The sequence below is a fragment of the Neopsephotus bourkii genome, unplaced genomic scaffold, assembly GCF_033783945.1.
Source record: "Neopsephotus bourkii isolate Nb327-2 ecotype Australia unplaced genomic scaffold, CSIRO-AGI_Nbou_v1 NB_1572, whole genome shotgun sequence".
Lineage (NCBI taxonomy): Eukaryota > Metazoa > Chordata > Aves > Psittaciformes > Psittacidae > Neopsephotus > Neopsephotus bourkii.
The window spans coordinates 7954066-8080726 of record NW_026902048.1 but is presented as its reverse complement, the minus strand read 5'-3'; the positions used below and the strand labels follow the sequence as shown (position 1 = coordinate 8080726).

Below are 126661 nucleotides of genomic sequence, written 5' to 3'. Positions count from 1 at the left end.
CTTCAAGTAGCCGCTTTTTTTTTTTTTTTGTCTTCCATTTTTCTCCCTTTTTCATTCTTTACACTCAACAAATAGCATATTTAACTATTAAGTGTAATGTGAACCTGGCAGGAGCTTCACCCAGCCAGTCTTTCTCTGGTATTGCACTTCATAACTTCTCCAAAACAACTTACGTTCCCTTTTGGAACTGAAAGGCCTTTGAGCCCCTAGAACTTGTCCTCATACAGTGTTACATTAGCAGATGTTAGCTGGTAACGATTTGAGAGATCTGAACATAATATCACTTTTATATATGTATGTATAAAAATAAATAACTTCATAAAGCTACTTAAGGTCATTCATTAATGTTTTGTAGGTGCCCCAGCAGATGTTGAATTCTGCATTAAGCGTCTCATCAGACTTCCAGTAACAGATTTTTGGCTATACATAGAGATACATGTTCAGATACTGCCTTTAAAGCTAATTTCACCAGGGAGGGTGGTGATTATAGCTTTCCCTATTTTTTTTTTTTCAGTATTAAACAGAGGTATATGGGAAATAATCTGCTTTCGTGACAGCTGAGTAAGTGCCTGCTGTCTTTCTCCACTCAGCTCAGTGGTTTCTCTGTTCTAGTGCCATAACTTAAGTTTTCTAAGTTACTGTTCCATTTTTAACCCAGCAGTCCTCAGAAAAAAGCAGTTTGGCAATGGTACTACACAAGATGTGATTGCACTTTGTGAGGAATTTCCAATGGACAATCAGCTTTTTGATGTAATAAAATAGCAGAACAAAGATGATGTGGGTTGTATTTTGTTGGTTTTTGTTGTTCTTGTTTGGCTTTTTTACGATGGATGTATAGCGTATGCCTTATCAAAATTTAAATTCCTACCTCAAAGAATACAAGTCCGTCCCCTGTTCTCAAGAGCTTAATTTTATTGACCAAATAAGTAGGAAATGGGGCATTTAAAGTGGGAGTGCGGCCCAGAAGACCCAAGAGGAGCACCATGTGCAGTAAAGGAATGAATGTTCCTATGATTCTATGTTGGCAGTTGAATTTACAACTAAGCATCCTCACTAACTACTAAATCTCCCTAATTAGGCAATGTAAAGAGTATTCATCATGATTTAAAAGAATGAGAATTGCAAGTGCCATCATTACTTTGTATGTGTGCTAAGATTTACCTGTGCTTATTTGCTAAGATTTACCTGTGAAGGTGCAATCAAGTTCCCTGTAATACCACACCTGTTACCAGTCTTACCTCATATTTGCTGCATGGTCTCGCTCCGTATCCATCACTTGCTAGCAGGTCAGTTTGTGGGTACCATTTTGTGGCTTCTTTTAGTTTGTCTTCAGCTTTGTTGCTGCATTTATTACCAATTATTACCCAGTTTTTAAACTTTATTAGGACACACACACTACACAATTTCTGACCTTTATGTGAGTGGTTAAAGCATTTCTATTCTCTGAACAGTTGGGTCTGCCTTGACTTTGAAAAGACTCTATGCTCCTGTCACTGCTTCTGAACTCTTTCAATGCATCATGAAAATGAAATCATACCTTAAAATAACATTTTAAGATAGGGAACTTCTGTCTGAGTTTTGGCCACTGTTCTTGTAGGGCTTTTACTGAGGCTTAGAAATTATTTCCAGTCTTTATCTCTGGCTCATTTCCTTTTCTGTGCAAGAGTAATGGCGATTGCCTTTTCCAGAGTTGTTTTTTTAATTGCATTGGACGTTTATAGAAATTCAAAGATCCTGTGCCTTTATAATGGGATGTTCCTGGTTTTACAACTGCCTGTTTCATTGCTACTCTCATGTTTCTCGTTCTTAAGATTGCCAGCCTACTATGTCTGGTGATAGACTTTTATTTGCTATTTCTTTTTATAAATAAACTATTTTTGCATATCACTATGTCCCATCAGTCATACTGTGCCATTTTTAACAGGGACAATCCCCACTGAATCCAGGGAATACCAAACTGCCAGGAAGGTTAGAGCTGTTTGTATTCATGAAAGAAAAACATTCCCCTTGCGTTCTCTGATGGTGGTGGGGTTCCTCCTCCAGTAGAGAAGTCACGCAGTGTGAAGGGGGCTGGACACACCATTGATCTCCAGCAAAAGAGCTCTGTGCAGTGTAGCTTTCAATTGATATTTAAAGCTCACATATAATCAAACATTATGCAGCACACCAGCCTTTATACAAAGCTGGCTGATAAATGCTTTGTTTCTTTCCTCCGTTATGCTACTTAATAGACTGGGATTTTCACTGTTTCCAGTGCCAGCTGCGTTCAGTTATCAATTAATCAGTGGCATTGTATCAATGGATTTGTGTAACAGCAAAACCAACAGATCCGTTACCTATCATTTGAATTAACAGTGACAATTGTAATAAATGATTTCTAAAAAAAAAAAAAAAACAGGTCTGTATTTTTTTTCTATTTATTACAGAGACATTTGTGTTTTGAGAGGGAGATATGGAACAATTAAAGGAGCTTGAGCCTCTTCCCAGTGTTACTGGCAAAGGCCAGCAAATAAATACATGCTCCTTCAGCACACAGTCTTGCTATGCAGCATGTTAGAAAGAGGATTGTCCTTGTTCTACAGGCCCCTGCTCACCCACCGATCTCTTGCACCACTCACTATGTGATGGCAGAGTATTCCCGTGTTGTGAATATAATTCATCCTGTTTGGCTGCTTCCTTGTGTCCTGGCTCTGAAGCAGCAGCACAGAGGTGACCTGTGTTAGAGTTTCTAACGCTCATGTGTCTTGGTGCCTGCTGAGGATGTAATAGTAATCCCATTGGCAACGTCCTTGGCCTGAACATTGAATAAAATGGGGACAGACTGTGTTACTTTTTGACACTTACTTCTCAGAAGCAGAAGGTTTCTTCTTTCTTACCCCAGAATTATCATGCCAAATAGAACTGTGGGCCCATCTTTCCTGCCTATAATATCTACTGCTTTTAAAGGTAACTGTCGGCAGTGTCTGAAAATAGACTGGTTTACTGAGCTGGTGCCACGCTCACTAGTTCTGCGGAGCCCACAGACCAGAGCATTGAGCACTCATTGACTCGTTAATATTTAAATAGTTCAGGTGCTGTCACTGATGGTGGTGTTACATGTCCATTGGCCTCCAAGAGCTTTAGAAAGGGGTGAATAGCAAGAGCTCAGCCTTTGCTTGCAAGGTGCAAGGCTGTTCGCTAGTAATGAGAAGCAGCTGTTCACTGAACAGCCCCATGAAGTAACCTGGATCTTGGTGTAACTTACATAGAGCCTTCTTTGTAATGAGAAACAGTGGGTGAGTGAGTTATACATGAACAATTGTATTGCAAGGATGTATTGAAAAACAAATATACAGCACTTACTTGCTGAGTCAAATAAATAACATAAAGGTTTAATAGGTATACTCATGTGAGCATTGCTTATCGTTTCCCAGATCCATGGCTACAAAACATCCTGCATGTTTGGTTTTTTAACTAACTTGTCCTCCGTACAGTTGTATTTCATTCAACTTCTTTTGTAAAACATAAATCTGTTTTCATCCCCTCACCTAAACTGAAATCCAATCCAAAATAGTGCGTACTTCAGATTGAATCACACAAGATTTTTGTATTACTATTTTATAATTCATCCTGCCAATTGTATCCACAGCCATACCCTGTGTCTTCTCAGCCCTTGACAGTCATCTGTTGTTGTCTTTCTGGTGCCATAAAAAAACTTAGTAACTATGTGGGCTTTAGCTAATTGCAGTTATAACAGAATGGGCTTGCCAGGGAGCTTAATGGAAGCACAAGCATGTAAGTAAGAGGTTTGGCATTTAGTTGAGCAGAAGATTTTGAAAAACTAACTAACTTTCATTTAATGTGGGAGACAGGTTTTTGTTGTGATCTCAAGAGCTGTGTAACCTAACCAGGGAAAGGCCATTTTCTATCTTACCCTCCCCAACCCTTGTTCCTAGGCAGCGGCACCATTTAAGCCATATTGCTCAATCTTCAAATAGACCACATAAGGCCTGAAATATATTTCTGCCACATTATTATTCCTGTCAGTAGTGATAAGCCAGGACAGTCTCGGTTCCTGGGATGAGAAAATCAACTATAGCTGTGTAACAGGGAAGGCCATTCTCAAGAGATATCCGAATGACAGAGCAGTCAGTACCAGCTGGATACTGGAGATGGATACTGCAGGAAAGCAGAAATTAAAGTCAGACCAGCTGCATTAATTTCCTGTGGTGTCACTATCAAGTGACAGACCTGTGGGTTTTAGGTGAGGCATCTGTGCTTTAAGAAACATTACCTAGTAGTATTCACTCAGCACTAAGACTATAGAAGAGGAGATGAGGTTACTGTTGTGCTGGGAATTTCATCATGATCTCACATTACAGCACTGCCAAAGGAGCAGAAATACTTGTTTGCAAGGGGCTTTTTCCCAGAATGATTTCCCATTGAGTGTTGTCACTGCTTCCTCATCATGAACCCCTTACTGTGTCCTGACTGCTGAAATATGGACTCCAGCTGAGGCTCAAACTCATAAACAGCAAATTATTCTATTTCCAAAATGATAGAGCTCTCCCTCATCTTCTGTTTCTAAGGCTATACAGTGAACGTGCATGCTGGATTTAGCTCCATGGCTAAGGGATCTCTGTAGGGGTGTGTTTTGTGAAGACAACACATAAGAGGAAGGAAGGGTGTAGCTGCAGTAGTGGTTTCTACACCTCCCTCCCCCATTCTTTGGTCAGAAACAAGGTGGGGTAACACAACAGCCTCCAACCTGGCTGCTGGAATGGCCCTTTGGGGGCTGCAAGAGCCTGGACACATCACAGCAGCTTCAGCTTCTGGTGGAAGAGATGGTGCAAAACTCTGCAAAGGTGGCATGAAAAAAACCTCTTTTAGGGAACTGCATAACCTGTGCCTCATTGTCCAGCAGATTTGGGAGAATCGAAGCTCTGGAAGTGGAGGGAGCATCCCTGCCCCTTACAGTTTTGAGCAGGTGCTGTGACCCCTCAGTGGCTGCTCAGCAGAGCCTAAGCAAGAGTGTGACACTCAGCTGGGCCTGTGACCACCGTGCTGGCAGGAGAAGAGCCAAACCCTCCGGCTCTTCTCGGGGTGTGACCCAGCCCGCACGCGATTTTGCAGCGAGAAGTGACAAATCAACCCAAAACACACCACCGAAACATCACCGCTAGAGGGCGCGCACGGACAGGCAACGGGGCGCTGACCAAGCCCGTAGCGGCAGCGGAAACGTCACGTTACCAAGTGTTACATTAGATTACGTTATGTTATATTACGTTATGTTACATTCTGCTATATATTATATATGACGTCATGTTGTGTTATCAATTTAATGATTTATATCATCTTTTTAATTATCTAAATGATACATATTAAAATGCTATAATTTATTCTTTTAATCTTTATTAACAAATTAAGCAAATGGGCATACAGATGCTAATACATTTAATGTACGTTGTATTTTATATATTAGTGGCTGGAAAGTATCTGGTCTCTACTTAAATATACATATATAACTAAAAATTACACAGTAATTTTAGGACTGATGTAATGTAATGAATTGTATATGCTTATGTGTAAGTTGCTGTTAAACTAGTTCTAATGGCTGTATATACATAGATATCCACACAGAAATACACACACACACACACTCCCTTTGTATACATAAATATATATACACAGGCACACACTCACATAAATACACACACACATTGCCCCAGTTACACACACATGCACACACACACAAATACACACGCACACACAAATACACCCCTTATACAAATACACTTCCCATTATATAGACACACACATATACGCACAAATACAGACATAAGTCTCCACACATATAGCCCCCTGTTCCCATACACACATGTACATATACACACACATACACACACACACACGCACACCCCCTCTTTATATACAAATACACACACAGGGTGCATTTTTGGTTTTCTGGCTTGAAGGTGCTAGAAGGGTTATCTTCTCTAATGTGCTAACTACTGTTTTGACACCTGATTAAAAAACGGATCCTTGGATGTCAGAAATGCTGATTCTGCCACCAAAAAATCCCATTCGAGCTTTGGAGCCTACAGAAAGTTTCGTAATGGAGCCTGCCCAGCCGGCACTATCCCAGGGTGGAAAACAAACAAAGTCACACTTGACTCAGCAGTGAGATTCTCAGAAGCTTTAATGGCTGCCCACTACAAAAACTGTGTACATGTTTTATCTATTATTTCCATATATATATTTATTCCATTTTACCCTAATGATTTTGTTTTTATGAATAGGAGAACAAGATTTGTTTTAATATACTATAGCCCCCACCTGCCCCAAACACAGCCCTTTCCCATGTCTGCCCACTTCAATATCCCCTTTCCTGCTCCCATCTACTTCCCTTCCTCTCCCCCTGTCTCAGATCTGCAAGTGTGACTGGCAGGCCTGCCATGTGCTGTGATCTCTGCAGACAGGCCAGCAAGCGCTCACAGTTGTGGTTTGGGCTCTTGGATTTTGCCTTTTGCAATAAGGAGGAGGTTGTGTATCTTCCAGATGCTGTACTAAGCCCTGTGTGTGCATCAAGCAAACACCATTTCAATGTACAGAGAGACACAAAAGAGACAAGAGACAAAAATAAAATTAGAAATTTGCACTGAATATTTATTTTGATAAACATTGTGTACTCCAAACAACTACGTGTTATTTCAGTTGTAAGCCACAATCTGTTGGAACCAATGTCCCAAGAGCTCTTGTCATCATCACCCAGACAGTCAATGCATTACCACGGTCTGCGGACATAGAGAGCTTTCAAGTGCAAAGCAGATTATCAGAAAAGACATATTGCCAACCTCCTTAACAACCTGGACAATGCTAAACTCCAGTAAAAATGCTTCATATGTCTGCAATATAGTTGTCTTAGTGCCATTGTAATAAATTAATAGAAAATATATCTTTTTTTTTTCATTGGAAAGTCTATAAGAAAATGTACAAACTCCTAACTCCGAAAAAGGACCAGCTGTTTCGGCGACAGGTAAAACAAGCATTCAAACACAGGCAAAACCCCCAAACATCCAAACAAACAAATACACAAACAAACAAATTGCAAACAACCACCCCCCCCACTCTACCAATGGCAATTGCGTAGGCAAACATAGAAACATCTGCAGTAATAAAAACTTACAAAGAGGGGAACTGCAGCTTGTGCAGGGACTGTACAAGGTGTACAGAGAACAAGCAGTCAGGTAATTTACTAGTCAAAATGTGCATGTGCAATTCCTAGAATAGTCAAAGATTAAAAAGTAATCCTATGGCACAAAACTATTGCTGACTGGTGACGGTGGTAGGCTTCATTCTGTCTTCAGAGCAACACATTGACTTCATCCCATAAGGACCAACGGAAGCCCTCTGCATTTCCCAGCTGTGACTGCCCCACTATGATGCTCTATTGTCCCTCATGCTTACAGACTGCAGTGATCCCGTACTCCGTATTCACAGCGTGAGACCCACCTTAGCTCCAACAGGCCCCATGTGACAAGATTTGCATGATAGAACAAGCCACTTAAAAGTTTTCTTCTTTGAATAAGATGAGATTTTATTTTAGGAAAGAAAAATAAAAAAGTTTTTCCTAGAGCCAAGTCTTATGATTTCACCCTGAGAATACCCGAAATAGTAAAATCAGATGCTACACTTCATGAAGGCAGCATGCCACAGGAGCTGAATAAACCTGCCTAGGGAATAGAGCCACCTGGTATAATCCTCCCAGGGAATTAATGCGCTTACAGGGAGCAGGAGAAGAGAAACAGCTGATGGCCCAGTGAAGCAGGACACCACAGAGGGCAAGCCGTACCCTACGTGTCATACAAAGCCGTATCCCAACCCAGGTATATTCTGAGGCTGGCTTTTCTGCCCACCCACCATTTTTTCAAGTGCTCATGAAAGAAATACTCCTGCTTTGGTCCATCTTTTGGGAGCAAGCGTGTTCCGCTAACACCAGTGCAATGGTATCAACAGAATTGCCTAAGGACAGTGAAGAGGTTTAAACAACTCAAATTAACGTACTCAAGGAACTTGGGTTTAGTCTATTTGCTCGAATTCAGGGACCTAACTCTGTTTGCCTTCGGAGGAAAAAACAACTCGCTTTACTTGACTTTTACAAGTGTTGCCCATCCGTTCTGGAAACAGCACAAATGCCTGAAGAGCCTTCATGGACAGATTCTTGTCGAGAAGTAAGGGAGGGAAAGCTTAGCTCTTCTCCTAAATACAACGCACATGACATTCAGTGAGTTCAGAACAACTATAGAATTAGGCTGAAAAGAACATTTCCAGTTTCAAAACCCAGGAGAGGCTTGAGGGGAATGTAACTTACAATACTATATCAATTTCGCTCAGGGCTGCTTTGACTTTCAGAGCAATTTATCCAAACCAGGTTTACAGATTGCAAACCTGATGAGCCTTTGGAATGACACAAAATCCTTGTTCTTTCATGCTAGCTGCAAGATAATATTTTGGATACTGTGGGAAAAAGGCAACTTAATTACATGAATTCATTAAACCACAGCAAAATGAAGTAACCATCAGCAACTAGAACGAATTTTGTACCAATGGGGACAGACAGAGACAAAGGGGGAAAACAAACCCAGATATTATTGGCAAAACTGATATTCTGTGTGCTTTGAAAAGCTCGACATCCTGTCTTTTACCCCCACCCTTACATTTCTTACAATAGCCACAGCCCTCAGAGACACCTTCATGGCATTTCTGAGCCACAGACAGAAATATCACTGAACACCAGAACTGCTTACAGTGTTTTACAAAATAATATATAAATTCGCAGCTTCAATAGATGTCCCCATGGGAGTTCTGATCCACGCTAATCTGCCTTCATTATCCAGATACTGCTTTGAAGAAGGGGAAAACGATGTACAAACATCAAACTAGTGTATGGGGATTCCCACTCTGATTCTTCAGCTGCCTGGTAAAACCTCGGCCACCTTCCATCCAGATCTCTTGTAACCCTTCCAGCAGGACCAAGACACTCATACCCATAAGCCTAAGGACAGGAACAGAAAGCAACGCACAGGAGAGTGGTCTGGTCCTATTCCCTCTGACCTCCCTGGAAAAGCGAGGGTTGCTCACCCTATCTGAGGCTGAATAAGGTAAGTCCCAGTGTTCCCAATTAAAAACTGGAAGCCTGGAACAGGATGGCTTTGACTGGCTACCACAAACACTCCAGACTGATCCTGAATATTATTATATGTAGGGACAATATGGGAAAAGCTGAGAAAATACATGTGCAAATTGACTTTGCTTTCCTGCTGCTTTTTGAAGGAAAACATCTTATTTGAGCAACCACTGTTAAAAACCTTGATCCATAGGAGAAATATGATTATCTGAGCAAGCAGAAATATGTGGTTTCATCAGTTTCCACTGGCAAGTTTTACCCGCTCCTCTCTCATTTCTTCCCCAACTATGTGCCGTGGGTTAGCATGTTCAATACAGATCCCAAAAAGCATGATCAAACATCACAGAAGCTTTAGGATAAATTCTTACTGTCCAGTTATGCTTCCCAGTGTCTAAGTCATAATTCAAATATACTCTTTCTATCTTAGATTTTCAACCAATCTTTAAACTGGCAGCTAATTACACTAGCTAGCACAAGTTACACTAGGAATAAAAAGTGTTTGGACAACTTAGAGGCTGGTAAAATCAACAATCCTTGATGGCCTTTAGACCTAGAACTCCCCTTTCGAGAGGCAGCACATAAATTAATCTGTCACAGGGGTGCTGACAAAACCAGTACCTTGTAAACCAGATCAAACCTTGCTTAGTAACACAAGAGTCAACACGGCATCAGTGAGCAAGTCAACCGGCGAGGAGCTGGTGATCACAGAACGTACACTGATCACAGAGGAAGGCTTGTCTGTCACATGTGGCCACTCTAGCTACAGTAAGGTTTCATTTTGAACAGCAACAACAACAACAACAAAACGCTACACCTCTGGAGCAGGCTGGCGAGGTGCCTGCGGCGAGCAGTCAGTAGTCCATCCCACGGGGCAGTGCTGGCAGCCAGAAGGCAGAGCAGTGTGTCCTCATAATTTCATTTTCTTCACCACAGGAATTGGCAGTGCTTGATAGATTTTAGCCGAGTCCTCATTAGTGACCAGCTTCACCCATACTGGGCGGAAGCTGCCTTTGAAGCCGACAAAAGCCATTTTTTCTGCAAATCAGAGCAAATAGATTAGGGATGTGTCAGAGCTGCACCAGAAAACCACCTGTGTGTACGGCTACAGCCGATAGCTGGATGGGAGCACGTGCACAGGAGCATACAAATGCACACGAACTTTGCCAGTTATAAATTCTCTAGGTTTTATACTTTCCTAATGAAGCTTAATTAAATTTTTATTTACATGTTATATGCTTCCCTTAATTAACAATGTGTGGTACATAGCAGAAGAGAAAGAGAGCGTGAAAAAACCCTTCCTAGCAAGCAGCTTGAGCTATCTATTGAAGGTATCATTATTGGCATGGTGGTTATACTCAAAACCTGCTTGGGAAAGGTTAGGGGATGATAAGGGACAGAACAACAGGCAATACCTAAGTTAGCAAGTAAAACACACACACACACACACACACAGGACAGCGTGACAAAAGCTCACAGTTAAGAGCTGATCAGAGCAACACACACATAAAGCATTATTTTAGTGAAATATGTGATGCTTTGAAAACACTATGCTTTGTGCCATCAAGTCAGAATTTTGTTTCAAGAGAAAACCAGCTAAAAATAAGTTCGGACAAGTAAAAAATCGTGTTTTGGGGCATTTAGGAGGAAAAAAGTCCAATATTCCTATTATTAAAATGCCTTTTTATTTAAAATATATCTGGAAAATCAAACACCTGAATTCTTTACTTATAAGAACAACTGCCAGAGCACTTTTTCCATCTACAGCGTTAAATTGAGCGCTGTTATCCAAAGCGGCAGTGGGTACAACCTTACCGAATAAATAAATGACTGGTCCCAGGATGTTTGAGCACATGCTGATAGAAACAAGCAAGGCAAAGTTTAGAAGCAGAAAAGAGGTCCCTTTGCTGGAACCATGGGAGGGGAATAGATCAAAGGGGTTTAGAACTGCAGTTTTGAAAAGTGGTTACCTTTTAATCTAAACCCCTCTTCTGCTCCGAGTTTTTCCAGTACTTTAGTCCATGGTCCTCTTGAAATGAATCTTCCTTTAGATGTCATCAGCACGATGGAGCTGAAAGAAACAAAGCTATTTATAAACAGATGAAGAGTCACAACACTTTCCTCGGTTGTCTGCCTTAAGCACTGGTAACTCCTGCCTGTGTGACTCAAAGACACCCACAAATTACAGTGGCTTCTGCTTCAATGGCTTTTGACAAAGCTTTCTAACAGTTTAGTCATATAAACCCATCAGAAAGCAGAGAGAATTGCTTTTTTTAAAAAAAAAAAGAAAAAAAATCCCACTGTTTTCTAGAATTATTTAAATGTTTCCAACCAGCAATTCCATCCTGCTTTGCTCAGAAATGAACATGCTCTCCCTCGCATGCTCTTAGTAAGTCTCAAGTAACCTCTTGTTCTTTCAGCAGCAGCAGATTAAACATGAAGAAATTAACTTCTTTAAGACTTTTTGCTGGCTTGATGCTTTTCCTTCATTTTCATTGGACTTCTGCTTACAAATTTTATTATTTTTATTATTTTATTATTATTACTACTAATAATACCTATTACTGTTTTACTTGCATGTACTGTATTTCACCTCAAAATTCTTGGGGTTCTCTACAAATACCAAGTGATAAGCAAAAACCATAGGGTAGTGCATCAAGCTAATGCAAATCTGTAGTTGCTTGGGTAAGACTTAGTAACTGCCTAAGCTTAATTCTAGCTGGATAGCATAAAACCCCAAATCAAAAATGAAGAGATAATCATGTAGTGAGACTTTTTTTGGGGGGACCACAAGATACTCAGTGAAGTTAAGCTCATTACTTCCAACAAAATACATAAACACCTCTAATGAGTAGTTCAAAGGCCATGGAGGAAGAGCTACACTCCAGTGTGTGCAGTGGAGTTTTGATGTTAAGTGCAGTTAAGTCATCTTTGTTCACCTCCTAGTTAAAGCTGCATGACACTTACTGAGCAAACACTTGCTTAGGTGAATTATTTCATTCCACCTCGCAGGGTTTCCATGAACAAAACTTCCCTGACTCAAATGGCATTTGCAATCCTACAGAATGAGAGCCTTGCTGGGTCTGCTTTCCAGCTTCACAGTGGACACAAGTCACTATATTTAATTAGGCAACAACTCCTGCAGAGCTCAAGCCCTGAGCGCAGCAGTTACCTCTTAACACCTCAGCTGGAACTAGAACTGTTCAGGGATAAATAGCAACGGGTGGCAGTAGAGGAAGAAGAGAAGCAAAAGAGTTAAGAATCATCAGGACTTTTCCTCGAATAAACCTGAGGTGTTAAAATGCTCCCATGCTTACAAGAGCGACAGGCTGGTTTTGACTACTTTGCAAATGCTGAATCACCTTTGTCTGATTCCTTCAGTTCACTAAAATCATTGCTTTCTGTTAAACCTTTCTTGCTATGGAAGTTTAAAATAAATTCCAGATGTTTTGGGGTTTTATCCCTGAGAAACTCATCAGAATAATAGACTTATTAAAAACAAAAAAAGGAATTTGGCCCATAAAGGGCTGCTTAAATGACTGAACAGGCTTGTCATTGCTGGAAACACCTTGCATCCCCAAATCCATACATCTGAAAGTTGCTTTAGCAGTCTCTTCACAGGAGGCTGATAAGGTGGTGGGGCTCCTTCCCCTCTGTTAGCACCACCTCTGTACAGTCCATGCTCCGCGTGGCACTGGGAAAGGTGACAAGAGGCTGCTGGTTGTACAGTCCTCCGCATCTGAATCCAAACAACACCTGCATCCAGCAAATGGACGAAAGATGCTTTATGGCTGTAGCTGAAGCTCACCCGTGACCAAATTGGAAAAAGCCTGCAGGGATTGGTCTGGGTGAAAGAAGTCTTTTGGTGAAAGAAGAACAGTAATTTATGGGTTCAGTCAGAGACACAGCTGAGAGAGACCTGAGAGGTGCTAATCATGTTGGGTCAATTTCTGCTCATAATCCTAATCCTGTTCTAACACTAATTCAGAGAAGACAATGAGGCTCAGAAAGACTTGAATACACCTAAACACTAATTACAATTCAATCTTCTACAGTAAGAAGAAGACAGAAGCTGGATTTAGACAGGATTGAGATGGGATTTTTGCAAAGGGGAGGTTGGTTTCTCTGAAAAGCCCTTTGGTATTTTTTATGAAAGAAAAGTGAGCAACTACCATGCTTTCCTGCAGTAGCTACTCAGTGTGGGTTTTGCAATCTTCAGAATTACTTGAGACGGAAGACATACATCTGTGTCCACCTGCATGGCACTATGCTGAAGTTTCCCCAAGCCTCTAAAATAAATACCAGAACAATATCCTTCTTATCTGCCCACAGCTGTTTCAGATAATTCATCAACAAAGCAATCATGCTGGTATTGCATGTTATGTATAAAACCAGGTTTAATAACAATGAAATATATTCATTTCCAAATAGCACTCCACAAACAAATACAAGAACAACCCCTTTGGTTAAATGGTTTTTGATGTTGTTCTCATTCCGGCACATGAAGCTGCTGTCCTCCAGGATGAAGGAACATGTGTTGGCTACTTACCACCCACTTGCAAAACTGTATTTCTGGCTCCCCAGAAGTAAAGAATAAAAGCATCCAGCCCTTAGGTCTGGGCAGGGAACATGTGCAACGAGGAATGTATTTTATTAGCGGAATTTGCTATGATTTGGGAGAGCATGCAGGCAACAGAAATATGTAAACTGTGCACATCTGTCCCAGTAAGCACTTGGTGAATTTAAGTCTGCAGTTTGTTTATAACCCACAACATAAATGTAGGTCTGCAGTTTATTAATCAAATGTAGCTCTGTGGTTTATCTAGGCTTGATCAGTTCCTAAATCACAGATCCTGCTTCCTGATTGTCCTCCTCACATTTGGACTCTTGGAGTTGACAGGTACAAAAGGACATTGTTAGCCCGGTCAGTCTGGCCCATGTTGGGTGACAAAAAATAGGAAAAAGAGTGTTTTACAGCATTCTTGTACATTGCACCTTAGGAACACCAGGTTATTTACTCACTGGTCTTTGATGTTGTTGACATAATTTTCTATCTGTGCTGGGATTCCTTGTAGAATTGAGTTTTTGACTGTTGCTCGATCAACAACTTTTCCATGATGACCATCAATCACAACCAGTTGGATACCTTCATCAGTGAGGAAAAACCTGACACCGTCAACCTGCGTAGGGGAAAAGATACTCCTGATCTATCATAGTTACACAATTGCAAACAACCACCTGCAAGAAACAGTGATAGACTTGAGTCAGAATTCCAGAGGGCAGAATTCCAGAGTTTTGAGGTCAAGCTGTCCTGTATTTTTAATAGCAAGTGGAAGTTACAGCCCTATCTGGTCTTTTGCAAAATACAAAGCAGAAGTGATCTGAATCTAACTATCCATGGTGACTTTGTAAGCAGGTTTTCCATAACAACGAAGCGAGTATCTTAGAACTTTGTCCTGTATAGTTTACAAAGAGGACCTTGCTCACCTCAATGTATGCAAAGTCATCCTTTAGGTGGAAGTACTGTTTCTTATAAGTTTCTATTTTCACTTCTAGTAGGTGGTCCTTAGTCTTCTGTTTACAAAAAAAAAAAAAAAAACAAAAAAAGAGAGATAAGAGTTTTTCTGGTGAGGATGTCCATTACTGTCCATTACCTGAACGTTGCACCTCAGAAAGCATTTTAAACCCTGAAATTCAATCAACAAAAAGCTACATAATAAGCCCTGACTTGCCAAATTACATTGCTAATGAGACTGGGCACCACAGTAACCTCTCTGCTCATCCTGTCATCATTTAAATTGTTTTACCAAGTGGCGGTCTGTAAGTGATTCTCACCTTTCAGAGCTGACACAAAACTCTCTGAGGCTTTGCTGTACATTTCTGCTCCAAGGGTGACAAGTGGAAGAAAAAGAACCCAAGCCAGATAAATATCGCCCTCCCTCCCCCAGAACCAGACTCTACTGGATATAAGAAACAGTGGTGTGCATTATATGAACGAGACACTCAACTATGCTGTCCGCTCTCTGACACTGCTGCTTTTATAGCCTGGAGGAACTGGAGGCCAGACAAGGAACCTTGTTTCAATCCAGAATCACATTCCCTGGACCAACCTGTCTTCCAGCTCATCACTTTTGACTCTGTGCTTTTAAACACAGCACAGCACAACAGAGTCTTGGGTGGTTCTGTCCTTTGACGACCTGTGCTCTCTGCACATGCAAGAATCTGTTTCATACTCTTTCACATGCCTGAACCATTTCAGGAAATTAGGCATAGGTTATCCTGAACCTGGCACAAAGTCCTTCTATGTCTGTGGGCACAATATGTGCCAGAACTACAGATTTACACTGGCAATAATTCTGTGATAAGAAATCAACTACTTTACCAGCTGTGCACTAGAGAGCTTCTTAGGCATTGGCACTTCCACTATTGGTGTCTCAATGTACTTCGGATAGGCCATGGCTTCACAGTCACTGATGCCAGCCGTCTTTGGGATCACAGCTTTGATCCTTATTCGTTCACAGCCCTTGACAGAGCAGAAAGCAAATTTCTCCTTCTCATTTTGAGATTTAAGTTTCAGAAACAGCAGCCTGCAGGTAGGAGAGAAAAGATAGAAGCATTCTTGAGACTTCTGTGCAAAAATTACCAGCTCCCAGTTTTGGTGACTCCTTACTAATGCCCTGCAATAATGTGCATTGCAAACCCTCAGTGCCAACATCCACATTTTATAGTTCTCAACATACCACATGCAAGTAGAAGGGGACACATCTCAGAAACAGTTTGAGGAGGTCAGGGAACTTAAGACAGAAATGACACCTGAACTCCCCTTGTAATGATACATTTGTGTAGAAGTAAATGCTTTGTATTTTAGGTCTGTCTTTCTTTCCCATCATTTTAATCCTTTAAAAGAAAATAACAGGCTTCACACTCTTAGGTTCTGTGCATCCCTGTCGTGGTGTTTATAAATCATTGCTGTTCAAAACAGAAAGGGGTGGGTGTATCTCCAGCTTGGTTTCATGGTCTACACTTTGCTTTTGTCTTTTTTTTCTAATTCTTATTCACTTGGCAAAGCATTTCCCACAGTAACTGGCACTGCAGCACAGGCTGTGAGTGACTGGCAGCCATGTGAGTCCCAGGAAAATTAAGCCCTGGTCACATTCCCAGAAAGACTTTCTGGTTTTGCTGTGGTCCCTATTAATGGCATTAGACAAACAGCTCATGAGTCCAGCAGCTTTGCCATAGCAGTGTGCCCATTGGCAAGGCCTGCTTCCTTACCCAGTGTCTTCATCCCAATAGTAATATCCTTTGTTAGGGTATCTGTGCTCCAGTTTCTCCATTTGAGAGGTTCTGTAGAAGGTTCCAGTTTTGTATGTTTTCTTCAAGAGACGATTGTGGATGTCTGAGAGAATGGAAAATGTTGTCCCTTTAGGATAGCAAAACCCTACTTGGATCCAGTCATTCCTAAAAATAGCAAAGACCCACATTATAACAAGTCTACACATGACTATTATTTTCCTGAGCATGCTAGAAGCCAAACTACATAATTCATTCTGAAATGTAACTTATTTTTTTTTTTCCTGGCCAGTTAAAATTGTAGTGGTTTGGGATGAATCTATGCAATATAAATTAGACATAGCAGCCATGGGTTGGATCTGCCTCTGACTCCTACACCTGTGACTTCCGTGCACCAGGATTGAATTAGCTCTAGGCTTCTAAAAATGAACCATGTTATCTCGAAGGGCTTCCCAGAGGAGGAAACAGGAATCTGGGATGTCAAATGGAAAGATGGTGAACTCAATGGACTTCCTGGAACAAGCATGTTCATTCTGGAAGAGCTCATGAGGTGATAACCTCACCCATTAAAAATGTACAGTTACATTACTGGCCTGGAATGTTGGAAATAGGTCAGATCACTCACTTGTTGAAGTTGATGAGCCATATGGCCAGCTCTTCAGGGGCTGTCTTGTCCCAGTGGATAGTGTAGCCTTTCCTCAGAGTTATAACTGGCTGATACTGCTGGTAATGAGTGCTTTTGCTTAAAGCCCCTTCCAAGTAGAGTGGGTGATTGTGGTAGTCATTTTTAATTATTTTCATTTTCAGGTTGGCTGGTTTGTAGGCTTGGATGTATATCTAGGTGAAAAAACACATCACCAAGGCTTTAATGAACTGCAGCAAAGCATTAAAGGCGCAGCCACTCCATAAATGTGAACTGGTGCAAAGCCTGTGGCTTCAGCAGTGACTTGTATGCCGTACACTTATATTCAATTTTTTAGGCTCCCTTTTCAACAAAGCAAACTGTTTTCAGAAAAACAAGAAGGATCTTTTCCTCATCCACTGAGTTGCAGAGTGTGGGCCAGTCAAAGAGGCCTGCAGTAGGGATGAAGTATTTCAGTGTTAGTGGCAACCCTCAGCAGCGGGACAGTATCTGCCTCAGACATCTGACTTCTGCTGAACAAAGACCCTTCTGTCTGGATTTCAGAAACATGAAAACCAGCCCAGTGGTTGGAAATCGGCTTTAGTGGCACTACACAGGGAAAAAACCCAACAGTTGCAACACCCAAGACAAAAACAAGCACTACTCAGAGGAAAGTGAGGACTCTCTCAAGGCAGCAGCATTCGGAGCCTGTGCAGTAGGAAGAATGGTTCGGTGGTTACACAACAGGATGAAAGATCATGACAGCCAAAGTCTAATTTTGACTGCTCAGCACATTTCCCACCACACTGTGGGTAACACTTCCCTCCTTAAATCAAGGAAAAATAACTAGCTGACAGCCCATAGATTTATGAATATTAATCTGTTAATGCTCATGGAGCTCGTAAGGGAGTTCAGGCAGAAGTTGTTAGCGCTGTTAGCAGTCAAGGCCAAAGCATCTGAAAATTTACCACAGTATCCTCATGTTCAAAACCACCTGTGCAGACAAACACACACTGAGCACCCTGAAGAAAGGCCCTGTCTAAAGGTTAAGCTTTACAGTGCCAAATTTAAAATAAAGGGATAACAATATTTGCAAGATAAGCAGCTTTACCTGTGCAAAGTGTCCACTGCAGATGGAACCTCTCCAGTCAGGCACGTCAATGCAGTCAGGGTGCTTGATTAGCCAGTTATCTTCTTTTATCAGATATGAGCCTGGATACTCTGATACAGAACCATCCACATCATGAAAAACTGATGTTTTATCACCATCCATATCCAGACCATTGAACCAGGGGCCGGGTTCTCCAAAGAAGACCCTTGAGGTAATCTAAACAAAACAGCAAAATACATTTACATCTCCACAAATGAATTCATCACTTAGAGTACACAGCAAAGGATGGTTGTGGTCACTAGAGTGGCTCAAAGGACCCTTTTTCTGACTTTATTTGGCACTGAAAAGTAGCTTGGACAAGAAATAGTGTTGAGTTTCTGTGTCAACTTGTGCATGAAGAAATCTGTGTATGCACTAACATCACCACTCTTTAAATGGCCACAGATTCTAGATGCTCAGCTTTGAGACATTGTAGGCTTGATGTTCAATGGCTCAACCCCACGACTCCAGATAAAGCTGGGGTTGTAAGTCTTCTGAGATAGCACTTATGTGGTAATAAAACGAAATTCTGAAAATGACCATCCAAAGATGGAAGCACCAAAATAATTTTCAACTGAACTGAGCTGGTCTTGTTAGCTGGCTGGAACATCAGTGCTGTTTGGTACAGGCATATTAGGATTGTCTCTGCCTGCATGCTGTCTCTTTGTTAAGCCTTAAGTCAGTGTAGAGCTGGGTCACACACTTAAAAGGTGTGTTTGATTTGTCAGACAGAGCAGACACAGGTTTCCCTTCTGACTATGTGGGACAGGGTGAAATAAACAGTATTTCAGCCTCAGCTATGAGGTTTGTTTTAAAATTCTGGAGGAAGGTTCAGGAAAGGGCATGATTTCACTACAGCCACTTCACACATTGTCTCCCAATATATTTTTAAGGTTCTAAAGCCACACAAACCCACAATGATTCTGGGAATAATCAGTAACCTCCCGTGGGAAATGGCTGCTGAAGCAACTTCTGAATGATATTTTTATCCAGCATAAATAAATGTCATGTCACCAGCCTGCCTGGTGCAATGTGAGAGAAGGACCAACAAAAACTTCTAGGGGAATTTTGCCTTTCCCATCCCATTTGGCACAGGGATTGCTAGTCAGCACTTTTCCTGACATTGAAGCAAGTCTGCTAATTATAAAGTTAAGCAGCCCAAATCATTTCAGGCCCAACCACATGTATTTATTTATTTGTTTTCAATGTTTGGCAGTTGGATTTACAGCTACTAGGGGTGAACCTCAGCAAACCAGTTAGGACATATCTGTGCAATCAAATACAAAAATAACTCAAAAACACAGACCCCAGGACAGGTTCAGACCAGCACCAAGAAGTTCATATTGTAACTCAAAGTTTGGCAGACCCTTCTTGGTTGGGCTCCGCTCTCACTTATGTCTGAGAACTGGAGGCCATGGAATTACCCTGGTGTGCAGAGATGCAGAACTACTCTGTATCGGCTCAGTTTCACTGGCTGTTTCCAAAAAGCATTTCAGCTTCTAGGTGAGTTAGACCTTCCATAAGAGACTTCTTTGTGTTGTTGCTTTAGTATTATACTGCTGTTGAAAATAAAGGTTCAGACTCTTCTCCCTGTTTCACAGTTTCTGAGACATACAGAAATGGAAATTATTTTCACTTAAATGTCATTATTTTGTTTGAAACTGATGCCTGCTTCTGGTTTCCTGCAAACCTGTCGGAGAACTGGATTTCTATTATGTCATCCATTCAATATTGTCTTTCTTAGCTGTGCCCTCTTTGTTAAACTTCTCCTAAAAACAATAAGAAACCTTTTGAAGATCTCGTGTTTCCTCCTAAAGACTGCTACTGCCTTTTTTGCCCACAACCCCTTCCAAGCCAAAGGGAAAAGGCCTTTCTGAGAAGGATAACTCACAGGAACATCTTCAAAATGAATGTCGGTGACATTGTTGTTGGGGCAGCTCTGCCAGGCATTGTTGAGGCGGAAGGCCAGGGCGCTGGTGTGCCGGCCATCCAGGGCAGCGAATTTGCGGAACGTGCAGTTCTGGACATTGATGGGTCCATCATAGAACTGAATCCCTCGAATGGGAAAATCTCTAAAACATATTTGGAGGAGATAGAGAGACATGGTCATGACACAATAGCATCAGGATGAGAATGTATTCTAGACATGTACAGTCCCACAGCACTTGTTTCTCAGCTGCTTTCATTTTTTGCATCCCTTAGGATGACTCCTGAGTTCATGTTTTGGAAGAGGAGGGATTTTCCTCCTTTTTAGGTCTGTAAAGTCCTCTTATCCTTGCAAGTTCAGCTCAAGTTTTCTCATGTCTGAACAGATCATCTTTATTTGTTCTCTGCTTCTCCAGGGAAGGAACTTAAAAGCAGTGCCAAAGCATTGACCTAAAAATGAGTAAAGTCATGTCTGCTATCAGAAATGAGTTCTGCAGCAGTGAAACCTGAAACTCATCAGAGCCGCTCAGACTCCTTGGGTTGAGTAATGGCAGGGCTAAAAGAAGTCCCATCACATCTTTCAAAGGAACTTGGAGAGAAACAGTGGAGCTTAGCTGCAATAAAAAATAGATTTGAAAAGAAGAAAAGGTCTTACAATCCATAGGGTTGAAAAGAGGTGAAGGGGCAGACTAATGAACCTTTATTAACAGCCTTTTCTCTTACCATCTGCAAGGTAAAGAAGACACCATTTTCCACACTAAGTGAATGAGATGCTTAAACTTCTTAAAAGGCTAAGATAAGATGTTTCACATTTCACTCATGATAAATAAATTTCATCCCTTCCTCACTTGAATGTCTTCCCTTAGACAAGACCTGCCTCCTCCTTTTCATTTGTTCTGTCTCTCTGAGTTTCTATACATGACACCAAGGATGAGATACATAAAGGATATTAGAAGCAGAGCTGTAGCAGATGGGGGTTTCATTATTACTGTAGTTAATAATAAGCCTGCTGTATCATTGACAAACAGAGCTGAGGCATATAATACATCAGGAAAAAAAATCAGCATAGCTGGTTGCTCACTGTAGGGCTGCTGTTAGGATAACTGTGTTTTTAGGAATAACAACAAAACATTATTGCACTTGCAACCCAATCCGTAGGACTAAACTCTAGGAAGAGGCCACACACGAAGTTCACTGGGCATTTCAAGACTGTTTAACAAAGGCATCAAATTCCTGTAAGCACAGCAGCAATAGTAACAGCGGCTCTGAGGACATTTGTGACCACATCTGGGGCAGTTCAAACCCAGGGAAAGGTTTCTATGAGCCTTCCTGGCAGCTGGCTTGCCTGGAGACTGCCACATTGCTCAACCACTGCTGACCACATATACAGAAGTGCCCAGCTAGCACAGAGTCTTTTTGCTGCCTTCTCAACTCTGTTTGTAAAGGGGAGGGGGAAGGAAAGAGGAGTTTGATGCTGTCTTGGCAGCCTGCAAGTATGTACCTGCCAGCAGCAGCTGCACAGTGAGGATTTTTGGGATCGGGAGACTGAAACCAAATCCTTTCCGTGTAATGGTTATTAAACTGAACAGCACTGAAGAAACCACATTGGGCTGGAGCTTGCACTGAGAGTGGGAATAGTGAGCGCTTTGATGTGCTGAGCTGAACTTACGGGCCAATGGGCAGGGTCCTTCCTCTGTGATCCAGACCTCCAGGTCCCCAGATCTCGTTATCCATCGTCTCAGTGCCCAGGTTTCCACTCTCACCAACAAACAGGCTGTTTTTGATTTCTTGCTTTGAGCCATCATCATGAGGAAAAGTCCCACCACTGCGAAGGAAGGGCTGGAGGTGAAGGGGGTGCTCTCATCATCCCATCAGCCATGCCCCAGGCTGCAGCACATCCTGCACCACACTTACCTTGCCAAGGTCAGGCCAATGCCATTGTCAGCAAACCTGCAAAGAGAAGAGAAGTGCTTCAGAAGTGGTTTCGGTTTGGTTTGGTTTATCATGTCAAACTGAAATAGCTAAAGCAATGAGGCAGAGGACAGCACGGCTGAATGACTGAGCAGTGCTCATGGGGGAGCTCAGGCTTTTCTAGGTTTGTTCTCTGGTTGTGGGAGATCTTTTTTGGTGCATCTTCCAGTATATGCAGATCACACGAAGCAGCAGGCACATACCTGATTGCTGCTGAGGTTAAGCCACTGATTACTAGGCATAGTTTACTTGTCTCATAAAGCTTTTTCCCTGTGTCTAATGACCATGCTCTTTTCACTCTTAGGTAAAATATCATGCTTATCTCTCACTCCAGCTAGCTTTTATTATTTAATAGTGTTTTGCCTTACACACACTTCTGTGTTCCCATGTTCACGTATCACATACTGCTTCCATATAAAAAACTTTATAAGGGGAACTGTTAGAAAAACAGAGAGCTTGGGTTCTCTTTCATCAACAGGACATAGAGATCAGATCTTACTTATTAAAAAAAAAAAACAAAAAAAACCCCAACATTAAAATGTTTTCCTATTTTGCTGATATTCCAAGCTTTTAGATGAGATAAATCACAACTGTTGGTCCATGACTCCTGCTTATAGGAAGCGTACAATTAATAGGATAGTTTGTCATTCTTGATGGTATCTTCACAATGGTGACAGTTCTAGCTCTGACCAGCAAATGCCTGCAGCAAACCCAGCTTTGTCCTGCTTCTGTCTGTAGGTGGCAGCCCTTCCCACGGTATCGCCTCCCCTTGCCTTTTCCAGCCGCAACGGCACACACCGTGGTTCATATACTGCACGCCACATTAATATTTGGTTTGCTAATGTAATACATAAGTCTTTGTAGCAATAGGAATGGAAGCTCCTGTGGCTATAAAGACAATTACCGTTTGATGATGCTTCCTGGAATTCACATACACTTACAGGTTTCCTGCTGGAAACTGATAAATACTAGGTCTTTTAGCAATCTCCACATGTTGCATTTGCCCCATGAGCAATGTAAATGTCTTAATGATGAGTGTGATCTGTAAGGCAACACTTGCTGGCCATGGAGTGGGCTAGATACTTCTGGTTCATAAGTTCATAAAAAGCACAAACTGTATTATTCGGTATTGCATTTCTGACTGTTCTGCTACAGCCTCATTCTTGCCAACCCAACCAGTTGCTAGAGCCAGTTATGATGCTGGTTGCTTTAAAAGGTTTAGGTCACTTGAAGGTAAGGCAGCTATGGCCAGGAACTGGACACCAGATAACAGCATGATAGCTATTCCTGCTACAGTTACCACAATATGCCTCGTAAAGTAGCTTTTTCCTTTTCCTCCTTCTTCATTGAGGTTGATACCAAGAGCCTGTCTCAGCAAAAGAAACCGTAGAAGATCATCTGTTTTCAAGTGGAAAACAAATATCTGCTCTGACCAGTGCAGGAAATGGCCTTCAAAGAGCACAACAGGCACTTGCCCAGACTCTCTCCCTTGCTGCTGTGATACATAGTTTTATGTCTGCTTTGTCAGTACTTGCTTATTCAGCATAAGAGTAAGCCACATAAAACTGATCTGTGACCAGGCTCAGCCAGAGAAGGTGATGGATTTTGCTGCTTTCTCTTCAAAGCACCTCATTTCCCTGTATAAAAAAATAGGTTTTATTTTTAGTTATTTTTATCTGTGCGTATGTGACTATTTTTAAATGCTGGTCAGCATCACACAGAGAAACAATCTGGGGGATCTTTAGTTGAGACAAAGCAGGTTTTGTTTGCGTAAAATAATGCCTGTGTTTATTTAACGTTTCATCTCTATTTCAATCTTAGCCATATGAAAGGTGCAAAGTGACATAAATAGCTTGAACCACAGCTATGCTCATCATAAACACCAGGCTGAACTCTGAGAGTTGAAATAAGGCAAAACTCACTGGCAGTTGTCCAGCCACACATCTCCACCCCGCAGCCAGGCCCCGTGATCCTGGTTCTTGTAGGCAATAAAGCGCTCAATTATTGCAGGTTCCCTGGGCTTCAAAGGATCTGCATCTTTGTGTGGGCTGTATCTGTAACCAGAAGGAAAGAAGAAGGGTTGGAAAGGGAAGGGGGCCTAGCTCGGTGCACGGCCCCACTAAACATCTGGTTTATGCTAACTCTGCAGCAGCTCTGGGACAACAGTCCATCCAAGTAGCGTGTCTAGTTCAGCAGTGATGGCCAGACCCATCTGCCAAGGGAAGAACGGTCCAGGCAAGGCAGTTGTAAAGACCCACTCCAAGTTTCCTTTCACCTTTCCATTATTGTATTGCTGATATATTGCTGAAAGCATGGAAAGTTTAATACTGCTCCCAAAAGTCTAAGATATTTTTTTTTAATCCCTGTTATCCTTTAGCATATTCCTGTTATTTAGAAAAATATCCTTTTGTTTTCCCTTTTGAGCATTCTTATCTCTTAACCTTGGCTGTACTGTGGCAATGAATACCACTGCCAAATTTTCCTTGCAGCGGAAAGGAATTCAAACATCAGGAGTGTGTGTCCTTTACTATTCCTACTGTACAGTACCCAGGACACACATACAAGATTTATTAACTCTGAAGTTCTCAAGCATGATGAAATATTGGCCTGATACAGGAAAAAAAAAGACACCAGTGGAAACCACAGCAATGTGTGCCCTCAGCTGCTGCCTGTCAGCCACTGCTTGGGCCATGGGATCTGAGCAAGGGTCTGGCTCACTGTGGTGATGCTGAGGTCAGCTGTCTGAGCTCAGCACATCCTGAGGCACAGCTCTCCCTTTGCTACTGGAGGAGCATCTTCCATCATACTACATGGCTTAGAAAACCTGACAGATGAATATCCAACTCAGTGCCAGAAATGGATGGTCCAGAGACTAAAATTCATGCCTCACCAATAAGTAGCAAGGCCAAGCTGTCAGATCACTAACAGATATTCAATAGCACTTTGCTTTTCTTAATAAACCATCATATCTATCTAAAACTGAGCATCAGGCTGATAGCGTTCCAGTACATGAATATTGCTTTGGCAGTTTCATCACTGTGAATTTGCTTTCAGAGAAAGATTTAGTATCAGCCCTTGTGAATTCCCCAGACATTGTTAAATACAGATTTTGAGATGGATTCCAGTTTCATTCACATCCATGTATAACTGGAGGAAAACTACAGGGAACAGAATTTGACTCAGATGTTTAATGAAGAATGCAGAATAATCTCTCCAGCTCTGTCCAACCAACCCCCAAGTTTGCCCCAGCCAATCCAGCTATAATAATTTATTTGATTTTTCAGTCTTGATACATGAAAAGTGGAAAATGACACAAATAATCTAAGGTGCAACTTGTGCTGGTGGGTAATCCCTGAGCATAAACATGACTGCATTATGAATTGCTTGGCTTCCCAGGGTCATTCTTGCCCTTGTATGGCAGGGGACAAATTGCCTTTTGTAATCACTCACTGTGCCTGTGGCAGCAGGCAGCTTTCCAAGCTATATGGAAAACCAGCATCAGGCTCCCAAGAGAATTTTGAGGTATTTGCAGCGCAGACTGATCTTAATAAGTTAATTTTTAGCAGTTGCTTTTATCATTGGATTAACAATTTCAATTAATTGAGCATTAAAATAGTGTAAATAATAGTCACTTTTGAATACTTTTCAGTTTCAGCTACTAGGCAGAGCACTGGGGTGATGTTGATCATGGGATAACTGATATCTGAGCTGCTGATGGGCTCCCATGAGGAGGAGGACCAATCCCACCCCTGCATTGCTTGCTCAGTGCATGACTAAAGCAATCTGGGTAACCCACACCCCAGAGATGGAAAAGAGGAAAGGGAAAAAGCTGCCATTCTTCCCTGCTAAGCAGAGATTTTCAGAGGGTTTCTCTTCCCTACATGGTTTCTTCTGTCAAAAAATCCTAGTCGTTGGGAAATTCAGGTTGGGTGCAACTTGGTCTGCCAGGAAATAAAACTATGACACTTGAGAATATTAAGTCCTTTTCTCTCCCTGGAATTGGCAACTAAGTTAAAAGCCAGAGACAACCTTTAATGAGATAAAAGGTGCAAGTGTAGTCCTTATGCTATTACACTTGACTGCAAGAAGCCCCCTGCTTCCATCAGCCTCCTCAATAGGATCAGCTTCAGAGAAAGATGGGGGATTCCCAGAAACCACCAGCCCATGGTAGGTGTGCCAATATGATGCATTCTATAGAGAGGCTTCCCCTATTTCTAAAGAATTCCATTATGCCACACAGAGGCTGTGCACAGCATGAGGGATAAAGCATCACTCTGAGTTTTTAGCTATAACTATTACTACAGTGGCAGACTTGGAACTAGACAGAAATCTGAAATCAAAGTATGAGCTGCATTACATAAGCACTCCCTGTTCAAGCAGGTTCTGAAACAATAAAGAAAATCAGTAGCATTCCCAGGAAATACTTTTAAGTTTTTATTCCTAGAAGTTCTTGCAGCAAGTTCTGTCCCATTGGGACAAAAATTAGCGGAACACCCTAGAGCAGATGTATCAACCATGCCAGCTCAGCTAGAGCTAAAGAGGAAGGACAAACTGGAAGCATGTGAGTGCTGTGGCGTCCTTGGGAATGGGAATAGAGAAAATGAAGTTAGAAAGTGGTAAATCTAAGTGAAGACCTTTCCTCAATAAAAGCCACCCCAGAGGCATTGCCATGATACTTGTCAGCTTTCTTTGGGACAACTTCACAGTTTTCAGTCAGTGCTGTAGAGAAGCCTTTTCCAAATCAAAAGGTTTGTTTTCTGTGCAAAACACTTTACCTTCCAGAAATCAGAGTCAGGATAGGTCTCTTATCCTTGGCAGAGGCTGGAGTAGTTTTAACGCCGTTATCGATGATCATTCCAGCCTAAAAGAGAAATGCAATATTACAGTATATTTATATATTCTACAATTCTTTCCATCTCCAGGCTCTACCTCCAATTGTTCTAAGCTGAAGTAACTCTCATGAGCCTAATAACTGCTTCTGCAGCCTAAAGCACCCCACAACACTACCACACAGCCCCACTACATGGCATGCTATGGGTAAATAAGTAAAGTGAAGGCAATTAGACACAGTGGCCTGTATTTATCCCTCCAAAAGCTGTTCAGTTAATTGCTAACATTGGCAGTTGAGGTCTATAATTAGACAAGCTGACAATAGATGCTCCTGGAGGCACTATTTTAGGAGTGCAGAAGCAGAGGAGCAGCCTGAGCAGAGGGAAGAACCTCTCTGAATGCCCAAGAGTCAAGTGAAGCAGGTGCTAGCCAACTCTGAGAGCTCCTGTGCCAGCACGCAAGCTGCTTTATCTGCAGACACAAACAAGCCTGCAGTTAACTTTCAGTGAAAAAGAAAGCACAGGCATTAATCGCTTGCAGACCCAAAGAGCTGAAGCGAGATGGTGTTTATTTCGAGGGCAGTGTTCCCATTGCGTGCAGACTCACCCGGTAGTTGGAATGCGCACGGTTGTTGAAGAATTTCCCCATCGGCATATGCTCCGAGTAGCCGGGGGAATACATGCCCGCCGATGGCCCTGTTGGCACATGGTGCAGAACAAACCAAAAGCCTGTTTCCTGAGAAAGAAAATGGACATCTGAGACTTTGCTTGAACTTCTTTCCTGGTCTACGTTAGCCCAGGGAACTGTCAGTAAAGCCATAAGATGTAAGCCAGAAGATTTCAGGACAAATCACAGCTAGCAGCATTGACCTGTGTAGCTATATGCAGCAAAGTGTTTGACGTGCATGTGCATTCACATTCACAGTCTCATATCTCCAAGAGGCCTTAAGTTAAGCTTTGACATCTATTGAAGCTATAAGCAAGAATTTGAGATACTTAACACACACACACACACACACACACACACTGATATCCTCCTATCACTGCATAGGATCTTAAAAATCAGATAGTTTTTATTCAGTTGCCTAAAAATGTGTCTAGGAGCCTGAATCCAGGTATTCAGGTTTGGAAGTTTGGGGAAAATCATATCTCTTTGTTTAAGGCTTATTTAGCGTGTTTATTTGTCTTAGTAGGAAAATAAAGGCTCCTGATGTGACCAAGAATTCCTGTGGAATTGGCATTAGTCCTGATTGAAATTTTAGGGCACCGTTACTGTACTACCATCAGCAGAATCATTGCCAAAGACTTCACTGGGACTCTGCAGTCACGTTTATTTCATTTATACAGACTGCACCCAGTGCAAAGGCTGGGAACTTTTGTTAAAGTCATGCAGCTCTAGAAACAGCAAGTGACAAGAAGTGTGGAGCAAAAGGAGAAGTGTTGTTTTTCACTGGGAGCACCAGCCACGTTAATATCTGTCTCGATTGAGCAGCATTTCGAAATGTCTGTGTCACAGAAGCAGGTTTTATTCCAGCAAGAGCCTTGCAGGGCTGTAACCAGTCTGGGTTGTTCCCAAATAAAAAACTTTGCACTCACTTCAGATCCAGCTGCTGCACAGTTTATCAGGTTGTTGTGTGGGTTGGCTATCCAGAAGGTGGATACGGCACTGCAGGTCAGGAAAACAAAACATAACATAAAGATGACACTCTGAGCGCACACCAGAGTCACTGATCAACTCCCCCAGTACGGGGGAGATATCTCCTCAGATAAGAGGTCCTGCCTAAGGGTCAAAGGGAATGTTGTTTTTCCTTTCTCTTCTCATATCACATGTCCTCTGCAGTTTGACAGAAAGCATGGCCTTATCTTTTAAAACCCTGAGCATTAAATGAGGAATTTCAACTGCAATTCCAAGCCTGCTATGAAGCTGTCAGATGTCAATTAGGTTTTATGATAAGGTAAATATGTTGCACAAGTCACAGAAAGGAACTTTGCCCCCAAATAAGCCCTCAGAAACTCATTTAATCAAAAGACCCAATAAATTGCCTCTTAAGGGCTTTCCAAGTGCACCCCAGTACCTGACTTTTCCATGAGCTGCTGTGATTAATTAACTTTATTTGCCACCCTCTTATGCACTGCTTTTGGGACAAAAGGACTCGGTTTGTATAATGCACATAAAAGACTCTTAATGGAAAGATTCCCATCAAGGAGGAAAGATCAGTCCATCACTGTCCATCCTGTGACATACAGTATTCATTAACCAACAGGCACATAACTCTGGGAGGAGAACAGCCAGCACTCACAACCAGCAGACTGGCTCCCTGAAATCCTGAGTGAGATTCATGCTCCTGTAGGGACTGAACTGATGGAACCCATATGTCTATTTTAACTTTGCTATGAAGGACTTCATGGGGGCTTTAGGCCAACAGATTTTGCTGGCCTAAGATGAAGTTCTGTTTGTGTGATTTTATCATGAAAACACAGCAATTTTTTTTCTATTTTTGGCATGCAACTGGCCTAGAAAGAAACATTTTGAGATTATTGAGATTACTCTGACTGTGTAGGCAAGGACACGGACATTATATTTCCACAATGACCTGTCATTCAGCCCAGTCCTATTCCCCAGAGCCATGTGGATTGAGCAGGTTACTGTGTCACTTGGCACAATCCTATTGTCTTAATTTCTGCCAGTGGCTTCCTTCCTGCCTCTTCCAAGCTGACAGAGCCGCAGCTGGTGCTCATCCATCATCCCTGCACTGGGTGCCTTGGCTGCTGCCCCACGGATAGCGTTAGTGTACTCATGCACTTGCATGACCTCAGTGCAAAACAAGCTATTTTTCTGATCAAACCTCAAATTCCTTTAAATAGCAAAACATGGCAGATCAAAGTACTGTAGGACCTTTTCATTAGACCTCTGCCAGCATTCATTTTTCATATAACAGTCTTCAAGATGACACAAAATATGTCCCTCTGACTATTAAATGGATTATCAGTGGAAAATGAGCACAATGGTTGATCAACTCTTATTTTATGAATGGAGACATTAAGTGTAATTTATAAACAAACACAGATGTGAAAAAGAGCATTGCATGAATTCATCTCTTTCCCTTGCCAAGCTACGAAGCTAAAAATATGTTTCCTTGGACAAAACTCCGGTTTGTTCTGAGGACAGAAGGGTGATACTGATACAGGTTCAGCAGATTGAGAGCATTTCCAAATAAAAGAAATTCCCTGAAGACATTTCACTGTTAGCCATCAATCAGCTTCTAACTGTCTAATTTTCAGGACGGAAGTCTGGCTCCAAAGAATTTTTTACTAACTTTTTGTTGATCAGAAATTTAGCTCTTCCAGATTTTGAGTGTTTTTTAAGAATAAATTCCTGGAGAAAAATCTGGACTATGAGCAGAAGCATTCCTGTCTCCCAGCAGTTTCAACACTGCACCAATGTTCTATAGTCTCAAGACAAATCTTCACCATGGAAGACCTCCTATCCTGTTGCACAGGGGTCTTGTCCTCAAGATGATCCAACATCAATTTTAAATTCTTAAAGGCAAGTTTGATGTCCAGCTTTTAAAAGAAAATGCTCTGAGAACAATGTGGTTCCACAGATCTGCTCCAGACCATTTGCTATGCTCCCTGGACTACAGCTGGGGATCTGGTTGCCTAGCTGCTAAGTACACAGGTTTTACTGTAAGAGTTTCATGGTCTCTCAAGAAGAGTCAGGGAGATGTGGGAAGAAAAAGAAACCTAATTAACTGCCTGATGCGCATCAAAATGAGCAGGTTCCCTAAGCAGCTATTAATGAACAATGGGTAATTTTCCAAGTTGTGCACCTTGATTTTGTGGCAGAAAACCAGCTGGCAAATCATGGAAAGAATGGCTAGAATGGCCTTCAGGAGCTCAGTGAGTCTACACCCTACCTTACGGCAGGGTCAACTACAACTACAGTGTTTGTGACTGGCATCCTCTAACCTGTGCTTAAAAATTACTGCTAAAGAAGAACCCATTAATTCTTCTAAGAAATAATTCTAATGTTTAACTGTGTGGCCCAGATGGTTGTTATTTCTTCTATATTTCACCTGATCTTTTTCTACAAGGCTGCAAAAACAACTTGTAAAATCCCTTCTTGTTGCAAATGCTTCTATAACCCTCGTTTAAACTTCAGTTGGCAGATCTGCCAGGACGCTTAGAGGAAAGGATCTTGAAAAAAGGGAGATGAAAGGCATTTAGCATTTTTCAAGTTTAACACAGTGTTTGTGGCAAATAGAAGTTTTGAGAAGCTCTCTCAGAAAAATTTTAATGAGCTCATGTATAGACAAATTATTAGAGGTCCAATGGGTGTATATAGTCTTTGATCTTTTAGTAAATTCTAATTCTGTGCTAAACTGCATTTATTATATCATTTTACTTTCACTCCACAGTTGGGCAGACTGCCATATGAATGCGTAACACCAATGCTTTAGCATTAAACAGGAGTCATTATTCACAAATAATGACTTCTGAATTATCAGCAGTATTTTCAAAATCAGCTACCATTCGAGATGAGCACAAATGTCAGAACTCAGCCCACTCTGAACTCAGCAACTTTTTGCTGAGCCATTGGGATCAAGTGTCCATAAGGCACAAGGCATCACCATGTACTTTGAAAGAGATTTTCAATATCTGAGGTAGGAACACTCTCAACTGACTTTATGGTAAAAATGAAAATTACACCCTAAGTGTGTAGGCATCTGAATAGGACAAGTATAAAGATCACAGACTGCTCTCCCAACCTTTGGGAAATGCAGCCCACACCTCTACAGAGAAGGACTACATAATCAAATACACAGAATGCCATCTTCTGTGGCTAAGTCCTGCAAAGAATAGAAAGAGGAAAAGGAAGGCTCCCACTCACCTACAGTCCTGCCTGGGTTTAGGGATGTACCCTGGGTAAGCACCCTCTGTTATCAGCTTGCACATCCTGCTGTCTCGGTCAGAGGGGAGCAGAGTGCTAGGTTTAACAAGCAGTCCGAGGCAGTGATCAAACGTGTTGCGCTCTTCTGGTCCATCCTCTGTAAAGAAGCAATGGCCCAGTGCATCATAACCCACAGCATCCTTCACCTGCATGTACAAAGCAAAGGTCAGTGTTCAGGTTTTGTGCTTCAGCCACTGCATAATAATAAGAAACTTTACAGCAATGGTACATAGGAAACTCAGTACCCTCTTGAACTCAGGGTGTATAAGGAAAACCAAAAGCAAGATCTTTCTCTGCTCTTAAAAGTTCATAGTCTAAGCAATAATTCCAACACGTAATTAGAATTTGTCATCACCTAGGAAATGCTCATTCCATTCTTATGTTTGTTTGTGAAATCAGAGACTGCCTTAGCATGAGGCTGGAAAACACACAGGGTGGGGGGTGAATGGAGGACATGAGATGTTCAAATCACATCTGGGCTCATTCATCTTCATGTGGAGTTACATGGGCAGCACATAAAGTGCATTCGAAAAATGCAGCTGAGCTGAAAAAATATTTTTTCAGGCTATCACAAAGGTGGCAAGCTGTTTTCCAGACAGGCTGGTTTGGTTTAGGTTTGACCTGATCCTTTTCCCCAAGTTGTTGACAGAAGCTTTACTTGACCCTGAGACATATCAGCTGGTGTTAATGATGCTCTGGTTTTAGTTTGAATGTTGTTAATATTGGGACATTGTTGTATTGGGCAGAACAATACACATCACATCACTGATAGATCTGAGAAAACAATTTCAGGAGCAGATATGTGAATTAAAAGCATAAGGCTAGGACTGGCTGGGAAACAACAGCCCTTGGACACACTGTGTCCAGCAAGTCAGTTAGTAGATATGTCTGAGATATGGAAAATTAGTTTCCGGTCTCCACTGGCAAGAGGAATGGCTGCCACTCCTGGGCTCCCTCCTTGCTCTTCCCATGAGCCATCACCCATCAAGCACCTTGGACTTAGGAAACCTTCCTGGCAAAGGTTAACCTGACACCTGTGTGTTTCTACAAGTGCTTCTGATGAAACAACAATTACAAAGGGGCAAAAGATAATCTTGAACTGGATAGAAGACCTGTTCTTTATGGTGTTACTGGGAGACCTGGGTGCTCAAGTGTCTGAATTACCGTTGTAAGCTGGCCTGAGACTCTTGAATCATATCCATGCCTCATTCTCAAGGCAAGGAGCACCAATTTCAAATAAAACCACAGGACTAGTGTTGAAATGATTGCAAATATGTTTTCACATAAGAAGGAACGCTTTGCTTGCCAAATCTATTACAAGCTTACATCTGCACACACATCTATTATGTATCATCCATGCTCTAGTGTAAATACTCAAATCTCTGAACATCACAGTAAATTAAACACAGCTAAAATGACCTGCAAAGTGGTGCATTCCTTTAAGCTATCTCACTGAAACTTACTGCTAACTTCACTGATCTAATCAGATGATAACTTTTGCAAGGTTTAGGCTTTTTTAATTAGGTGTAAAATGTATGGACTAGACAGAACTGTCCCTTCTTGGATGAATGATCTGTCCCAGCCTTGCCATGGTAAAGGTTTACAGGATAGAAGAACATTTCAGGAGAATGAGCTATCTTCAGAAGAAGTTTTCTGACACGTAGAGGTGTTTTTAACCACACAATGCCAGAATTGCACAGAAACTGCCACCAATACCTATTAGCTTTCTCTCACTACTGGAAAGACACATAAGTAATGGTGCTGTGACATCCAGATGATGGAAACAGTTTCCCTAGAGAAATGTTAGCCACTTTGTATGGCCATTTATCTCTCCAGCACAGTGCTGCACTAAGACCGGGACAGGAAAACCTGTAGTGACAAAACATGAGCCTACCTTTGTGTGAGTAACACTGCAGGGGAACACACCTGGCATAGTGAGAGGAGTGAAGCAGAGAGAGAGGCACTCACTGGCACAGGGGCTCAGAGCCAGCAAATGCCCAGTGTTCTCCTAACTCATTCCTGAAAGCCCACAGAACAACATGGAGTTATCAGACAGGGACCTGGTCCCCAGTGCATTTGTCACTCTCCATTTTATAAATTACTTTCCCCATATCTCATCTCTCAGTCAGCTCTTAGTTTCCTCTGCATGTTTCCATGCACAAGCCCAGCACTGAAATGCTTGGGTAGCAAATGAGATGTTTGTTCCAAAATCATTTCTCAAATGGATCTAATTTTTTAATTTGATTTAAACCTTCCTAATAGTCCATAATCTTACTTTAACCTTGAGTAATTTATGACCAGATAGTGCCCTTTTGGTAAAACAATTGCTGTGCAATACAGCTGGATTAATAACAGCAGATACCACTGAAGCAATTAGACAGCACAACCTCATATTCACTGAAGTATGGCTCTCCCTTGAATTCTGCCAGACTGGTTTTTTCTGACTTCCTCTTAATTTCCCTCTCCAGTGGCTGTTTCTGTTTTATCTTGCACACTGGGGTCCAGTGGAGAGAGTGGGAATCAGAGCAAAGTTTCATCCCTGGTATTGCAGTGGCGCAACTAGGTGGTTTTATGGCAAATGTATTAAGGAAAACATTGGGTAATTATTGCATTTTCAAACAACAATTATGGTGAGAAAAGAATTTCTACAGATTTGTTTCCAGGAGGACCCTCTGTGTCCTCCAGTGAATATGAATTTGCAGACAAGTGCAGAATAGCCCATCAATGGGAGTGAGCCAATGTTGAGATTGTGACTTTCAGCACAGCGTACAGACCCACAGGAAAACATTTCTGCCATCAGGAATTACTGGACACTGTTTTCTGCTCGTGTTTTCAGCATGAGTATCTCTGAAGTGACATGAGTTGTCTGAAGTGATAGCAAAGGAAGCAGGGAAGCCTGTAGGCAAATTACCAGCCTGCTTTAATGACACTTAAAAATAAGTGATGCCCCTCTTCCATTTGTTAAAGCATTTGCACAGGTACTAAACCACAGCCCTGCAATAATCCCCTCTGAAATCAATGGCTTCAGCTATGCTGAGGTTTAATATCCCTGCTAGATTTTCTTGTACAGCTATTTCCAAAATGTGGTTTGTGCACATCATCAAGGCAAATACTCCCTCAGTGAAGGATGCTTTGGTTCTGTGTGATCTCAGAGGGAATGAATGTTACCTGGGGAAAGACAGAGCTTGTCTGTTTGCAGAAACAGTGATCATGCATGTAGCAACAGGTAGTGTTGCCCAAGTAAGAAGTTAATAGGCAGCTAGGAAATGTACAGAATAACTGTTGTAATCATCAGAGATCCATGTGGGTGTCTGTGAATATATCTGGGGCAGAAGGAAGAGGAAAGGAAGGAAATCAGAGTCAGAAGGCAGATGAGGAGATTGTGGTGGGATCACCTGACAAATTGAGACATGGAGCTGCTGATTGCAGATGTCTACCATGGAGCAATGAAACAAAACATTTAAGTGATGCAACCTTTGGAGCACATCTTCTGTGATGCAACTGAACAAATTTGTTCAGGTTGCTTTATTTCACTGGGACTTTAACTATCAGCAATAATCATACAGTTAAAATAGAAAACAAACAGGTAAAATATTATGAGTAGAGTTTAGCATCCACACACTTTGGTAAACCATAACCCACAGGGATTCAATTCTTGACTAATATTTATTATTTGTCCCAAATTTTAAGATTTCTCTTGGGTGCCTTGTCATGGAGGCAAAGCATGGTCATTTAGTGAATTGTGGCTGTGGAGTAACAGCAGGAGGATCAAGCTGCTTTTGTCTGCTACGTCAGCCTGTCTAAATTTCATCATGCCATCTTGGCTGGAAAAGCCTGAGCACATGGATGGAACTCTAGCCCATTAATCGTCTGTGGCACAGTTATCACTTGGAGAACGCAGGGCTTTAGCTGGCCTGCAGCTCGCCAACAGCTGTGCAACCTCTATGCAGACAGAGGAAGTTTTTATGGTGTCATTAGCAACAGTCCATGACAGCGTGACAAATGAATCCTGCAATGCTGCTCTTACGCTCTGCACATTAATTGCATACTAAGCCACTGTACTGGTGACTTCGAACTGGGAGGATGCCATATGACCCTGAATGCCTTATATAATTTATGTAGTAGAATGTCTTTTTTCTTTAGAAGCTGTGTTCACTTGCTAGGATTTTAGGAGCATGTTATATACTTAGAAGGATAGAGGTTAAAACAAAACCTCAGTTTCATAAATAGCAGATAAAAAGCTGCTCTGCTTCTGGAGCGGCAATTTCAACGCCCTCTCTTCAAATTTGGTGCATTATAATTTTGCCTGTGACTTTCCCTTCCAATGGATATCTTGCTTTGGAGGACAACTCAGACAAATCAGAGCTCTCTGAGTGCTGAACGCTGTGAATAAGATTGCAAACACAAACCTTTATTACAGGAAAGATGAAGCAAGCTTAAACCTTCTGATTATCATCTTTAAATAGCAAGCTCTCTGTCTATAGATAGATCAAACTACTCATTAGAGATGGGCTGGTCTGCAACACCACTGCACACAGACAAAAGCTCTGCCTGCTCTGAGTCACACATAGCCTACACTGGCCTTCTCCTTTTGAACGCAGGTTGAAATATCCCTGGAATATATACCCACAGTGGGAAGAGGCAGACATGAGCTCAAACAATAAAACACATCATCCTTCAATAATTAAGCTGTAGTCACACTATGACAATATTTTTTAAGTGGTGCTTTGATGTCCAAGGTAGACATCTGGGGCTTCTTACCAGTAAACCATTGGATCCATGGACTGTGATACAGCGGGAAAAAGTATGGTGGATGGAGACATCCTTCACGTATGTCGGAGGGTTGTAGCCTCCTTTCTCATCCACATCTCCAGCCATATGGAAATGAATTGGGTAATGTCCCATCGTCTGCTGGCCCATGTATTTCAGTTCTAGACCTTCAATATGAGTAGCCTTAAAATCAAGACCAATCTGGAGAACAACAGAACGTCAGTCAAGTAACATGAAAGACTGCTGAGGAGGGGGAATACAAGAATAGGAAAGGTTGCACTGTATCTGCCAGGAAGATCAACCGTGTGGAAGGAAGTGTATGGCTGCAGGGTGAGGAAAAGAGGGTCATGGTGGCTAAAGGGACCATGATTGCTTTTTGATGTCCCCACTGCTGCAATGGCTACATTTAACTTAAATTTAGAAGGAAAACAGCATGTATTTAATATTTCCACAAGTTTCAGTCAGCTGGGCTCAAATCAAACTCCCAGACCGAGCACCACTAGCGTCTGGGGAAAACTGGGATTGGGAAATGGAGATTGTATCTCAGGTGGGTTGAGCACCAGCCTGTCTGCCTGAGCAATGTCTGCAGGGGCATGAGGTACACTTCAAAGCCAAAGGACAGGCAGCAGCAGTGGGGGTGATGTATTGTGGGGAGAGGCTGTTTGCTCAGTGGCTGACATGAGGGATTTCTCTCTTCCTGCACCCTGGCTTCCTTGGTATGTGAAGGTGTGGCTGGGAGGAGGAATGTGCAAGGAGAGGGCTTTCGCCTTACCTTGATGTGTCCCCCAAAGGTGTCGAAATCAAAGAAGGAGCATAACTTGCTGCTGTACTCATAGCACTGCCCCTCCATCTCGCCCATCACCACGACGTTGCGGCTCAGCAGCCCCACTTCTGCCCTCATGTCAACACCATCAATCACTTCACCAGTGTGGAGGTATGTTGCTTTCCCTAAAGGAACAAGATCCATTTTCAGGGTTACTCTGCCAGTGCTGCTGGTTTCCCCTTGTGCTTCTTGTGGTGGGATTGGCATGATAATGAAAGGAATAACTGAGTCAGCATAACCTGTTGATTGACTCTATAACAGAGAGAAGGCTGGAGCACAGGTGTCACCCAAGGCCTTGCTGAGATATTTGCAGTGGAGGAGATGGGATTTTTGGTTTAAAGTTTCTCCATTTACCCAGGGAGTTAAACCAGTAGCCTGTCAGACAAATCACATTTCCTACCTTGAAAAGGGACTGTAATCCAAAATAAAAAGATCTTGAATGATCCAATCAGCTGTGTATGAGCATTTTGTGCATAGACAACTGATGATGTAGCTACTGAAAAGTCTCAGTCCCCAAGGTTAGCACAGCACTTCTTATAGTGAGACAATGAGAGCTGCTCAGATCCCACAGCACAGCCTGCTCATGGGCGAGCATCAGTCTTGCTAATGCCATGGCTGTTAATCTAAGCAAGGAGAGGACTGGGCAGAGAGCCTTGTGACAATTGAGGCTTGGGACAACTGCAACCCCTCCTCCAGCTTGTGGGCTGCAAAACCTGTCACTGCCTGCCCTCCCAAACCTCTTAATTTCAGTTCCACCTGCATGTATCCAACTTGCTTCACTCTGCCCTGGTGCAGTCGGAGTTGGTAGATCTTACACCTACCCCATGCCACATCTCCCTTTGCTAGGCCAAGTCATTCATACCACTCTTTGCACAGATACCTGGCTTCATGGAAAGGTTAAAAGCACAGAAAACTTTCCCTGGCCTAACTAAGAAGGGGTGAAGTCCAGGCAGTGTGGATGTCTAGAAAGCAAAATCATCTCTCTGCTATAATTTCATTCAAACATATTCATACTCCCTCCTTCTTTCCATGGCTTTCTGCAGAGAATGCAGTTGGAAAAAGGTTCATCTTACTGACTACATTCTGTATTATTCCAGTAAAAATAAGTAATAAACTTTTTAAGTAAACACTGAACTTTAAGGAATGCTACACTTGCATGTATTTCATTTCAATGGAACCGTTCAAATATGTAATTAGAAACAAATGGCAAGCCTGAAGCCTGGCTATTGCTGTGAAGCACTTTACACTTAAACAGAGGTGCCAAGTTAAAGGGGGGGATTTTTGAACATTGAAACGGTTTTGTGTTTAACCAAAACATGATGCTTGACTTTATAACAAAGATAAGCACACATCATTCACTCCCTCTTTTGCAGCTGGGAGCAGTGCAGTTTGATGGTAATATTGGGATTTGGGAAGGATGAGGACTTTTGCTTTGCTCCAAGAGTGCTGTGCTGTGGGACAGGGTTCACACCATTACATGTGCCCTCTGCTTCTGCACCTCCACCTTTAAAACTATAAAATTATGTGAAAGAACACTCTTTGCTAACTGGAGGAGTGGTGATGACAGAACATTTGGACACAGCTTTCTGCCTGCGGGGGAAGATAAGGCTACTCCAAGCTCCGTGCTCAGCCCCAGAAATGAGGGGCTGCAGGAGGCCACGGATTTGCTCCTCACCCATTTACAGTCACCCCCCTGGAAAATCCTGGTCTTCCCTGTGTTGCTGCCCCAAAGCCAGTGAGCCTCATTGGATGTGTGGTCAAAATCAGACCCAGGCCATCCAAAAAGCAGTTTTGCTTCCCTTATTCACATACATTTAAAAAGCCATTGTAGTAAGTGCCCTCCACACATTGAACAAGTCTGCTAAGGAGCATAGTGTCTTGTTATGAAACCAGTTTTCAGCTGTTATTTTTCAGTTTCCCCCTGAGATGACCTTTCCTTGATTTACTGAAATGCAGGAAGAAGTTCAGATAATCATAAGATCACCCTATTGGAAGCCACATCTCCAGGATTTGTGGCAGTGAAATTGGATAGGCAGTTTTGTTATTCATGCACTAAGCTCTAGAATAATAAATGTCATGCTTGCATGTATTTAATTTAATCTAACACCAGTCCAGACATGTAAAATAGGGTAAGCACTGACAGGAATGTTAAATACGGACTAACCAGTTTCTAAATATAACATCTTGGGTGCATGTTTTTCACTTTGTGCTTTTGCTGACTTGGCTTGTTTGGAGATAAAAGGAGATATGGAAACCAATTCCCTTCCAACGTAAAAGTGGATTTTGAATAATAGCTCCTTTAAAAGAGTTCTGAAAAACAAACCTCTCCTCAAGGCAGCCGGAAATTCAAGGTCCCCATGGCAATGGGGCTGTGTTCCTGAAACAGATCACAGGAGACAACCCCTGGCATGGGAGCTCTTAGGTGCTGTAAATGCTGCTGGGAACCAGCACTCCAGCAACAGGAACTTCCCATGGGGCTGGAAGCACCACAATGTGCCCTTATAGACACACGGCACTTCCAGGGAACTGCTGGGGCATGTTCAGTGATAGGCATGGAAAAAAACCCAGCAAAAGAGGCTGCTCCATGATGAGTTCAGGGAGTTCACCTGGGGACAGGAGCATCTCACTCTGCAGAGCTACAGACTTGAAGCTAGGTTGCCAGCACAGCGAGCCTTCCCAGAGAGCAACCACGGTATCTGAGACCCTGAGACCTGGCCATAGGCAAGCCCAAACCAGGGGTTTTCAAACACCTATTGAAGTGGTTTGATACTAAAAAGGCAACACTGTGCTTTGGATGTGGGAGGAATTTGTCTGCTCCTTCAGCATCAAAGCCAACAGCTGTGATTGCTCAACCGCTAACAAACCCATGGGTCACTGATTCACTGTGTCCTCATATTGAGCCTTGGGCTCATACTTGCTGCATCCCTCATGGACAGATGGTGCCCTGCCAGAAATCCAGGCTTGTGCCATGTTATAATCTAAACCCATCAAAGCCTTGCAGTGGCTTAGATAATGTCTCCCCATAACAGCCTATGTGATAGACTAGCAAAAACGCCCAGAGTTTGACACTTTATTTGTAGTATGAGTGCCTCCAGGTAGCAATATGTAAATTCATGGTGAAAAGCTTCTTTAATGTGTGACCTGGCCTGGTAGAAGTCTTGATCCAGAAAATATGAGGATATTTCCATGCTTATTACTCAAGACAGTGACTATTAAAGTCACCAGTTCTTGGTAAGGACAAGGTAATTATGGAAAGAAAACATGCATTAAAATAAACATAGATGATCCACTAATCAAGGGCATGCTTATGCTAATAAAGCAATTCAAACCAGAGTCTCTCCAAACCGAACAATGCTCCAGGACAACCTGGCATACAAACATAGCCATAAAACCTGGGTCTCAAGCCTTATCAAACCTAGGGAGGGTGGAATTTTGAAACTATTTCAGCTGCTACAGCTGTGGCTGTATGCTTAGCTCTGGTGAATTACACAGATGCCTGACAACCCTCCCAGGTACACTTATGCATTCCTAAATGCCTTAGCTCTAAACGACAAACTGCTAAATCTCCCTTTCAGAAGTGAAACAGGCACCTGAAGGTCTGGCTTTGGTGAGGATAAAGTGGAGCTAAGATGCTCCTGGATTTATTTTTTTCTCTAAAGTGTCTTTTGTTCTTCTTTGGGCTCTCTAAGGCCAAGACCTTCTCTTTCATGAACTTTTAACATTTCCTAAACAAGAGTTTCTTAAAGGAAATACTAAACACAAACTTGTATGTTTCACCCATGTAACCCAGCGACAGTGAATCCTTCAGGGCATCTTTCTAATCAGTGCAATTCATTGTAGATGCCATCCCAGGCCTCTGTCAGATTTAGTGCTTTTGCCAGCACTGGTGGTAAAGCCTTTATTCCTTATATTTAATAACCAACAAATGTTCACACAGACATCCTGTCAAAACCTCATTATTCTGAATTATCTTAATGAGGTTTGCTATTGCATCCCTAAACCACAAGCCTGTAATGGAACACAGCATGATTTGGATGAGTTGATCAGCTTCTTGAGTTATACAGTACAACCTGATGTCTTAACAAATAAATATTCCTTGCATTCCTAACTTTCACATGGAAAACTAAATTTACAGTAAAAAAAAAAAAAACCAACAAAAAAATACCCAAAAAAACCTACAAAGCTAAGCATACAGCAGAAAGGATGAAACTTTATAAGGAGTTCAGAGCTAAGTCATTTTGGGATATTTTCCTGCTGGGTAACTTATCCTATTACAGCCCTTCATCCCTTTTCTCCTTCAAGATCCTGCAAAGTTTGGAAATATACCTTCTGTTGTAGAGTGTGAAGAGCCTTGATTTAACAGGGATATTATTAAGCTAATTATTAAATACTCTATTGGATCAAAGCCTCTGTAGCTGGTTTCAAGGCTGAAACAAGTGGATCTTACCGCTGCAGATTGGTGCAACAGGAAGATTGATGTGGACTAGGGAAAATGCTTCTGCTCATGCTGGCTTTAACTGAGCACTGAGAGGTCTGTTTTATCCCAGTGGCAGTGTCACACTCTTTCCTAAGGCCATTCCTGTCCCATCTCACACCCTCTTTCTAGAGCAGCTACTTGCAATGTACTAACATACTGCTGTAAACGCTAGGGTTTCCTTCTCCAAATGTCCAGGTTTTTCTTCTCCTTATGCTGACATTTAAGTTCTTGTAGCTGGGATGGGAAGATTAGACAGCTCTAGTGGACAAAGAGGTCAATTCCTTACTTAAATCAGGCCCAAATTCAAGTCTTCCGAACCACTATGTCAACTTGAGTATGCTTCTGTCAACTTTGCTTCCAGGCAACACCCAGGGGCAGAAGAAAGAGCTCAGAAAGACTGTTTGAAAGGGCCATATCACAACATTTCCTGCCCAGCCTTCAAGCACCAGGGTTGGCTTAAAAAAAAAAAGTTTCTGGCAAGTTCCAGCCAAAATGATGCCAAGTTCTAAACAGAACCCCTGAATCTCTAAAAGTATCTGAATTTTGATAGCAGAGTAACTTCTCCCATCCTTATAGCACAAGATGAACACCGACACAGGCTGTGAAGTTTAGACAACTATAGATTTACATTTTTTATTCATGAACAAGATCACTGTAAACTCTCTCTCTAGTATTTGCAATCCAATAAGCAAGATTTAAGATATGTGTGTTTTTAATCATAGATTCACCAGTATGTGGGGTAACTGGAGTAATTATGCGAGGTACAAACAGTTTTTTCATGCTTTATCAAAAGCATATAGGAGCACAAAAGAGCATTTCATCATTTTTGTTCCATGGTGAAACTTATCAGCATTAGTAGTAACTTCATACAGAGCAACCAAGATGAAGATAAGACTTGTTTCCCAGGGAAACTACACAAAATACTTGATCTTTCCTACTATCCAATTCTATCACAGCAACACAACCCTTCCTTCCTTCCTCCTCCCTCCCTCTGCCCTATACTGTTGTCCCTCCCCAAACCTTGTGAAGTTGGAAGATCAAACAGTTTTAATCTGTTCCCACAGAGAAAATAATCTAGGCACAAAAATGACAAACAAAAACCAAAGGAGGCAAGAGGAGAAAAATGTTCCATTTAAGTGAGTGACCATTTGATGGGGAGCAGGACCTGCAGAGCTAAGTCCTCATGCAAACCAGGCTTACACATGGAAGCCAGTTTTGACATTAGTGTAATTACTCCAATAAAGGAGGGCATAAGGTCAGTGTCTGGGTGCCCTCCACAACTTTCTACACTGTGATTTGCAGAAGTCCGTGGTTAGACAACTAAATCCTACTAAAACCTGTTGGCAATTCAGTGTTAACGCTCTTAAGCTGTTTTGAAAAGACCAGCTTCTAATCAGTCCATTCCCAGCATGTAGAGAAAGGGTGAGTTTTCAGCAGAAAATATCAAATATAAATAGGACATGAGCTATCAAATGAATTTGATTTAGTTGGCACAATACGCTAAACTGTGTCTATCAAAATGTTATTAAACAATGAGAGCACCAATTACAATCAAACCTTAGTATGCCAAGCTGCTGCAACACCAAATTGTCTGTCCACAAAGCAAATGTTTTCTGCCTTTTTTTAAACAGAGACTCTTAATAGTTCAGACCTGACATTTAGGTTTTTGTTAAAAAAAAAAATTGGAAAAAAAAAGAAAAGATTAAAAGGAAATAAATCATCATGGGTAGGAATGGTTTTATCATTTGTCTTTCAAAGGGCAGACTTCTGGAGTTTTCAGCTCTTAAACTAAACCTCTTAGGGAAAATCAAGACATGCCACTTACTACAAATTACATTCCTCTGAGACCCCACATATAAATGTATCTGTGTGGAAGTTTTTTTCTCAAACAGAGCAAAGCAATCCTGCATATCTGACATAGCAAAAGGCAGATGGATATTTATGTTGAACATCTTCATGCAATTAAGAGCCTAATGTGTCATACAAGCACAGGTTCTAAGCAAGCCCACTGCTTTTGCCAGCTATTTTTCTGTGCTTGCACTCTATCGGCCAATCCTCATTAACACAATGGATGATGTGCCACTGGAAAAAATAAAGCCTTATCAAAAGAAGCAAGACCAGGAGGTCGACGAAGGTGTTCCTGCCCCTCTACTCTGCTCTTGTGAGACCTCACTTGGAGTATTGTGTGCAGTTCTGGAGTCCCCAACATAAGAAGGACATGGAACTTTTGGAAGAAGTCCAGAGGAGGGCCACGAGGATGATCAGGGGACTGGAGCACCTCCCCTATGAAGATAGGCTGAGAAAGTTGGGGCTGTTCAGCCTGGAGAAGAGAAGGCTGCGTGGAGACCTCATAGCAGCCTTCCAGTATCGGAAGGGGACTTATAGGGGTGCTGGGGATGGACTCTTCATTAGGGACTGTAGTGATAGGACAAGAAGTGATGGGTTCAAACTTAAACAGAAGAGATTTAGGTTAGATATAAGCAAGAAGTTCTTTACTGTGAGGCTGGTGAGGCACTGGCACAGGTTGCCCAAAGAAGTTGTGGCTTCCCCATCCTTGGCAGTGTTCAAGGCCAGACTGGACAAGGCCTTGAGCAACCTGGTCTAGTGGAAGGTGTCCCTGCCCATGGCACAGGGGGTTGGAACGGAATGATCTTAAGGTCCTTCCCAACCCAAACCATTTTATGATTTTACGATTTAACAGAAGTCTCACAGGTAATTAACTGAATCACAATAAGTTTTATCAAAGTCAGTACCTGATCACAGGACAGTGGATTCATATGTGCATACCTGTGTGCAGACCAATTTCAATGCAGGCCAAGAACTCAGAGTAGTGGTATTTGCCTCCTCCAGCAATGAACACACTTTGAAACCCACCACTATGGTACTGCTTGCCTGCCTGCAGAGCTGTGCAGGCTGTGGGAAGCTACAGGCATCGCAGAGGTGAGGAGGCATAGAGAGCACCCACCCCGTGGCTCATTTTGGCTACCTGAATGTCATGGCACAGGGCAACGGATGAAGTTACATCATGGCTGGGGAAGGAGCAGCTCAGAGATCTCTTGGCTCCTGGAGCTAGGGAACAACCTCAGCCCCACCCAGGTTTTATTTCATCTAGGCTGAACTTAGAATCAGACAGATTATTTTATTTTCTAATGTGAATGTGCTTTTGTTACAAGAAAGTTGGATGTAATTTTTATTCCTGGAGTAGATTTTGCCTTGATTTATATAATCAGTGAAATCCCATTGACGTCAATGGAGTTGCCTGGATATAAGTAAGGGCAGGCTTTGGCCCCAGTGTTCATGTCATTTGTGGTAATAAAAAGAATGTCCTAATTCTCCTAAAGAGTAATTGGAGACTAAAAGCACAATTACTTTAACAAGTGTTTCCACTGCTTCTTTGCTTAAAATTCACATGAACTTGTTTGTTGTTTTTAACCCTTTCTTCATTTCCTTAAACTTAATTGCCATTGTTGTAGAAGATAACAGTAACTATATGAATTTCACAGATTCAGTAGATTATGGGAAGCATAAGGAGAAATATTCCCATGTCATCTTTATTTTCACTGACGATCTTCCAAGATCATCTTCATGATGTGGCTTGTATTATGCTAGTCTGGCACAGTTTTTCCAATAGCTCAAAAGTTGCTCAAGAAAAATATTCAGCTTGGAAATGTGTCTTCTTTTAAAGTGCTAGACATTTTAAGTCATAAGACTATGATACAGTCAAACTGTGAACAACATTTATCTTGGCTTGATGAACATCTCTCTTCAGGGCCAAACAACAACGAATGGCTAGCGCTCCCTGGGGAAACAGTTGCCAAAGGAAGCATATCCGTACCTTCCAGAAGATGTTGCATCAGAGATAATGAGGAAGTAGTTCATTTCACAGAACTAAGCAAACTCCCTGGTGCACTGCATGTTCCAAATACCCTCATGGTTTCTCAGAAAGATCTTACTGTAAATACAGACAAAACCTCTGCCTACAGCAACTGCCAATGTATAAGAAAAAGATAATGTAACATGTATGATTTACCACCAGGCTGATGCTGCCTTTAAAATACAGCCTCACCTATTACATAGCTTTATATTGTAAAATAACTTTTGCTTTTGAGTAAATTAAGTGTGAGTATGTTATAGAAGTTAAAAATTCCTCATCTATTCCTCGAAGAGGCCGTTAATCTGGTACTCCCATGCTCTGCTTATCAGCATGCCAAAACATAACTCTAGAAGGAACAGAACACTTCACAGACTCAATCCCACTCTGGATTTTAGTTTTATGCTCGTATCAGTAACAGTCTGTGCTTCACCATGGTTATACTACATAATTGGACTTAGTATCTGAAGACCATTTTACAATGATTAGACTAGAAGGCCTTTTTTCATCAGAAGCAATTTGTTCTGGATTTCAGGTAGTCACATAACCTGGTTCTGAAAGTGCAACTCTTTGCTCATGAGAGCTCACAACTCTCCGGCCTCATGATTCCAGAAATGTTTGGTTAATGCATCACCTCTAAGCAATGCCGTCTGGAGACACGGCAAATGAGAAACAGTAGCTTCAGTAGTTCAAAACAGTATTTCTAAATTGCAAGATTACTGCTCTTGTTAAGTGTAACTTTCTTAGGAAAACAGCCAGCTGCACATTAGTTCATAGCCTTACAGTCTCTCACAGTCTGCTCCTGCCCTAGCACACTCTTTGGATCAGCTGTGCTCATCTCCTGCTTTCTAGGAAGTGATACGTTTTCAAATGCAGTTATGTAAAATTGAGCATTTCAAATACATGACCTGTATTGGTCTCTCTTAAATACATACAAGCATTCAACAGTGTGCTTGAGGACAAAACCAGGATTCAGCTATGTAAAGGGAAGGCAGAAATGAATCAGAATCAAATTAAATATCTTTCAAGCATGAAAGGCATATGTTTACCCAAAGCATCTAAAAACTAGCCATCAAATTCAAGTGTCTTTCAGCCCTCTACAGTTCTTAATGAAGTCACCTCAGCACAAAAACCAGAACTTGTGAATTGCAACGCCAGCAGGATAAGATGAAGCACCTTACCTGCTACCTTGACCTGGGTGGGTCTGCAGGCTTTGCATGGCAGCACTTGGAACTCTTCCGCCTGGTACATGGAGTAGTCGGTGCTTGCAACCACCAGCCTGTCTCCAGGTTCCCATGAGCTCACGTCATCCACCAGATTCAGGACCGTGCTGTTCACATTGGTGTCAATGGTTACCGTAAGCTTCGGTTTCACTGAAAAGCCAGAATGGAAGGGTGGAGAATTCAGTTAATCTTATCAGAAAATGTTTGCTCCCCCCCCCTTTTGCCTGGAATGCCACCAAAAATGATGATTTCATCATGCAACAAAAAATACTTAACTCTTCAAAACATGGCTCTTACTGGCTTTGGCTTGGAAAGCGAGCAAACAGGGAAGTGTTTTCCTTCAGTTACAGGCAGGTGGATTTTCCACTAGTCCCAGGACTAAATTTAAATGTAGCTCTTAGTGGTTCCTTTTCACCACACCCACTGAGCAGCAGCACTTGTGGGTGCCGGGCACTGTTATTTACAGCAGCCAAGTGGTCTTTAACTTAATGACTGTTTTTTCCAGCAAAACACCAGTCTTCCACACCTCCTTTTCCCGCCAAAGAATCCTCATGACCTGTCTAATGACGAGGTCAGGGACAGCGGTGCTGGAATCAATAACTACAAAATAAAGTATTACTTTCAAAACCTGTTGTCTTTGCACGCTCCAATTGACGAATTCTGCCTCATCCAGAAGTGCTTTAGTAAAAGACAAGGTATTACAGGAAAGGACTTGCCAAGTATTTGCCATAGCCTTCCTGGGTTTTTCAGACACCACCCTCTTGCCTCTGTTAGTGCTCAGGAATTTTTCCTGAGATAAATTGTGCTGAAGATTTATCTGTGTTCATGTCAATAGCCCAGCCCAAGTTTTAGCTTGACTCAAATGTTCTTGCACAGAACAAGAGCCAGTCATCAGAAGACTATTTCTGCTTTTCCCTGGTCCGGCTTTCAGACATGGGGCTCATACCAGATCTGCCACACAGGAACCGTACTCTGTAGTTCTGGCAGCCCTCGCCTGTCTGGTCCTTCCCATGGCACAGAAACCTGTAATCATGGCCACCCTTGTAGAACACTTCAGTTGTTAAATGAGCTCCATCAAGCGTCATTGCCTGGAATGAGAATAGAAAAATAGGTGATACCTTGAGGTGAAGAGATTTCACCAAAGCACTGGTGCTATCAGAAGAGGCCTTTGCTTTGTTTTGGGTGATGCACAACAGTTGTGTAACAAAATATGACTGTTATGTGTGCTATGCAGCTGCACTCCAGCTGGTGCTCAAACACAGCTATTTTATCCACAAGCTGCACAGATTATTGCTAGGTGCATGCCTTTCTTTTGCATCTATATTAGACCATGTACTTTTTTGGGAGGAGTATTCTGAGCTTCACTAACATCTGCCTCGGTGCCCTAGATTTTCTCTTGCCATTGGTTTGAGGGTAGATGAAAACACTGAACACAGATGATTGTACCCAAATGAACTAATGATTTCAAGCCTCTTCACTGCACTCATTTAATGTCTTGTGGGTAGGCTATGTCTGAACCTTGCAGAAGGAAGAGGTAGGGGTCTTATTTCTTCTTAGACTAGATGAGTCTCTAACAAAAAAACCCACCAAACTGCTGTATGACCCATTGCTCCAAACAGAAAAAGAAAAGATGGCTTTTTCTCACATACAAGTGCCACTCTGTAGAGCTGCCTTGAGAAAAAAGGCTGTATCCTGCAAGAAGCCGTGCAATATGTAGCCTTGCCTGTGTTCCTGCTGGAGCCTTGTGACTCCTCAGGGTCATGCTGAATTTCACATTCCAGTTCTATAGCTTGCAGTTCTCTCGACCCTTTCACAAAGATGCGATGCATTGCATTGGGCAATCCAAATATCATGTGCATTTTTACAAGGCACCAACAGATAAGCCATCTTTCAATGAAGGGTCTGATCCCGATTCTCTCACTCGTGCAGACCTTCCTTATTAACGCATACACCACACTGCCATGTACAGGATTAACACCATCAGCTGAAGGAATGTGCCTCTGGCTGTGCAGCATGTCTGTTATTATAATCATATCTTCAATTTCCTTGTATGTAGCCTAGCTGGAGCAGACCAGCTGCTCTAAATCAGTGTAACTTTATGAAAGCAATGAGCAACACCAGATTACACTACCTAAGGATTTCCCTAAGATCTGCAGGATAAAACAAAATAATCTCTCTTGCTTTTAATATACATGGGGGAAAAAAGTAACTGTGATTTAACAGTAGAGGAAAAAAAAGTTTGTTTCTTGAAAAGAATATCTTTCTTGTTTCCTTTTTAGTACGCGTGCTAGAAGGGACTGTGTCATAACAAACATCTGACTCCTGTTTTGAACTAAGTTGTCACTTCTAATATATGTATATTGAAGCAAAAATTAATATGGATTTGCTAAGACCTGGCAGAAAATTATAGTGCAGGTTTTTCCTTTCTGTTCAAGGGGAGATGTTTTATGACATCTGGCTCTGGAAACTTTCACTCATACTGTCAGCATTCCCATTTACTTCAATAGCTGCATTCTTGTGAATAACAACAACTCTGCTAGTTCAGAGTATGCAGACTACCAGATATGAAGTATTTTATTGTCTTTTGCTAGGCAATGCTTCTGCTATAGTTCTTTTACCAGGTAGACATATACAGTATATGATGAACATATGCAAAAAAAATCTTGGTATTTGTCTTTTTGGGGTTGGGTGTTTTTTTCCATTAAAGAGGCTTTTGCAGTCTCGGGAAAGGTATATGATTTCTCATCAACTTGCTGGCATGATAGCATAATTTGCCTGATGGCAAAAAAAAATGTTTAGCCCCAAACGGAATTCAGATTTCTTTTCACAGAGACAAAAGAATTCACTCAAAAAAATGGCTGCAAGCTCACTGACAGCTGGTAGCTTTACCTATTACAGCTGGTAGCTTTACTATCTCATTGCATTCTATGATTAATTTTTTTAGGGAGGGTCCATTCCAAGACCATTTAAAAACTTTGAAATTTTCATGGGGTTTTTTTTCCTTTTCATCTTCCATCAGGGAACCACATATTTCATGATAGCATCTGTGCTGTCCATGACCCCATCTGTACTCCTTTTCATGCCAGAAGCCAGAATTTACTGAAAGGAGCTCAGTTCTTTAAACTTTTGTCTCAGAATGATACAAGATACCAGATCTTGTTGGTTATGTATTAGAGCAGTAAAATAATTCGTGTCTTTTATTCAGAAATAAAAATCACTGACAAGCACAATTACTTTGGGGTTCAGTGTCAGTCCAAAAAAGGACTTCTTTAAAGCAAGTGGTAAGCAAGCCTACCTGGATGTCAATGGGTTGCCTACAGATTTTATCAGGATGAGCAGCTTTGAAGTCAGAAAGCTTCTCCATGTCCTTATATCTTGCTTTATCAGGCTTCTCAAACCACTCTGTCCATTCTACATCTGTAGACAAGTGCAAACAAGAAATGCAATTTGTAAGTCAAACTTCATGAATGTAGCAAAAATGCTATTATTCCCAAGTTTCTTCCCTGATGATCTGATTCCTGCCTCTTCTGCCAGTCTGTCAGAAGCTTTAAATGATGCTGTGAAGTGTAATGAGCTAAGAGACAATGGAGTTATTAAAAGCTGCATAATTGGAGTATGCAGTATGATCATTATTAATAAGAATGGATTTTGATCTGTGTCCTCCTTAGCTGCCTTTTTTGATCTTGATATCAAGTTATGACCAGTTACTGTATGTTGCCCGTAACATGGACATGATGACTATGCAGTCAAAAGAAGTAAGAGGTTGTGTGTGATCTCTTAGATCATAAAAGATGGAATTTAATACCCAGTGCAGTAAAGGAAAAAGGATCCCAGTTATTCAGAGAGTCCTGGAGACAACTGGGGAAAGAATCTGTGCATGTTCTTTACTTAGGGTAGCGGCAACGTAAATAGCAGCTAGCAAGTTCACTCTTCCCAAATGGAAAAGTATTTCAATAAAAAGGATGATTCGCCCTATTTGTCAAGTCTTTACCACCGAGATAGATGGCAAACAGGCCTCTTACCTTGAACCCACTCACTAGCTGAAGAGACGTTAAAATGTTCTCCATTCTCAGCTTTGAATAGTTTGAATACTTTGGCCACAGCTGACCCTTTGTGACCTGTACAAAAACAAACATTGGTAAAATTCCTGAAAGCAATCAATAAAGTCAGAACTGAAAGGTAGTGGTTCCTCTGTGTGTTGGCATATTTTGGCTACATTATCCTGAATTAGCCCTGCACAGCTTCCAGAAAAAATTACTGATCTTGGAATGTGGCTTCAGACACTTTTATAACTGCTTGGACAATCAGGAGGAAAAATCTTCAAAAACCAAGAGAGGATACAAAACCAGTGTATTTTTTGTAATTTATTGCTATTTTTATTTGATGTTGTAGCAAGCTCTGTTGTTTGCTGCTCTTGAAAATGTCATAAAAAGGCACAGACTCAAAAGTCTTCAGCTTGCAAGAAAATGGTTTTGCAGTTTTTGAGGCTATCAATGCAGGATACACTGATTAAATTTTCAGCTGGGGTGGACTGGGTTTGTTCCATAGCCTTGTGTCTGAAAGAGGCAGTGTCTGAGTTCTAAGGAGTTGTGTGGATTTACACTGGTGCAGGATCTCACCCTTTAATCTCAGGGTTTGGATAATCCAGGTTGTACCCCCATAGACACTCAGCTGCTTCAACTGTATTGATAGGAATAATACACAGAGAGAGGAGTCAAATATATCTAACCATCAACTGCCCACAGCTTTGATGTAATGCAGTGTCAAGTGAAAACACCATGAGCAAAACTGATCTCAGCCATAAGTCCAGTACCTTCCAGATATAATGTCAAGCTAGCATTACCTTGATATTCAATGTGGTCTTCAACAGAAGAGGAGGGATTTCCTTTAACAGTAATAAAACTCCATGGGTGCCTGGAAAATGAAAATGAGAAATTATCAAGTTATGTCATGTATGAGATGAATATTTTTTATGGTTCAATGTTTTTGCATTTCTCAGGGGCAACAGATTCAAACCAGTTTGATTAGTGTGAAAGACACCTGAGTTAAAATTAAAAATATCTTAACAGACTGTATTTGTTCAGTAAATACATCAAAAGAAAAGGACTTTTGAAGACAAATCCCCGCTTAGCACACTCCTATAACAAGTGTATTTCTCTTTTAAATGCATGTTTAAAGAGGCTTGTGATAGACCTAAGGGATGCTGGCAGCTCCCTGGGGGCCTGAAAATCTTTTGTGTCTGTGTGTGCATACACTAAAGAATATGAAAAAGAAACCACTTCTGCTTAAATAAATTTAGCTCATGTTGAAACCTTGTATGTCATAATTGTCTTTGGAATGACCCATGAGAATTTCTAATAGACAGACTGGCTGGCAAAAGACAATAAAAAATACCTAGATAGTCTCTGGGTATCTAGTTTCCTTATTTTGAACATTGAACAGAGATAAATGCTTATGAGTCTGAATTGTGTGTTCAAATCTGATCCTATGTCAGAAGTAAGGTCATTACTGCCTGATGGTTATTGGTTAAGCAGGTTCAATAGCTATCAGCAACACTGGAGAATGACCACATGGATGGATGAGGTCATGGAGGCGATGGAGAGAGTGAAGTGCCTCCCAACCTTGGAGGTGAACCCAATTAATAGGGGTCAGGGGGAGTTTTATCTTCAAAATAGAAGTACTTCAGGCATATCTGCTCTTAATGACTAACAGTATTAAAAAAATACGCTTTTAGCGTTATAGGGAGACTGGCACTCCTACCCTAAATTTAGCAAATATAAAATCGTATCTCTATAGGTATAAATACCCTGTGATTTCAATTGCATCAAGATTCACCCTTGTGTCTTGCAGGTCACCTTACATTTACCATCTGCTGGTAAAAGTGAAGTTATAAACCATTCTGGGGCTTCAGAAGAAAACATATACAGACATTGACAGACAACCACTATGACACACACAAATCACCGCTGGCATGAGCTGGGCTTTGCTGGGATTTGCAGCTCTGGGGGCAGCAGGAGCAGGTTCTGAGTGAGCACTAGTGCATCCCATGCCGTGCTGAGGCCCCACACATGCACTGGACACACACCCCCAGGGGAGGCAATCCCAGTGGCGTCCTTGGCCTGAGCACAGGACAGCATCAGTGGAAGCTGCCAGCACAACTGCCTCGGGAGCCTGCCAGGGAGCCATATGCTCCTGCTGGAAAACTTGTCTGTGTGCCAATTGCCAAAGGCAGTGCTGGGCTGTAATCTCCATCCAGGGAGAGAAGGGAGGTGGGAGCAGGAGGGACACTATTGCTCAGCAGGCAAGACTGATTTTCTTTTTTGGTCATAAAATTCAAAACAAATGACAAAAAAATCCCAAAACAAAACAAAGCAAAAAAAAAAAAAAAGAAGGATGAAAAAATGATGGCCCAAAAATAATCTCAAAAAAATAAACTAAAAAAGAAGCTATCTCATTTTGCAACTCAAGGTTTTGCCCTATTTCATATGTTAAAATACTTGTTTCTTCCAGGTGTTTAACAGTTACAAAATAGTTTTAAAGTCGCTCAACCCTGAAACGTAAGGACACATTCAGTCTGTTCGGGCTATATGAAATGAAGGGATTGGCAAGTCCAGAGCCAAACCAGAGATATTTGAGTGGGTTCCAAAGAGAATAACTATGTCATCAAGTGCAGAAAGGCTTTATTTTAATTTATTAGTTAAAGAAATTATAAAAAAAAAAGCAGTTCCCACTTAAAGAGTAAACTTACTTTTGAGAAGGAAAACAATAAAGGAGGAATGCAAGATTTTCCTTTCATTCCTAATGTTTTGGACTCAGCAAAGAGTTGCCAGGAGCACCTCTTTCGATAAATCAGCATTCCTCATCAGTTTTGCTACAGCAAGTGGGAGTTGCACAACTTTACAATCTGGTTGAATATGGAGCAACTGGAGATAGATATGGAGATTTGTCCATATAACCACCAATCCATGGCTGAACAGCCTGACACTAGCGGCATCTTACAAAATGTGAAATAGACATTCTCTAAGCCAAATTCTTGCCTGGGGCTTATGCTGCCCTTGTCTCAGTGATGCCCATGGTCAGCCCCAGCCATCAGCAGGGACCTGAAAAGTTCTGACACGCAGGAATCAACAGGACCAGCCAGCAAACCCCGGGTGCCAGCACTGACTGGTAAAAGCATGCACACAGCCATGTTAGAAAGAAAAACCCATCCACCCTCCTCTGTCAGAGCCTGCCTTTAACGTATGTGTGTGTATGCAATTTTCTCACCCTGAGCACTTGTCTTTTAAGATAAATCCCAAAAAACACCTGTCAGGTATATACATACTTATTCATGTTTATAGATGTGTCCGAAACATAAACCAATGTGTCTGCATCTTGTTACACTAAAGTGAACTAGAAGTTCAATATGCTTAAGGAGAAAATCTTGGATGCATGTGACAAAGCTGCCTGTCTTCCACTCTGCCATAAACTGTCTTTGTAAATCTGGTCCCAGCTGCTATCCAATGTTTGTTTTGAAAGCTGATGAACTTAAACCCTGAGAACACTCCTAAAAATGCAGTTTTTTAAATAATGCACCAAGTTGCGGGTATTTTTCCATATATCAGTATGCTGTCAGGAGACAACATTTAGCAGCAACTACTACATTTTGGTAACCACAGCATCCTTATTTATATAAGGAAATATTGTGGTATTGCAAATAACAGCATTAGCTGGTAAGGATTAGCTTTTTTACTACAAACAATAGCAGTGTGGAAAATCACACTTCTTTGGATACATTTCTATGGTATTCCCATTACAAGCATTTACGGCAAAGAAGTGAGAAACTAGCATTAAAACACCACAGCAGCCTACAAATATCAATGCCATTTACTTTTATAAACATATGCCAAACCCATCAATTCCTTCCTGTTGCACAACTGGAAAAAATAGTATAATGGGTAAAAATCTTCTGTTTCCCTAATTTCAGTCTTTCAAAAGAAACCCAGAAGGTTACTGGGCATTAATATAGGTCTGGGTATTTGAGAGAAATCATTGCATTAATGGAGGTAGCCTGGTTTTGAAGACTATTTCTGCAGCCTTGGTTGATTCTTTGAAATGAGTTGTCTGATACAAATGAATCCCTGTAATATTTGACAAAACCACTTCGCCAAGCACCCCGAATCTTACTCCATTTGCACATGCCCAGCTGATACTTCCACAGACTGCTGTATCCAGTCACTTCTCCCTACAAGGCAGATATTTTCCTTTCTGTTCTGCAGTGACCCTCTTAGTGCCTCTTAAATAAAGAGCCTACATAAATTCAGATAAACACAATAAATATAATGGCTACAGTTGGGTAAATAGCAAATATTCTCAACAGTATGTGTGCCAGCACAGACACTGTATTGGCCTCAGGAGTATTTACAGCCCACAGCATAAATTCATGCTTGCTAAATTTCTGTGCTGCACAAGTATTATTAGAATATGTATTTAAGACAAACTGAAGGATATGCTTTATACATGTCTATATGTATTCAGCAAGGGCTACACGGCTATTATTCTACCCTCCTTAATGCTCAGCTCATCCAATCCACTGTGTTTAGATATGCTGCTTAAATCTTTGGGGGATGGCCTGAAAATAAATTGGAATAAGTAACTTATGGGAACGCATCTTGGAAAAACATCTTTTTAAATCTGAATCATATGCTATTCCTCAATCTGCTAATAAAAATACCCAATATAGACCCTGCGTGCATCTCAAACTATCTAATTAACTGCTAAAACTTCACATTGAGAAGTTTCCCTTTTTCTTTTTTTTTTCCCTTGTGAAAGAACTTTGTGCCTTTGAGAGAGTGGAATTATTTGGACATCTCAGGAGCATAATAAAGCCTCTGTGCTGGGAGAACTGGCAGGACTGGCACATACCTAAACCCAAGGTGGAGGAAATGCTTGCTGCCCAGTTTGGTCATTGCTTTTCTGGCCGTGTCATCCAAGTTTCTAGATCCTTCATCATTCACTGCAACTGACAGGATCATGCCATTCTCAACTCTGCCCAAATACTGGGCAAGACGTATGCTTTCCTCTTTTGCTCTGTAGGTGTCAAACCTAAAGGGATAAAAACACCCAAAAAACATTTAATTCAGTGGGCATCACAGCTTTATGTACTGAAAAGCAAGTGATAGAAAGAAATAACTCTTCTGCATTGTTTACAGTAATGATATCGCGTGGTAAAAGCACTTGTCTAACAGGGTATATTAGGGGTTTCTGTTAAGCCAAATTGATTAAACTCTAGTTGGCAGAATACCAAGATAGTAACATTACTCAATCTTCAGTTTGGAGATTACTGGTCTAGAAAGAATTGTATATATATGCAGTAATACCCATTTGAACAAGATATTAAACTGCATGTTTCTGAGCTTGCTAAGATGCTGTCCCCAACCTGTTCCCAAAGATCCTTACATCTAGACAGTTGAAAAGTCACTCACCGATCTGAATGGACAACTGCCCCAGTCTTTGGGTCAATAACATGGACAATGACACCCCGATGGCCCCAGCTCCTTTCAAAGTAATATCCACCTTCTTCCATTCCACCAGGATGAAGAGTCTTGTTTAAGAAAGTCCAGGACAGCTTTTTCTTTCCATGGATTTCAAGAGTGCCACCCTTACTTACTCCAAGATACTTCTTCCCAAAGTAGGGATTCGGCTGGCTGCCATCATCCGCTCTGCAGCAGGAAGGGAGGAAAGGAATAGGTTGGGGTTTGTACCTGACAGCCAAGGAGTCCCTTTCCTTGTTCTGCTGTGGCCCAAGGAGAAATGATTTGCTTGCATTTCTGTCATGGTTTCATGATTTGCAATGCGTTTCTTTCAACTACTCTAACAATTAGCAATTGCCCACACTGTACAGAAAATAAACTATTTGAAATAATACTAGCAACTACTGGAGACCAGCAGCAGTCCAGAATGTAGATTATACATGTATTTATTATACCCAGGCCAGAGGAGGCCTGAAGCCCAGACTGAGCAACACATTTGTGTTTTTGAATACTGGAGGAAGTTAGGGCCCTAACCAGGAGCTAGGAGGGGTAGTGGTTGTTAAGTATGAGTTTGGCATCCTTGAAATTTTGAGATTAAAAGAACTGCTTGGATTTTAAGACCATTCTGGAAAAACAGCATGCTGCTTTTCTTGCATGCCCAAATATTCCAGTAGGATTTGAAAACCAGAACCAAAACTGAATCGATTTTTTACTGGCCATTTAAATTGTTTAAAAATCTATTTAACTTTCCACAGAGCACTGATGATAAGTATATATGAAAAAATGTAATTTTAAGGAGCATTTCTGGTCCTTGTTGTAGAAGAGAGATCCTAGAAAGTTCTAAGACAATATTTTATCATGCATACTTACCGCCCATATAAGATGATAATCACGTTGCTTTGGTAAGGGCACATCTCACTGCCAATATGTAATTCTCCATCATTTTCAATGAGTATATGTCTGGTACGCAAAATGATAGGCTGCACATCATCTTTAATGACCAGTTTTCCTAAGTAGAAAAGGTCATGACATTTGGTTTAACACACCAGAGCTCATCAGAGGTGGCGATACCATTCTGCTAAACCCAGCGCTGGGCTCTCATTTCAGTTTTTGAAAAGTTCTGCCCATCCCCCCCCCCCAAGCAGCTCTCAATAGAAATACTAAAGACATTACATGTTTTGTATTCAGTTCAGTTCTTGAAGAACACAGTTAAGGTTTGTGTGGAAGAGGTCTCATTCAAAACTGAGACAGAAGTTCAGAGTTAAGATGAATAAAAAAGCTATTCATGCTAACAGCCACCAGCAACACTATGTCCTTAGAGGAAGAGAATCACATAAGTATCTGCCCTGTCGTGAGACCCTGAGAACATTATTGGAGTATGATGTTATCAGGACTATGATTTAGTAAAAGAAATGTTTTTGAAGCAAATCACAGTAGTAGAAGTAATGAGTATACTGAGCTACTTTTCTAAAGAAAGGACAGCAAATAGGTTGATTATAATGGCTAAAGAGCTGATAGCATCTCAGCTACCACCCACCCTTGTACTGAATTAAAGTTCTGTTTGTCCACTAGCTATCCAGTTCTCAGCATGGAGCAGGAAGCTCTCCCAGCATGAAACAGAGTGATTTAAATAGCCACAGTGGGAAGAACACTTCACCCAGCCTTGCCGCTAGCATGTTTTACCTCCATCAGTGATGTGGATAGAGTGGACAGTCGCAGAAGAAGAGAGAAGGAACTTCCTGCCATTACTGATCTCAATGTGGTTTTCTTCATTGTGACCTGGGTTCCAGTTTTCTAGCTCAGGATCCTTATCAGGACATGTGACAGCTGCTTCTGCTGTGTAAAGATGGAGAGTGAAGACAATTACCACTTGCTCAGTGCAAGACAGAAAGCTCCATATCTGGGCAACTTTGCAGTATCATTGCAATACATTCATACGTATCATGCAGTATATTTACAGTACGTTCTTGGTACCCCACTTTGCTGACTCCCTGGAACACAGCAATACCTTAGCAGAGCAAAGCACATGTGGGTCACAACCAAACGAAAGCAAAGAACAGTTTAAGCTGCATGATTTCCTGTTTTCAGGAAGCATGGAAAAACCTCCTACCTAATGCAAAGGAGCCTTGCAAGGGATGCAGTTTCCAGAAAACAATCTAGAAAGGATGTAATTGAGCCCTTTGTGCAGTGACATTAGCTTCGTTCATACTATCCAGATACAAAGCCTTTCACAAGTCCAGGGGAAATGTTGATGAAAGGACAAAACAACCACTGCCTGTTAAAATGTCCCACAAATGTCTGCAAGGTTTAAGAGGCCTTGTTTAATATAAAGATGTTAAAATATATTTGCATACTGTGTTTTCACTGGAAAGTAAAAATGCTCAAACTAACATGAAAACACCAAACAACAAGGAATTACCAGTCCACCCAGTAACTGAGACAAGGAATCATATGATTCTCCAAATCATAACAGAGAGCAACAGGAATCTCACAAGAGAAACTCTGGGTTTCTGAGGTTTTCCAGGCAAAAGCAATAAGGGTCCATTCACATTGAGTTCACACCTCACCAGCATCCACACACAAATGTGATTATGGACTGCCATGACGTGTTAGTCTAAAGGGCTCTCATACCAACCCCAAGAGTCCCATGTTGTAAGTATTTACTTAAGATAAAATATTTCCCTGATACAATCTCATTTGCTATGTGAGCCTCACATCTTGCTCTAATCAACAAAACAGTGAGTGCTGGAGTCCCATGTGTGATGCATGTTTTCTGAGGGTAGCAACCTTTCTAATCCTAGGAAGCTGAGGTCAGTGGAAGTTTGAACAATGAGCCCTTTGCAGTCAGAAGGGGTTGGGAGTTCTCACCAGCTCTCCAATTTTTAATCCTTTAAAACCAAAACACCATCGGAAAACTACAGGATCCACAAATCGGTGATAACAGATATGAGATAAACACCTTGACTTCAGCAGGGTTATGTCTCTGGCACTTAGTATAGTAAATCTGAGTAGGTTTTGCCCTGCAGACACTAATCCATTCAGATAATGGAAAGGACAATGATGTGAATCTATGCAAGGATTCCCAGCAGTTGTGTGCTGCCACTGTGAAACTTGGGGGACAACTGCAATTCCACAGCAACAGGAGCAAAATCTGTTCACCTGAATTTCCTCCCAGATTCCTCCACCAATTTCATGGCTTAAGAAAACAGTCATTTAAGAAAATAGAATTGGACCAGCCACTTCCTTAATGTCTCCAGAGACTCATCAAATACTAACAATTCAATATAAGCAAAGGACATTTCTCATATGGGCAACGTATACTTTGGCTCTTTTCAAGCTTTTCCCATATACATGAATGATCAAATCAGAAATCATCTACCAAGTAGCAAGTCAAATACTGACAAACATCCAGGACCTGATTTTGATACCACTCGTGCCAGCTGGAAGCTGAAAATATATCAGTAATGTCAGAGGCAGTTTTTCTCATGTACAGTAATTGAGGAAAATAATAAGGAGTTTCTGGTTTCCTACCAAAAGACACAAAGAGTTTATAAGATGACTGTTTTGGGCAAGAAATGGAACTTGCAATGTAAGTAGATGTTCAAATATAACTGCAAAACAAATTAAGAAAAAATGAGCTGCTATTCCCATAAGAATAAGGATAATAGAAAAATTTGCACATGATGAGAAGCTAAATAAAACCAAAAGAATTGATTCAAATGTAGAGGTATAATTTATCAGATAGATTAAGTGGAGAGGCTAAAGGCTTGTTCATTTTTCCATTTACTTGGTTATGCTAGTGTCCAGAAGAGCTTTCTGCAGTCTCAAAAGATTACTTGTGCCCCCCAAATTCATTATTTAGAAACAGAGAGGTAGGCAGTGAAGCCTAAGGGGAAATCAGGAGAAATTTACATTGATGTTTGGGATGTCAACCAACAAAAGCCAACACAATCAGAACAAAGGAACCAAATTCCCAATTTCGTTAACTAATTTGTACCAGAGAGAAGGAGCTGTGGAAGGTGGAGCACATCATCCACCCTCTGCTGCACAAAGGGCACTGGAAGGCTGAGCATCTTCTGGTCCAGGTACCTTGCCAGCTTGCTTGTTACTCTCATTGGCGTTTTTTGCAACTTCTATCCAGCACAAGGAACTAACTGCATGTTTTGCTTCTTGACAAAAAGGGCCTGAGCATGGCAATGAAATGTTGCTTCATGTAGCAGTGCATGGGGCAAAACATATGGTCTCTTTGTTTTAAGATACAAACCCTCAAATTAGCTGTATTTTGAATATGTATACCCAGTTTCTCTTTTTGCCTTTAACTACTTAGGAAAAAGGTAGCTTGGAAGAGGCAAAACTCAAAGGGCAGGGATGTCCCACCCTAAAGGATTTTGCTGTCCACATCTGGGCTTGGGCAATGCTGCACAATGCTTGACTTCACCTCCCACAGCCACAGCCATTAGGACCTGAGGTTTCTTTTGTTATTTCTTTGTGGCAGTTTGTTGGATTTGGGTTTGTTTTAAGAACACATGGAAGAGGGATTCCTGAGGGTACTTTCACCTGCTCAGAAGCTGCCCTCCAGCTGCCCTTGATAGTGAGTACTGGCACATCAGAAAACTGCTTTTCTCCTGAGTTTTCTCACTCTGCCCTTGAATCATATCTTGCTACATGAAGAAGAGTGAAAAGCTGCTCTATCTAAAACAGCAATGTCGTTATTTAAAAATAACATTACAAACCATGCCCTTTTTCCCCATGGCAGGAAAACTTACCTGTGCTTACAGAAGAGATTACAAACAGAAGAAAAAAGACATTTCCAGCCAGATACTTGGAGATAAGTAGAGCCATTCTTCAGGATGTTTAATTCTCTGGATGGATAGCTGTGAAGAAAGAATAGCAAGAAAATGTCACTTTTTTGGTCCAGTTCATGCAAAAACCGTTCAGTGCACAAAAACCAGGTTATATCCAGCTTTATGCCACTTCCAATCCCATTCAGCTCTATAGCTGAAAACACCTTTATGCCGGTTCAAGAACAGCCCAAGCAGAGCAAGAAACCTCGGGCAGCTCCTCACTGTTTGTTTGCTTTAGGATAAACCCACTTCGGAATCCAAATAGACACTCAAAAAGCAACCACCAGATGTAACCAAAAACGCCTTAGGAATGCAGTATAAACACATTCAGTCAAGACTCTCTAGGGCTGCATATTCACATGTGCAAAAAGGTAATGAAACACAACAGAGGAGGTGTTTGCAGAGTGACAAATTCTCACAAAGTAACCTTTCAGTGCCACCTCTCTCCCCTCATATTCCCCACACATTTTTAGCAATGGTGTTTTGTGGACCCCTGAGATAAACCATACTCACACTTCCAGTCTGAAGCATGTAGTTTCTTAGATTTCAAATCCAAGAAAACATTGTATATTTAGTGCGCCAACCCAGAATTTTCTTGCAAAACCAAAAGCTGCTTTTGAAACCAGTCTACCTAATGTTGTTTTCATTTCCTCAGTAGCCAATCCCCATCAAAAACAAACAAGCAGTGTCATGAAAGTCAAAGTTAGGATTAATGGGATTCTTTCCAGTCTCCAGTGATTGATTCTGCAGCTCTGCCCTGCACTCATGACAATTTACTGACACATGTGTTCAAACTGAGGCAGGGACACACACTTCTGCATTTATAAGGCACTGTTTAAAATTCACATGTAGTCCTTGGAGCCATTAGGTTTTATCATGTAAACCACTATCTGAGGAATACTGAAGAAATGTATTTGCAGCTGTCATGTCATACCACAATGATGAAATAGGATAAACGTAGGCATCACAAAGCTTAGTTAGACGCAAAAAACGGCGACTGAAAACAACTCCACGATGCCCCAATACTTAGGGCAAAAGGCATATGCTATTTTTCATGTCACTTGTTAACACAAACCAAACAAAAACATGAGAAAAAGGTATGCAAGAAGCTATAATTTAATCTGAAGCAAATTTTACAGTGTACATATGCAAAACACACCTGTACTTTCTCATAAAGGTGATACAGCTTGAAGTACAACAATACGTTGATACCACATGTAATCCAGTGATTGTATTAAAAATAGCATTAGGATCAGATTTGTCAGGAAATAATCCATCAGGAAAATGTTTGCTTGTTTTGGTATAGTGTATTTGACAGCTCTGAGCTCTGGAAATAGCATAGACTGAGGGCTTGGTACAGTGTATCAGGTGCTGAAATGCTGTTACAGAACAGCAGAAAAGAGGAATGCGCTTAGTAATGCTATAACTTTGAATGCTATACATTATCAGAGCACAATATCATCACCATGGAATTTGTGCCAGACCCAGGATGCACGTGTCTGACATTTTAACAGCATTAACCATCAACGTTTGATAAGACAGGGCTCTTTTAAACCAACATTATTGCAAGTATGCCCAAAATACAGCAGTCATCATTAAAATGTCAAGGTTTATTAGGGATTATTGCACAGCCTAATCTGCAAACCCAATCAGTAGATTCTGCTTTAATGATAAAGGAAAATCTAAAAAATGGTAATAGTACAGGATGGTCACTGCAGATAAATAGTGTTTCTTACAGCGCAGACAGTTGTATGTTCGTGTTGCACAAAGCCAGATTCCAAGTGATAAGTTATTGATCATAAAAATACATTCAGATCATGTAAGTGCTCCCAGAAATATAAAGAAGGGACTGATCTTTTGACAGCGATGGCATGCATTTGCTTTATAGGTAGCAAAACAGCTGTTTTGTTCTGGCCCATTAAAAACACAGAGGACCATCTCTGCTCTGTCCAGTTCATGATGTTGTTTCAACAGCAAACAGGCAAGAAATTAGCGTAGGAAATTTCACAGCTTTTGCTTTCTTTAGAGCCAAGAACTGCACAATACTTACCATCAGGTTCTGCAAAACAGCTTCTGGTATTACATCCCCAGTTGCTCACCAGGGACTGCTTCCCTGATTACATCCATCCTCATAAGCAGAGATCAAAACAAGTAATCAGACACTGGAAAGTCATGTCATTTTTGGAGGTGTCAGCTGTGTGCCAGGCTCCAATGTTTTTGTAGTGTCTGATCTGCCACAGTCCAAAGAATATCCTGCTTACTTTGTGACTGAGGGAGGGTGTTTGATTCAGCTCACAGCGAGCCCGGGGTCATTGTGGTGTTAGTATTAACTGGCACTCAGGTTGGAAAGACTGAAAGCTGACAGGTCCAAGAGGATCCGACTCCTCTGATTCAGCTCTGACTAACACACTACTGGAAAAATGCTACTGGGAGGATAATCTCAGGAATTTTCCTTCAAAGGATCTCAATTAAACATCTTTCCCAAGCATTAGGCACAAACAGTGACATGTTCGATTTTCGTGTTAAATAGAAAAGGAGGAAGAGATAGTGACTCTTTTCATTAATGTCTCCTGCTGGAGGGGGCTCCAGAGTGGTTCTCTGCTGCCAGCCAGCCGTGTGTTAGCTCAGCATTCAGAGTCGTGTGGGGATACAGGCAGCAATATGCTACCTCTCATTTGAACAGGCGCCACGTGGCTGACTTCAGCTCTGATGTAATCAGCAATGTCAACAAACCTCCCTGAAGATTTGGGCACTCTGAGAGCATAAGTGCCGTGCAAGTGTCCTCCTAAGTCTACCATCTCCAACATTTCTCAAATACCATCTGTGACTCCTCTCTTGGGTGAGAAAAGCTTTTTCATCTTGCCACTAAAAGCTGCCTCGCAATGGCAAGTGGGACTCATACCCCTGGATCTGGCAAGGCAGACTTTCTGAAATGATTCCCAGCTGCTGGATCTTTCCAAAAAGTGAACAATAGCAGCAGACAATGCTAAAAGTAAATGCAGGAAACCAGTAGTTCTCAATTGGCTGCTACAGCAGGTGTCAGCAGCGATACTGTACTAGAAAGTGCACAGACTGGAATCCCTATCCACTGCCCTCCCTGCAGTTTTAATGCAGAGCAAACAATCCTGACAGCAAAACAATGAAGAAATGCTCTGAGGAAGTTGGACTGTCCTAAGCATCTCACATGGAGACCCCAAATCCCTAGGGTAGAGCTGAGCTCTCTGGGGTGGCAGAGCCAGCCATCCAGAAACACACACCAGGCTCCAACCTCAACTTGCCACCCTGCCTACCTCTAAAAAAGCAGTTCCCAATATTGGATATTTTAAAGTGCTTTGTAAGACTGGCTTGACATACTTTGAAGGATGTACCTTCAGTGTCTGCTGAAGACAAGGATCCTTTCTGGTATATCAAATGAGGCATAAATGGAAGCATTGACTATCCATTACAAACACAGCAAGGATGGGGGAAAAGCAACACCTATATGATCTCCCCTGAAAAAGATGTCAAGCAGGAGGAAGAAACCTGATGGCTACTACTGCTGCCTCTGCCCACAAAGAGAAAACACAGACCTGTGCAGGACAAGGCAGGGGTCCAGAGCAATCCCCAGAGAAGAACAGGAAAAGCTTATATGGAAAAGATGCCATTTAGCCTGACGAGGAGTAAACTCTCAGCAGACACTAATCTGAACAGGTACTTGAGATGACCTGTGCATAAAATATGTGTTCCCCAGGGACCACCTTCAGCAGGCAAGATGCTCCAGGGGACCCTGATGTGTCTGTGCCAGAGCTGTGGTATGCCCTTCCTGCTCTGGGTAGGCAAACCTGGACCCTCACACTGCCACAGCAGATGCTGAGGTTTCAGTGATTTGTTGGCTGGGTCTGAAGCCTTGCCACAGTGTTTCCTCATTTATATGCAAAAAGCCAACATCAGTTTGGAAGCTGATTCCTAACAGAGAGAAGAGTTGTTTAATTAGCACCTCTGCTACCTTCTTGCTGATATTGTGTGGCAGCAGCTGTCCTCTCACCACACTCAGGGAATTCTGCTTTTTAGCCCCAGTGGGGAAGATGGATTTGAGCAGCACAGTCCCCTTTCTCACCCGAGGACATGCCAGCTCTGGCTATAGTGACATTCCTGTGCAGGGGAGCCTCCATGCACCCAGCCACAAGCACAGCTAGAGCCTTCAGCCAGCCTTACGAATAAACAGGCGTATTCCTAGGGATCGCTAATGAAAATTCTCTCCCAGCCCCAGCACATGGCAGCAGCGTGGCCTCTTGATCTTGTGCTCTGTTTTACTAGCAAGTAGAGGAGGGTTAAACCCAGGAACAGACTTTTCTCAATGGAACCAATACTGGAGTCAAAAGCAGCACTCTGACTTTTTTCCCAATGAACCTTGGTTCCTTGCAAGGAAGAAAGTTCTGCTCATGTATATATAAAGATCACTGCAAGTTTCCTGACGTTCATAAAAATGGATTCTGGAAGAGGAGCATGAGTTAGAGGAAATTTTCAAAATGAATAAATGGAAGGAAACCAGGGTGTTTGTAAAGTTGTTGTGATATTGGCACACTTTTTTGAGATAGAAATAAAAGAGAGGGGAAAGAGTTATTTTAAAGCTATGCTTTTTTCAGATTTAACTTTTGGGGTTTTTGGGGTTTTTTTTACAGAGGCTTACAGACCTGGAAAAGGAGAGGAAGCAATTTTTGGCTCAGCTAAAACAAAATCATTTGCAATTCACATCACTCCACCCATCCGAGGCTGACTGACTCACAGTTGAAATGCTTTCGAAGAGCTCAGCATTTCACTGAATTAAACCTCATCCACTGCATGAAGCTTTCAAAGCATCAAAGTGGTAGGAAGCTGAGACCCACTAGCTGAGGTTCAGGATGCACAGACTTTGCTGTACCTGCTGACAGGAACTCAGATTATAGCCAAGCTAATGCTTTCAGGGGGTGCCAGAGCTCCTGTGTCCCCACTGCAGAAAAGCTCTCGGGGTAGCCAGGGCACACATCTATCCTGAATGCATTAGGTGTACTGAACATGCCTGGGTTAGGTGCAGGTCCATGTGGACATACACAATTCCTGGGGACCCTCCTGCTCAGGATACCCAACAGCTTCCCACGAACAAAAAGCCCATGCAACACTTACTTACCCCCACAGCTTCACCCACACAGACCTCTGGTGCATGCCAGGTTAGTGTTAGCCTTTGAAATCATGGTCTTGAATGTCCCAAGAGTCTGTGGAGGAACTGTACCCTCTGCAGAGCTTCCCTGGTTTTGAAGCCTTTTTTCCCTCCCAAGGAAAGGAAACTGTGTGCAGTGGCTGAAGACGATCACAGCATCCTGAATCCTCTTCAAACTGCTGCTTTTAACTACCCAAATAACTGCATCAGGATGTAAATATTTTTCTTTTTGCTTTTGTGGTACTTTACTGTTTGCATCTGGCTCGCCACGGCGCCACGCCTTCCTCTCCAGGACATTTGCCATTTGCTCTCCTTCTGAGGCAGGAGGAGGAATAGAGGTTTTTCAGACGTTTAGGCACATTCCTTCCTTCACCAGGTTCTTCCTTTGCCGATTGTTTAGTCTCAGCCTGGGGTTAGAACCCTGCAAAGTTCTATTGGGATCCAGGGTCTGGATCTGTCACAGATTATCAAACAAATCTCCAAGAGGCTGAAAGCTTGCTCTGCAAATACTTGTTCCAATGTTGGGGTTATGTTCACAAGCCAGAAACATCTTGCTTCTCTTTCCCTGCACAGCCTCAGAAATCATGGCAATTAGGTACTAATAGGAGTTCAAATGGACTTCAGGGAGCTCCATGGAGCGTCAGTATGAGCTGCTCAGGCTCTTGTACCGCTTCTTATCTCCACAGAGTACATTAGTCCCTGTTGTTGCCCATGGGGGCCAGCACAGGCCCATCACATCCTGTGCATCACTCTTTATCTTACTTTTACTGAGCAGTATCAGTGATTTCCTCACACTTTCTAGCAAGCCAGGAACTTTCCCTCAGCCCGTCCCAACTCACACCTCTCCTACCTGGTGTGGGGATGGAGCCACGGTCTCCTTCTCTGCTTGTAAAACTTTCAGGTGCTCTCTCAGCCCACGTCCAAGGACCACTGGGCAGTACGTGTCTGATAGAGTCAAGTGTCCCAGCCAAGGAGTTCAGTCCCCTTTCAGAGGCACAATATCAGCTGGCCGGTGTGCGGATGCCAGAGCGACTAACTCACCAGGGAGCAAAAGTCTGGCCAACAAAATACTAACCTTTCCCTGTAGCAACTTGTTTGGCCATTTCTGAGAACTTCAAAGAAACAACAGGACATTAGTAGCAAAGCCTTCACCTACCTGTTTGAGTAACCCATGTGACAAAAACATGGATAGTCTGCAATTGCTTGCCCTTCACTGCTGTCACCAAGTAACATCATGTTCAAACCAAAACGAGTCATCATTTGTACTTAAACTGTTAGTGAGGTCATCAGCTGTTTCTCAGTTTGCATACGAAATTCTATTTTTGTCTTTACTTCATAAAGCAGCAGCATAAACAGAAAATCAAAGAGAATTAACCAGTACTACTGGCAGTATTTCAGTCCGCAATGGGAGCAGAAAATCAATACGAGCATCGCCTGAAACGAACACAAGACTTAACCCTATGCAGCACATACTTTATCCTGGGTTTCATTCCTGTAGTCTTTAATTAAATGTTCACATCAGCTGGACAAACATCATTTCACCAGTCATTAGCTACAGACAGAAGTGCATTTATAACTCCTTGGAGCACCCTATCTATTCAGTTCAATTAGAAGATATTATCGTAAGATCACTGCATGCTTGCCAAGCAGATGTTACTGAGTTTGCCTCAAATGCCACGGCAGATGGACGTTTAGGTGTTTTAAAAGCAGACATTAATGGAGGGAAAACAGAAGTGAAGGGAGAATTCCCTACCTCTGCTGAAGTTCATCTGTTTCCCTGGATGTTGCTAAAGCTTCCATGCCAAATTCCATTTCCAGTCTCTGTGATACTGGAGAGCAGGTTCTTGCCTTTGAAACTTACCTTTTGATACCAAATTGTAGGTATGCTGAAATGCTTCTCCTTGGGAAAGGCAGCCCACAGGCTTTTCCTGTTCTGCCCTGTGAGGCACTGTTTGCAAAATAAAGCTCTACCACAGTGGGTAAGATGAGACTATATTTATTAGTTGTACTATATACAAGTGAACACCATTGGTTTGGTACAATCCCATGAAAACAAGAGCAGCTTTGGTGGTAGCAGCGGGCTTTGCCTGGCTGGTGTTCCCCAGCGATGCTAATCCCAGGAAGCTGCAGCCTCTGTAGAGATGTGTTCCGAGTGGGTCTGAGAAAAAGCAAATTTTAGCGGCTCATCAGCATTAGTTGGACATTGATATTCTTTCAGCTTCAAGGGAACATAATGCTGAAAAGAAGCAGTTTTCTGATAACCAGCATGATTAAGGACTTTAATCCAGGAGGGTTTGGCTTGTCCTTTATAGCCAAGCATGGCAAAACTCCCTGAAAAACAGACACAAAGAGAGTGATCCTCTGGATGGGTTGGTTCACTTACTAGCAGCACAGCACCGGCTCCCTCCACATGATGGAAACTTCTCAGTCTTTTTTTTTCCTGGATTAAAATAACAGAACATTTAGGAGAGAAAAAGGGTGATGAAAGAGGGAATGAGCCTCACAGAAGCCAGAACCTCACTGCATCATTTATTTCAATGGGTTCCCAGATGTCAGTTAGCAGGAGTATTGATTTACTCTTTACTTTTACATAAGACTGGTACTTTTCATATTTGACTACCTGAAAATGGTTAGGCATTTTGAATCCTTCTTTTATTGGTTTACATCAGTTTCTTCCTGTTATGTCGACACTATCTCCCATGTCGCCTGTGCTCTGGTCCTGTCACAAAGTACAGAGGCATTATGTATTCTTCTATTTTAATAATACTGTCTTGTGTTTATAGTATGTTTTTCATTGCAAAGACTCTCAAGGTTATTGCAGCTGGTTGGACTGAGTCTATTCCTGTAAGCACTTCTAATTTAAATCAGGATTTGCAAAACCAGGCAACAAGACCCTAAATCCTGATCCTGCTGGGGTCAAGTGGATTGGGGTTTTTTTGCATTATCCTTGGCAGAAGCAATATGCATTTGGGAGAAACGCTCCATCCTGCCCTGGAACACAGCCCCCCTCCCCCAGTGCGGATCAGTCCTGCATGCAATTGCTTTTGGAGCTGTGAAGTCAAATACTGCGCATACCTGAATCAGCAGGAGAAAGCTCATGAAGCAGAATGTAATTAGTCAGACTGGAAATCAGGGCAGACACATGGGTGAACACCCTTGCCCTTAGGAAAAACAAAACAGGGGCTGCACATGATCAGCCAGCAGTGGAGGCACCAGCATTCTGCCAAAGTGTCAGAGCAAAGAGGTGACCACCAGCTAGCGTGCCCCCGGGAGGGTGGTGGTCCTGCTTGCTGCTTATTGTGCCCAGGAGCATTCAGGGCCGAAGGCTGAACCGAGCTCCCAAAATGACTTGGAAGTGCTGTACCCATGCGAGTGGCAAAGGTGGTTCAGGGAACAAAGTTTGACAAAACAAACAAAAGAGACTGGTTTTTAATAAAAAAATTCTTTTCGAAAATATTCAGGGCTTTGACGAAGGAATGAAGCAATGAGGTTTCAGGACAAAAACAAAAACAAAAAAAAAGAAAACTTCAAAGTTTTGCTTTTAAAAGGATGAAAATAAAACCAGCTTTCTGGGAATCAAACAGGCACCAAAGTGAAATCACTGTCTCTGCTTTAAAAGACTATGCTGTCCTCCCCCAGAATGCTTATAGCAATGAACTTTGAAACTTGAACCAGAAATTGATACAAATTTCAGTAAAGCAGTAGGGGGGAAAAATCCCCAAACCTTCAGTAAAAATAAAAATAAAAAAGAGATGGAAACACAGCCAATTCTGCAGCTGATCTCTGCTTGAGAGACTGCAAATTAAAACTCAGTCAGGCTGGTTGGTTTTTCTGTGATTTCCTTATCAGTCACCCAAGTTATTCACCCAAACCTGGACTCAATAGCCCCAGTCTTTCAGGAGGAATCACAGCATGGATTTCCTGGACTGATGATACCAATGGATTTGTTGCAGCAATCCAAGGTAAAACTGTAATAAGAACTTTCCAAAACTAGTGATTTTACCTTCCTTCTATATACACATATATATATATAAAGAAAAGCTCCTATTCCACTTCAGGTAATTTTCTTTTTCATTAACTTTTCCATTTATGATTGTTTTTCCTTGCAAAGCAGCTGAACTTGGAATCTTTATCAAATTATTTTTTTCCTGTTTTTGATTAGAAAAACAACTTCCCTTTAGGATGAAAAATTTGAAGCATGCAGCTTCTCACTAGTGACGTAGAGTCAAAACCCTGAAATAACTCTCGTACTTCTCACCATCCAAGAGGTTTTCACTAGGTTACAGCTGGGATACTGTGCTAGAAGTCTATCAATAAGCAGTATAAGGATGTGTACAGTTTTGATAGGGAAACACTCCAGTAGTTCTTAAGCAAAAGAAAATGGTAGAATAAATACATTTACCTTCCTTGTGGAAGACAATAGGCTTTGCTGAACCTAACCTGGTAAAAATAGGCATTTCAGAGCTCCCCACCACATCTGCAATATCTCTAGAGCACACGAGAACAAGTGACCTGAAAAGAGGGAAAGCCATTACCACATGATTGCAAAATATTATTTAATTAAGAATCCACAAGACCTTTAAACTCCAATTCAGAAAACTACTTAAGAGCTTGCTTAACTTTAAGAATATGTTTAAATCCCTTTGATTTCGATCCCATGTAAACTTTCCTAAGTTTAAGCCTCTGTTTAAATGTTCTTAAATTAAACCTGTACTTCTCACGGAATCAAAATAAGCACAAGTGAGTGTTTGCAAGTGGATCCCTTTATGGGAGAGGGACATTCAGCAACAGAAGAAATTCAGTTGCTGTGCAGTCCTCAGATTCTGAAACTATCTGTATTTTGGGTCTGGTTTTCAATCAAGCTTCCATCCAGCTTAGGTCCTCAAAGATGTGCTTTCAACCCCCAGTGAATTGTACCTGTGATTAATTACTGGCACAACTGGTTGCATTTAGCTGCATGCCTAGAGTTGCAAAGTACACATCTTACCAGAAAATCAAACCGAATATGTAGGCATCATATGGATATATGTCACTGCATGCATGTTTGATACATGAACGTACTCATGCATAAATACAGATGTAATAGCTCAGGGGTGTTCAAATCTTTGGTCATGAACTGCTCAGAAATGTTTTGGGCTGAAAGTCTGTTTTCTGGTTATTTGACCTGTTCCTGCCAGCAGCCAAGAATTTATCTATGAATCTCTGTTGTTCCATGTTTATGTGGCAACACATAAACCCACAAGGAATGTGGGACAGACAGAAGCGGGGATGATCCAGACCATTGCCAGGACAAATGCAAGGTAACAGAGCCTGCAGGCAGGCAGGTCTATTCATTGGCTTACCCAGGAAAAGTCCTATTGGAAAATCTGGCACACCTATGATTTTCATCTGTTACAAAAGGCAAAAACAGTAAGAGTAAACAAAACTCGACTCGGTTTCAGAACTGGAAAACTGAATCATTAACTGCCAGGAAATTGCTGGACACCAGGACAGAAGTGCAGGATTGCAGATGTCATTGGAAGGACCTTATCTACTCCATGCTGGAAAATGAATGGTTAATTTAGAAGGAATTGCCAGTTTACCAGAAAACCTGTTTCTGCCTGCTCTAATCTGTGCAATCCTGGGAAAGAAACCCTGCTCCTCTTATTATCTGGGTGATATTTGGGATTTGTATATATTTAATCTGTGCCAGATTCCTTCAGAGCAGAGGTTTGGTTGTGAAAGTAGGTCATTTTCCTTTCTCTGTCTATCAGCCATGTGTTGCTACATGAACTGGGCTGCCAGCAGTTTGCTTACCTCTCTTTTATAGATGTTTGAACATAGTCAGTTATTGCACTGGCAGCGTTTTCACCAGTAACTGTGTCAAAGTGGCTCCTACTCACAACAGCTCCTGAACATGCATCTACCACCACGAAGAATAACCCATGGCTATTGAACATGAAAATGGTGTCATTTATCTGCAATAAAAAACAGAGGTTAGCTTTATGGAGGCAGACTGGGGAGCTTCAGACTCTGCCCCTGTTTCTCCATAAGGACTTATAAGCAAGGAAATTATCAAGGGTGTGTACCCTATAATTTTAAATGCACAATTAGTACAGATGAAGTGACAGCACTGATAAATGATCAGTGGCAGAAGGGAGCAAATGCTCTCAATGGGGTACAAAACCAAGAGGAATGAGGTCACCTTTTATGTATTACGAAGATACATTTGGGAAGCAGAAAACCCCGGGAGTTAAATGCTCAGTTCAGTCTATAACCACTTTCTTTCCATGTGGGGAAAATTACGGTCACTTGGCAAAGCAGATTTGACCACGGAACAAGGGAGAGGTGCTGAGACAGCAGATGGGGGAATAGAAGCAACACATGGACTTTTTCCCTGGAAGTGCAAATATCAAACCCAACATACTCCTTCTTGGTCTCAGTGCCTCAAAGAAGTTGTAGCACAAGTGGCTCCTACTCTCTTCCTGTCCTACAGCACAGGCTCCTTCTGGAAGTTACTCCTCTCAGGATGTGCCCCATGATATTTGCTTTTAGAAAGGCAAAGATTCCCTGAAGTGCCTGATACTGGTGTATCTTCCCATCATCCTGGGTTAACAGCTTAGCCTGGGAGGACACATTCACCACCAAGGAGAGCAACAGCATACCAAGATCAGGCTGTCAGAAAGCTAAGCCCAGGATACAACATGCGCCACTGTAATTCACATAGTTGTCCATAGCCCAAAGATACCTGGAAGCTCAGATACTTCCCATCAATCTGAGACTTGTTTATCCATCCATGGAATACAGGGCCAGAATGAATAAGGGAGTCAATTGTTAAAAAAGTGGCTTCTGCAAGATGTCAGAGGATGCTGAATGCAACAGGGTGTCAAGGGTAAGGAAAACTTGACTGTATGGGCCATGGGAGGCCCAGAGGGAGGGTGGGCAGAGGGGAGTGAGGAGGAGCAAAGGCAGACTAAATGCCTGGCCCTGGTTGTCTCATGCTCCTAAGCCTGGGAAGTGTGTCAAAGTCTGGATGCACATGGAGCAGAGAGCAACCACCATTGCAAACTGACCTAATTGTGGCTGCTAGCAAAAGCAACAGCCCCACTGTGTGTATTGCCCCTGTCTTAATTCTGCAGACCCACCAAGGAACCAGCGCAAGGGCTCCTGTGGTCTCTTTTTGCTTAGACATTAACCTCATCATTCGCTTAGCCCATAACGAAACTTCTTTCAAAAAACAGTATTTTGCATTAAAGCTTTAGATAAGGCAAAGCAGAGTTGAGGATACTGCACCTGTCCCATGACTGCTGCACATGCACAGGTCTCTCACCTCATCACAGGTGAGATGCTGCTTCCAGTAACACCTAATGGTTTTGAATACATTTTTGAGGATGCAGTCAGTGGATGTGGCAAGAAATCTTGGCTGCTCAGACTCCTTAAGGATGCTGTCCCAGCTTTGCTTGGCATTTGTTAGCATTAATTATAATTCAGTATCACACTGGCGTGTAAGCCTGGATAATGTCCTTGCAAGCATTTCAGTCACCCTTCGCATCTAGACAGACATATAAGGCATGTGTAGGGACAGCCTGACAGATCCACAGCCCTTCAGTAGTGAAATATAGTTATTTTTGTCTTTTAGTGTAATGCCAGCAATCAGAAAAACAAACAGGTTTTCTTTCCCCCATCCTTTGTAAACAATGACTTCTGTGCTTGTTCCCCCCTCTTCCTGCACATTAGAGCGGTGGTGCTAATTCTTCTTCTGAGTTGATAAAAGACCTTTTTTTTCCCCTAAGGGCTCAAATCCTCATCTGAATAGAATACGAACTCCCAGTGACTTTAGTACAGTTAATTGTAAGAGGAACAATGCATCTGCCTCTTCCAAGGGAACTTCCCATTTCCTTCCTCTAAAGCTCAGCAAGATTTTGCATCACCTTTCCTTGGAGATAAAGCTTCCCCTGATTAATCACCATTTCAAATGCAGTAAAACACAATATACCTTAATGAAGGCGGATGTCAAGTGGTTTTGTATGTCCATCCTGCTGAGAGACTGGATCTGAATCCTTATATACTTGACTGAGGGTGTGCTAGTGATAGCAAGCTGCAATTACACCAGAGACAGAAATATAACAACTGGCTTGATAACTGGTTTTCATCACTGAAGTGACACCAGGTACCAGTGCTCATACAGATAGGACTGCAAAACTTTAAGAATCCTTTTATCAAACTGTGATCCTGGTTCACAAGTAAGTGCTCATTCTTAAGGCACCATTTATCAAAGGATCATGGCAATGCTGGTTGGAAGGGACCTCTGATGGTCACCCTGCCACTAACTCAGTTTAAAATTGCATATGTTTTGCTTGGTTATAAACTCAAAGGCAAATCTTGTATGAAACAATTCTATAGGATTTGCAGTGGGGTGTAAATGAGGAGAGACCCTGGCTCTAATTTCCCAGTTATTGCTATTAACCAGAATTACTTCCCAGTTTGAAATCAGCAGTGTTGTACTATGGAATTCAAAGCTAATCCAGTCTGAGCCCCCTCAAGAGTACTTGTATTTCTTGTTTTAAAGAAAGAAATTAGGGGGGAAAGGCTCCATGAATGTGCATTCACATGCTCCCAGTTGGGCAGTTTCTTTGAGGCTATCTTTGGAGCACAGTACAAAAAGCTGCTGAAATTCAGAGCAAACCCCTTCCCTCTACACATACTATGTGATGCTGGGCAGATTCATGAGTGGGAATTCCTTATGTTTTTCCTTTATACGCTGTAAAAATGATATGACTGCACATCTACTGCGTAACCTCAGATGCTGTTTCACATGGTGGGTACCTGCGGGGCCCCACACGCCCTGCATGGCCCGGCTGGGTGCTGGGACACAGGGCGCTGGGTGGCTGCTGGCCTCTCTGGGAAGGGGTTTGGGTCACAGCTCCAGGAGTCCCCCGGGTACATATGTGCCATGATCTTAATGCGTTCGCAGCCTTGCTGAGAGCAGTAGCTGTGCCCTTCCCGAGCTTCATGGGCTTGCAAGTGAACAAATAGGTACCTACAAATGAGAGCAAACAAAGGGATAAGAGCCACTGTGTGCTTAGAGGACAAGCAGAGTGGAAGGAGGATCTGCACTCGCTAAATTCCATTATCTCTCACATTTCCCAACATCACAATCCAACCGTGTCTTAGACTGGTGTAACATGGCACACCCATTGCAAAATGTGTCCTGCAAGGATGCAGGTTGAGCTCCCCTCTCATCCTGCCATGACAAGACCTGCAGCACTTGCAGCCCGTATGCCTAAACCAGCTGCCTTCACCAGGCAAGCACTCAGTAGGGCAGACACTCTCTCCAGCCCCAGGCACCCCACTCTCCAAAGCATGGTGGCATCCACCAGAGAAAGAGCTCAAGCTGTTGTGAAGGAGACAGGCTTGCCTGGAAATGCTGCACGATCTCAGCCTGCAGGGAGAGCTTAGCCTTAGGCATGCACAACAAAAGCTTGGAGCCAGCCAGGTCTTCTGGCCTTTGGAGTTCTTTTTTCCTTCTAGCTGTTCTAAGTATGTTTTCAATTGTGTTGATTCTGCAATTCAGGCTGAGGAAATGATATAAACGTCTCAGTTCAGCTGCAGAATCAGATACGTGAGGTTTAAAGGGGTTTTTCATTCTATTTCTTTTAAAACTAAATATTTGTTTCTATTTGTCTGGAAGAAAGAATGAGTAAGCTTGGCCCCTTTCCAAGGACACAGCCTGTGGGGTTACAAAAAAAGGGGGAACATCCCACTCGTTATGAAATAAAGTCTAAAAAACAACAACAGGAAAAGAAAAAGCCAATCCTGTAACTTCTGTGCTCTGAAAGGCTAAAAAAAAAAAAATCACTACTGAATTAAACAGAGAACCAAAAGGCTGATACTGCCAGAAGTTAGTTTAGACCCATCAATCTGCATGTACCAGGTCCAGGTGGCTTCTGGCAGCTAATGGCTCTTCCCCCACAGACCCACAGGTATAACCAATAACTGCTATTCAACAGTAAACAACCTGTTTTCAGAATTTGGGCAACTTCCACTTCCTCACCTCCCCCAAAAAGGAAAGGAGGATTAATTAGCAAATTGGCATTTCATAGTTCCTATGATGAGAGAGACTTGGCCATCAGCAAGGAGCCTGGTTAGCAGGGGAAGGCATTCCGGGATTCGATTGCTCATGTGTTATGGTTGAATGAATAAATATATCCCACCTTATTTTCAAATCTGGCATTTGTGGATTGATCCTGAAGCAGCTACTTAGTCAGGTGAAGCATCATGGGACCCATGGTTAGACCACAAAATACTTTTTTCTTCCTAACTGTTTTAGCTGGTGGAGAAACAGTGTTTCGTAATATGTTTTTTTTAACCAAAGGTGCTCTGTGACTCTCTTCATGCCTTCAAAGTAAGAGATGGACATGGTGGTATCCTTTAATCACAAAATCTAATTTTGAGAATGTGATGATTTTAGAAATATCTTCATGGAAATATGAAGAAGTTGAAAAGTCCCAAACTCCCTCAGTGTTGGAACTGCAGCAGTCACAAGAGGGATCCTTTTCATGGCCTTTTGGGGTACAATGGATTTTAACAACTATTTACACTGTGCAACCACACCTGCAGCAATCTGAGCAACAGAGATGCCTTAAAGGAGCTAAATTCAGCCAAGAAATCAGCTGTTTTCTTAACAGCAATGCAAATCACTGCTCGGTGATACAGACATAGACCTACCGCAGGTACTCCAGCCTGTAAATCTCTTTTGACCTGAAATCAGTAAGAAGACCATGCAAGATGGACAGGCCTGAATTTTACCTACTAGAAAGGGAAAGGAAGTGCTGGGGCTAGTAAAAGAAAGACCCTGAGGGTTTGCTGCCCACTCAGGGGTAATGCAGGGCTTACCCCGATGCTCTGTCGAAGTAGAAGAGCCGCTTGTCGGTCCCATTGAAAGCGCTGGCCCAGGAAGGAGCTGCCAGGTAGTGCTTTACACTGTGCACCATCCCTGTCCGTCGCTGGTAGATGTCCGCTACCACCTGGAAAACAGCTTCCCTGGGATAGCACAGGGCAACATGCAGCCAGTCTCCTCTGAAGGCAAAAAGGGGAGGCAGGGAGAAGAGAGAATAAAATACACTTAAGAGCTTGAGTACTGGAGAGATGGTCTGCGGCCAAGAGTACAATTTTCAGGGGAAAACAAAGAAATGCCCTTTGAGGTTCTCTTCCTACTTTATAAAAAAAAAAAAACAAAACACATAACAAACCCTCAAAGTCAAAGAAAATCAGATTTTTTTTTTGCTTTGTCTGGAAACAACGACTGCTTATTATGAAGGTCTGATCCAGGGACCCCAGCTGACCTCAGAGGACTCTGAGTCAGGTGCCAGGATGGCTTAAATACAGAGATTTTCTCTTCCTTGCCCCATAAAGCTGAGGTACAACCAGTCACATACACACGTCTCCTGAGGCAGCTGGGACTCTGTTTTAGTTCATCTGGAGCTGCTGCAGGAGAGGGAACCGGCATCCAACAGACATTTCACCAGGGGCACAGATTCAGGAATTAGAAAGTAATCTCCAAGTTGAACCAGAGCCACGGTCTAAAGAGACCTGCTTCCTCCACTTTACAGCAAAGTTTATTATTATGGTTTCCATTAAAATCTCCCTCTCCCCAGCTCTGTCTTCAGTGTCAGTTTATAATAACTAAGGGTAAAGTTAAATAGTCTTTTAACTCTTGTCTACCACAATTTTGACATGTACCTTCACAAAAAAAATTGCCCCCATGGCTTTCCTTTATCCCGTGATTCATAGTGCCACCCTCACAGAGAGGGAAAACTGGCTCCAAACTAGAAATCTTTGTTGCAAGACTCAGAGCCAAAGGGTACAGCTGTGATGCAATTCAGGTACCGATGGAAATGAACTTCCGCTAAAGATCTCCACACTCTTTCCTGTCTGTGGGGTGTCCTTGCACTGTGCAAAGCAGAAAGCCACAAGAACTTTGCACTTGAAAAGAAAACTGAATACCAAGATAATTAAGTTATATTTTTTTAACTCATTTCCACTCTCTGAAGTGGCTCAGTGTGCCACACCAAGGAGCCTGACCCAGTACTGTGGTTAGCTTGCTTTCCTTATATTACCAAAAGCATCCAGGCTTTAAATGTATTCTTTTAACTACCTAGCTTCCTGGCTAAAATGTGAGAATTTCAATTTGTCTTAGAGAAAAACAAATACCACCTTCATCAGCTGTCTTTTTGCATCCTACAAAACTCAAGAAGACAAAGTTTCTCCAAGGACTCCCCCAAAATGACCTGCCACCCATCCCTGCCAGCAGAGCCATACATAAGGGAAACCACTTTGATCTGGAGAAATCTGTGAATCTGCATTCCTAGACCTCTGCTTTGCATTACACATGGAGAGCACAAAAGCAAAGCTACTTCAGCCTTTTTCTGGTTTTCTCATTAAAACAAAACAAAACGATCTACAGGATGGAAGAGGGGACAGGCTGTTCCAGAATAATAAATCAAAGCCACACAAAGACCTATCAGCTTAAGCCAGATACTGCCCTCTAGATTTTAACCAACTCCAGCTGTGTCATAACACAGGACAGCTAGAAAAAGGATATATTTTCAGATTATTTGGCCTCCAACTAGAGGAAATGAAAGAAATGCACCAGAACCATATTTGTGGAGTATTTTTAGGATGGAATCCCAAAACATTTGGCTGTTTCATAAGGGTGATTTACATTGCATTAGCACATTTCATCCCCTGAAGTCACCATCACAAAAAGGGCTTGTCAACTCCCTCAGATGCTGGGAGCCAGCTATGGTGTTTTGCTACACTGACTGCCACCTCCCTGAGAAATAAGAAAGGCACTGGAAAAGGAAACTGGAAGGTGAAAGGGGAAAAAAAGTGTGAAAAACCCACAGCTGCAACTGCCTTGAATTGCTGAGGCACTTGGGAATACTAGTGCTACAGTCTAGTATGCATGTGAGCAGGCTAGTGAAATGCTGAAATAATCAAACCAAGATTGAAAAGATCAAATGAAAAGCACTTACTTTGGAGTTTGTGAAGGAAGGGGTGGAAATAAGTGCATTCCCACAACAAAGGGTTTGGGAGGAGATGGAAGAAGGGAAGGTATTAGAAGCTATCCTTTATGTAAATATAGGAAAGAATAAGGTGGTTATTTTCTCTTTAGTTTAGTGGTATTTTAACAGCTTTCTATTTAGATGTTTCCTTCAGTTCTGTTTCTTCAGTTCGTAAAAAAATCCACTGTAAACCCTCCCAAATACCAGTCTGTGTGACTGAACTGGGCTCTACCATCTCCAGAAAAAGCAAAGCAAGAGACATCACTACTGCAGGAAGGTCCACAGGACTCTGCCTTGCAGCTGGCCAGCGGATGGGGGTTAGATGCCTGTTCTCCAGCCACTGCCAAAACCAAGGGAGAAATGCAACCTCAGGCAAGATGCAGTAATCAGCCATGGGACATACTGGACATTTATTCAAAGGAAAACAGGTTTGTGTGTGCCTTCCTCAGCCACTGCAATGGCCACTGAGGGCTTCCTGGCTGGGTCAGGAAGCAGTCTTTTTCAGGGTGGTCAGAAAACTGTGGCTTCTCCTTTATTTCTCTGTTTAAACATCTCAATTGTGTCTTATCTACCAGCTGCTCCTCTGGGGTGAATATTTGGAGGCAGAATAAGACAAATTTGAACCAGCCTAAATGTCCTGTAGGACACCAAGTCCTTGTTCTGCTGCTCTCAATACCAACACATCACTTGGATCTTTGTAGGTGCCTCGGCAGCTTAGGGACACACGCAGCACTAGCAAGAATTGAAAACACCAAATTCATAATAGATCCCAAATTACAAATTGAAAGTAATTTCACACCACTGCCTGAATGCTGTGGGAACCTGTAGCTTTAAATGCTCTTATGCTTAAAGACCAGAACCAAAAAAGGGGAAAAATAATTTAAAACACAAGGGGTAGAAGCCAGACTTTCAATAAACAAAATGCTGTCCAGCATAGCAATACACAGCACTTGCTTTTTTAAACTTTGATTCTTAAGAGTTTCTTGCAAGAGAAACAAATAAATATATTCTCAGGTGGAAAGTCTGACTCTGGATTTGGCTGTCAGTGTGAGAGTGATATTAATGTATAGGAAACAAACTTGAGCTATTTAAGATATTCTCACCCCAAAACTAAGTAATTGTGTTCACAGCCTTTTCTGGTGATAAAGTTCAGTTCATTTTATAAGTAAGGAACATTCATCTTCCTTTTTTTCAATTCTTGCTCTTAATCAGGCCAACATTTTCCTATGTGTTTTTACAAAAAAAAATAAAAAACTTTTAAAAGCATTTGAAGGAGAAAAGCTAAATATGCACCAGCAAAACCTCAGTTTTTAGTGGGTTCTAACAGCTTCAAACATCGCTTGGAAAGTTGTGGAGAGTCTGCCGACACCAGCATGTATAAAACCTGCCAATTCTGCCCCTCTGTTACCATCATTCAAAAATCCCCGCAGTGCATTTCATGCATTTTTATGAATGCATTTAGCCTGTTTATTTTCTTTCGGAAACGGCTGAATGAAACAAACCCAAGAAACTTTCTTTTTTTCACCAGGATATTGGCATTTGCAGTTCTGGCTCTTTCAGGTGAAGCAGAAACATCAAAGTGTTAAATAAAGTATCTTTATGTTTTGGCAATGAGCAGGCTTCCTGGGATAAGCAAAAGCAAAAAAGGATGAGGGAAAAGCAAAAAAGCAGGCAAGAGGTTTCCTGTTCTTGGACATGTGGTAGATACAGATCTGCACGTACACACATACATACCTCATTTACAACCCTCAGAACAACCCCCAGTTCAACCCCACACTCCCAAAGGCAAAGCCACTCAGAAAAACGTGATCAAGCAGGCAAAGGAGGGGAGATTCTTGCAAGTAGTGGGATGTAAAATGAGTCATATAACTTGGAGATGAGATTTGGCTGCAGTAAACATAGAAAGAGTGCATGTCTGAGACTATCACTGCCTGAAAGGGGACAAATAACACTTCTTCAGTGTTGAGAACGTACTCCTTGACTACATTGGATAAAGTATCAGTCATGGGCAAACGGGCATGATCTAGTGCTGGGGTTAGTGGTTATGCTGGTGCCAATCCTGGCTGTATTTTAGCAAAGGGAACCTCTAAGCTGATGAATATTATTCTAGAAAACAGCTCCACCATGTTTATTGACATGGTGTGTCATATCGCTGATGACCATGGAAGTGCACAGTCCAAATCCTGATCTCACTGGTGAAAATCTGGGGTAACCTAATGAGGGAATGCCATGGAGTATAACTAAAAATTACTTATTTTTTCCTTGAGCTCAAAAATCCAAGAGAGTTCCATCCAGTGAGTCAGTCTCCCTCAACTGTTATTACTCCTATTTAAAAACAACCCCTTTGATATTTTGGTCAACATCTATGTAAGCTGCAGTTTCAAAGGGAGTGAGACAACTAGGCATTTGAAACTTCCCTGTTCGTAACATGGGAACCCAGCAGAAATCCCCATGTGCTGCTTTGGCAAGTTTGTCTCTCACAGGCTGAGGGTTGAACTTCAAAAGACAAAAAAAGCAAAGCCACCATTCAGCCTCCAAGCCATCCTAAGAACAAATCATAGGAGGTCAATGCTCCTTGCTCTCAGTCAGGATACAGATGGTTTTTCTCTCCAGAAACATCTCCCAACCTCACAACAACCTACACACAACCAGGCTGAATCTTCTCTGATATAAAACTTGTTTTCAGGACAAGCCACCTCTTCTCCAACGAGCATCACTGGTGGGGAAAATGGAGCAAGAAATACCCACACATCTCACAGGTGCTGAGAAGAGTGGAGAAAGGGTTGTAAGGAATCTGGCCACATCCTTACCGCTTTCTCCCTGTTTAAGGTTTTCTCCTTGAACCCACATTTCCCACCAGCTCCCTGATGCTGTTGCTCGCTGCTTCTCTTTTTCTAGATTGATTTTTAATTTTCTACTCAAATTACTCAAATTACTACTTCAGCTCAAATCCTTTAAACACATCCAACCCCCTGCGATGTCAAACACGGCTTCTGGGCAAAAATCCAGCTATTTTTTCCAGGACCTTGTTATTAAGGATACACTGTTCTGGAAGACCATTTACTGCAGGGATACCAACAAATACGGTATGTGTTTAGCTAACTAGAGTTTTGCATATTGGGATTTAAATGCCCTTCCTAAATATTGCCATTTAGGAAATACCGTTAAAAATTCAAAAGCATAGGCCATCTCTTAACAGAAATTAAAATTTTTGGTTTTACCCACATGCCTCCTTAGGCAATAAAGAATGATTTTTGGTTTTTGTGAAGCTCAATAAATTACAGAAGGGATCCTGCCCTGAGGTACACTTCAGCTGACACTTATGAAACCAGGGTCTGACTCAGCCATCATTTGGCTCACAGACAACTGTATGCAAGCAAAAATAAGAACATCGTGCATTTAAATATAGTACATCATCTTATCTTTTTTCCCACCCTACATGCTTTCACAGAGGAATCACATCCCAATTCAATTTGTAGCTTTTTGAATGTATTTCCGAGTACTGTACTGCTGACTGTTGTGCATTTTGTATTTTCCTGATGCTTGTGCCTTGGATGCACATCAGGTCAGGAGAGCCTGGTGGCCCTGAGTAGCCTCAAACCCCACTCCACGGGCTAGGAAAAGGGTGAAAACATGAAAAAACTTTCAGGTTTCATGTACCAGTCTTCAAAGTGACAAGCAGTCTGGTTTGCCCGGTCACCTGGGGACTGTCTGGTGCTCAGATTGCTCTAATTCATGTTGTAAAATGATCAGCTCAGGAAGGACTCTCTCAGAGTCACCTTGTTAATCCCTGTCACTGAGCCAGCTGCAGGCACAGGCCATAGAGGACAGGGAACAGCAAGGGATGGAACAAAGACAGGGGCTTCAGGATCACTCAAACTTGGTGATGTCAGCACCCGCTTTGGCCTAGGTGTACTAAAATGGTTCAATCTGCAAAGTGCTGTTCTGGCAAACTGGTGTTCTGGCAAATGGTTTAGCTTTTTTCCAATTTAAAACAAACTATCTCATGGCTTTGGTCCATGGGTTGACCTGTGGGTAATTTAAGGGATTTAAATAGACAGAAGGGAATTCAAATATATCTGCTGACTTCTGTATTGTGTGGATGATTAACTCTGAACTACAGATGTTATCAGAAGGGGCGGGATATGAAACCCAAGTAGCTCTTATTATTATTGGAAATAGTGCTGGTGTTACTTGTATTACATCCAGATCTCAGGGATCCAGGTCAGAACTCATGTATGTACAAGAAAAAGAAAGCAGTCACAGCTTTAAACTCTTAGCTCCACTTTGAAACACTAATTTTGCCTTCCTGTGCATTTAGCAATCTCAAGAGCAAGAGGAAAAGCTCATTTAGAACTAATCTGGAAAAGAAATAGTTTAAGAAATATCCATAAACTGAGCAAGCCTGCAACAAGCACATTCTAGCCTTGTCTTGTTATCTGTTCTCCTCCAGACCTTATCACCACTAAGGAATTTAATCGCAAAAATGTCAAGTGGCTCAAAGTATGAATCAGACTGGCATTTAATGAGAAGCTGTAGGAAAAACACCTACCTACACAACCCTGACAAATACAAATATAATGAGTCCCTCAGAGTTTCAGTACACACATGAGCTGTGTAAATTTGCTTGCACTGAAAACTCCACTTTTGGATGGGCTGTGGCATCCTCGAGGCTTCCTATCACCCGGTGTCCAAAGTCTCCACTACTTCTAGTGAAGAACCTAAACACAAGCTCATTCCAAGCACTTGAATTTTCAGGTAATGAAGATTATTCACTGGTGAATATAACAACAAGTCCTAGCACAAAGCTCTGGCCTAGCAAATGCAGGAGCTGAGCAGTGCACCCATCCCTACACAAACAACATGACAGGGAAAGGCTGGACACACGCCTGAGCACACATAGACATCTGCCCTTTTGCTCCCTGTTGGCAAGAAATTTGTCCCTCCCCTGCCATTTTATCTTTTAAGGGTCCCATGAGGATCCAAATCATGCAACAGGACACAAAAGAACGTTAATATGATGAGCTTCACTGAACCCCTCCAGGAGAAGCTAAGAGGATGCAGAGTCTGGGGAATGCTACCGTGCACGGTCCTTGGAGGCATCATCTCTCAGGAGAGGTGCAGTACAAAGGAAAGCCCTTGCTTGCAGGACTGTGGCAATCTATGTACAAAAAAATACCCACTTTATGTTATTAGATGCTCACATTTCCCCGAATTCTCTCTGTCGAACCACAGCAGAGAGCCCTAATAAGGGAAAACCCTTCCCTCTGATGCTGAACAGACCAAGTATAGAGATATTTGCCCATGCTCATTAAAAACAAGGAATGTTCATTTTAATTGCCACTGCTTTTCAGGCTGTTTCAACAACACAATTTATTACACTATACTCCAGATATGTGCTTTGAGGAGATTTAATTCTTATCTTTAGATGTGCTGATAGCACAAAGAAGCCTAGCTGATTTACTGAACAGCACTGTGCCTGTGATAATAGTATCTGCCTTAGCTTCTTTCATGATTAGAAAATTTGCACAGGCACAAAGCCTCAGTCATTAAATTGAAGAACTTCATTTCTGAGGTTGCTTACTGTATGAAGGGCCAATCTTTGTAACTTTTTCCAGCACCTGAAAGGGAGGCACTTACTTCACAATCAAACAGTGTTTTCCATTCTTTTCTCCTGGCTTACCAGCCTTTCCTCAGTCTTTTAACAAGCTTGATGCTCTCTGCATGCCTTTGTGCTTCAGGGGGGTAATTCTGAGGAAAGCCCTTAACTCAGTCTTACAGATAATTCTCACCTTCTGTGAAGCAGGAAAGAAAAAAAATGGAACAACTAAGAAAACATACAAACAGCTCTGAGGGGGCAGAAACTGCTCCAATAAAGAGATGAAGCCCATGGAGAAAGGGTCCAAAGGCTCCATTTATGAAGGTTTTGCACACATTTTATGCCTGATGAGAGCAATCTTCAGCAGATCTGGACTGGTTCTGAAGCACACTTCATTCCTGATCATTAAAATTCCAGCCAGACCTCTCCTTCTCTTCCCTTGCCAAAACATTCAGAAATTACTTGTCCTGCATTACGTCTTTCCAGAAGCATCAATATCCAGCCGCCAGCCCATCCTCACAGGGAAACTCCCAGCCATTAGACAGACAACCCTATCTATAGCTTAAAAAAGCATTTCTGCTGAGACAGCGATGTTCCCCAGCAGCCTGAAAACACAGCCTGCGGGTCTCCACCATGGCTTTATATTGCCTATCAATCAGCTAGCAACACAGCTACCCTGACGAATGCAAACAAGTATATCTCTCCTTGGAAGGGAAGTTGATGGTTAAACAGCTCATTTGCACCACATGGCTGCAGATGGCAGCACATGGAGACATAGTTTGGTTTAGGTACATATTTTGGTGGAAGTGAAGAAACTGAAGAATTAATCTAAACACAGTTTGAATCAGTGAGAGGAAGACACAAGTACTGCAGCAACACTTCAGGTGACCATGACAAGATTTGCTCAGTGATGGTGCTCCAAATGGTGTTCTCTTCTGCTGAGTAAATCCACCCAAGCAGTGCCTATGAACTCACTGGACAAGATTCACAGCTTGAAGAAAGCAGTGCTGCCAAATTCAGCTGAGTCATGTGAATTCATCCTGCGCTGCTCCTGCCCACCCCAGGAATCTGAACATTCCAGTTTGTTAGTAGACATCTGAACTGGCATGAGTTCTATTAGGTCTTTCTACAGTGCTTCAGATGCAGGGCAAGTGTTAATAGTGCAAGTATTCAACATCAGTGCTATGCCTGACCTCCACAGAAATCCAAATCCTGGTACACATCTCCCTGTCAAATTCCTTATTTCCCCTCTCACCTTCCTTTAGCCAGTGTAGAGCAAATTGCTCCAGAAGCGTGAGGGCTGTCTAGCTGGAAAGCCAACATCCCGGATATATCTATCCATCATTTTAGAATGACCACACTAAAAATAGTTTAATTGTTCACTCAGGTTATGCCTGATATTATTAATCCAAGAATATTGTAATTAAAGTTCATCTAACATATTTTGATTTGTGTCACATATTCTGCACAGATGTTACTATGTTAAGAGCTCAATTTTTGGCAGATTATTCAGTGTTTCGGATTAAAAAAGAATGAACAAATCATAAAGCCACTTGAGACAGGTAAAAGTCTTCCCTGATTACTCTGGTCTCCACAGTCTGAGATTTCTTCCTTTCCAGAAATGACTGGAATACAATGTTTAATAAAGGTCATACGTGGAACTGCTTAGGCAGCCACTCTTCTCTTTCAAACTCCTAAATCCTATTTTTCACCTCAATTCCTTTACCCTTCCACAGACATCTAATTTCTCCACATTTTTGCACAGTCTGGATATTTCACTATTGCTATTGCATCAGCCTGAAATCTTGCATTAGCTAGCATCCAGCATACTTGAGGTGTACACAGAGCAGCCACACATTTCATTCCTAATTATTTCTTAGCAAGATGATCTAAATGAAATTAAGATAAACTGTGGTTTTCCTTTGTTACAGTATATTTCTTGTTTATAGTTCTTCAAAACGCATACCTTGCCAACTGTTTCTGGATCAGAAAAATCTATAAACCTTTGCCCTGTTCAAATAACTGGTTTCACACAAGACAAAAAGAACCGCAACCACATTGTGGTTTTCAGTAGTAAAATGCAGTTGTTGCTGCTTGAACAAGAGCCTAACTTCAAGCTGAATTTTACCAAAGACCCAGTGCTGCCTTCAGATTTGAATCTGTGTTTGAAGATCATGGGCCAAAGCTTTGGCAAGTATTAACTGCCACAGTGATAGTTACCCAACAAAAGACTTAGCTCTGCATTTATCAGGAAATAGCTAATTATTTTAAGACAGATAATACTCACAAAGCTCATCTTGTCTGTGAGAGACTAATGGGGTTTCCTCTTCCTTAAAGTGCACGAAGATATATTAATACCAAAACCAATGATTTAATTCTAATAATTCCTCTGTGACAGGAGTGTCCAAACACTGATCCTCCAGTGACTTGGTCATGCCCCATAGCTACTACATCTTTAAATCAAGAGGACCAGGTATATGTCACTGACTATGATGGGCATATGTACAGAGGAAGCATTGCCCTTCTCAGCTACATTCCTATAAGGTTTCATAATGGACAGTATTTTTCCCCCAGCTTTCAGGGGAACCAAACAGAGCTCAAGTTTTTGCCAAAGCTATCCTAAGCTAAAACCACAGCAGTGACGCTCTGCTGGAGCAGCAGCGGATGGGTGTGGGGTTTGGTGGATAATACTGGATGGGATTGGGAACCCGCCAGATTTACCAGCAGTACATGCTGCTGCATGTCCTCAGTGCCTCTGACTTCTTTCATGTCAACTATCTGAAACCTGCTTTGCAAATCTGAGCCTGTGCATGGCTGGGTTGTGTGTAATCATGGGAGCCTGCATTTGCACACCTCTGTCCTTTTATTACATTGTGCTTTTATCAACAGCTGACGAGTGATACAAACTGCAGAACCCAAGGTGATGGCAGAGTTTTTTTGTGGAGCTCATCTCTTGCAGCGTCTCATCTGTGCAAACCATGTCAATGTCTGTCACTGCTAAGCTGCCTGGACTGTAGGACTCCCCCCTAACAGTTAGCTGTACCAGTGCAAAGGACAAGTAATTTCACTAAACTAAGAATAGTACTAAAAACCATAAATGAAATTGTGCAAAATGAAACAGATTGGAAGGGAGAAAAGTAGTACCTGAAATGGATATAATCTGCTTTTATATAATGCTACAAGAAAACATGGGAAATAAATAAAGCACAGCCTCGGTTTTCCTGTACTGAGTTCTAAGATTTTATAACTTTATGTAAAAAGAAACAGTGACTGCAGTGCTGTTTGGATTACAGAAGATGCAAAGTTCTGTGCAGATTCTGATGTATTTCTGCACTTCATACATACGGGAGATAAATTATGTGTGCATCAACTAGTACAAACAAATGAACAAGAGCCAGAGCTCTTCTGGAGGGATTTCAGGGACAGCAGGCCAGGGCTTAGTTGGATTCTGCTTCAAAATTTTCTGGAAAGAGAAATGTCTCTGCACATCAAAAAAAAAAGCTGGAATAAAGTGAAAGCAGAGGAATCTCATTGCATCAGTAAGTGCCAGCTATTAACACTTTGCTTCCACACTCTCAGAAATTGCTGACATTTGAAAGGCCAAACTTGTGAACAACCTGAGAAGTTGTTAAAGCTCCAGACTTTCTGAAAATAGAATATTCACTAACAACATACCTGTTGAAGTTGATGGGGTACAGGATAATATCCTCGGGTGCTTTGCCATCCCATTGGATGATATAAGCCTGCTTGAGCATGACGACAGGCTGGTACTGCTGGTATGGTGCTCCTCTGTTCACGCCTTGCAAACGCAAGGGATGGGAATGGTATGCTGCTCTGGCAATGGATAAGGTCAGATTCTCGGGGCGTCTGGCCTGAATATAAAGCTACGGGTGAAAAGAAAATGACAAACATATCCATTAAACAAGCCAGGCCCAGCCATAACATGTGCATTTGATCATCATTTGCCTGTAAACGGTTTTTGCCAATGAAGAACTCAGAACATTTGGAAAGTCACTGAAACATTTCCAGTTCAAATAAAAAGGTAAACCAGAAATAGCATCTTCAGCCATTCCTGGGAATACCATGAAGGGAGATATGAATTGGATAGTGCCATAAAGATGTTCACTATTTAAAATCTTAAGGGAGAAAGGTAATCAGGGAAGTATCTCAAATTAACTTTTTTATGAATTCAAATAATGCACTTTCAAAAAAGGCTTATTCCACTGAAAATACAGAAAACTTAAGTTATTTCAATGGGCTTTGGATTAGGTCCAGTTATCTAATGGAATCCACATCTTTGCTCTCAAGTAGCAGTCTGGGCTGAAATTTCAGGGGCTAGAATTTGATGGCCCGACTATATGACCTTTTAGACTAAATACCATATTCCACAGGCTTCAGAAGAGAGCTCCTCTGTGCAGGGACCAAGAGATGCCTTTGGCCTGTAGTTCAACTCTACACACCAATTACAAAACTGTACTTCAGTTGTATAGTTTTTCCGTCCTCACTCAAATGAAGGCCAGTTCATAGGGGCAAACACTAGTTTTAAGGCTGAACACGTGATGTTCACCTGCTTCCCCCTGTGTGAAATTCCAGTGCAGAAGGAGGATGCACAGCTAGTCATAAGAATCTGTCTTGGCACACCAGGTTACGGAGGATAACTTATTATATTCCCTGAAGGGTCTCAAATGCACCAATGACAGTGAGGACACCTACAATCCTGCTTCCTTCCCTCTCACACAGTATAGAATAGCACTCACTGCATCAAGAACTTAAAACATCCAACATAAAAAAAACATGTTAGCTCAGAAATGTCTAAGCTTCTACATGAGCATCCATCCAGCAAAATTATTTTGAAACTCTGTTTCTGTCTTTGAGGCAGATCAAAATGCAGGCAGTAGTCTCTTAACAGATTTTAATTCTGCAGGCAATGATACAAGCACAGGCAAGACTAGCAGAGAGGGCAAGACGCCATCTACCAGGATATCCACCTTCTAATCCAGGGCTGTGAAACCTGGGCCCCTCACATCTCCATATCTGCTTCTCTTCCTCTTGTCTATGCAGACCGAGAGCTCTGCAAATCCAGACTATTTCTCACTGGTTTATATATGAGCTTATTTTAGTTGGGGTTTGCACCCAGTTCAGCTCCCTGTTCCAGTTTCACGCCCAGAAGTTCTGTGCTTGTGCCTGCTTTTGGCGGTGAGTGTAAGCTCCTCAGGACCTCTAAAAGAGAGGCCACCTCTGCCTACTCCTCACCTCACCTCTGAATTCAGCAGCCACATGCTGAATGCTCAAGTTAAAAATCTGGGTCTCATGTCAAAGAAGTAACTCAAAAGTGGTTGTAAATACTTCTTAGATATTAGGTCCATTCTTCCTTTTACATTGTTGAATTTTAATGATGAGAACCTATGCTGAGTGGTATTTGCAGACCCCTGAAGATTAAAGTGGATCCCAGAATTTCATTAAACAAATTTTTCCTGATGGCTAAAACTATTGATAGTAATTCACTCCAAACTGTCTCTGAGCAGCAGGCCATTTGGCCATTCTTGATGAATAAAGGAAGAACAAATTATTTTTACGATCTGATAAAAGGCCTTTTTTAGCTATGAAACCAAGGAGGGAAACCTATTTTCAGTTTATATTCAAACCATGATTGGAGAGTCAGTAACATGCAATACAATAAACCAGATTTCAATCTCGTTTGTCCCCACCTGGATGGTAAGTGCTGAGGTCAGAACAGGTGATCAGTAACATACCTTCAGACTTGAAATCATATCAATGTATTAATTGTTCTCAACCAAAACAGCATTTTCTGACAAAGAATGGTTGAAATGAACTCTGATACTGCAAAATAATAGCCCACCTGTGTCTTTCTTGATAAGAGGCAAGAGTTTCAGTCCTATCACTGTAAACTTTGACATGATTTCCTTCTAACATGTGTTTCCAGCAAGCACAGAGTGTTAAGGTGGCAGCTGGTATGCACTTACTACAAAATTAAATACAGCAATGATAAAATAAGCCAAGAAAGGAAGGAAATGCATTCAATAAGCCCCAAAAGTTTCTAAATTACAGGCTACCAAGAAAAACAAAATCCTATAGACTTTAAGGTATTTGTGTAAAATTTACAAAGAGAGAGAGTGGGTACTATGCACGGCCTAAGCTGCTCACTATGATTGTTTTCAAGAAAGTGCTGAAAGAGTTTGCAGTATGCTTCAATAAGATGATGAGGAAAGCATGTCAGAGTTTTGGTAACATTTTCCTTTGGCCTAGGGACCAAGTCATAGGTCTGATGTTAAGGATGATGGTGGTAGCTTTTTTGAGTATGAAACAGTAATTACCAGAACAAGGAATAATGCCACTTTGTATTGATAGAAATATCTGTAAACTGATTTTGTCTCCTGCAATGACCAACAGTGGCCACAGACTGAATGCCTTCCAGGATGTGATTTTCTGTCCCACAGAAATACAGTAGTGTAACTGGTGAATCTTGAAAAATGCTTATCACTAAAGGGGGTTACAGTAGGTAATTGCCTGTATCTACATGAAGAGACTCTCAGAATAGTGCTCTGTCTTCTCTTGGAATGCTACAGTGTAGCTTCTTTCTTCCTCAGCCTTTAATCTGTGACACCTTTACTCAGTTGAACTGAACATGGAAAGCTATCACTTTTCTTCCCTATATCCACCTTTGCAGGGGCAAAACATTTGTGAAGAATAAAAAGGAGAGAAAGAGATTAATATTTTTCTACAATGAAAAATTCCTTAGCAACACCTCCATAATTTTTGGTTAACTCTATCAAAATATTTAAGAGAAGAAAGTGGGTCATGAAGATACTTTAAAATATGAGAAGTGGTGACAGCTTAATGTAGTAAGAGAAGAAAAGCTAGTTAAAGTGTTAGAAAATGCAAGCCTTCTACTTTCCTGGATGGCTTAATGGACACAGTTGTCATTTTAGCTGCTTAACACTTCATGTTAAGAAGATGTGTCAGATTTCCTGTGCTTATATGGCAATTTTCCCAAGTAGATTGTGAAACTGAGAAGATAAGTTCTTTTACAATTCATGGGGGACCTGCTATTCAACTGGAGTATGAAGATAAGCAACATGCAAAGTATTGGAACAGAAAATGTTGGGTTCTGAGAAGAGGTCTGCTTGCTTTCTAGTTTTTTCAACATTGCTTTTGTCCCGCTGTGCTGTCAGCTGTCAAGCTGTGGCAAAACACCTTAAAAAATGAGAAGCTCAAAACATGCTTTCGCCCCTTCTGGTTGTTTGACTGTTCAGAAAAGGTTGAGTACCCAGAAAAATGCATTTTCTCTATGAACTTTCCAGAGAAGACTTTAAAATTCTTTCAGAAAAAAAAAAAAATTTTTCTTTCTTTCTTTCTCTAACACATGCTAGGACATGCCAGGATGTCACCGACATCAGCAAAACTACTTCATTTTTCCACTGGTGTACATCAGAGATCAAAATTGGAACTCTTTGTCCAAATACAGACACCATTAGCTGAAAAAATATCTTGCAGGCTTTTCCTTCTTCCTACTCTGTGAGTTGCTGAGAGTTCTCAAGCATTGCAGATACCCTGGGATTGTATGGTTTTGCCTGTGGTTAGAGAAGCACCATTCACTACCAACTGCATCTCTTGCTTGCTTTACATTTAGAAGCATCAGTAGCAAAACCAGCTGCAGAGGCACTGAGTACACAATACCAGCTGAAGGTATATAACTTAGAGATGCAGGATCAGTGCAATTGTGAACATTTGCTGCAAGAACAGAGTTAAGAGAAGTGGAATAATTTCATTTCAGCCACCTGCAGTATGGAGGTGACTAAGTGAACTGGTGAAAAATCAGCATTTCCTAAAGTATTTTAAAATAGCAAGGCATCAATCTTTTGTTAATTCAAAACTGACGCTAATTTATAAATGTGGTAGTCTCCTATGTCTGTCTAACACCTTTTTAAGCTTGTAAAAGAAAACAACACACACTGCCAAACGCTCTGCTTATTTTAATAAAGACTAATACTAAAAAAGAGAAGTTTCACAGTCTCTCCTGATGAGCTGCTGTGAAGTCTGCAAAGGAAGCAGTAAGTGCACAGCTTTAACTGCCCAGTGGGAGCCAAGGCACTTGTCTTACAATTTAGATAAAAATCAGAAATGGTTTAGGAATATCATTTACATTTTAACAAGTAATGTGGGTGTTGAGGAGTCTCCATCTCAGTGCCTCTGGAAATCTTACCCACCTACATGGAATGAGCCTCTCCTACATTTTTCCTTTATTATTGGCCTTTGCAACAGCTGAAAGTCAGGTTCATGGAACACGGAGGACCTCAGTGCCCTGCTGACAAGGTCTGAGTGACTCACACAGGTTGCCAGATGTGGTGCTGCCAACTTCCTCTACTGTTCTTCCTTAAAGCCTCACTTTATTTACATACAACATGAGAGTTTCAGCTGTCATTAAAAAGCAAAAGAGTTGGTCTTGTTTGGACAACACCAACTCTGCAGCCTCCAGAATCAAAAGAGGAGGAGTAAAAAACCTGGTAGTTCTTCCCTGTGTAAATTTCATGATTTTGAGCTGCTCCAAGAACCCTTCTTTGGTAGTGAAGGGCAACACTGAAGCCAAAGCAGGAGGCATTTCTTCGTGCTCTTTAATGAAGGAAGATCTTGGACACCATGTGGGAAAAGTGGCACGATGCTTCTTAGAGACATTGAGGAGGAAGGGTCATCAATCACCTGCAGAGAGGTAGGAATGCCAACCTGAGCTGCCAGATTAAAACACCCTCAGAAAAGTCTGTCCCCAGGATGTTGTGGAGCTAGAGACACTGCCAGAGGAACTGGTTTTCCCCAGGCATTTCCTTTCCTGGGCAAAATACCTCCAGGAGAAGACGAGCATGAAAAGTGAATTCAGGAAAACAAGCAGAAAGGAATTAACTGAGCTCTAAGCACTTTACTCAGAAAGGGTTTGCCTGTAATGTTAGCTGTAGGACTTGGATCTCGTTTCTCCATGCCAAGTAGCCCATCCCTAGGCTGACTATCTTGGGCTCAGTTTCAGCAGTAATATAGGAGTCACTGTTTCCTTGAACTGAAAGGATATTTTCACCTGCTTGTGCTAGGGAAGAATAAAAGTTCTTGTCTACCAGAGTTACATGGAAAGGAAAAGAAAAACACATTTTGTAATAGAGTTACTGAGATCAAAGCAAACCATCTTTCTCCACAACTGAATTCATTCCTTTAGGCTTTTGATCTGAAGTATGACAACCAGAATTTAGCACGCAAACAAATCACCAGTTAGTAAAGGTGTTGAGAATCACAGTTAAGCTGAAATACTATAACAATTACACCCTCCAAATTAAAACAAACCCTGCTGCACAGGACCAATTTCTTCTACCATTCGCATGCATACATTTCCTTACCCAAAACCCATACAGTAAAGCATTCAATATGAACTTTACTCATCCTGCTGGATGTTAATCAGTAGAAAAACTCTAAGTAACATATCCCAGAGAAGCAAATGTTTATGCTTGCCTAAACCTAGCCAAGGAAATTTTCTATGGTGGAAAAACTGCTTCACCATGTAGAGTGCCATAACCAGGAGAGTATTAATAGAAATAAAAATATAAATGCCTACTTGTTTACAATTCTGAACTTAACTGTTAAGTTTCCAGAGCAGGGAGAGTCATTTCTCTAGAGACACAGAGCAAAATCAAGTGCCAAGAACAAAAAATTAAATCAATGGGAGTGTTTCAGGGGAGCCCAATCCCATTTCTGCCCAGTCAATAGTAAACCAGGGGTTGTTAAGTCCAGCATCTAGGCACTTAGATGGCAACTCCTGCTCTTTTCAGTACAACTAAAGCAAATACATATGATTTTGTTTAGCTTAGAGATATGCTTATCTGGATCTGAATGTGCAAATATTATGTATGCATAGAGGTCTCAAAGACAATTGAATTCTCAAAAGTTTCATGCAGAAAGTTCCATGGAGAAAGCAGAGCTGTGTCTGACTACTCAAACTGCAAGCCTACACATTATTGCACATCAGAGAAGCCACAGGGAAAGCACCTTCAGAAGTCTCCCAATATGGAAAATCCACACACAAAACTGCATATTAGAAAGGGAAACCTGACAGCCTGCTCCAATTGAGGCAATTTAAACTTTGCTCGGTCTTCAATGACTTCAATTAGAGTTTCCTCTGCCACACTGCTGGTGTCAGTGTCATGTCTACTGACCCTCAATGGGACAAGTTTGCAGCATGCTCCCAAGCTCCCTATTAAATAAATAAATAACACCTGCTGTATCTCAGGAGCTTGGATCTTATTTTAACATCACTTTGTAAATGATGAGACTTCTGAGTGCACCCCACTGCAGACTTTATTTGGCAGTGCAGGGCTGTTCTCAGGGACCATAATAAAATATTGGTCCTTCCTAAAGCGACATCTTGTATGAGGGCTTCCAGTACTCACTCTCCAACCTCAAACCACATGGTGCTCTATGTGTCCAACACACATAGTCTTAATCTTTGTCTTGCTCAACACAAAGAGGAGACCTGGCAAGATGTCTAAGTAACTGCAACTTTAAAATAGGCCTAGATAACTTTTCAGTAAATATGTTAATATTCTTTAGAAGTGGAGGAGCAAGGAGAGCCATCTGCAATCTCTTACATGTGGCTATGAAAACTGTGGTGAGTCACATATTTACAGTACGTTCTATCCACACACAAAGGTTGTGTTGAGATTTGAGCAACAGAAAATGAACCACAGTCTAATTTTGAGAATCTTTCTTTCCTTTCCCTTCCCTTCCCTTCCTTTCCTTTCCCTTCCCTTCCCTTCCCTTCCTTTCCTTTCCTTTCCTTTCCTTTCCTTTCCTTTCCTTTCCTTTCCTTTCCTTTCCTTTCCTTTCCTTTCCTTTCCTTTCCTTTCCTTTCCTTTCCTTTCCTTTCCTTTCCTTTCCTTTCCCTACTTAACGGTTACCTGGGATTTGCAGCCCATGAGTTGAGTGAGTTTGTGTCTCAACCACCCATTTCACCATACTGAACACAGTGGGATGTATCAGAGAAGTAAAATCTTCCATTACTGAAACTTGGTTCACCTGACTGATCCACTAGAGCCCCACAACAGCAGACAAATGCTTCGAAGCAAGAACTAGAAAACAACACTTTTCCTCAACTCAGTTTCAACTTGCAGCTGCTTGTGGCAATGGGAAGAGACAGTGCTGCTTACAGCCACAGGTTCTAGGCAGCTGCACAGCAGGAGCTTTACTGAGTCCCTGGAATTAGGCAGATAAGACTGAAAGGAGTAAATTTATAGCAAATTTATTATTCACCTCTTACCTTATGGAGTGTTGAGTAGGCTTCACTCCATCATCCCTCAGCCGACTACCTGAAGAACACCCACCCAACATGCACAGCAATGTTGCCTGCAGACACCTCCCCATTACCTGTGCGAATTTCCCAGTACACATCAACCCATTCCAGCGTGGGACAGTAAGACATCCAGGATGATGCAGCAAGTAGTTGTCCGCTCTGCCTATGAAAGTGTCCAGATACCCTGTCACCGAGCCGTCCAGGTCATGGAATATCGACGTTTTGTCACCATCATTGTCATTGTTTCCAAACCACTGGCCTGATCTACCAAAAAACACTTTCAGTCCAACCTAGCAGGAGCAAATAAGAAGAAACTGGTTAGGTCTAAGTAAGGACTTGGGTTTGCAGTGTTTTAACAGCCAAAACAGCAATACAGCTAGAACTACAAAGTAAACAGTTTTGTTTTGTCTTGTCCACTTAAAAAGATTTCCAACTGTATTGGCTTTCCCCTCATTTCTTAATCCCAGGAGACATTTCTACAAAAATGAGACTTTCGATTCTTTGAAATGCACCTGCACAACTATGTATTCCTTAAAATCACACAGCAATAAATCATACAGTGGCAAAAGGAAGGGGATGACTCAAGGGTAGCAAAGTACATAATGCTATGAAGCTTACCGAGGACTGTCACAGCCGAAACAAGAACTACTAGACATTTGGTGAATTTTCTCATGTATTTTTCATATATTTTCTCATATATTTTTCTAACTGATACTGTGGGGGCTATTGTTTCTAATTGCTCCTCCTAAAACCTTATAAAACTCATAAAACTCACAGTAATTCTCAGAATTTGTTCTAGCACACATTTTAATATTTTCCCTGAAGAATTTATTTCTTTTAGGGAAAGTAAATAACAGGAAGCAGCATTATCATCAATATGCATATCTCCTTTATCAAGATTTTTCAGTAGCTAAGTAGAAGAATCTGTCCTGATACAAAATCCAGCAAAACAAGGGAACTATAGATGTTCCACAAAAAAGCATGGAATATTTTATGTCTGCAGATAAAATTAGTACAGTGTGTGATGATTAAGTTCAGAAATAATCAAGAAATTAATTAGTCCAGGTCGAGCCCTCTGCATCCTGCAGCAATGTGTGTAAAAGCAGGCAGCATAAATAGCAACTGGATCATGCCGACTCAAAAGACTCTGATTTCTTCCATTTAGTCCAACTCATTTTAATTGGACTGTACAAATGAGTAAGAATTAGGGTCAGTAGGATTAGGCTGCAAGTTTACCAAGGGCTTTAAAGGCTTTATTTTAACAATAATAAACAGAACAGCTTAGGAGAATACAAGGGTCATTATGATTCTGAGGTAGATGGAAAGTCCCACTGGCTTAAGAAGAATGACCACTGCAGCAACAACTACTTGCAGAATCAAAGTCTTTATTGTTTAAAACTAAATTAGAGCCTAGAACCATTTTTCTGCCACCTTCTTGTCTGAGTCTCATAAACAAACAGCTGAAGCACTCTCATTTAAAGGAGGCTCAAATGCTTGGAAATTTAATGTGTATTTTTGAGTATTTTAAAACCTTTTCTTACTGTGCCACAGTAATCTTTTGCCCAAGCGGCTATTTGCCAAAGTAGAGAGATCCCCAAAGTTGGGAGGGTTTTTTTATTTCATTTTGATTTATAAAAGAAGAGATATTAATTAAAATTAAAAAATACTGTGCTGCAGCTCAAAGCTCCATTATAAATACTTTGTGACAATGCACAAAGCTGGGAGTTGAGTATGAAAAAGGGCACTTCACTGCAGAGAACATAGTCGGCTGTACTTCAAAATAAACTAAAGCACAGCTAGTACTACTTGTATTTGATTAACACTCCATGTTTCCATCTAGCAGCAGACAGTTTTGGTGCTACAGCTAATCTGATCTCTAACATTCTCCTCTAAAAAGTCTGAAAATCAGAAACAAAATGCTAGTGTTAATGAGCGGAGTCAGGTCTTTCATAAGTCTGAAGGTTACCTTAGTGTGCTACACTGTCGCATAGAGATGCACTGAGTTTGCAGCTACAGCAACGGCAATATATATTTTTTCTAAGTGAACGCACAAGAACAAAGGCTCAGGTCATCAGGTATGTCCATGTGGAGCCAGGAAGGAGCTACAAGAGAGTGCAGAGACAGGTCATGTCTAGCTACCACGATACTATTCAGACACCTATTTTTCATTAGGTGTGGACTACTTGGGAGTGGTATGGTACAAAGGTTACTTGAATTACTTGTCTGAAGCCTGACAGGGAGATGATGGTTATATGAGTACATAATCTCTTAGGAATATGCTAACTCAACCTGTCCAAGGACAGCACACCTAACACACCTACAGTGTAGTCCTGAAGACTGCAGTGGAAAACACTTTCTATATTAAAAATTACTAATGTACCGGAAAACATCACAATAAATTGCAACTTCTTCTAAAATTCAAGTGTTGGTGCATGCTGCCAGAAAAAGCCACATCACTTTAACACTGGTATCATTTTAAGGAACTTTTATCCAGTGTGAATCTTCCTCTATTTTACTGCCCAAGGACTCTGCCCTTGTTAGCATGGCTTTTACTCTGCTGGAATGATGCAAGTCCTCACCCTGCCAAGTTCCCTTCAGCCAGGAGTCTCTTTAGGGTTGTTTTTGGGTTTTCTTTTTGCCCTCTTTTTAAGAGAATAACAGACTTGCCCTTTAAATGAGTGTCTACTTTTCCTATCATGAACTGTTTGCAAACTTCTGCTTTGATGCAGAAACTGAGCACTAAGCCACACAGGATAAACACAGTAAAGGCAACATTAGGAAGTGGACATCTCTTAGCTAGGCAGGACTGCAATCCCATGGGAATCATTAGACCATAGCCAGGAAACACTGCTGTCTCCTCAGAGCTCTTCCGGGGACCACAAACCCACCCAACAGAGGCCGCTGGGATTTCTTTGGCACAAGTAATTCCAGAGACACCATACTGTTGACACAGCCAGGAGTAGAAAAGGATTGAATCCACACTAAGCTCCTGGCTGCAGGGAAAAAATAACCAGAGAGAATATTAGCAACGGATGTGAATAGGTCAGTTTGTGAATCTTCTGTACCTGCTGAGGTGGCGTTGTTCATTGGGAGACCAAAAGGTCACATACAACCTCTTGCTCCTCCCCTCACTCTAAAGGAGCTGTGCAGCAAAAGGACAGAAGTATGAATAGGTTGCTATTTTATGACTAAAAAGAGATATGCCAGGTCTTCTTAAGAAATAATGCACAAGTGTCCCGTTTGGGCATGTCTCAGTTCTGGGCTGGGGCTACCTCCTTTGAGCTCTCCCAAGTCCTACTGAAACAGCAATGAGATCTACAGAAGATATCAGCTCATCAGGTATGCCCTCAGCTGAATTAAAACTGCTTCCACTGCTTTGAATTAACATTTTAAAAGCACCCTTTTCAAAACAAACAAGCAAGCAATAATGTTGCTATTGATAAATGCAAAGATATCTTAATATGTGAGATTTAGAACTGTCAATGAAAAGGCAACTAGAATATTTTTTGTGGATCGTAATGTTTAGGTCTTCTGTTCTCCTTGACTGTTATTTTTATGCAGGAATTAAACAAGAACTGGCTGCCTTTATTATTTTGTTGTCTAAACAATCTGCTGATTAGTCTGATTAATTATACAATTATTCCTCCAGCACGACTAATCATTTTGTCATCCCTACATAACTTGTGGTAATGTTTAATTTCTTCCTAAAAAACAACTGTAAAATGATTGTCCTTTAGGGAATTAGTACTTAGCTACACTTTAAAAAGTCATAAAATGATGCCTGGAGACAGAAAATTAATTACAACAGCCTACAAGCTCTATCCTAACTACTCAAAGACATATTGCCCTATATAGCAATTAGCAACAAAACAATAGACTAATCATGGTCCTTCCAGTCTAAAATCAGAATTAGCACATCTGGGTTCAACCCAGATGAAACAGAATCAAAGTGAAAAATAAGTGCTGAGATGCAAGTGCTTACAATCATAAATGGTTTTTAAGTAGGCAAAATACCCACTACAGACACAGATACTTCTTGGAAATGTACATACAATAAATTACTGGGATAATGTCATTAAGTTTTTTGTAATAAGATAACACTCTACTGTTCTAATTTGCTTTGCAGAATTATTCAGCAAGTCTTCTGACCATTTTTATTCTGAAAACCTCAGATCTTAAAGGGGTGAAAGTACTAAACTGCCTTTCAGACAAAAAATGCTGGGATATTTAACAGGCTCATTGGCTTCAAAATGTGCAACTGTATTAAAGAGATGCATTTTCAGCCATTCAAGATGTAATAATTCCTTTGATGATGTTCACAGATATCATCTGCCTGAAGCCATTCTGTTGGACAGAGTTCTATGGCCATTACAGAAGGAAAATTTCCACTCTCTTCCATTCCACTGATCAAACCATTTCATCATACTTTTCTCTCTAAGCTCCCCTCCCCAGTTCCAGGTTGATTTTCTTATTCATGTTCCCCATGACCATCTTATAACCATGTCCCCAAGGGAGGACATAAAGAAGGTGCATCAAATTAAGCCCTTATTCTTGCTCCAAATCTCCCTAAAGATCAAAAGTAACTAAGATTTCTTTACTGAAATGCACAGGAGCTGTGTTTTCTTTAGAGGAGCAGTCAAGTGACTGCAGTCAACAATATCCTGTCATGAAATACCCTTCTGCTGTTGGTCTGTGCACCTGAGAGGCGACAAAGTAACTGCTTACCAGAGAGAGTTATATTGGTCAGTCCTACAGCAACGGAAATTTTCCTAAAAATAAAACCGAACTTCAAGCCAAACTTACTACAATTCATGAACATCGTCACAAGTATGGACCTTGTTTGAAAAAAGAAAAATAGAGTTTATAATCCCTCACAGAAAGACAGGTGGAATCTATCATTTCCCAGGGCCCTGATCCCTGCAGGAATCCAGGACAAGGACTGGAATTGGTCAGCATCCTACAGCTCCTACCAAGGCAGAGATATAGGGCTGATTCTGCTCTCACTGCTCAAGGGAAACGCCTGTTGTGCTCAACAAGAATTTCACTGCTGACCTCAGAAACTGGGTCATGTTTTTCCTTCTAAGTGTGTTCTCTATTTCTGTGTAAGAATTGTACTGCAGCTTACTGTCTTCTGGCATCTCAGTTGTGTCCCTCTCAATCTCTGAGGCCAGGTCCTCAGCAGGTCCTTGGTGCATGTGAGCTGGCAGTGCTGCACCAGTTAAGAGTGGTGGTCTTCATCTTGTGGTCACACGGTGAAACTTTACTCTAATGCAAATTATTTTACGTATATCTGCCCAGGCATAATATACAATCACATTTTACTAGCTTATAAATAACCTTCACTTTTTTTAAAAAAGTGTTGCTAAATGAACTGATGGTATGCACTAACTTAACATGGACCACTACATGGAAATCCCTGCTCTAGGGCAGACCTCTTACCACTTCTAAAATCCTCAGAAACTTGCACATCTAACAGTACATATTTCTGCTTTTCTTACTTACACTCTTCTCCATGAGGATCTGTGACACGTTATTCTGAGGGCTTATCTGCCAGGAGTTTTTCATGAAGAACCCGATGGCACTTGAGTATCTGTCAACAGTCGGAGTGAACTTCTTGAAAGTGCATTTTGACATCCTGACAGGCCCATCATAAATCTGGAATCCCCGAATAGGGAACGTTCTGTGAGATTTAAAAACAAGCACAGTCCTGTGTGAAAACCCTGGGCAAGCTCTGAGTCCTCCTGAAAGCATAGAGATACTGACAGGTAGCTAAACCACCTTTTCTTTGACAAAACTGGGACCTTCACACTCATTACACAATTAAGGAAAGATGAAACTCTGCTGAACATCCTCTACATGGTATGGCTCAAATGCCAAAGAAAAAGACTCATAAGCTTGCCTAAGTCTAGCAATATGGGGTTAAGCAGTTCAAAAACCTTTTCTCCAACCACCCTGGAGCTCATCACCACAAGGAAGGCACAAAGGCTGTGTGGCAGCATTGCCGTCAGGTTCCTGTTCCAGGGCAGACAGGTTTTGCAGGAAAACATCAGCACGGATCAATCAGACTCCCTGGAGGAAAGTCTCTCCTTGGAAGCAAGTGCCAAGTGGTGCAGCAGTTTCTCCTTTCCATACAAGACGTTTCACACGAGGTCCCTAAGACCTAGTGCACAGCATTTCATACAGAAAAGCTGTTTCTGAAGTATCAGTCCATGGATGTGTTGTCAAGACACCAGTGTTGAAGAAGACACCACTGGAGTCACAGGTAAGGGCCCGCCCCTTCCATGGTTTGTTTTGAGAAGGTGCCAAGTTTTGCTTGGCCCTGGCTGTGTTTGATTAAAGGGTGGCCTGCACCATCTCCACAGATGGTAATGAAGCTGGCTAGTAGCACTTTGGAAGTATAGGTCAATGCCTACTGAGTCCAGAAAGAGTTATTTAGACACACAAAGTGGGCACACAGCCTCTCTCGAGCCTGGGGGTGGCCAAGGCCCAGATTTGCTGCCCAGCCCTGATGTTTTCCTTACTGGTTGGCTCCAGAGATCCAGAAACACTTTATCAGTTGAAAACACCAGGTGCAAAGAGTGTTTCTTGACCATATAATTCCTCTTCAATTTTGAGAGCTGTTATCTCAGTAGTTGGGTTTGGTACAAGCCTTAAATCCCGCTTTGTACTATGGTGCAAGGACAGGTATCAGACATTTAGGCATACTCCTTTCCAAGAGTACATTGCTTAACAATAGGATTAGAAGTTGCTTGTACTGCAAAGGAGCTTTTTTTGCAATTGTAATTAAAATTACAACACTGATAATAACTGAGATAGCTCTAATTACCCTTGCTGTCGTTCACAGATCTCATTCCTGTGTCACTTGTGGCTGAGACATAATAGTCATGGCTGTGTGCATGGCATATCTGCTGAGTATTAATAATTTTATATTCCTCATAGAGGGTTTAATAGTTGGTGAGCATCACCAAAAACAGATGAGGGTAGAATTTAGGCTTGGGAAAGCACAACTTGCTACAGGGACGTGGGGAGGGACCACGGTTGCCAAACAGGAGGTTGTGCTGCTATCAAAATAGAAAATAACATACAGCTACTGAAAGAGAAATAAGGTGCAATAATGACAAAAGGTTTCACCTTTGTCAAACCAGCCATGTTTGCCCAGCTATGCTGGCAGGAGGGATGATAGCTTGGTGTGTGGAAGCTGCACCATCAGCTCAATGCTGCGCTACTGAAGTACTACACAAAAGCCATTTGGTATCTTTCAGATCTTCTAATCCATTCTCCAGTCACTAATAAATTAAACAGAAAATTAAATCAAACACATTCAGGCGAGAATGCTCTCAAGCTGTTGGCCTGAAGAGTGAATTTATTTGAATGCTTATTATTTCTGGCCTGTACAATGATTTAAACACACGGTATAAATTACTTATTGGTAGTCACATTCATTCCTGAGGCTTTTCTTCTAGCTTATACTAACACCAAGAGGAAATGGCAGAAGAAAAACTCACTTGTTTCTGGGTAGTGTTCTGTACTCTCCATTTGCCCCTTTTCCCCAGTAGCTGTTTTGGCCTCCCTGGGACCCAAAATTGCTGCTTTCTCCAACAAAAATGGAACGTGTCACCTCTAGGCTGGAGCCTTCATCTGTCGGAAAAGTCCCATCACTACAAGCAAAGAAACACCAGGTAACTATGCAGCACCACAGAAATGATGATTTAACACTTAATTACACTGCAGACACAGAAAAATTTCTTTCTTAATTTGTAAAAAGAAAAAAAATATGCATTCACTGATATAAGGATGCTTTTAAAACTCTTTAGAAACCAGCAGGTTAATATTGAGGTAGCTTAGCATTCAGGCATCAGCAATAGAGGTAACTTAGCCTGGGTAAAACCAACTCTATAATATAATTGCTCTATACTGAGTTGCTTTATAATTTTTAGCTATATCCCTGAAGTGAGAGCCAGTATTACTGACTCTCATTGTCTGCAGTGGGCTTTGGATATGCCTTGGTTTTGCAGATCTTGTGCAGATGGTAGCAGCAGGAACATGGCAGACACCAGCAGAGGAGGCAGGAGACTTGCTGTGCCACCACATGGGACTATCACAGCCACCCTGCCCTGACAGCACACAATCTACAAGCAACACTGCTCCACTGGGATAGAGCAGAAGAAAAGCCTCCCCAAACGCAGAGCCAGATGTTTAGTCTACTGGTTCAGGACCTACCGCCCAAAAGGAAATATTCGGCAATTACCATGTATTCCCCAGACATGCTGAGGCAAAGAGAATGAAAGGCTAAATTGCCCCTTGTATTAATGGCTGCCCAGGGAAGACTTGATGTGGTCTGGGAGGGAAATGTGAGGTTTCTTGTGTCTTACAGTAATTGCCAGAGGAGCGTCTCAGCTTCCATTCTTCAGCCTGTTACACTGAGGGGAAAAATGGGAAGAAGTTCCATTTTAAGAGATTACCTTGCCAGAGTGAGTCCAATTCCATTGTCTGAAAACCTGGGACAGAAGAAACAGAGGTGTAAATGATGAGGAATGTCTGCAGTGAGTTTGGCCTAGAGGCCTATTTATGTCTGCCCGGAGGGTAACGATATAACACGTAGTTAAAGTAACCTACCCTGAGTTGCAGAATATAATGTCGCCACCCCTAGCCCAGGCCCCATGGTCATTATTTTTAAAAGCAATAAGACCATCAATCATGGCAGGAACTCGCGGCTTTTCAGGATCAGCATCTTGATGTGGGCGAAACCTGAAGCAAGGAGCTTAGTTAATGTGGCACAGGAGACATACGAATCAGCATCAGACAGAGGAGGTTGTGTCTGGCAGACCTCGTTTGGCTTCCACACATCAGCGTGATGGGCCTAAAGAGGTGATATGCCCTGGATGAGAGTCAGACTATTAGCTTGATTTCATTTCTGTGCCTTGGTACAAAACAGAAAATAAGCATTCACAAAGGTGAAATTCTGGCCCCAGTGAAATCAACAAGTGATTTCTCACTAGACTTCAACAGCTCCACATCTACTCCCTAATTTGATTCAGTGTGATTTTAGAGGCATAGAAAACATTCTTCCAAAGTCACTTGGGTCCTTTGGTAATTGTCTTTACAAGGCCCATTGAGAATCCCTGGGTTGATGCTAGAAAATCAATTAGGCACTTTCAAGAATCTCATTCCGCAAAGATAATGGAGTAATTGAAACTGCTTTCCTTGCATGTGCAGACCAGACCTCCGTATGCTTCTGTGTCTGCTGAAAGAGAAGCTATGATATGAAAATAGGATTCACCCTGGGAACTGGGAGCTTCTCAATTACTTGCCGGCTATTTCTTGCCATGCCTGCTGTTAATGGTAGATCTGTGCTGTGTTTGGGAAAATATCACCATTGCTTTTTCTGAGTCTGCCCTCACCTCCTACTTCTTCCAGCTGCTGTACTAGGGAATGTGTCTCCTTGGTGCCCAAGGGGATGACCCTGGCGGGGAAGTCTCACAAAGGGACACAAAGTCACCCTTTCAGCCATACGGGAGCATAGTATGTGACATTGATAGGGGATGATGGAGGAGGAAAAAAGCCAAAGGTCAACCAGGAGCAGGGCCCAATTTCTGCCACAGCCTCCTCACACAGGCCCATAGGACTGCAGCAAGTGAGAAAATGGCCTTAATTTACCTGCTTATGCTCTGTGAAATGAAGCTCAGAGATTTTAAAGCAGCTGACAAAAAGCTCTGAGGCTACCTTGACTTTCCTCATTAATCCTAGACCAGACTCAGCAGTCTCTTACATCATCATTCAGTTGTAAGCTCTTTTAAGTAATTAATAAGAAATACTGGCAATTACAAACCCACTAATGGACTAATGGGATCTGGATCCCCTTCCACATGCTTCACTGCTTAGTCCTCATAACCCCAAGTGTATGTGTATCATTTTTTGATTCACAATAACACAGTTAAGTGCATAACTATGAAGTATTTGCCTCTGCACATCAGAGATAGTTTGTGTGTTTTCTTCAGATGCTCCAGCCGTAATGAGGCACTAATGATCTGCTAAATACAGCGCAGAAGCCAAGAAGCAATACAAGGATCCAAAATACTTAACCATATAGCATGTGCTTACCTGGCATTATCGACAGTGAGATACTCTCTGGGATCTTCAGCGTTGGCTCTCGTTGTCTTTACTCCTTTTCCAATAAACAAACCGGCCTGAAAACACACGCGACTCCAATTATTTCAACAGATCACTGAATAGAAACCCAAGATCCCAGATTTTTACCAAAGAACATGGGCAGCCAGTGCATGAGAACAGTCAGCCCCTGCAGCCTGGGTTTTATCTTCCCTTTAGGTGTCACTTGGCACTGCTCAGCATGACATTAGCACAGGATGTAGCACGCTGAAGTCAGGACAGAGCCTGGCCTGCCATATGTTATGCATCAGCATCGTGGGCTGTCTTCTGACCCAAAGCAAGGCACTGAACTCCCACTCTCTCCCTCTCTTTTGCAGAAAGCTATAAGGGACTCTGCCAAGCTCTTGATAATTTTGTGGAAAAAGAGTGTTGTTAAGAAGCAAGATTTTAAATAAAGAGTGACGAGTCCCCCGACAGTCAAAAGAGAACATGAGCAGCTGCAGCCAACTTCAAGACTTAGGGCAAAGCAGCAGCTGTCATGGACCAAAATGTAAAATATACATGACACAGAACAGCACTGATTTCAATCTAGAATCCTGAGAAATAAGTTAAAATGCTCTTTATAGCTTACAGGTTACATTTTCGTGTCAACAGTGTATTTGGGGGAGAAAGTGTTTTTCTTGGAATTACTGTTGAATTTTAGGCCTTATTTTTCAAAGGTGATGAGCAGGCCCTGGCACAAATGGCTTCTGCTCATCCCCCTATGCCCTTGTACCACTGTGGCCAACAGCAGTGCCCAGTGTCCTGTTTGTCATTCCTTAAATCTCAGTTAGTTGTAGGTGTACCCATGGCCTGGGCTCATCCCCTCTAGCACAGGCACCAACTGAAGTGCCTGAAACAGGACCTCCATTCTGCTCAGCTCTCTCTTGGCTCATTAGAAAGAGCATCACCCCCAAAAGTTGACTGTCTTGATATAGTGTTAAAAGAACTTTATTAAAATGTGAGACACCCATGACCACCTGATTTCAGAGCACCACACACAGTCAGCCCCAGGTCATACAACTATATTAATAGAAACATAAAAAAAACCATCCACGTGCCTTGAAATTGGAGTGGACTCTATTGTTGTAAAATACTCCCAAGGGGGTATATTCAGCCTGTCCTTCTGGATATTGCCCCTCAGACTGTCCAGTGGGAACCCGGTGGAAGATGTACCATATCCCAACATCCTAAAAGAGAAAGGAAGGTCTGAGAAATGGGACACTGCGATTAATGACACAGGTTATCCTGGGGATTTAGGGTTTCCACTATGCTGTCCAGATTTCTGACCTCAGCCTGCCAAACATGCAAATCCCAGGGGACACATACTAGCCCATACTCTTAAACCTCCCAGCTAGTCCTTTGGCATGCACAGTGGGTCCTTGGGTTTTAAAAATGCTTATATCGTGGGTGAAACTCAGATGGTTTATTAGAAAATACAACCTTCTCCATACAGGCACATTAAACAAACATGATTTGCAGAAAAGTCAAAGATAAAGAAAGAGAGAATATATGTTTATAAATACACATATAAAATGTTATTGGGCTTTTAACTATTAACTACTAATAAAAATCAACATTTCCTAAGAGACATCACACACCATTCCCAGCCACAATGGTGAAAGAAATCAGTGTGAGAACTCTAGGCAAATACTTGCTCTTAACAGAAACAAAGATTGCAGAAGTACATATCCCAATTTTACAATGGCTTACTAAAAAGTCATTGCCCGCATGCTAATGACATCAATAAATGTAGAACATATGGGAACCAGAGGCAAAGCATAGCTCTTGCCATTAAATGATTTTACCTGAGCACCAGCCGCTGCATTCTCTATTAAGTTGTTGTTTGGATTTGCAATCCAGAAAGTGCTGACAGCCCTAAAAAATCAAAATCAAAATGATCCTAAGCAGTTACCAAACAGGAAGGGATACATTTTCATAGCACTGCACTGAACCTGAGCCACAACTCTCCTATTGACTTTAAAACTCCACACAACCTTTTAATGATACTCTTTAAGGAAAAGAAATCATCTAGTACTGTCAGAAATGTTCATTTCTGGAGCCACATGCTGAACCTTCTGTAAATTATATGAGACTGTTAAGACAAAATCCATGCTCTGTTACATGCAGCTGAAGGAAGCCCAATATCTTTTTTTAATTATTATTATTACTTACTTATTTTTAAGTTAAACAGCTTTGTACAATGGCTGCAAAATGAACTTCTGGTTTGTGTTTTGGAACTAGGGGCAATGGCAGGAGGTATGGGATTCTCTATGGATTTTAGGAAGCTTCTACTTGGAAAACAAAACAAATGTCCATGTAAACCAGAAATAGCTAGTTTAGTAGGAGATTAAGGATGTATTATTTTGATGTTTGCTCAAATAAGGATTTTTTGCTACATAGGGAAGTTGAGCAGTGAAAGAAACAGAAGCCAGATATAGTTATGAAAACTGTCATCTGTTGACTTGCTTCATTTGATAACATCTTTTGCAATAATAAAGACCACATGTAAAAACACTGTAAGCTTTTCTCATGACTGTACCAATTAATTTGATCATTCCTAGCAGATGTAAATCATGGTTTATCCACAATAACCATTATGTAATCAAGAACCCACACTCCTTCATATTACCAGAACCACGAAATACATGCAAAATAAACCTGTATTAACCATACCAGCAACCCTAGCATTTCAGTGACAATAATAGTAATTAAGTGGGATAGTTTACACAAATTAGAATAATTTGTTTGGCTACTGTATCCTTTTCCAGAAAACATAAAAATACAAATTTCCTTGGCTAAAGTGGGTTCTTGCTTGCAAACATTAGCCTAGGTCCCTGAGTGCCTGTGTTCTCGCTCATCAGTCTCCAAAACAGAAGCTTACTTTGGTCAGCTATATCAAGATGTTGTTTATTGTTGAATTACACTTACTGTAATTTAGGCTAATCTGTGCATTCTCACTGCATCTCAGAAATGAGCAAAGAGCTCTAATATATTTATGATTCTTAGGAAACAGAGACAGGAATAACCAGCAGCAAATATTCCTTGCTTAGGATTCATGCAGGTGTTAAAAGATATCATCACAAGCAAAACACAGTCAAGTAGCTAAATCATTTTAAAAAAGAGAAATGGTAGGGAAAGCTACAATTTTTCATTTAATATCAAACAGCCCCTTTCAAAAGTTTCACCCCAGCTTCCTTTAGGACCCAGCTATAAAGTATAGAGCCTGATTACAGCTCCCAGAGCACTTACATGCAGTCAGTGCTCGGCACAGGAATGTAATCTCCGTAGACATTGCTGCGGATGGCGAGGCACATTGCCTCACTGCGATCTGAAGGCAAGATTGTCCCTGGCTTTGTGAGGAGGCCCAAGTTGTGATAGAATGTATTGCGCTGCTCCGTCCCATCTTCCAGGAAGAAACAGTGCCCCAGAGTGTCATAGCCAATGGTGTCTTTGACCTGGGAAAAAGTACACAGGCCATCAACCATAATGCTAACAACAGCAGGAACCATAATTGATGTGCTTTGCTTATCAATAAATGCCCAAAATGTTCATGGAGTGGTTTTGCCACCCCTCTGCACAGCAAGCAGCGCATAGGCAGCAGTCCTGGAACTAACTCGAACTATACCCAGTTTGTATAACTCTGGACTGATCTTCTTATACAGTGAAGCTCCTATTAAAATTATTCAGGGAAAGAACACATGCATGATTAAAGGAAAACTGCAAAACACTGGATTTAAAGCTGTCTTCAGCTCTGAGAGATAATAATTGGTTCAGTGTCATGGAGCAAATATCTGCATAAAGACAAGTGTATCTTGCAGGATAAACCAACAAGTTAGGATGGTTAATGAAGACATTTTCATGAGCTGCAACACTTCCCAAATAAAATAAGAAAGTCTTTAAAATGCACCATGTGAAGTAGTCTATTTTAACGAGATTTCTGTTCTTTCTTCACTCTCAGAAGGTGCACGGCCACTTCATTCCTGTAATGATCAGCTTGGGCAGACATGGTATTTTACTGTTTCACTCTATTTAATATTAATTGACATGCAGAGGGATATTGCATTAAACCCTAATTTGACCAAGAGGACTTAGCACAAGCCTCCTTTGATGTACAGTCTTATGAAGATAAAAATTCAGAAATCCTTCTTTTGAATGTAAATACCAAATCAGGATAGTTAAAATACCAGCAATTTGTTACTAAATCTTACTGAAACCTTAACTTTGTACTCAAATAATCCCTGTCAACGTATTTATTCACTCTTCAGGCATACAAAATTCCTGTTGACGTCAGAGTTATGTCTGTGTAAAACTGCGAGATTAATTAATATTAACCTACGTGGTTATTTCTGTAAACTTGAGGGATACTTGAATTAAATCCAGATTAATATCCTGGGATTTCCCCTTAATAGGCTGCTACTGTACATAACATCTGAAGTCACAAATGGTATAGTTCCCATAGGTATATCTCTACTGGATTTCATTGTTTTCCTGGCAGTCACCCCTCAGAATTGTCATCTGCTGCTCTTGTTTCTGCCTGGATGAGGTGTGCAAGAGAGTTATAAATAACACACAACACAGCCAGGTACCCAGCTGCTAACTGATACAGCTTGGGAAATCCTCTGAGACCCTGCACACAGGTACAGTGGCTTGAAATGAGCTACAAGGAGGATAACAGAGAACCTAGATGTAGCGATGCTGAACATGTTCGTGCCAGCTTGGAAATACAGATAGGAAATGGATTTAGATAAAAATGCAAGTGTCCTTGCCAGCTGCTAAGAGCAGCAAGACTGGTTACTTCAACCCTTTCGAAAGACACGCAGAAGCTGCTAAGGAGGCCACAGAAGACTATTTTTGAAAAGAAACTGTAACAACAAACTGCTTGCTGTTTCAGACAGCATTTCAGTTGTAGAGTTTCATTCTGCTGAACTTAGCTGAAATTTGGCTAATCTGAGCTTCAGACAGCTGCATTAAAAAAGAGCCTTGTATCCAAAACCAGGTTTTAGCTTGGATTAATATGATTAATCACAACTTTGTAATTGCATGGCAGCTCTGAATACTTAAATACATGAAACTGTGTTGATCACTCTCCCCATCAGAACTAACGGAATTTAAAGATCACGTACATTTCAATGAAAGATAAGGGTCCATGCCATTACATCAAAACCCCCAAAACTAACCAATTCTGGCATATCACAGCAGGAACTACATGCTTGGAAACAAGCCCACCTGTGGCACTGTGACAGTGGCATATTACTGTGTGTGACAGCACGAAACACTGTCCACAACACAGGTGACAACTCCACCAGTGTGTCCAACATTGGATGATTGAGGTAACCTTACACGCTGAATCATAAATAGTTCAGCAACACAATATGAATGACCTTTATGCACTGCAACATTAGACATGAAGGACTACAGTAGTTGGTGTACTTCTGACGTGTGCCAGGGTAGTGAGATGCATGTCACTGCCTGCTTCCCATCGCAATGGGTAACGCAAGCTGCTGAACCACAATGCAAACCTGGCACACAGGAGCAGCAGATGGGAGAAGGGCCTTGCAGACACCATTGTTTGACCAGTACGCAGCACAGCACAAACCACAGCACTCTAGCAATGTATGTCTAAAATTACACCCTCTAAACCCTCAGGACAGGAGTTGAGATAAACCCACCTCTCTGGTTTACGTTGCTTCAAGGGATGAAGTTTCATAATGTGATGCTAAATCTGGTACCCATCTATGTTATTTAACTGCCTGGCTCTGATACCCATGCTCTTCTCTGGAACTGCAATTTATTGTAATGTATTTTAAAGCAAGGCTTTTAATTATATTTTAATTACTCTTTATCTTAATGGCTGTATTGAAACCACATGATTCTTCCACAGGATCACATATTTAACCTTTACAATAAAACCTGTTCACTGATTTATGGACTCAAAGCCCTCAGTGGTCATATGCTGGGGGGCTGAATCTCACTCTTGGATTCTTGATCTCACAGCTACTGCATCCCACACATCCAGATAAACCCCTGACAATCTCACTTTTGATAAAGACCAAGACCATATACCATTCTTCTCAGAACCAACGTTAGCATAAGGCTTAATTTTTCATCCCTGGCAGATTCTTTTAATTCCAGAGGTTTAAAACCAATGGGAGGAGAGAGGGAGTAAAACTACATCCACACACACTGGGCAATTCTCCTGCCACTTAAAGGTTTTGTACACAAAAGCAGTCTCTACAGCCAGAGCAAACCACATATATAAGAAGTCAATCAATAATTCTGAGTTATCTGGACAATACAAACGCAATTTAGGACACATGAAAACTGGGACTGGGCTGTCTATGCCAGCATCACATTTTTGTGACTACATCCTTTTGGAGGGGCTCTTTCACACAAGGGTTCCACCTGACACCTCTAACTCATGTCTTACACAGCTTCATGTCCTGGATTGAGAAGTTCTCAGGAAAAACCCAGGAGGTCATGGACAGTTCAGGGAGTGTCTTCTGCCTGAGCACACATCAGGTGAATGAGGAAATGCCCACAGACACCAAAACACTGTTCAAGGTCCTGCAGAACACACACCAACTGGATGTGTTGGGACTGGAGCAGGAATCTGTCTTTTCCAGCTGGGACATGTATGGCTTTCTAGGGGTTTTTTTGAGTTTCTCTCCACAGCAGCCTTGTGAGGATCTATATCAGAGCCAAGTTCCTGAGGGTTTTTCTGGCACTGAAGCAGAAATTTGGGTCTGTCCCTCTCGTATTTCATTCCCTTTGTCATGTGAAAATCTTTGTATATATTTCACATTGCTCTGACTTGAACAGTCCCTGTCTCTTTTTATCTCCTTTGCAAATTAAAGGTCCATTGTTTCAGTCAGATCCTAAAGTCCATTGCTCTAATTTTAAATGAAAGTTCCTATCATCACAATCTGTCCAGAATAACATGGCAAAGATTTCACTATATATCATCACACCTTTAATAATATTAACTAGGCAATACTAAGAACCTGAAATTCATTTCAAAGAGCTGCACTACTAGAGCAACAGTCCTAACCTGAACAGCAGCAAAATGAAGTTGACAATTTGGGATATTACTTGGGGTAAAGATGGCTTGTGTCATTAATCTATTTTCTCCTTGTATCACAAATGGTTCTTGCTGTTTAGCAGTACCTAAGCAAAGAAATGAACTCGGTGCTAATAAAATATGTTTCCTACCAGAAGGCCATGAGTCCCATGTATGGCAACACACCTAGAGAAGCAGTGGTGGATAGCCAGGTTATCAAGGTATGTTGGGCGTTCATATCCTCCCCTCTCATCCACATCCTCAGCCAAGTGAAAATGCACAGGGTAACTGCCCAGGATTTGCTGCCCCATGTTTTTCAATTCCACTCCTGACAAGTGAACGGAGCTAAAATTCCTTAGGATCTGTTGAGACAAATGTAGATGATTACATTGTCGGCATTACAACAGAAACAACAGAAACAGATGCAAAAAGAAAACCACCTTTTTTTCTCTCTTATTAGGCAATATGCTTGCAGAGTAACACAGGGCCTGATCCCAGAAGGAGATGCCAGCTCCATGCTCTGGCTCAGAGCAGCATGCCAGAGGCTGCACACCTACGGGCACGGGGCTGCCAAGGACCAGCTGCCAAGCAGCATATGCGGTGTTTAGCAACAGCAGTGTATGACAAGGGAGTCCTGCCAGCTACAGAAAGGGACAGCGATTACCACCAGGCTCTATTTCCTGGCAGCTTTATCTCTGTCAAGTGAGTTCAGACCTGCCCAGCTCCTTGATTTCCACTGATAGAGAAGTAATTCTACACAAAGCTCCTTCAACAGCAAGGCTGTGCACCTACACCAAGAACACATGGGACAACCAAAAGGAGACAGAGCACAACAGGGTGATACCCAGCTGAGCCATGAGGGGTGGGGGAAGCTCTGTAGAAAGCACAATTTCTACAGTGACATCTCATGAACTATGTAACTTCATACCAACCCTACTGACAGCAATGTCAGTGAAGAATCCCCACTAACTCAGAGAAAGGTATGTGTTCATATACACAGTGAAGAAAACAGCACAGACTCATTGCAAGGCTAGTTTTGCAAGATTCCCTTCTTCACAGACAAGTATAATTTTTCCCCCAGACACAACGGTAGTTTCATGCATTATATTGCTTGTTTTACAAACCAGGAAAGGAACCGTCTGAAAATACCTGCAGACATGCGCATTAAAAATGACTCACTTTTATATGTCCTCCAAATGTATCGAAGGAGAAAAACTGGCATTGATTTTGTCCATAACAGGAGTCTTCCATTTCTCCTTGAATAAGTATATTTCTAGTCAGAAGGCCAACCTCTGCCCTCATATCGATGCCATCTATGACTTCTCCAATATGAAGATAAAGTGGGCTGCCTGTGAAAATCAGAAATCTCTTTATTCAGGGTGAGCACAGCATCTTCATTATTGACTTGTTCTAAGCAAATGCACACTTTGAATTTAAGCAGTCACCAAGTCCAGAGACATGCCCAGTTGCTAGTATCTGATCCCAGAGGAGATCAGGACTTCCCTGGGCTTCTGCAAAGGACTGATGCCTCTGGTCAAGCTTTCAAGTCCAAATATAATATTGTGGGCTTCACCTCTTGTATGTGTTCATGTGTTTATGGGACAAAAATCTAGCTAAAAGGACAAGCAAATGTAAAATGTAAAAGACAAGCCAATGTAAATATTTACCACAAATGAGTAGCTTAATAAAAATATTTCATACCATCAATTTTCACTTGATTACTTTTACATTCAGGGCAAGGAAGGAGATTAAACTCTTCAGCCTGATGCATAGAATAATCTGTACTAGCAACAACAATTCGGTCACCAGGTAACCAACTGGTAACCTCATCCACCAAGTGGAGAATTATTCCATTGGATGCTTCCACTTTAAATCCATTATGAGGCACCCCTGAAAAATGAAGCAATCAATTATTTTTGCAGTTGTACTTGACACAATCATGCAATTAGTGGAAGAGCGTATCAATTTAATTTTTATGTAGGTAACTGGGTGTAATAGAAGGGATCAAGCCATTAACTATGCCAGTGTAACTCTTTGTAGGCAGCTAAAACTGTACTTTGCAAGAGTGGTGTTGTTAGCTTGGTCACCATCTATGCAAGCACGACTATGGTATTATCATATCTCCCATCTCTGGAAGTGTTCAAGGACAGGTTGCATGGGACTTTGAGCAACCTGTTCTAGTGGAAGGTATAGCTGCCCACGGCAGGGGGCTGGAACTAGATGAGCTTTAAGATCCTTTCCAACCCAAACCATTCTGTGGTTCTATGATTAGCATTGCACTGTTGGGATTCACAGCAGCCAGAAGAAGCAGAGCAAAGCAACAAAAGACAAGCAATTGTCAGGGCAGACTGAACCTTTTATCCATCCACTGAAAGCAGTAACGGTAAACCGCATCCCGTCGTAAGTGAGGAATTCTCTTCGGGCTACTGCTAATCCCGTGGTTCCACTCCCGTGGTACTCCCGTTTATCCTCTGCTGTGGAAGGCTGATCCCCTCCTAGGATACCCACCAGCGCCCAGGGCTCCCTGAGGGAGATGGAAGGAGTCGGTGACATCCCGAGCCCTCCACTCCCGAGGACCTCTAGCAGAAGCGGGTCCCTGCCTCTTCACCCTTCCTTCCCCCGATTCCCGCCCGCTCCGAGCCCCCGGGGCGGGAGCGGCGGCCCCGGCGCGCCGGAGCTGTCCATGGTGTTGCCGCTGGCCCGCGCCCCCCCGCCCGCCGCCCCTTACCTGTGTCGCAGGCGGGAGATGTGCGCGCTGCCCAAGCGGTCCCGCAGCAGCAGCCGCGTCTCCAGCGTGAGGCTGCGGGCGGCAGAGTCCCCCACGGCGGCCGCCACCACGGTGCCGGGGGGCTGCATGGCCAGGAAGGAGCGCAGCCGCCCGCACTCGCCGTGCCGCAGGTGTGTGTCGAAGCGCGCCGCCGCAAGCACCCGCGCCGTGCCGGCGTCCAAGATGCGGAGGTTGAGCCCGCGGCTGCCCCACCGCCTCTCGGAGAAGTAGGGGCCGTAGCGGAGCCCGCCGGGATGCAGCGTTTTGTCCAGGAGGGTCCAGGAGTGAGGCCGCCGGCCGTGCAGCTCCAGGACGCCACCGAGCCCCACGCCCAGGAACTTCTGCCCGAAGCCCTCCACGGCCTCCCCGTCGGTGGCCAGCCCGTACAGTGAGATAGTTGCCCTCGAGCCGTAAGGGCAGCGCTCTGAGCCGATGTGCAGCTCCCCGCCGTCGTGGATGAGGATGTAGCGGGCGCGCAGGGTGATGGGCGGCCCGCGGGGACAGTCGGCGAACACCAGCTTCCCTGTGGGCGAGGGAAGAGAGAGGGAGGGGGGCTGAGGGCGCGCACGGCCGGGGCCGGGAAGTGCCACCCACCGGCAGCTACAGCCCGGCAGCCCGTCCGGGCTCTTGCTGCCCCGCTTACCTCCGTCGCGGATGACGAGGGAGTGGAAGGCAGCGGAGCTCTCCAGGCGCAGAGCCTCCCCCCGGCCCACCACGGCGATGCGGCTGGTGTCGGAGCCGGGTCGCCACGGGGCGAGGTGCGGGTCGGCCTCCGGGCAGGTCCCTGCAAGAGACGGGAGGCAGCGGCGGGGCACGGCGGGGAGCAGAAAGGCGCGGAGGGGCGCGGTACCAACCTGATGCACTGCCGTCGCTCGCTGCTTCCCGATACGTCCCGCGGCGGCGCCGAGACCGAGATCGGCTCCAGGTTCGGTTCCGGCGCAGAGGGCAGGAGGAGCCGCTGCTCCCCGTGTCCCGGGAGCCCCCGCAGTAGGTACCTGCCCCCTGTAGCCGCGGGCATCCCCGCCGCAACACGTGCGCCGCCGCGCCGGCTCCTTCCCGCGGATTCGCGCGGGGCCGGCGCAAAGGCACATTTTGCTTTTGATGTGTTTGGGGATTTTTGTCCTCCTTTCTCCTCTCCGCTTAAAGTAGCAAGATCAAAACCAACAACACTCCCCCTTCCCCCCCCAGCTCCGCAGAATCCCAGACACGGCGAGGCAACCACAACAGCAGCAAGAACAGAGAGCCGGCGAGGAGGAAACCCCAGCGGCAGATGGACGAGAGACAACATCGAGTTTCAAACTTGAGCTGCAAAGACCGCTTACCTATCCCCGGCAGCGCCGAGCTTCGAACTTTGTTCGCCGCCTCTCGGAAGCTCCCGACCGTGCTGCCGGGCTCCCCGGCGGCGAAGACAGGGGGCGGGCAGGGGCAGGGAGGCGCAGGCAGCTCCCGCTACTCCGCTCCGGCTGCCTCCCCTCCGTCTCCCTTTTTATATCCATCTCCCAACCGCTGGCGGTGCCCGCACTGTTTACAGCGGCGGAGCTGCTGGCTCCTCCCAGCCGGGGACGATCCTTCCAGCCTGGACGTATATCTGCAACCGGCGGTCCCATGCCCGCGGGAGTACTGCTGCCCGCAACCAAGTCTTCCCCTGCTCCGAGCCCCCGGGGTCCCTGCCGGACGCCGCAAGGTGACGGGGGAGTCTCGGCCCAAAGGCTCTGTGCAGACCCGCGGAGCCCCGGCTATGTTCAAAGCCCAAAACAAAGCCTGTGTCTGGGGTGCCAGGTGCCTCCAGGAAGGGCAGGGGGCTGAGGTGCCCCAGCCGCTATTCTGGTCACCCGGCTTGGCATGGCTTGGCCCAACTTAAAAGGCAGCTGGCCCTTCTGCCACCTTCCCGTGGGGGTGTCTAGCAGATCTATGGAGAACATTGTAACCTGGCAGTTGCTAAAGCTCCCCTGACAATGGGTGAGCAGAGGGGTATCTGCTACTTCACCTCCCAGCCTGCCAAATCAACCTGTAGTCAACCTGTGGTGAAAGAGAGGGGAAGCCTTAGAAGGTGCTCTGACAAGAGACAGGCTCAAAGAAACCCGTGTGATTCAACCCACATGACCTGGGACTGCGTTCCTGACTATTGCAAGTCCTTGTCTGGATTCCAGTGTCAAAGACATGTCACTGCCCACAGAAGGACCATCAGACACTGGTTTGTTTTCCATGAACCAGAATAACTATACCATACAGCACAGCTGAGCCTCCAGGTGACACATAAAGACAGGTAAGTGCTGTTCTCCCTCCAGAGGCTACACAGAACCCTTCATCTCAACTCCAGAGCCCCACATCCAGAGAGGATAAGGCCAGAATCAGTAAAGTGACAGTGCCAGCCACTGCTCCTGCCCAGCATCAAAGCCAGACGGGTGCAAAGCCACAGGCACCGATCTCAGAGACATTTGTGTGCCATCATCTGGCCAAACTGCTCCAATCTGTCACCCCTGAAATTTATTCTGGTGAAGGATTTCTTCTGACAGAGGGCACAAAGAGCCTATAGTCATGTTAATAAGGAGCAAGTGCTGTCAGACAAAATATGGGAACAGACTGGAAGCAGGAGGTGGGTGAGGGGCACAGCCATGCCCCACACTCCATACAACAGCTCCAGAGAGGGAGCAACGTTCACTTGTGTTATACAAGACCCATTTACACTCTTACACCCTGTCCTGTGAGCCCGAGCATCGCTAAATGTGAAGATAAGCATCCAGCCTAGAGAAACACATCAGATAACCCTCCCTCATTTCAAAACTCCATACATACAGGGAAACATCAGAGCTGCCACCTCGGCTGCCGGCTGTTCATCCATCATTTAGTGCTGGCACTTCTATTCCTGTCTCAAATAGCTTTTGTCATTTTCCTTCCAAAAAAAGCGGCTTTACTCAGCATCATGCCTCATTCTTATCTGAATATGACACATATGAATGCAGGTCATGGGAAAGCGGAGCTGTTATCAGAGGTATAGGAGGCAGAAAGTTTTATCTACCACTGGAAATTTCAGGCAAGAAAAGACAAATTGGAGTATTTTGTGCAAAAGATTTCATGGACTTGCAATGTAAATAAAAGGCAACAATTAATCTGATATAGAAATAGTGGAAACAAACATAACACGGGCTTTAGTTCACACTAAACATTGTGCTGGCATCATGAAATGATCAGTGAAGCCAAAGCTGCTTCTCTTTACATGGGGTTTTCCTGAACAAGAGCTCCACGTTTTTGAGGTGTGAGCACTGTTTAAGCCAGTTTCCGTCTTTAGCCTCAAAATCCACAGAAATACACTGGTTGGATTCTTTTCCTGAAAGAACTACATTCAGGAGAATTATTTCAGTGCTATTTCCCATTGGATCAAGCGTTCAGGGGCCTGAGAAAGAAGACTTCAGAGTAAATGAGACAGGCCACATCATCCTGCTTTTCTGAAGATTCCTATCTCTGTTTAAGGAAAACACGGAAGCACCTATCTGTAGAGTGATGCTTGGGGGCTAGACTGTTCTCCTTCCAGTCTTTTCCAGATTGCATGTTGCAAGATGATTTCTGTTTCGCAGCAGTGCTGGTTTGAAGCATACGCAGCCTGTTTGAAGCTCACACCATCACGCTCTGCTACAGGATGCGCCCACAGCGCAAGAACATTCCCAAACATCCTCACACCTGCAAGTGGGAAATTCTGACTAATCCTGCCTCAAACAAACAGCTGTTAAACTCTCCCTCACACAAATAATCAACCCAACCCCTCCTTTAGGCATTATTGTGGGTTATAAACTGAAGTTCACCTTTCTAACAAAATTGGGTCATTTTCTGAAAAGGGCTGTCAGGCATGAGGTGACCTCTCCCACCCCGTGTCTCAGTGACTGTGGTGTTTTGCTTACAAACACGACCAAAACGCTCAGTCACAAGGATCAATGACTGGCGAGGATCCGTTTTAAGGCAAAATAGCAGAAAACAAGGCAGCTCCGGGTTTGGCTTCCAAGCACAGCCGCCCCTTCCAGGAGAAACAGCTCTCGCACATGAATGCATAGAGAGGACGGGTCCTCCTCTGTAAATGATTTTCCCGGGCACACTCCCTCGCTAGACAGTTTCCCGTTTCCTTCTTGCTAGTTAAGAGAAAGGAAGGAGAAGCGGAGTCAGCATCCCCTGGGCAACGCCCGTTCCCACGGAGCTAGAGGCTTCACGGGATGACCCCGGGGCGCCCGCAGCAGGGCCATGGCCAGTCCCGGTCCCAGCTCAGACCACGCAGCCCGGACCCCCCTTCCCGGAGCACACCCCCCTTGTCCGCAGGGAAAACGGGAAACGGGGAACGGGCAGCGACGGGCGCTCAGCGGGCTCCCCGTGCAGTACCGCAGCCGGCCGGGAGGGGTCGCCCTTGCACAGCCCCTACCCGCCCCTCAAGGCCACGCCCCCTGCCGGCGCTCCCACATTAGTTAGTTAACGACTCGGATCCGGTTTTCCTTCTCCCATCCACAGATCCCGCAATTCCCCACTTGTTCTTTCGAATTCCCTTCACCTTTTCAGCACCCCGCAGCTGTGTTTCCACAGATAAGCACCAGCCCGGAGCAGGGGATGGAGCACATCTGCTTCCATCCGGAGATGGAGGAGCCATGGACAACACACTCCTACTACATTACAGCCATGCTCCGTGCCAAATGATACCACAACAGGGCTTTTAGTGCCTGTATTGACCCCCACACAACTCCGTACGAGCACTCATCTAGCATGCCCTCCTCTGGAGGCAGCAACTTACTCCAATCTGCCCCATCCCAGAACTTTTGCTTTGGGCTGAGCCTGGCTCTAGCTCAGCCTGAACACTGAGTACCAGCTTCTGGCATGACCCAGGACAACTACGTACCCAATTGCACGCAGTGACATCCACCCCTCTCATGGGCAGCACAGAGCCTGGCCCTATGGCTCTGCTCAACCTTCATCACAAAGCATTTGAGATACCAAAACCGTGTCTCCTCCTTATATACCTACCACTTTGTTCCTTCTCAGGCTTCAGCGGTGCTTTCCTTGGGTTAAGCATTTGCTTCTTGAGCCGACTGAAGGCCTTGGACTGCTGAGTTTCGGACAACACTCCCATATTCCTGAGGAGCTGCAGCACTCTGTGCAGCAAGAACGGCTTCACCTTGTGCTGGGCCACCTTGAGAGGACCGATACGGATTTTGGGCAGGTTAACTTCTCGATCACAGTTATAAAACCTAAAAAGATTCCAGGCCAAGCTAGATCCAAAGGTATCCTTTAAAATATATCTGGAAAGTTTAAGGAGCATGTCACAGGACAGCTGCTTTTCTTGTGGTTTCTGGCCCAGGTTCTGGGTTAAGCTCTTCCTTCCCTCATGGCTCAGGAGAGAGCGGCTCCTGAGTGGGCTGGAGGAGCCCAGGGTCTCAGGAAGGGTTTTCTTACTGTGAAACAGTCTTTCATGATCCATATCCCACAAAGAAGTGTTGGGATTCAGGCTGTGTTCTGGAATAATCATAAATACAGTGAAACCTATTAAACAAACAGCGAAGAATCCCAATGGCTTTCTTTAAAGTATATATATAAGTACACACATTTACCAGAGTTCTGCTGTAGCCCTGGATACAGTGCAGGCCCCTGCGCTGCTTTGACAAACTCACTGAATGTTTTTACAGGCCAAGTCAATAGATTTGCAATAGATAGGGTTTAAATGCTATAGTATAATAATGATTATTGGTTAATTTTAATTGGAACTATTTTTTCTTTGTAATCCTCAGAAAAACTATCTTTGTTACTTATACAGACACTCCAGATAACTAAAAAACCTCAGTCACCAAAACAGTATATACTATTTCATAGAAATTTTCTGCAAAACATTAAGAAAAATAATTTTCCTATCAAAGACTACAAAAGCCTTTTTCATACGAGACTAAGCAAGAAAATGTTTACATTCTTTCTGGACCATTTGCCTTTTGGGTCCAGCCCCAGGGCCCAGCACAGCCTCCAGGTTTCCAACAGATATAGGTCAGGTTTAAATGAAAGCCTTGGTTTTGCTTTCTAGGTGATGTCTCTGGATTCTGCCTGCTGATTAAAGTCATCAGCCTGCTGTAACAGGGTTAAGCTGTGACTGCTCTGAGGCCACAGCAGCTTCACTTATGGACAAGAAGGTGCTCATATGGGAGAACTGGGACTCTCTGGAGCCATACTCGGCTCTCCCTCATCCAGGCTGAGCCTGAAGATTGAATTTACACTCTGAGAACTGATCAATAAAACAATTAAAAGCAATGTAAGTTAGGCTGGGTCTTGACAAGGAGTAGGGCTGCAAACACACAAGAAAGCTCTAATAATTAGAAGGGACAAAGGAACCCCAAATGCAATCACACCTTGCCAAAAGTATTTCAAAAAGTTAATGTTGTAACGTAACAGCTAAAGGCTGGAGGTCACGTCCTGGGAGCCCTGGAATGTGCCTGCAACCTCACTTTCATTTCTAAGCAGAGAACAAGATTTTAAGGAATGCTCTTCTATTTCCTAGAGGTGGATCCCAGCCCAGCACATTTCAGAAGCTTCAGGTATTTATTTTTGTTTGCCTCAAGGTTATCAGCTGCAAGTAGCCGTGACTTAATGGTCCAGGGGGTTCTTGCATATTGTAATCATGTTAGTGGACTACTCAATTTATGGCTATAATTCATTCCTGAAATATAACGTATTAATTAGAAGCTACAAAATGTGACTCATACGACCAGATGGCAGCAGATAACTCAGGGAATTGCCATAGCAAAAGCAGCATTTCACATCTTCACTGCATCTTTCATTCCAAGCAATCAATAGTCATTGCAAGAGCCCTGTTCATAAAGCCCCTGAGGGATCAATGAGCTGTTCACTAGATTACTGACGGGCTAATGTGAGGGGAGCAAACAAGGAGAGAAGAGGAAGGACCCAGCTCCAGGAGGACCCCAGCAATATGTGGTCCATATTACCCCCTCCTCCTGCACAGACATCTTGGGGGATGGATGATCCATGCCGAAGAGGAGTGCATGCACCACTGCCATCCAGTAAGCCAAAGGGAAAGTGCTCTGGGCAGACCCAAAGAGAAAAGGGCTTTGGGGCAGACTCAAAAGCCTCCCTAAGTGCACCTAATGGCACCGTTGCAGCAGAGTGGCTTAAAACGTAAGTAGTGTTAAATCTTTAAGTATGTCTGTAAGCTTTCTAGAATAAACTGCTGCGTAAAACGTTATTTAGCATAAACAAAACTTTGGATCAATGTCTTGTTTTCAGAGGCAGCCCTTAAACTAAAAAAGGCCTGAGGAACTGAAGAAGAAAATACATTAAAGGCCCATTGCATGCAGTCACCTCCAAAGCCACAGCCAAATCATGCCATCTGTCTGCGTCTGGAAGTCAAACTGGAAACCAGAGCCGCGTTCCCCTTCCGTCTGTTGTTCAGACAACAGCCACGCTCCTTCCCTCTCCCGGGACCGCACAGCCAGGACCTCGCGGCACCGACACCCGCTGCTGCAGCACCGCCTTCCCCTCTCCTCTTCCTCTCCCCCGCCCTGCCCACCCCACCTCCGGGCACTCCCGGGGAGCCCGGCCCCGCTCGCTACTGACCGTGGCCGCCTGCCGCCAGCGCCCCGGGCCGGGCACCCGCCAGCAGCAGCAGCAGCAGCAGCAGCGGGAGCAGCCGGAGCCGGGCGCCGGGTGGGTTCCTCGGGGGACCCGGGGCACCTGGAACAGACACAGAGCCAGGGTTTATCCCCGCGGAGCCCCCCATCACCCCGCCAGCAGCGCTGCTCGCCCGGCGGGACCGCATGGCTGCCCGCGTCCCTCCTGCCGGCCCGGTGCGGTGAGCCCCGCGGAGCGCAGCCCGGCCCCGGGGCTGGGCGGGTCGCGGCGGGAGGGATGGACCCCGAGCTGGGGGCACAGCGCTGGTTGTGCAGAGCGGGGCCCGGCCCGGCTGGCACTCGCGGGCAGGGGAGCGGAGATGCTGCGGGCTCTGCCCAGGGGAAAGACTTCGGCCACGTCCCACACCGAAAAGAATGAACGCACCTTTGTGTTCAGCAGCACAAGCACAGCTAGAAGCACAGGGGATAGCGGCCAGTACAGAACGTGCCCGCTGCCCGGCAGACCTGCAGGAGCCCAGAGATCTATTGTAAAATGCAACGTGTGCCGGCTTTATTGCCTGCCACCGCCGTGGTGCAAGGAAACCAGCACAAAGCGTGTTCACCTATACAGGAACCAGAAGACAATTTACAGTTAAGGTGCTTAAGGTGGAGGGGTGAACTTGGGTTTTCTTTCCTTTTTTAAGCCAGCAGGCATGTTCCTCAAACACTTTCTGCAAAATCAGTTTGCAGGAACCCAGCTCCAGAACCAGACCTTGCCAGAGGCATGGTGCCAAAGGAGCAGTGCTCACACTCCTGCTGCAAGGACCAGCTTGTGCTTTCTACTGTTGTGGCAAAGTTACGAGACCTAAATACAGCACAGTTGAAATACAACCTCCTGCTTCGAAATTTACACCATCTAAGAAATGCTGCTGGAATTTGAAAACACCACATGCTAAGCAGGTAGTTTCTGTGCTTGACCTTATTCCCAAAGGGTGCCCACCAAAAGCTCAGCCTACCCTGAACCAGCACTAGCCGTACAAAACCTTTGCGACACAAGAAATTTCACACCTAAAATCACCGGTGAATTGCACGGGGAAGGATACAGAGAAATAAATTAAATGGATTTAAACAAGATCATTAATTTTCATTCATGAAAAAGACCCAGGGAAGAAAACAACTTCCAAATGAGAACAATCACAGTTTACTGCTGAGCAAATAACCAGAGGAGGAAAGCACATTGGTTCTTTACTTCTGTGTTCAGTATAATTTAGAAAAAGCAAATATGATGCAGAGTTTATAAAAGATGGGCACTGTACTAAGTGTGAATACAGGTTTGGGCATTTAGAAAGCTGATGGGTCAGTGCCCAAAGCAGAACTGCCACAAACTACAGGAACAACATGTGAGAACAAGGAACTGAAATGCAGCAGAGGCAACACAGGCAACAAGTCTCCATGCGAATGTAAGTCAAATTTGTAACAATTACATGTATTTCAAAAGGATGCTTATCAAACACCGGAGAAAATGCCACCTCTAACGTTTTAATAAGTATTTTCCTGTGTGAAAATACAGACAACTCCTGACACATACATGCCACATCTTACCTCTCCTAAAACCAGAAGTACATCACGTATGGCTGTAGTATATGAAAAACAAAGCTAAGTCACACAATACAAGTGGATGGAGCATCCACATCAAGAAAATAAACATGTTAAAGAGCCTTGGAAGCCCCATTGCATGATTTACCCAAGCACAGCCATCCATTTTTACATGGACACCTTGGTAGCTCCAAAATGTCAGCAGTTTGCTGGAACAGGTGATTTCTTAGCCCAAAGTTTCTCTTCCATAAGCTCACACCACCCTCTTTCCCATCATCAGTGAAAAACTCTAACCTTTTTTTCTTTAAAGAGATTGGGACCTGACATCCACTGCCTTGTGAGGAGTTTCACAAGCTGGCCACCAGGTTTTCTCAACCAACAATTCTACTGTTGCCCACCAGTGTTTTGAAATGCCTCAAATAGTGATGCTTTGATACAAGTTTGCAATATAAAGAATTATAACAACTTCACAATTCATTTAAGAACTACTGGATGGGAACAAGGACACAAGAAAAACTATTTCAGGGACTGACCAAACAGGTAAATGAATTACTGACTTAAAAGAGAGGGAAGAGGATCCATACCAGCGCCATTAACATTTTAATTAACAGCAAAACATTTGTACTAGTTAAATGTAGATAAACTTCACAAAGCCAAACAGACAATGCAGAAGCCAGAATAACAGCCAAGCACCTCTGCGAACTAGTGAGGCAGGAATTTGGAAAAATAAAAGATAGCACAAGTGGAAATCCACAATCCAGCCAGAACAGAGAACTCAAGTCTGCATGTGCAGAGACAATGGGACATAGGTTACAATGTTGAATCCAGATTTGGGCTTCTCATTAACAGAAGAATACTGACAAAAGCAAAGCAAATGCAAAGACAACTCACAATATGCCTGCAGGAATTATAACAGTAGTAATTG

General features: G+C 42.6%; 3 protein-coding genes across 4 annotated transcripts; all 3 read right to left on the bottom strand.

Moving 5' to 3' along the window:
- Positions 1 to 9622: 9622 nt before the first annotated feature.
- CEMIP (cell migration inducing hyaluronidase 1) lies at positions 9623 to 62328 on the bottom strand. 2 transcript variants are annotated; one of them, XM_061371383.1, is made up of 28 exons: positions 61345 to 62328; positions 58262 to 58414; positions 57449 to 57587; positions 56531 to 56767; positions 55971 to 56150; positions 51910 to 51980; positions 51089 to 51184; positions 50362 to 50483; positions 48013 to 48154; positions 47025 to 47216; positions 37445 to 37620; positions 36664 to 36873; positions 31843 to 32048; positions 28548 to 28617; positions 27559 to 27687; positions 26898 to 26983; positions 24045 to 24176; positions 22066 to 22101; positions 21821 to 21976; positions 20117 to 20297; positions 18187 to 18402; positions 17079 to 17290; positions 16436 to 16621; positions 15546 to 15750; positions 14651 to 14737; positions 14186 to 14343; positions 11134 to 11234; positions 9623 to 10201 (listed from the first exon to the last, which is right to left on the bottom strand). In XM_061371383.1, exons 1-28 carry the CDS (start codon positions 61418 to 61420, stop codon positions 10074 to 10076), a joined length of 4083 nt encoding a protein of 1360 aa, XP_061227367.1. In that variant the 5' UTR covers positions 61421 to 62328; the 3' UTR covers positions 9623 to 10073. The 2 variants fall into 2 exon arrangements, with proteins under 2 accessions (XP_061227367.1, XP_061227368.1); XM_061371384.1 differs by lacking the exon at positions 61345 to 62328 and adding an exon at positions 58933 to 59001.
- Positions 62329 to 68578: 6250 nt separating this feature from the next.
- LOC133222031 (inactive cell surface hyaluronidase CEMIP2-like) lies at positions 68579 to 117750 on the bottom strand. The gene is given in 24 exon segments (XM_061371381.1): positions 68579 to 68929; positions 71001 to 71110; positions 72395 to 72555; positions 74574 to 74675; positions 75404 to 75617; positions 77474 to 77656; positions 88919 to 89127; positions 96662 to 96877; positions 102090 to 102267; positions 104093 to 104245; positions 105050 to 105085; positions 105204 to 105335; positions 106689 to 106774; positions 107795 to 107923; positions 108542 to 108611; positions 109986 to 110191; positions 113946 to 114155; positions 114973 to 115142; positions 115495 to 115683; positions 116148 to 116317; positions 116522 to 117083; positions 117204 to 117344; positions 117415 to 117528; positions 117531 to 117750. Coding segments are annotated over 24 exon segments (4083 nt in total). The 5' UTR covers positions 117652 to 117750; the 3' UTR covers positions 68579 to 68708.
- Positions 117751 to 119621: 1871 nt separating this feature from the next.
- LOC133221875 (uncharacterized) lies at positions 119622 to 126329 on the bottom strand. The gene is made up of 4 exons (XM_061371089.1): positions 126321 to 126329; positions 124148 to 124763; positions 121559 to 122047; positions 119622 to 120238 (listed from the first exon to the last, which is right to left on the bottom strand). Exons 1-4 carry the CDS (start codon positions 126327 to 126329, stop codon positions 120048 to 120050), a joined length of 1305 nt encoding a protein of 434 aa, XP_061227073.1. The 3' UTR covers positions 119622 to 120047.
- Between the last annotated feature and the right edge of the window lie 332 nt (positions 126330 to 126661).

What these genes read in the sequence shown, in the direction of transcription:
- CEMIP (XM_061371383.1), bottom strand. Translation starts at nt 61,420, where the DNA reads ATGGCTCTACTTATCTCCAAGTATCTGGCTGGAAATGTCTTTTTTCTT. An exon ending in AAACCCAGGCAGGACTGTAG is followed by an intron (nt 28,618 to 31,842) that starts GTGAGTGGGAGC and finishes CCTGACCTGCAG; the next exon opens with TGCCGTATCCACCTTCTGGA. An exon ending in TTCATTTTGAAGATGTTCCT is followed by an intron (nt 18,403 to 20,116) that starts GTGAGTTATCCT and finishes TGTTTTGTTTAG; the next exon opens with ATTACCTCAAGGGTCTTCTT.
- LOC133221875 (XM_061371089.1), bottom strand. An exon ending in GCTGGCGGCAGGCGGCCACG is followed by an intron (nt 122,048 to 124,147) that starts GTCAGTAGCGAG and finishes TGATTATTCCAG; the next exon opens with AACACAGCCTGAATCCCAAC. An exon ending in GCCTGAGAAGGAACAAAGTG is followed by an intron (nt 120,239 to 121,558) that starts GTAGGTATATAA and finishes TCCCACTTGCAG; the next exon opens with GTGTGAGGATGTTTGGGAAT.